Consider the following 142654-nt stretch of genomic DNA (forward strand, 5'->3'; position numbering starts at 1 on the left):
AGAGCTGGTTGGTAAGCCAGCATACGTGGCAAAACAGGGAGATTTTCTGCGGTATTGGCAAATGGCCTGTCGTGGTTTTGGTTTTTGGTCAGTTACTTCCTGTTTCATTTTGTAGTTATATCCTCTTGTGAGCTGTCACTTTCTACGTCCTTATCCCCTGTGTTCCCAGTGTTTCCTCCCCAGCCTGATTTCCCCCCTACTCCTGTCTGACAGCAGCCTCATTAACACTGCCCCGTTCCCAGTGTCTCTCCACCTAGTTTGTATTTAAGCTGATGTCGTCCCCTCTCTCTCTGTTGGTTCATCTGTTTTTGTCCTTGCGTAAGTCCCGTGTCTCCTGCGTCTTCTGTGCTCCTCTTCTCCAGTCCTTGAGTGTTCCCTGTGTTCTTCTGGTTTGTTGCCGCCTATCATTTTATTGTTTACACTTTTGGATTTTGGCTTTTTGGACTCCAACCCGCCTGCCTCTGAGCATCTTGCGTTTGGGTCCCTTTCTGTAAATTGCGACATGGCCTACCCTCAATTCCCCCACCCACATGTAACTCTACATCACAGATTAATAGAAGAAGGGTGCGAGTGAAAATTCCCTCTTGATTAGTTTTAGTTTACGGTAATAATAATAAATAAAACTTGATTATGGATTATGGATTACGCAAGAGTTTTGGTAAGTGTGTGTGTGTTGAGGAGCGATCGTTGCCAGAACGACCTTCAAAAAGGAGAAAAGAACGGATAAAATGATGCAGGATCACAGTCCAATTTGGCGTGGTCCTTTTTACAGGTGGCGTACTAAAAAATTATTGAGCAGTTATTGGATACGAAGTTAGTATACGCTTCCTGAGTGTAGGAGTCATCAACATTTTTATTATTTTCCAGGAAATTACAAATTCTAAAATATTATTGTCAATATTTACAAAATGATTGTTTTGCCATTGTTGGGCCTGATACTGATTCAACTCCATGAGATCTTTTTTTCTTGGCAGTCGATGTATACCCATAAGTATTGTCCTTATACATATAGTATTCTGATATTTATGTTGTGCCAGATCTTCATTTTGATTGCCACAAAGACAAACAGCTGTCATAGTGGCAGTTGTTTTGACTTCAGGACGAGGTCTGTGCCATCCTCACTTAATCAGAATCAGAATCAGAATTCCTTTATTTGTCCCGCAAATGGGAAAATTTCTTTGTTAATCATTTTATACTCAAATTACCATTTCAGTATGGTTCTGTAATAGCTAAATTCCTATAAGAAGAAACAGGACTTTTTCCTAAACTGCCGTCAGAAAGTATTTGTGTAATACGAAAGAAGTCATCCTAAAGATAAGATAGGATAACCAAGATTCCAGGAAAAGTTGCTGTAACGAGGCTACCAGCCAACTCCAAAACAAAAACATTCGGAAGAAGGAAACAGTCTCTGCCAGAGCCCGTTCTTCTGTTGGCTGTCTTTTTCTTTTGATCAACCACAGATTTACTTTTGCCTGTAAATGCACAATAATTCTTAATGTGTGTTTGCTATTATCAGATTATTATCCCGCTGAGTGCCTGTGTGTGATCTTTGGGCTGGACCCCAGGTGCTGGAGCTCTCCCCGAGCCTGCAGACATGATTGTGATCCTGTCTTTGGCCGACAGAGAGCATATGCTTGAGGCACGCTATTAATACAGATGGCTGAATGCTTTTTGTGCTCTATATTCAGCGAGCTTTGAACTGTCTCCCACATCTGTATGAAATGCAAAGATTCAAGACAGCAAAGGCGTGATGAGTGAAAGCTGAAATGGATAGTTTGTTGGTTTAGTAGCGGAGCCTCACAGAACAAATGAGACAACACTGTGGAATTTGTTTGTTTAGACAGGATTCTCCGGTGTCTCCCCATTTCCAATTTCCGCGACTGCAGATTCACTATGTTTACTTGTTTTAGAGAGTTGAAGGGATGACAGAAAAGCCATACACTTTGCTAACTTAATATGCTGTACTTTAAAAAGTGAAATGACATTGAAAGCATCCTCACAGTAGCTCCTGATCTCAGCACTCTACTCATACAATATCCCTCTCTTCTTTGGTATCCACACATGATTAGTCATGCATGCCTCATCATCCGATCTCCTGGAGGTCAGCTTAACTATCAGGCCCTGCATCGTGCGTTGAAAATCTAAACTGCATTTCTTTCTTGTATCCAGGATCCGATTCTTGGACTCTTCTTTTCTATATTTTCGAAAAGGCAGAGGAGCTCCTCCCAGATGTTGTTCTCTCTGGGAGTCGCTCAGCATTGCTGCCATGTGATCCAAAAGCTTAAAAGAGAAAGAGACAAAGGGAAAGACAGAGAGGGAGATAAATGAGGTTGCGTCAGCTCAGTGTTTGTAAATGTTTGAGAGAGCGAGAGCTTTGTAAATGGAATTTCCACAGGGAGAATAAATGGTATGGTTTTGTATCGGATTACATTGGAAAGTGTGGTTTCTTGAGTCAGCGTGTATCCATATTCATAGATCGAGCATGGAACTGTCAGTCAAAATGTAGCAGATAAGACGTACAGGAACACAACTGAAATAACCTCCAAGGAAAACGTTTATTATTAGATTTTCTATTACATCAGAGACAATAACTAATTCCTTGAGGACTTTTGCTTGACAACATTGTGTTCTCGAGAAAAGGCCTCACCATCGCTGTGCGGAAAATGCACTCAGACATGGATCAGTTACTGTAGCTGCAGCCATCGACTGGCAGCCAGTTCCTTGGAAGAACTGTGTACCATTATCTATGACAGCATGATTTCTATAACATTAATTGTATTCCACATGTACACAAAGGTTTTATTAAAATCTGATCAAGACTCAACTATATGCTTTGATGATAAGAAGCCAGTCTTTGTCCTTATCTGAACTATGGACTAATTACTGAAGAAATACAACAGTTCAGACATTATTTACCAGATCAGAGTAATGCAATAATCCTCTGACACTTTATACAGTTAGGCCTCCATGTGACCCTGCTGGAGGGATTATAAAAAGCAGTAAGTTATTTGTAGCCAGCCACTTCCAGAAAGGATTTTCAAAGATCTTAACTATTTCTCACTTGTTCTAAGTGCTGTATCGCAGGCAACTTGACTTGCTTCAGTTTCTTGAAGACATTTCACCTCTCATCCAAGAGGCCTCTTCAGTTGTAACTAACTGGAGAGGAGTTGGCTGGCTTTTTAAACTCTGTGTGGGTCCTTACAGAGTTGTTAAGGACACGTGTAAACTCTGAGTTTCAGAGTCGCTAGGGCCACTTGTGGGTCGTAGGTCAAACTGGCCTACATGTGGGTTTCTGAGGCTAGGTGAGCCCAGGTGTGAAATGTAGCTAAGCTGTCTGGGGGAGAGGACTCAGTACAGCATTGTAGGTGGGTGATAAGTAATTCCAGGAATGCCAGGAATGCTCAGATTTGTACATTGGGGAGACAAAACAACCTCTCCATAAAGGAATGGCACAACACAGGATGGCCAACTCCTCATGTCAAGACTCTGCTGTCCACTTACATCTGAAGGAGAAAAATCATTCCTTTGAAGACAACAATGTAAACATCTTGGCCAGATGGTTTGAAAGAGGAGTAAAGAAATTCATCTATATCAAACTGGAACGACCATCTTTGACCATCCTTACGACATTGCATGAAGGCCTAGTTGAGCAACAATACACAAGTGGCCCTAATGACTCTGAAACTCAGAGCTCACACGTGTCCTTAACGACTCTGTAAGGACACTCCCACGCAGAGTTTAAATGTATATATATGCAACATATACGATGTTGTTGCGTTTTTCTTGTCTCCTCCTGTCTGTCTGCTCTAGACCTCTTAGCAATTATGACAAAGGTTGTTGACTTGATACGCGGTACCAGTCGCTCTAAGGAAGAGGAGTAGCAACCAGCGTCCATGGAAAATGTTGGTTCTGGTTGAGTGACAGGACACGCCGGAAGTCGCACTGTGCAAGGTATCATGGGGGCTCGTAATAAGGTCAATAGAAAACCTAACAAACTGACCGCCATGCTATCTGTTCAGCCTTAAGCCAGATCTGTGTGGGCTCTCTCTCAGCTATTAAAAGGCGATTCAGTGTTTCAGCTGGATCACATTTCTAAAGTTCTCTGAATGATCATTTGTATTAGTTATGGTAACATTTCAGCAGTGGCTCTCTGTCTCTATTGGCTGGTTCCAAATTAAACTGCAGGTTAAATTGTTGACTGGATACAATATTCTGCAGAGATTAAGGGCTTGTAGTTAATCTTGTTGACACCACACAATGCAATGGGCAGCCACATGAACGATCAAAAAAGTGACACCAAATTCAAGGCTTTATACACAAGGAAATTGTTATTTAACAACTTACTGATTCAAGCGTTTGCAGACACTTTCACTTTCAATTGTTAGTCTGTCTGTTAGAAAAAACTGACATTACAGTAAGCCTTCATTCCAGAGAAGTAATTGATCCTTTTCATTTGAAAGTGTTTTGTGGTGCACCAGTTTCACTGTAAGTACTGTACACTAAGTCTATTATCTGGATATAGCATGTGACACGAAAAAACACACATTTCCCATCATCCTGTTTTTTTCTTGGGTACCATTCTCCCCTTTAGTCACATGGCCAGTGTGTGCTGTACTCCCGTTACATCAGCTCATCCAGATGACAGAGCAGGATAACCTGACCTCACACATGAAACGCGATATTGTCTGTGGCTCAGGGCATACCCGTAAACATTACATATGCACACAAATACAGAAAAAAAACACAAATCATACAAGATCATACATGCATACATGAGTTTGCACTTAATGCAAAATTTTTCTTTAGCTCTAACAGTCCTCTGTTTGTTGGACCCTTGAGACCTCTGCTCTGAGATCTGACTGTTGCCTAGATTGACAAATCAAAACTGACTCCTTTAAATATCTTAAGAGAAAAAGAAATAAAGAAGTAGCCAAGTGAAGTGAGCAAACATTTGAAGCGGGACCGTGAAACAACACTTGGGAGAGGGGAAAATATTAGTAGAGACTGTGCAAAATGAGAAGCATTGACAGAAAACAAGATAAGGGATGGGAGCAATAAGGACATATGGTTAAAGGGCGTTATTGTGTCTAATTTGTGCGTGCTCACAGAAGCCAGGAAAAACTTTCTAGAGAGTCAACAGCGGGGCGTACTTGATTTCTCTATAGTTTAGCCCACCCTTGTTAGAAAAACAACCATATTGGCTGACCATGCAAGCAACTGATTGCAACCCATATCTCTGTTTATTGTTAGGCGACGATGACTACTAGTGGCTGCAGTAATACTTACAGAGGCAACAGAGTACCCTTAGGTGCAGAGTGGAAAGTGCGACATAGGAAGGAGGATGGGGTGGATGGACAGATCAAACAAACCCTTTCACCCAGGAGGCTACTGTTTGTGTTGGGCAGTAACATTACTCCGTAATATATTACTCTAATATTATTACTTTTCCTGGTAACAACTAGTGTAAGGGATTACAATTTCAAATTCAGTAATGTTAATATTATATTTACCATGATAAGTAACTCATTATTACTGCATTGCCAGAACGATGTGTTGGGTCCTAGGAAAGCAGTCTCAGATCAGGCCAGGTCACGTTGGCTACTTGCCAAAAAGCTGAAGGATAGAGTTTGAGGCAGAGAGGTACGTCTCTGTGAGTTCGTCTCAGTCCAACATGCAAAGAACCCTGTGGTCTGTTGCAAATTTTGTGTGAGCAACAAAATGCTTTGTAAAATACTGAAGCACAGGAATGTGTAACTTGTCAAACAAACACCTGTACTGACACTGAGGAACTGGATTTCAGAGCAGGACATGGTTGTGGAGAGACGTTAAGTGGACACAATCTGAAGAGATGTTACTTATGTAAAAGTCATAAATGTCAGGTATGATGCTGGTGACCTGGAACGGGCATGTTGCTTTTGAAACGGTGATAAATGTTGTTTTGGGAGTCATTGGCAACCAACTTAAACAGTCCCTTAGGTATGTGCTGGCGCCTTCACCTGTAGTCCGTAGAAGATGGCTTCTTTCATCATTTGATCAAACTGTGCTGCTCAGATTAAACCTAAGCTGTCAGATTTAAACGTTTCTGTGGTTTCATGTAAGAAAAATGGGCCGGTCATTATTCAAGAATGAGAGATATGTTCTACACCTGTGTACTGTAAAAGCATGAACTTACTTTCGAGGCATTTCCTTGAATATGTGATCTGTGACATTTTATGAGTTTTGGCGCGAGAAGATACATGCAGTTGTTAAGAGGGTTGAAGTCGTAAAGAATCCAGACAGCTTCAAACTGTTGTGTGAAATATCTGTATGTTGGTGCAGCTAAACCCCCACAGGAAACTAATAGGAAAAAATTATTAAAACAAATTAAGAATTACAAACACATGCCAATAGAAACTTTTGATTCGCTCCGAAGGTTTATTGCATATTTGTTTATTGCATCTCCTGTCAGTGTGCTGACAGCTTCTCTTAAAGCTCAGGGCTCGTTGCCATCATAGACGCTCCCCAGCGATTCCCTTTAGATAACAGACTGCTGCACATTTTCAAGTTGTAGATTTAGTTTTCATAGGTTTAATGAGGTCAGGTAAGGTTTGTTTTTGATGCGTCCTACTGTGTCTATCATTGGCGTCACACTAATTTAACGTAAGGTCTGGAAGAACTTTCTTTTTGTACTCAGTGTTCTTTTAAAGAAAACACTGAACTCTGGAAAAAATGAATAAATAAGTAAATCAGTAATAAACTGACCAGTTTTTTTTAACATCGATGATCCTCCAGGCTGCTTCCAAACCACAGCCCAGCACTGAAACAACACTAATCAAATTTACAAATGAAATTTAATGGCTGGGAGTCTGTGTAAGCTTATTTAATGACTTTTGAGAAGTGTTTGTTGAGCTTTTCATGACGTTCATCGTGGCCTCCTCCAGGACCATTTGGAAGGAAGTAATTGATTGTTGGAGAGCTGATCTGAATTGATTCTTCTTTCGCATTACTAAAAACCTTCTGGCCCCACAGAGCTCTTAAGCATTTTGGCAGCCCACTGGGCTCAGTTCTAGGTCCTCTTTTATTCTCATGTTTCATTCGTGCTTCAATATGTGACTCTTGCATAAATGATGAGGTACCTTGACTAATACCCTTTATTTTATACAGTTTAAAGTAATTGAATATTGTGTCTTGCTCAGGGCTGATGACTCTGGTAACTCTTTCCCCTGAAAAGTATCTGGTAGGGTTATCAGTTTAATCAAACTCAGTTTTGTATGTGTTTCCAACATGTTGAATCCATTTTCTATGTCACACAACTTTCACTAAGCGTTTAACAGGAGTTATATGCATCCTGTTAAACGCTTAGTGAAAGTATTTTTAACCTGGATAATTTTTTTCTTATGCGATTTTAACCCAGTAGCTGGTTTGTAGCGGCAACACACTCCAAGAATAAAGTGAATTAAGTTGTTTAACGTCATGTCCGCTCGAGCACATAAATTTGATCTACGAGTTTAAGCCAAGTCTGAATACAACGGATGTTTCACCGCTTTGCTTTTGGCATGCATGTGCATCCTCAGACATGTGCTGGTGAAAACCTCACAAACAACTGTGGGACTAGCCTCAGGCTCCATATGGGAACTTTAATAAAGACAAAAGTGGTTGGTTGGTCAGGGATGTCTTGTAATTTGACTTTCAAGTCATAAAGAAGATAGAAGCCAGAAAACACATTTTCATTTTGAAGGACTAAACAAAGTATAAACAAGATATTTTTGTGGTAACCAAAAAAAAGGTGTGTTAAATTTAGATTTTTGTGTTCTATGGCAGTTTCCACTCTTTGTTTTTTTCACATTGCTTTCAGAAATATCACTATTGTTATTTTTACACTTTTACACTCTCGAGTGTATTTTTACACTCTCGATCAGGGAACCATTAACTAGTTGCTTATTAGCATGCATTTTAGTTGCAGAAGTAATTACTTTGAGTTGGTTTAATGAGAGTTAAAGTTAAAGTTACTAGTGGATTAGTTATGAGCAAGACCTCACTTCAGAATGAGTTTTCTGATTTAGAAAAACTTAATTTAGAGTTATTTGGACACCATTAACATTTGTAGTTTTGTGGTTTGGTACAGAAGAATAGACCATATTTATGCCATATTATTTAGGGATAATGGCTATTTTTGTGATACTACCACCTTATAAGCATATTAAGACCATAATTCATGTACAACAACTTTCTTACTTAATATCAATAGGCAGTAATTAGGAGGTTATTGGGGGAAAACTCTTCATCACCCTATTTGTAAAATACGTTGCATCCGGGTGCCCCATTGAGCCCTTTTGGATGTCCATATGGCAGATAAAAACATCCTAACTCCACCACTGAAATTGTGTATATTACTCATATTTACTGGCAACATCCCCCAGATATGATCTCAAGGCATCAACAAAACGAAGTTTCAGAAGCAGACTGTCTGTTCTTCAGCAGCCACATTACTAATATCATTACCGATTGTTTTGATCACTTTCTACATGTGTTCGAAGCATAAATACACATTTGCAATTTTCAATTTTAGATCAAGTGAAGATATAGCAAAAATAGCCAATCCGCCAGCACAGTTGAATTAAATATTATGAGCTGCGATCAAATGTCTCACTTTTTCAGTTGTTTTACAGAAAACAGATGTTAAATCAAATATGACTCAGAGTCACAAAGAAGCTGATTGCACATGGGACTAATATTACCACATGACCTCTGTGTTTGGCAAAATATGGTAATGGTATGATGATTTGCTGGTTTTACTTTACAAGTTACAGACACTGCAGATCTGCACGGAATTAACATCACAGACGACCTCTGCAATTATTGCAGAAAACTAGAGGACCTCAGGTGATACTAGCCATCTGTGAATACAGCCTGAGGCATTAATAAGTTCTTTAAAATGACTAATAAAGAGTTACTATGTTACTAATATGCATGCTAACAAGCAACTAGTTAATGGTAAACATATTTTCCCCTAATCTAAAGTGTTACCATGTACTGTATGGTTGCACTTTTACTCTTAACTGGACCTGTTGTCCAGGGAAGGGGAAGAGGGAGAATGGTGGATTATCATCAGACATTAATCTACGCCGCCCCTTCTTACCTCTCCTACTTCATTACTTTTCAAAGAGAGTCATGTAAAGGGTGCATGGGATGTAAAGAGTGGGAGTTTCCTCCACTCTCTATCAAGAAGATTCATGAGATACATGTCACCTCATAAATTTCTTCCTTCTCGCAGCCCCATCTCCTCCTCGGTATCAAAGGACGTCACTGTGGTGTAGGTGTTCCACTTTGCACATGAAAGGCTGAATTGAGACAAAACAATCGTACAAGGGAGTTGACCAAAGACGTGCAATCACATGCAGGAATTTTAGGGAGTAACTGGGAATATTTGTCTTTATTTACTTTAGTTGCAGAGGAGGTAATGTGATATCTGAAACAAAGGCAAATTCATTTCAGTGCGCAACAGTTTTTCCTCCTCTGAAAAAGAGTTTAATATTCGAACCCAAAGGCACAATAAATGCCGCTATAATGATTTGAAAAGTTTCGAGCCAGAGGTCGGGTCTGTTCTCAATGTCTATATATAACCCCTTTTGTCCTGCTTTACTGAAATTAGATCGGTGATATATTCTCTAAATGGTTTTTGCTGTCAGCGCTGAAACTTATTGAGAATCAAAGATGACAGTTGTTGGACTCTGTGTGAAGATTTGCCATCTCTTGCACAAAACGGAGTAATTTGAGATGGCTTTATTATGAATGTAACAGAAAATCATTCAAACCTGTCATCCAGAACCGGGTCACAACACTTTTCTACTTGCCAGTACACACAAATGATTCCTGTCTTGGATGTATTGGCTGTTTGGGAAACTAACAGGTTATTTCGCAAGACTGTCCTTAAAGATACTCCACAAAAAACCCCCCCAAAAAAACATGTCCAGTTGAAGCAGATTTGAAAGAATACCACCATAACTGACCAATGGTGATGCATAATCACTGAGTCACCACTCCACAGACTCTAATGAGATCTTCTTTGCGATGAGAAACAGTAAGTGGGATGGATTTGGTTTGATTTTTTTCATCTTATTCATGCTCAAACCATTCAGTGACTACTTGGTCCTATTAGACAGAGCACTGTCATCACCAGCACCCAGTGAGATAGAGATATTTCACATATTTCACATGAATGGATTTGTCGAAGGTGATTATTCTCTGTAAATGATCTTAAACTATTCAAGCCTTAGCTAAAAAACAATTTTCTCCTTGAAACTACATTTAAATGCTTTTTATTTTTTTTACAGCAATTATTTTTAAAGAGAGAACATAATCTGCAAAATGTTTACTGACAATATAGTTTTCATTTATTTTCACTGCAATATCCGCACTGCATAATTTGAAAATGATAAACACTCACTTTCAATAATCATTTTGAAGCACGCACCGCACCCGCTGAACTTAAAGTTTATGGTCTTGGTTAAAAGCTCGTCAAAAGTGACTTAAATCATGAGATACAACATTTTTTACTATATTGACAGTTAAGCAAAACCATCACTTTTCCCCCCAAACCTTTTAAAAAAATCCCTTTTATTGCACAAAATGATCCTCAGAATCAGAATCAGCTGTACAGCCTTTGTGAACACATACAAAGAATTTGACTTGTTTTTCATTGCTCACAGAAATAGAAAACAAAGGCAAAGAACAAGGATAATGAAGCTCAATAACTTTCAAACAATAGAGAGCACTGTTAAAGGTGCACTTTGTACTTCTGAGCAAGACATTTTAATTCGAAGAGAAAGATCTTCCTTGACTGATTTCTTTTCAACTCTTGGTTGCCATGACTGAATAAATTGAAGAAAGAAACTGACCTTAAAGTTTTACTTTGTTTATATGTGGCGGACCCTTTCTTAGCTTCAAACAGTGTTCTAGGGAGCTTATTTTCCTCTGAGAACAGCTTGTTTATTCAGTTATGGAAAAATTAAATATTTCTGAGTTTGTATCATTACTTCTTTAGTTAGTCGTAGCTTTGCCCGGACTTGTTACTTTGATTTTTGAAGTTTTAAGTATTTAATGAGTGAATAAATTTTTCAGCAGAATTCAAAGAACGATATTGATTTTATTAAAGTAGTGTCATTAGATTTTGTTTGAGATTGAAAAGCTTGAACCAAAACATACATACATACATACATGCGGAAGCCCTAAAGGGCCATGCATTCATACATTTTATTTCCTCCGTTTTCCCGTGATAACGAGTTCATTTCATTTGTTTTCTCGAGATCTCGAGTTATTAACTCGAAATAACAACTGCCGTTTTCCCGAGATAACGGGATAATTTTCTCGAGATCTCGAGATAATGAAACTTTGTTTTCCCGAGATAACGATATAATTAATTCGAGATCTCGAGAAAACAAAACGATAGTGTAGTATATTAAATCATTGCAGGAAACATCATTCAGTGTAGCAATGTCAGAGGAGCAGGAGCATATCGATCACCGCGTCACATATCTTTTCAATCAAGGCCTGACACAGGCTGAAATAGCATTATGCCTTGCTATTAAAGATAATATACACATTACTAATCTAAAAAGACGGTTAGCAAGGCTTCAGCTATATTGGCGGCGCAATCTAAGTGAGCCTGATGTCGTCGTTAACTACATAGCTGACCAGCTACGAGGTCCCGGGCGTCTCCATAATCTCAGGCCTATCACATCACAGTCATTATCTCGAGATCTCAAATTAATTATATCGTTATCTCAGGAAAACAAAGTCTCATTATCTCAAGATAATGACTCGAGAACTCGAGAAAACAAATGAAACTAACTCGTTATCACGGGAAAACGGAAGAAATAAAATGTATGAATGCATGGCCCTTTAGGGCTTCCGTAATACACATCGTATAACATATATAACATATAAAAAACTCCATAACCAAGACAGTACTATTTGACTATATACACATGATTTTCAGGGGACATGGTTGTTTTTGTACAGAGAATTTATTTTCACATGGAAAAAGTTTTTTTTTAGTTCTGCTTAGGAGGTTTTGTTTTCACCCATGTCTGTCTGTTTGTTTGTTGCTGGTTGGTTGGTTGGTTGGTTGGTTGGTTGGTTGGTTTGTTGGTTTGTCAGCTGGATTATGCAACAAATGCTGAACCGATTTCCACCAAACTTGGATGGACGTTGGGTCTCAGCCCAGAATAGACCCCATTAACTTTTGATGTAGATCCAGATACAGGGACAGATCCAGGATTTATTTTTTTTTTTTTCTCATTTTCTTTGACTAAATTTGTTATTTTCTTAGAGAATAAATGCATGGATCTTGATGGGAAAAATCACGTGTATTTAGGTGGCTGGTGTCTATGAGTGAGTTCAAAAGGGAATTGCTGGGCCTTGGCAGAGGTATGCACTCTACTGAGTGCCATTCTAGTTTCACCTGTTAAAATTAAATTCATATTTAATTAAACTTTAGTTGATACTGTAGCTATGCAACTGTGATCAAACAATGACATGCTTTACAAATGTATTAAGCTATTGTAAAGGTTTATAGACATCAGTTGCATCTTTACAATAAACAATTGATTAATAAATAGTTTACCACAAATGTACCATTTTCTAATGATAGTATTAGCATTAGCATTAGTATAAGCAAGTGCAATAAGTAAGTGTTACAAAGTGACTGACTTGGAGGTGGACCACTCAAAATATCTGAAAAATCACATGTAATATTAACACATTTCATATCTTAAATGTGTAACGTTACTTCATTTTTTATGACTTTTACTTTTTTATGTCACATGATCAAACCCCAATATATATATAAAGATATACAATACAATCCAAACACTTTATTAATTCCCCAGAGGAGTAATAATATAGAGATATTCACATCTCAGGGCAGTACAAAAACTTTGTGGCTCCACAAAGTATGATGTATGTATGGTGTGATGATGGGCAGGGGGAGGATAAGTGAAGCACCGTTGTCAGGCTGTGGCTTAAAGATGGTTAAGTGTCTTGATCCATTGGGCTAAATGGTTGACCTCCTCTGACTCTGGCCAACCACTCTGTCTCAGCTAACAGCCTCTTCAGCAACACCAACATGAGTAAACTGCAGCCAGACATTAAGCAACAGAAACCATGATGGCATTGGGAAGTAGAGAAATCAGAAACAACCTCTTTAACTGGCTTCTCTGCCATCAAAATCAAAAATGCTTTCCACTGCTTTGATGCTGACAGATTGCATTTTGACACTGTTCAGTGAAAATGAGAGTATTACTGACACAGACACACACATTGAGACAAAACAACTTCAGCACTTCTGCCTAAAGGCTTGTCAACATATATAAGGCATCATGGCCCCAATGTGGGTCACTGACGGCTATGGCCACGTGGCAACGTATATCCATTTGTTGAGACAGTTTTCCACTGCTGTAAAATGTAATGCTTATACTTTATGGTCTACATGTATTCTATGAGCAGCTTTAATGAAACTGTCTGTTCATGCTTTGGATTGACATTTACAGCTAATGGAGTCAGACTGTTTGTCTGTCCTTACGTTGTAAATCAATGCACAGGCATCAGAGTGAACGAGTGCACATGCATTAACATTTTATTTCTCTGTGCAGCAGGCCTGAGCTCCTCTCAGTTTTAAAGCATTGGAAAAAAGAGCATTCTCTGTTAAATAAGCTCCTGCTCTCCTTCAGAATCACTGCCATCTATTATTCTTAGCTGATAAGTCAAAACAACCAACGCGCAATTTCCCCCTAAGCTCAAATATTAAGGGATTTTAAGAGCTGTAATATTTATTTGCTTTGGCAATTGCAGTGTCTGCAGTAGTTACCAAATGTTGGTTTGCCTCATTGGTTTTATTGCTGTTTTCATCCCACCGCTCAACCCATATCTCAAAATATCTTCAACGGACCTTTGAATAATGCTTGGTACTGTGTGTATAATTGTATATTTCAGCTGTCATTGTGTATTTACAGTACATGGGGGGCCTTTGGAGGGCCATCACTTGCGTTTAGGTGAAAAAGATTTCCTTTCCTTTCCTTGTAAGTATCTTGAGAGTCTGGGTTTTTCTCTGTTTGTCCTCGTCCTCATCATCTGTCATGACTCATGTCATGTCACTAGTTGACATCAGAAGAAGTTATAATAAACGCTGCAATGTGCCATGGAATCCCCACCAGTGCAAGCCTGATGAAATGCCTCATTATTTATGAATGGACAAGTCGAAAACTGGGAACGTAAACATAAAAATTTCACTTCAGGAAGTCAGGTAAATGGCAGCTGTTATGAGAAGATGAATAATGCAATGCAACAAGAAAAAAATAAAAAATGCATTGCCCGACCAACACTGGTGTTATCAATGCACCATGTATATGTCTATTGTATTGAATGTTGTCTTTACTTATTATATTAGGCTGTATGCTGTGATAAAAACAAAACAAAACACATGTATGACAAAATATAACACAAGTAAGCATTTAAAGTTATGAAGCAGCATTACTATCCTGTAATGAATATATATATATATATATATATATTCTTTTTTTTCTTCCTTAAACTGGTGCAAGTTGGAGTTCTCACTTGTTGCCTGGGTGACCAGACAGTGAAATATGTTTTGAATTGGTGAGCTTTACAGGTGTTTATTTTGTTTCCTTCGGACAGAACTAGGCTAGCTGTTTTCCCCTCATGTCTTCATGCTAAGCTAAGCTATCTGGCTGGCTAAAGCCTTACATTACAGATGTGAGATCGGTATTGATCTTCTCAACCATCTAAGCAAGAAACCAAATATTTACTAAACTTAAATAATGCTAGCTATTCTTGCTATGTAACTCACTGAACAGCAGCCAGTGTGACTACATAAAACAATTATAAGATAAAGTTTAATGCAAAAGATTATTGTAACAATTGCACAGGTAGAGAGAAGTAATACAGATAGAGACCTGGCTCAGTAATGTCATTTACACCGCAATATTACCGCTACTGATCATACCAGACCAAGTAAGACTTTAATGATAAAACCTCTGAGTGTATTGAATAGAGCAACAGTGCACTTTGGTGCTCATGAATGCATATTTAAATTGAATGATTATGTTCTTTCGCCTCTCTACTTTCCTTTTGTTTATTACATTTTCTTCATATATTTTCCTCCCTTCTCCCCTTGACTTCTTTCTCTACTCTGTCCATTCTTCAAGTGTGCTTCCTCCTCCTCTCCTGTAGATAAGCGGAGTCACTTTAACGCCCATATATCAGAGGCCCAGGCGAGAGCAGACTATGGGCAGGGCGAACTCAGACAGTGTCCTGTCACATAGATGAACTGTCCGTCTGACAGCTCGTTGCGCGATAGTCTCGTCCTACAAAGGCAGCAGTCACATGTTTCAGAGTCATAACAATAAACATTTGCCTCGCTTGAGAGATGTATGCTCGCATTTTCCAGACTTGAAGAGACTAAAGGGAGTTGTATGAAGTGGGAGGAGAGATAGTAGAGGACGGGAGCTGAACCACCACTGATGGATGTTTGCGTGTCATTTAGACATAAACATGCACATGTTATACATTTTGGACCTGCAGAAAAAGGCTAATATAAGGTGACCTTTGTCACCCTGACCTACTCTCAATGTGGACTTTCAGTAGAGACAGAGAAATCAGTAGAGACTGGTGTGAAATGACAAGCGAAAAGCAAAAAATGTTGTTGGGAAAACACGCACAATGAGTTAGGACATTGGTTTCAGAGACTGTTTTCATACAACAGAGAAAGAAACATTTTCCATTATCACCTCCTGTTACTTACTTTCTTAATTCTCTTACGTTCTTACTTTCCTGGTGAAGTTGGGGTACTTTCATCTCTTCGGGCCTCTAAATATCCTTCAGATGAAACAACCTGAGAGGGAAAAGCCAGCACAATCCTTTAAAGGAGCACTCTGTAGTTTTGGGGGAGAAATTTGAATCAGATGAGAAAGACCTTCACTTCTTCCTGAAACGACACAGGGAGCACGATATCACCTGATGACGGAGACATTTTTTCACTTTCATGGGTCACACTACTCAATGAACCGACCGATACATTTCAAGTTCAATTGGCGTATTTTTTTAAAAACAAACTGATCCTCATTAGAAGGAAACAAACTCCTCTTTGTCTGAAAGAGTCTTAGTCAGCTTTATATATTGTTTAACAGATGGTGTGGTCATGGGTACTCTGTGGGTTGGACCCAGCACAGCACAGAAAGTAGTTCTGTTTAACATCAATAATTCATACAGGTTAAAGTACGGGTTAACAAAATGCACACATATTGTAATGCATGGTGTAAAGGCTGTAGAGGGTCATTAAATTGAATTAAATTAGCAGCAAGCTCTTAAGCCCGTTTTATTCATCAATAATGCATTTCTAATGTGCGGCAGAGTGACATACCCAGAACCAGAACTGCTCAAACAACATTTTATATATTTAAGATATGAAGATAATGTATTTTTGGTTGTTTTGTTGGTCTGAGTCATCATGTGCTGTCAAAGGTTTTCATAGTATTAGGACAACCGCTTTGGCTTATCACATTAACAATGACATCATCCCTTCTGCGTCCATTCATTTGAATTTGGAAAGAAAGTTACGGTCTCCGTCCTCCACAAATGTTATTATGTTGGAAATTCTATTATAGCGTCCGAGCGGGTAAAGCACAAGACCAATCTTTTACTTTGACTCGATGACGAAGAACATCAGGTGCAATGTACGAGCCTCAGGCAGGGGCTGATAAATGAGTATGTTTCGAGGACGGAGACGGTATCTCATCCTCGGTTGTCATTGAATATTTCCTCGGGGGAGAAAAGGTGCTGGTATTTTCTGCGTGCCCTTTGAGGTCCCGATATCCCTCTCTCATCTCTCCTTTCATCTCCGTCTCCAGCGGGTGAACACCCTTTTTACTTTCAGGAGGTGTTGTGGGTGTTTGCATGACCTCCAGCACTTTGTCATGTAGTGGGAAATTACCCTCAGTGACAGAGATGTCTTTGCAGGGGAGACGTCAGGAAGAGAAAGTCTCCTCATCGCAGACGGAAACCTCAGCAAACACAGCCGGTGACGCAAAATGGCGTCAGCGGAGGGAAAGACAGGACTTCATGGTTATTTTCAGACCAGAGTTTGACAGAGTCGTTTGTCAGATGTTTTGATAGCTTCATTATTTGGTATCTAAAAAGTTAAGCAGAGGATATTGGAACAATTATGAATTTATGACGAAGATGGAAGCAGGATGGGAGGAAACATGGTGCCTCGCTGGTTGGTTTCACCTCTCAGAGGGCCTGAATGTACCCAGACACTCCCCAGACGTGTGGGTGCGACTGTCTACATAAATGAGTAATGTCTGTCTGACGTCCATCTGATGGACTGGCAGACTGGCCAAAGTGTAAGTCTGGTGTATCCTTGAAAATGGCTGGCTCCAGCGTGGCTTAACCTGGGGGGGAAAGATAATAAACAGAATGACTGATTGGGAGAGATTGATCAAGATGCGTTGTGGGATAAAGTTAAAAGATGACCACTTGTGGTTCAAACAAACATGAGGAGTGGAGCTTTTGTGTTGGAGGCTTTTTTAAAGGAACTAAAACCACCTCAAGGAAAAGTTTGAAAAGATCGGTGCCTCTTTAAAGGTGTAATTAGTAAAATATGGCTCCAATTCAAAGGTAGTTCCAAGAATATGGGGGGCAGCAAATCACTGGAGTAACCAACAACGCCTGTTCCTTGTTAGCTTTCCTTGGCTGTAGCTGAATAACATTAGCTAATTAGCTCTGGTTCAGCTATGGTTGTGTTTTTTCTGTTTGGTAAGGGAAATAGATGCAAGAGTATTTCATTATTTAACATTTTATGAGTGTTATATTGTTCATTTAATACACTTGAAGCTCAGAGAACTTACATACATTTCTATATACATATCTGGTCTAGCTGGTAAGCATGCTAACTTCAGTAGACACCTCAGCACCATGGTACATAGTCGACTCTGGCATAACACCAAAACTGTTGTTTCTTCACATTATGTTAGATCATTTTTAAAAAAAAATGTTTTAAACTATAATTCTGACCATATCTTAAAAATTGCCTCTGCAATGTCCATACAGTAGGTAAGTAAGTAGGCCAGCTGGAAAAAAACAGTCTGCTTATCATTAATACAGGAACTGAGGAAACACTAAGTCTTAGCTGTCCAAGGGTAACAACCAGCACATGTAATGCTTATTAACGAGTATGGCAATTCCCCTTTGTTTAATCCATTAAAAATGTAGCATGAAACAGAAGCCAGTTAGCCTATAGTAACAATCATTGGAAACTGAGGGAAACCAGATAAGTTTTCCTACTGTACCAGGGGAAATGAAATGAAAACACATGGTAGGAAGGAACAAGGAAGGTAGAAAGTGAGAATGCAAAAAGGTATACATTTCTCTCTTTGTTATTATATTTTTCTCAGGCTGAGTAGAAGGGTTTCTTTAACTGATGCAAAGTTGCTGCTCTGATTGGGTCATCCCGATCTGTGTGTGAGGATCAAACATCGTGACAAGTTCCTGTAGGCTATCCTTGGTGATCAGCAGGGAGCGCTCAGCTTTAATCCAGCAGATTCAGGGCAACACTGACAGAGACCTGGATGAGAAGGCCGTCGGCATTACTCTTTTATGGGCAGAGAAGAAGAGCAGGCATCCAGCGGTCCCTGCCTGCGGTGCGGAAGAGAAGGCGTGTTGAGACCGAGCATCCTGTCTTGATCTTGTTTTCCCCAAACCGCACATGATCGTGAGACAACACGTTGTTAAATGTGGCAGTAAAAAGCATAGTGACAACATGATGGAAGACAGGGATCTGGATTAAGTTGTAAGCAATTGTTAGACATCTATGTGTGCGTCAAACACTTTCCACCCTTATTACATCAAGGCGCTGTAAGATCAGGGCAGTGCAATGACGTTTTTGGCTTTTTTTAAAACCCTTTGCGCTTTTGGAGACATCTTGTCTGTTGAAAATCCACTTTTATTGCTTATTTGAGCCATGCGCACAAGGGAAACAACATAATATGATACTAACATTGATTACATTTTAGTTATCCTTTACTGACCCTGACCTATCCTAAGTAGCAGTGAGCAGCCGCTGTGCACAACTAATGTTGCGTTCACATGCTCCCTGGATGGCCCCACATCCTGCGTTGGGAAGTCGTTCTTCCAACTTTGGTGTGTTCATGTGCATCAAGTCGGAATATGGGAACAACATGGACACCAAAAATAAGTTGTTTTGCAACCTTGGATACCACGTTACAAATTATGTGAGCCAAAACTTGATATGCAACACATGACTATGAGAAAAGTTTCTTACCATCAGCCCCAGTTTTTACTTTCGTCTGCCATGTTTTGGCCTTGGTTACCATCAGTTTTACGTTAATTTAATTTAACTGTCCGAGTTGTTGTCACGATTCGAGGGGCTGTTCAAATGAACAATCCCAGTCATGAAAAACAAATAATAACGGTTTTAGAACAAGACAAGTTAGCAATTACTTTACACTTACATGTGCACGGAGTGAGTGCTTAACACATTTTATCACAAGAAGGCACGATATAACCATATGATTTAAAAGTGAGAGGGCCAGTGTGTCTGTAGTGTCACAAAGCCTGACCTCCGCTTTGCCAGCAGTTTAGAAATAAAAGGCTGAACGCATTGTCATTTTGGTAGAGGGGGGAAAAAAGGGCTCTGGATTTTTTGTATTTCATTCAACCAATCACAATTGTCTTGGGTGGCCCAAAGCTCAGAATGCAATGACGGTGCCAAGAGGAACTTTTTCTAGTGAAACATTTGCACGTGGAAAGGCGAGCCCTGGCATTAAAATGGCTAAATCGCTGCAAAAGAAAAGGTGAAAGCTGCTAGCTTGTTTACATTTGCGCCCAGGTTAGGGTTAGGGTTAGGGTAACTTGCAAATTTCACCAGGTAGGTTGCGAGTTTAGAAGAGGTCGTTTAGAAGACGCAGACAGCAAAAGGGAGGATGACAATGACTGAAATAGGCTGACAATGGCTGGCTGATACCATCTGTCGACATCCAGTGAGTCAGACTAGTGTGTCTGTTTTGCTTTTGGAGAGGTCCAGTCATGATTGAAATGCATTTTTATTTTATGAGCCATGTGCGCACAGAGACCGATATGATAGAGAGTGCGGGTAATCAAATACAAGTCTTCGAGGGAAATTTCCAGCATGTCAGGGCTCCAAGAAGAAAGGCGGAAAACTTAACGTTTTCTTAAAACTTTGATTAAAATCTAACAATAACTTGATTTAACAACTAACTGTTGTTGGAGCTCCCGCCTCCTACAACAAGCTTGCTAAAAGTGGCTACTATTGCGGCACATACTGTAGACAACAAGTTAGTTGACATGATAGCAATGCGTTGCTTGCAGGGGTTCTGGTTACTGATTTTAGCTCAGTACCAATGTGCCTCTCAAACTATTCAATAAACTTCAGGTGGGAGGAATCAACCAGCTCCTGTACAACTGGATTTCAGATGTTCTGTTAGAGATGATGCAGATGGTTCAGATAGGTGACACATTCTCCAATGACCGTCGACACTGGGGTCCTTACAACTCTGCTGTTCTCACTATATACCAATGACTGTACATCTTGCTTTGGATCTGTGCATATTTTAAGAAGAAACAGTGATGAAACCGCCTGCAGGGCTGAGGTAGCTGCAGTAGTGGAGTGGTGCAGGGCAAACAACCCAGTTAAACATTGATAAACCTCCCAAAAATGATAATCGACTTCTGGGGCTTTCACAAAGCTAATGTGAGTACTCTAAGCCTTTTTTCTTTTTTTTTTTGCCTGTGGTTTGGCAACTCAAACACCCTTGAAAGGGCTAGAAAGAGTCATACGCACATCATCAGCCCAATCCCGCTTAAGCCCTGTGCCTTTAGGGACTAAGCTGTTGTCACCTGGCAAGTGTTTGAGTGGGAGAGGCTGCAAGGGGCCAAAATAGAATAATAGGAATGGGTCAGCACTTTGTAACATTTGATTTTAATTTAACTTTTTTGTAACGTTGCCTGTAAAATAATGAAGACATCAGGATAATTGTTATTTTAAAAAAACAAACATTTTCAGGTGTACCCTGTCTTTAATGTGACAATTCTATGAACTATGGGTAAGTCCCTTAGGCAACGTCTGCAGCGATGCAGACTTACAGAGCGGCCATAAAGGGCTCACAATGTCTGCAAGGGGGCCCTTAATCACTTCCCAATTGAGCAGTGGGACAGCCTTAAACCCTCACGGATTTACCGGGAACGCACTACAAAGTCTGTGAGTGTGTGAGCGTGGACTTTGAGAGTGGGCCATAGGCTCTGATCTCTCCTCTGTGTCCTCTATTTCTGTCAAACGTATCCCAGACAAGATGCAGGGAGTGATCCCCTGCCCCCCTCACCCTGCTAGCTCCCTCCTCCAGCGCCTCCCCTCAGGAAGGACATTCTAGGGTTGTAAGCGTCGGACATCTTGCCTCAGGAACAGCGCACATCCCGAGGCTGTCCGTTACTTGAACTCAGACTTTTTGTCACAGAGCAGGCATTAGTTAAGAAATACTTTAAGTTAGTAGGTAACGGGACAAAGCGAGTATAGCAGCATTTTATGACATAGCACATATGTATGAATGTATAGCTGTTCTGTTGCTTTTACTGAAGATATCTACGTATGTGTATGTTCTGTTGTTTTAAAGAGATGCACATTTCACAATTTCGCAAGTGGCAATCCACTATCGTGACAATGCAATCCTGAATTCATTGACTTAAAATTACAGTGAAAGTTCAATCAATTGCATTGCGAGTAAAATATTCCTAATCGTTACTGGCATCAATGTTTTTGTTTTATGTAGTTTTCTTTTTTTGTTTATTGCTTCAAATATTAAGTAATTAATCTTGTTGTCCATGTTAATAATTTAAGTGCATTTTTACAGACTCGAGCTATTGTAATATCTCTGACACATCTGTGATTAATGAACCACAGCAGCCTACTTGCCAAATTTAATGATGGCTGTGACCACAAACTCTTCATCTGCACCGCCCCTGCATCTGCTTCAAATTCACAAATGGTTTTTTTGCACAATGTAAGAGAACAGACAGTATTTGAAAGGCTACCCAGAGAAAGAAATGGATTTTTCACGACCAAGTTTTTAGGTTAACATCTATACCTGACAGGACACGATTGGCTAGAGAGTTCAGACTCATTCACAGGGGCTGAAGTAATGTGAGAACTTGCAGGTCAGAGCCTCCTGATGTGACACACGTGGATCCTGGATGTGCACCAGCGATAAAGATGATGACTCATAGATCTAGACAGACAGAGAGCGATTTCTCAGTGACCAAGGCAGAGAGCAAAGGCTTGCGATCATAAAAATTCTACACTTTAATAAAAAACCAGACACATTCTGACCATTGCCATTATCCTGCGCAACACCCTCATTTTCTTCATCCTCCGTCTTCCTCATCCAGATGTTTTCCTTTTCAACACAATCAGCCACCCAAAGTTCTTCTTTTCATCTGTCAGTGTTCAATATGTTAGTGAGATCTTGTGTGTTCTTTGGCTCGTATTACGGATGATTGTAATTTAATGGTACTGCATTCGGAGAAACAAAGACATACACATGACAAATCTTCCCTATCAAGCACTGGCTCCCCTCACGTCGAGAAAGTGCAATATTGGAGATGTGGTTTTGCGATGAAAGGAAGATGAAGTCACTGAAAAATCTGAGGATTACTGACGACCTTGCGACCCAGCAGATCTCAGAATCTTAAATCAACAATTTCCTCTTGTGAAAATAATTGATCTGAAAACTTTGTGAACACAGAACTCAGTTTTTCTTGCTCCTTGTGGAATAGGCGTTCACGTGTATCGGCGTGCCAGCAGTGCAAATATTGTACTTGGGCCTCGTCTTGTTTCTCGTGAGAGTGATGAGTCTCAGGAAAGCGTTGCACACCGTGTTACACATTATCAGGAGGACTATTAATAAGCATTTTAATGTGGGTAGTCTTAACTAACTAACTGTTTGTTTTGGAGTTAGCCGTCCCCTCCCTCCTCTCTACGTCACCGTACAAATGCAATCAGCAGACACAGCAGCGCTGGAGGATTTGCTCTCGGCACGTTCACGAGCTGACAGGACCGCCTCTTTGTGGAGTCATAGTAATAATACATGACTCTCCTCCTCCGTGAACAGTGATTACTTTTGGAGTAAAGAGCTATTTAACACTTATTTTGATAAACATTATCACTTACAGCAGCTTTCAACCCACTTAACAACCTACTTATGAACTCAGACAAAACTAAAACAGGAGTTTGTCTCTTAGAAGAAAGGCAGTTAGGAAGCAACTTGAAGATATTTTGGGAGACACGTTTATTTTAGATGAAACGACTGTTAACACTTTCATTTTTGTCCGTTCAATTTGATTCTACATTCAGCAGCTTATCTTAACATAAAGACTGCAAGTTATGGATGTTATCATTTTTACACTTTTTGTATAACAAGCTTTAGAAGTGCTGGTGGGCGCCTGTCTAGCTTTTCCCCTCATTTCCACTCTTTGTGCTAAACTAAGCTAAGCTAAGCTAACAGGTGGCTGACTCCAGCTTCATTTTCAATGTAACGACATGAAATCAAGAATTATCTTCTCAGATAACTCTTGATAAAGAGCTGAATTCCTTAAAATGTTGGACAATTTATTCATTTATTTATTGCCTTTATTGAACCAGGTAAGTGCCATTGACATCACAGATCTCTTTTACAAGGGAGACCTGGCCAAGAATGGCAACAACACAGAATTACAACAGCAAATTAACAGAAAAAAACACACATTTGCTCACGGACAACCTGGACTGATTTCACCGTAGTTTTAAAGCTGTTCAGTGGTACAAATTTCTAGTTTAAGTTCAGTCTGTAGATTGTTCCACGCAGTGGGTGCTGAAGACCTAAAAGCTTTCTTTCGCAATTCAGTTTGGCAACAAATGTAAGGGAACGGAGGCTGTGATTTCCACATTTCAAGTTTAAAAGAGAGCATAAGTAAACAGGGAGTTTGCCAAGGATGGCTTTGTAAATAAAAACATGCCAATGACTGAAGTGGCGTGCACCTAAAGCAGACCCTTTCACTTTTGAGTGTAACACACGATGATGAGTAAGAGAACCACAGTTAGTAATGAATCTCAGAACCCCTTGATACACGCTATCCAGCATGTGAAGACAATGAGCAGAGGCATTCACATACAACACATCTCTATAATGAAAAACAGGCAAAAAGGGAGACTCCACCAATTTCCCTTTCACACAAAATGAAAAGCAAGACTTGTCTCATAGTAAAATCCTGACAGTATTTTCAGATTGTTGTTGTAATATGCTCAATATGTGACTTGAAAGTCAAGTGGTCATCGATTAAAAACATCAGTTATTTAAAAGTCGATACTCGCTCAGTTTGTCAGACGGTGCAGATCCTGTTGTTTCTGAAGCGGTAAAGAACATACATTTTGTTTTTCCTGCATTTAAGACGAGTTGCAATTGACAAAGTTGTTCTTGTACTCTATCAAATGCATGCTGAAGGTACACAAAAGCCTCAGCGGGAGAAGGTGCAAAGCAGTGAAGGTAATTCATGAACTACAATAAAACTACTTTATATAAATGGTTTGAATGAAGAATCTTTATTCAATCCAAATGACTGCATTGTCCTGGTTTCAGAAACCTGGATATGCTACCTGAAGTACTCGACAGAAATCAGGATACTGTAGCATGTATACACCTTATTCTGTTCTGTAGTAGGAAAAACATTTTTTTCCCCCTTAAGCTTAACCAGTCTCATCCCTCATGCCCTAGCCTGACCAACCCAACTAACAAAAGCAACGTGTACCCCAATCAGAGACAGAGTAGAGTGGGTCTGGACTTTACACATGTAAACAGCATGTCCTTAATATGATCAAAAACAGGATAAACAATATTTGCCTTCAATACATTGCTACTGTATGCCAGAGTGAACTACACATGGTCTGTGAGTTGCTGTTTAATGTTCAGATATTCAAATTTTAAGAGCAGAGGAAACGATGCAGCATTCAAGTTATCGGTAATAAAATAATAAAGCTGTCTGTTAGCATCTGTCAGCATTGCTACAAACATGTATGCAAAGATGGGATGGGGCCACTGTATGCAGTCAACACATAACCTCAGGGTATCATTCATGACTCGCCACCCACTGTGCTACTGGACCTTCGCATTGGGCCTCATGGTGGTTTTCTGCATTACAGTGCAACTATGTTGCAATATTGTGGGACGTCACCACCAATCTCCAGCACCACCCCCCCTTCCCTCCAATAGGGGTTATGAGTCATAGCGTAAACAGTAAGTAGGATGGACGTTAAATCAAATGTATATACAGTACAGCAAAATTTGTGCAATGTGAGAGGTGGAGGCTTTGTAAAGCGTTGGATTGGATTTTCCACAGCCGTGCAGGGGAAATGAGACGTCTCTCTCTGAGTGACAAAGTTCTCAAATTCATCACAATAATGGGCTATGATTCATGCATTTCAGATAGGAGCACCAAATTGGCATAAGTGACAATGGAGACACCGTCCCTAGAGTGTACACGTTGTCCAGACAGACGGATATGTGTGAGAATGGACATTAATAAGCTTATTTCATTCAGCGGACCCTCCATCCATGGCTCCATTTTTATGCATTCAGCTTCTTCTTTAGGACTTGGCAGGATCGCATATGAAGACTTCAATTCTTCTTTGATAAATACCAAACAGTTACAGACCCCAGATATTTTTGTGTGTTTATGTAAGGGTGCTTGTATGTGTCCGCCCATGGATTTACGACAGTGGGAGTCACTTGGCAGAATCTCTGCGGAAAGATATTCAACTAAACAGCAATCTGCTTGTTTGATAAACTAGTGTTGAATGCGGTGTCTCGATCCTTGAACTCAGTACCTGAACTTTGATATCTTAAATTCTTCGTATCATGCATCAAAAGACAAATATTACATTTATGTGCTTTATGTATTTCAACATATTGCTCTTCTGAAAAACACCCCCTGTCTTCCAGCTCTTGCTGTCAGTCCATCTCCACCACCTCTTCACTTCTGGTTCGTTTTGGCGGGGTCGTATTTCTCCCCTCAGCGCTTCTTTGTTGCGGTCTGTTCTTTGGTGAGGGTTTACAGTTCTGGGTCCATCAGTGGGACCAAACCCTGCTTACACAAAGATCATTAAATCAAGGCTTCAAGTCAAAGACGCGGCAGTTCTGGCTGGTGAATTTTGATATACAGCACAACATGAAAACAACTACAATCAAGGCACGACATAATGATGCATCGGAGTACGAAAAGACAATTTAATTTATATAGCTCAGAATCACTAACTGCTTCAAAGCCGTTTAATGTGGGTGAAAAAGCAAAACGCAGGAAGTGCAACAGAGGAGGGCTCCAGAAGGACGTAGAGCAGCTGTGGATGTCGCCACATAGGTGGGCTACGAGACCTCTCAGCCCTGGAGACCTGGAAGGAGGACAGACCACACAGACACAGAGGAGGCGGACAGCATTCAGATAGAAGTGACAGAGAAATAAACAGAGGGAGAGAGACGCATGATAGCGTGCAAACTAGGGAGAGAGGAGGGAAGGTGAGAGGCTGAATCTCTCTGAGATCTCTCACAATCTATCCAAACGTCTGGAGGAGGCACCGACAGCAGGGAGAAAGAGGGAAGTTCCTGGACAGCTGGTGACCCCGCAGAGAGGAAAAGGAGGAGAAAAACTGGAGATAGAGTGTGCGAAAAAAATAGAAAATAAACAAAGCTTGGCAGCGTGTGGGAAACAAACACGCTGCGTGTTAAGTAAAACACAAAACAAAGATGACGCTGTGTTAAATTAAATTTTATGGGTCTGCACTTGAGGAAAACTTCCTAATTTCCAGGAATTTATGAGAATGTTGAGTGGACTTTGGTACCATATTACAGGGAAATTAGAGACTGTAATTGTTCCAAGTTTAATTTAGAGGGTCATAAAGACAGGTCAGTTGTACATGCAAGATGGCAAAACTGCCTTCATGCGAGCGTTCAGCTCAGCACAAATGGTTCCAATAATGAATGTATGATAAACTGCTGTTTACTTGAGTTTCACTGGCTCTTTTCGTACAAGCAAATTCCTACTTTCCCTTTAATCTGCACCAAAATACACGGCCTTTCCAAGAAGCCTCTTTGACAATTATTAGAAAATCTCAGGCCTTAAAAGTAAGGGGTTAACCTGAAGGCTGTTGAATTGACTTTCATGGGACTTTCAAAAGATTCTGTGCACATTGCATAACTCTCAAGGCACATCTGGCCAAAACCAACTCAAAGCAGAATTTACAAATGCTATTCATCCGGCTCTGTTCCTGTTTTGCAGGATAATGAGATTGTTCGCTATGATGACACTTTCACTGTCTCGGGGTAAACAATAGGTCCCTGCATCAAGGTCAAGCTGCATTTCTCGGTGATGTAAGAATTGTGTCCATAGCGGTAGACTTGGCGTAGAGTTCCCGACATGATCTGCAGTTTCCCACAATGCCACTGGATATCTGTAACAGAGAGGACCCAGTCACAGAGGGAATGCAGGCATGTGCATAAACAGGGAATGGTGAGTAAGCTGAGGAGGAACCCTGAGGAGTATGACGTTGGCAATGATCTCACCTGAAATATAAATCTCACAATATCAGTTGATTGAAGTTGAGTTTTACTTTTCACCATCTGGGCTCCAGGACAAGGCAGAACTGCAGTGAGTCCAACAGACATTCACACATCTGGTTTGAGGAATATTTGTTGCATTAAGTGATAACACAGAAACTAGAAACCCCATAAAGAGTCAGAACCCTCCTTAAAACCAGACAATAATTATTTTATTTGAGTTTCTAACATGACTTTTTCAATAAAGAACTGTGTGTTTAAAATTCCTAGTCTGTGAACATTTTCAAGTTCATGCTTTGATCTTGGGTGTCTACTAGGAAATGTTTACAAGCTTTTACAACCCATTGTTTTGTCATAGTGTCCACTGCTGCAGCACCTCTATTCACTATCTGTCTGAACGCCAGTCTCCAGTCAGTGCCTGTCTCTTTAAGGACCCTCTTCCATAAAGCCTTCTTTGATTGGTCAGAGAGTAGGCACCGCCCACTGTGTTTCTGCATCAGCTCTGCCGGGGTATTTGCAACCATGGCTGTGCTGGGGGCAGCTTCTGTATGGATAAAATAATATTGTATTTATGTAGCACTTAGACTGGTTTTATAATCCAAAAAGACAGGAAATATCACTTTCTACAATATTGGACCTTCAAAATAAAATGCCACTTTTAAGTGAGACTTACCAAAATCTGCATATATTTCGAAACCTTTTTAAAATGCGCTTTAGAATATGTGTTGTCTTGTTTCCTCGTGTACTTATTTGCTTTTATTTACAACTATCACAACTTAATCTGCATTGTTAATTTACAGGATTTACAGGGCCCTGCCCATAGGTACATAGGTTTTCTTAAAAGCTTTTTCTATGACTTTTTGCCTTATATGCACATGTAAACGGAGTTTCAGGTCGACTCCAAACAGAGTTTTTGGAAAACTCCGGCCAGGGTGAATGTATTCAGAAACACCATTTTTCAATGTCCACGTCTGGATGGGCAGAAACTGAGCACTCTAAGTATCACTTAGGGTGCTCAGGGTGCTACTTGAATGTGAACTTGGATTATGTGTTATGATGTTGGAGTATTTGAGTTTGCAATGATGGAAAAGAGAGATAAAGACAGGTGCTTACAGTATTTTGCTTTCTAAGAAGATTCTGTAAAGAGCAGTCATGTTTCCAAGCCTCATTCATAATATTTTCTGTTATTGAGCAACCGACTGAAGTAAACAATGTGCTTCCTTTCTGAAACAGTGCTTGCAGTGCTTTTTTTCTGTTACTAAAACCCTGTTTACAAAAACACCCATGCATGTGTGGACTAGGCCTTACATTCTGACTTGTTAAGCACTCTGTAACTTAGTTTAGAGAGTTCTTGCATAACAAACTAATTAAATAAGATTATTAATATTCAATAAAATATTTCTCAGAATTGTTAAGATTGAAGCAAACGTGTAATTTGCTTATACTACAGAAGGTTTTTTATTATGGTATCCATTTGAGATCAGTGGATAGGCGGACCAAAATTACCAAGATATCATTAACAGAAGATTTTAAGAGATAAAACTTCTTAAATGTATAATCCTTACTGACATTATGTCTGATGTCTTCAGTACCTACTCTAAAGGCAGATGATGATAAAAGAAGGCAATCATCATCTATCATCTATGTCCTGGAGTAATTGATATAGGTTGATCGATGACTCACTGAGTGTCAGACTGAGAGTGAGTCACTGAGTTCAAGCTCTCTGCGGCTTTTAATCTGTAGCCTGGAGACATATTGTGTTTGACCAAGCATAAAATACATTAATAAAAGTTGAATTGATTTAAATCACAATTTATTTTTCCTATTTGTCATATTGGTTTTTTTTTTTTTAAGATCTACAGTATGTCAATAAATAAAATAATACACTAATGCCTGGTGATTTTCCTTTCATCCTAACAGTACCAGGCTTTATACATCACCAGAATATGCAGAATATGTCCAATAAAATACATCTACGTAATCATGTATATGACCATGACTCATTCATGGGCACACACACAGAGTGAGTCATCTATCACTCTGTATCAGTTACTCCGGTTTTCCCTCACCCTCCTTCTCTCCCTTTTCTCTTTAATGCATTACAGAGCATGTCCAGTCACAGTGTGACTCAAGCAGCACAGACATGCTGCTGCAGGACACCACCACCAGGTGAAAGTTTGCTGCTTTCAGTGCCACACGTTTCTCCTGCATTATTCATAATTTATTTTATAAACAACGATATTGATGTTATACAGCAGAATCAAACTACTAAACTAAAATTAGAAGTGCACTGCTGCAATACTTTTTAGGCCACTTGGGGGCAGTGAAAATAACTTTTGAATACAACATAGACATATAATGACCTTTTAAATGTGCAGTGTGTAGGATCTTTTGGCAGAAACTGATAATAACAATCATTATTATATTCTTAATTGGTGTATAATCACCTGAAAATAAGAATGCTTGTGTTTTCGTTTACTTAGAATGAGTCTTCTCTTGTCTTAAAAGTGAGCAGGCTCTCTTCTACGAGGTCCACCATGTTGCACCGCCATGTTTCTACAGTAGCCCAGAACGGACAAACCGAACGCTGGCCCATGAGAAGGCCTTTCAAGTTTTTAGTGGCGAGGTGAAGGGTGTTCACATTGCAAACTGCAATCTGCCATCACACAGCTAGATGCAAAACATTACGTTTTTAAGTCGATGTGGCGAACTTTTACCAGTTGCTTATTCACACATCCAGCAGTAACAAACCACTTTTTGAAACGACCAATCTTGTCCCCAACACTTTATTAAAGCGTAATCAGCCTAGTTAAAAATGTGCTTAAAAAAATGGCTTGCATGAAAAAGTGTTGGTGTTGTTTACATTGCAAGAAATGTGGAGCACCAGGAGGAGGTTTTCAGGTCTTGGGCAGAGAGAACTCACTCAACTCGCCGTTACTTTACTTCCCGAAAACTCTTCGACACAGTGATGCACTTGAGTGCCGTGCTGGGTTAGACGACATCTGTGGGAAATATTGGCCCTTGCTTTTGAAATGATTTGTGCTTGAACTGAATTGTTTTAAAAGAGTTCAAACCCTGCTTATATTAAAACATAACTTGTGAGATGTTTTCAACAGGTTGTCAGTAAAATTATCTTAGCCCTTAATTATAAACACCACTTTTGAACATAAAATGATGCCCTTGCCAACATTCGCATTCACAACACCAGTGACATTCTCTTTGCTGTGATGTTGGTTTCTTCGTTTTCTTTGGGGGTTTTTTTTTCAGCTACTAAATGTTCCACTATGTTCACCAGCTTGGTTTTGAGCAGGTAATTTACAACTGGCTTAACAGAGATTTTTAGCTAGGAACAGCTGCCTGCTTTGGCAGAAACAGCGCTATGACAGCAGTGAGAATGAACCAAAACAGGACATTTGTGGCCAGACATCTAAACAATGAGCTCGGTTAAACTCTGTAAAGCTGAGAGGAGCTGCAGAGTCAGTTGATAAATCTTTGTGGGGTCATGACAACGAACGACCTCCTTCTCATTTTCACACTGAGAAAAATGTTTCGAATTAATTTTTATTAACGCTCTGCTGCGACACAACCGATGCAGCATTTGGGGAAACGAGGTCAAAACTGCTCTTAATTAGCACAACACTGAAATAAACACAGTCCTGGCCAAACATCTTCACCAGTAGATTATACAACCGCAGATGTTAAGAACAACAGCAGCAGCCAACATAAACTGTATAGAAACAGCGAAAGAGAACATTTTGACAGGCAGAGAAAACATCGTCATTGTTGAGGCTCATTTCCTTTCTGTGCCCTTACATGTAAACTCAAAGCATCCAGGAAATCATCCGTACGACATCTGCTTATTCAGATTCTTTCATAGGCAGTAAAGAATGCATTTCAAGGATTAGCTGGCAGGTGGCTCGACATGCAACACAATCAAAAACATCCACGAGAAGTCAGAACTCACATGAGTGAGTTGTGAGGGTGGGCTGCAGGTGTTCGTCTGCGGTCAGAAAAAAAAAACTTTTGAGAGTTGAAGTATTTTCATGAATCACTTCGCATAAATCATCTAAATAAAATAGTTTACACACTATGTAATGAGCGATGCCTACTGATTAAAACATAATTGTTCATACATTAGAGGTCGGCAGTAATTCAACAACATCATTTATCATCTCTTACAATAATCATTTCATGACAATCATCCGGCTTGCATGTGAAAGAGGACTGCATTAGCATTGAACTCCTGTGACACTGTCAACCTCAGGGTGGACAGTTTATAAATAATGACCGCAACAGATGCGCCAGAACCTGAGATATCGTCTATTTTAATTCCAAGTATTCTTCTCCCTTGTTAAAACCGGCCTCCTAACTGTCATCACTTGAGCCAATTTATCAGATTTCACAAAGCTCCCTCTGGAGCCACAAAAAAGTTTTAACCAAGTCGTTTCCTCCGGCAGTAGTTCTCCCTGAAAACAGACCCGTAAACAGACTTTGATCTGTGACATCGGTGGAGTTTCGCTTAACGACCATAACAAGCAGGACTGCACACTCATGCTGCACAGCCAAATACCGAATAAACCAACAGCATGTTTGTTTTAACATTTTCTAGATGAGATCCCAAACTAACCAAGGATACTGCACCAAAATGAACATGCATAATATGATGCACACATTTATTTGATGGAGTGTCACATGCATAAAAAAGAGTAAACATAATGTGTCTTCAGTTAAGAGCTGCAACAAGATTTTGCACAATATAAACTGTGTAATACTGAGATGATATTGGGCAGGTTTCAACCATCTGGGTACCCGGTGTGTCACCCTCTGCTGTAGTGGCCGCTAATGTCACGACAAAAGAGCCAGATTTTGGTTTGTCCAGTCTAGACTACTGCAGTGGTGCAACATGGCAGACTCTGTGGAAGAGGACCTGCCCTTGTGCTGCATTCACATGCTCCTCAGATGGTCTCATTTCCCCAGCTGAGAAGTCGTTCTTCGGACATTGGTGTGTTCATGTGCGTCATGTCGGAATGCAGGAGCAACATGGACGTCATAAAAATGTTTTACAGTTCATCGCCCCAAGCATTTAAACAAGACACGGACAGCTGTTTTTAAGTATTTTAATGTCACGGAAGGACAAAGGGAACCATTCAATGACTATGTAAAACATGACTTTGACAAAAGTTTCTTACAATCTAGCCAATATTTACTTTTGTCTGTAATATTTTCAGCATCATTTGATGTCAACTCGTGTACCAAAATGCGAGATTCCAAATGGATTTGAAATTACGTTATTTACACCCTCAACATGCGGTGCTTTTAGCTTAGCAGCTACAGTGAAGATTTAGGATTTGAACAGGGTGTAAATAATGTGTCTCAATAATAAGGTGTCTTTTCAAATCTATTTGGGATCTTGGAGCATTTAGAAACTTGGATTGCCTTGGACTAGTGTTGTAGTCAAGACTGCACCAACCGAGACCAAGACATTGCAGAGACCAGAGAGTACCGAGACCGAGACAAGGCCAAGACATTTGGAGGTTGAGACCGAGACAAGACCAAGACCATATATATCAAAGGAAAATCATAACAAAACATCAAAATGTGAGATTTCTTTTTTTTTTAGCTGGGGGAAATCTTTACACTACCAAAGATTTGAAGTTATTAGCTGTTTTTGAGAGGATCCTTTTTCACTCTTATCAGTAAGGCATGGACAAAAGGCCTATCAGCAGTGGTCGTTACCAGTTTTGTTCAAAAAACCCGAGTCCGCCCAGTCCGAGACCGAGACAAGACCGAGTAAAAATGCCCTCGATTCCAAGACAAGACCAAGAACCTCAAAAAATGGTCTTGAGACCAGTCTCGAGACCAAGACCGAGCTCGAGTACTACAACACTACCTTGGAAGTTCTATCGAGCAATTTTTTTTTTTTTTGTTGTTGTTGTTGTTGTTTTTCTGTTCTTTGTCACATTTTAAAAACAAGTCCCCATCTACGTCAGTTGTTGTTGTTTTGCTGTGAAGCCCCAGAAATGTGTTGTAGGCTACAAAACTTCACCCAACTTTCTATTGGCTTGAGGGTGAGAGTGCAATGACTGAATTTGCATTTTTAGGTGAACCTGTCCTTTAAAGCCAATTTGACATAGTGGCCAAACTGTGTATTTATGTCACATGAAGCACCCTGGCCAGAAAATACTTTTTCTCCATATGCTTACAACATAAATGAAGCATGTGTAATCCAATCCTCTCTTCATACATTTACACAAACACCGTATTTTTTTTTATTTTTTTTTTACATTTTTCACTCTATAACGAAAACACAGTGATCCTTAGCTCCAGTTGATTGGATAAAGGATCCCTCTAATCCTACACACTGGTCCTTTACGGGGAAATCAAAAGGGTAACATGTTGATGACTTCATAGTGCATATTTCATATAAATCACATATTTCACGTATTTCATGTAACTCTTCATGTAACATGCTTCAGTCCCACATCTGTAAAGTTTTGACTGCACAAAACCTGCGTGAACTTCACGCCATAATTTACTGACATGATCCTTCCTTGATAAAAATGTCAGTTTCTGGGCAGGATTCTCCAAATCTTTCTTAAAGCACTGTTATGACAAATTGATTTCATATTGGCGGCTTAATCAAATTGGATTAAGTGATACGCCAGGCTGCCCTTAAATTGATTAAACTTCCACATGGATCTAGATGGATGGTCATTTATAAGCATTTCACAACGGAAATCATTGTGTGTTTTTGCACTCATCTGGCTCGAGGATGCACTTCCATATGTTGTCTTGTGATTTTTGACACGTAAACTGTTCCCCGCCTTTCAGCCTGAACAGAACATTCGTCTCCTCAACCCATCTTTCCAACAGGTGTTTTTTCCTTCATCCAAAGTGTTTTAGCCCAGCGGACTGCAGCTGACTGGATGTTGTGCAATGTACTGAGATATATGAACTGGTGAATTTGGCTTCGTCTCTTCGCAGGACACTTCACCACCAACATTTTTCTTTTCCTCCCAGTCTTCTTGGATAGCTTCAGATGATGACTGCGATCCAATCACTCATGTCAAGGATCCTGACATATGAACGAGGGCAAAGCATACCAACATATCAGATGCATCTGGGAGAACTTATAAGGAGTGATATAAATAAGATAAAATCACTGGTAACATAGAGGTAAGACATCCCGATAAATAGAGAAAAATGGAGTGTGAGTTGAGGAAAGTCTTCCAGAGATTAGATTTTATGGACGCCAGCACCTGTCTCATGTCATTTAATCCATACTGCCCTCTAGTGGGGCATCCCAAGCCTCTTTTACAGTCATACAGAGATAATTGTCAGTACTGACCTCTACATTTTTACAAGTTTATACAGTAATATATATAAATATATACAGTAATATATATATATATATATATATATATATATATATATATATACACACACATATATATATATACATATATATTAAGTAATGTAATCAAAGTATTGCAATATGAAAGTAATGTCACTTGATTGCTTTCCATTACTTTTGAATTACTTCAGTACCAAATATATGCAAATAAAGACAAGAGAAAATAAATATCAATAAGTGACTATTATTTAATCTTAATGAAGTGTGTGTGTTCTTACAGAATACACACTCGTCTATTTGGCCTCACTCAAGACCAGAATGATGTCTAACCCTTGGACCCTCAATTCGAGTGAGGAAAAGCTTGCCATATGGAAAAAAAAAAAACTTAACAGGAGGGAAAAAAGATGGAAGAAACCTCAGGAAGAGCCACAGAGGAGGGATCCCTCTCCCAGGACGGACAGACATGCAGTAGATGTCGCATGTACAGAACAGAACAAAATTGTGACCTGTCAGTAACCTCTTTTTTACTTTAAGTATCTGTAATCTAATTACATCTTTTTTTCTCCCTGTAATTTTACCAGAATACAATAACCATTTTTTGGTATTACGTAACACCGTTACATGCGTTTCATTTCTCCCCAAGCCTGGTAACAGTGTATATTGGGATAGGTTGAATCTGTGATATTTCCTGAGATGGTTATCGTACTGTGAAATAAACAAGATTGTTTGCTGATGCTATCATGCAGGCCTTTATTTCACTAAAGCTCAAAATTCCCCTATGATTTAACGGTTGTCAAAAAATGTGGGTTTGGGGGTGTGAATTTTTTTGTCTTCTGTGCATGCCAGAAAAAGTTGAAGAAAAAATGGTTCTCGTCTAATTTGATGAGATAGGTCTTATTAGTGGTCCTGGTATTGTGCATGATGTCATGTCTCGCTGGAAATACACGACAGCAATTATTAATGTTATTAGTTACACCTGTGCTTTTCCGACAACAAGTCAAACTGCCTGCTGTGAAAGAGGCTGACTTGGAGACGTGAGGGGTTAAAACTTGTCCTGCATAAAGAGCTTAGCCCAGTATCATGAAACAGACCCCACAACCCCGCCCCAATGAACCTACTGACAGGTCATAAGACCTCACTTTACACTCAACCCCCACCCACTGTGTGAGAGTTGTCAGACAAGTCTGACAGATTCTGGGATACAAACCAGTATGGCAAGCATAGAACTGCTTTATTTTGTCCAACTCAACAACTGTTGAGTGTTTGGTGAATCGAGTAAATGCCTCATGGTTTTCCTGTGTGATGAAATCTTTTGAAACGACTCACGATCAACATAAATTTAGTCATTGTACTCTCCTCTAGTCTTGGTCAATCATGTCATGGATTTACACTGAATTCATCGTAAACCTCGTTACGCAAGTAACAATGAAAGTAAAGTTCTTTCAAATAAAGCTCTTTCTTGCTTTATATTCATTGCTTTTGCAGTCTTAAATCTAACCAAAGCATTGCAACATTCCCAGGCCATAAAATCAAGAGGCAAATAAAAGTCATTCAGAAACACTTTATCTTTTCTTTGTGCAGTTTAACACACTTTTAGACAACTTTAAATATAAAACAGTAAATGTCCTTTGGTCCTTGTAAATCTCATAGTGTGCAGTGCATTCAGCAGCCTCCACCCGTTACCTGAAACACCCAGTCCCGACCCACATCAACGAACAATCCTTTTACAGTAACAAGAAGAAATCTGTCTTCCTTCTCCAAAATTTAGGATTAGCGTAGCAGAGACCTCGATTCTTAATTCCTCCAAGTGAAGCCCATTTTTGGACATGAGTAGAGGAATCAGTCATTCTTCTCTCTCTTCTCTCTGCGCGCCTTTCGCTTGAGCTGAAGTGTCTTCAGCTCAGTCATGGTTGAAAAGGTCCTATACACCCACACCATCTGTTGATGTACAACAAACATTCATATAAGCAGGTGTTGAGTGCTTTTGACATGTTATTTGATGTGACAAGGATGAGGATAACGATAAAAGCTTACCACAATGATGACGGTATTCAGCAGAAGAGGAATCGAGTAGACCAAAGATATGAACATGCCCTTGGAATCAAAGTACTGGAAATTAGAAAAGGACCTGCAAAAAACAATGATGAGATTTTCTTTATTACGGTACTCGTGAGCCTCCACACACACATTATTTCACTCATTAAAGCAACAAAATAAGATACTGCTGAACAGTGGTCTTACTTCCAGTTCATGGCTGCCAGCTCATTTAGATATTCAGCAGTGTACACCAGGATAACTGTGGAGAGAAATCACGTCAGTCATGTCAGAAAATGAGCTTTTGTTCAACAAATCCAAACAAGGTATACAGAACTTTCAGATATGGTTAACTAGTTTTGAGGTATATCTGCCTTTACTGGTAACACACACACACACACACACACACACACACACACACACACACACACACACACACCAATAAGTAGTCATCATTACTTTAGTACTTTTATTACTTTAGATGAATTAGAATAAATCTTATTTGATTCCCAAGAGGACATTTTGGATTACAGCAAAGCCGGCAGACCAGTGAAGTAGGTAGGAACAGGAATCAAATTAAATCGAATCAGTGAATTCAAAGGCAGTATCTGCGAAGAAATCTTTATTTTTGATGAAACCACCAGCTTGAAGTCACTGTCACTGTTGTTGTAAAAAACCCTAACTTACTGTGGACGAATTAGAAAATATAAATGACAGCTGGCATAAAACCAAGGCTGAAAAATGTTTTAATCAAAAAAAGCATTAAATCATGACCTTAAAATCGAAGGTCAAATCAAATTGTGTATTTGGAAATTCATGACACCCCTACTGTGGATAAAGGTAGAGCTGCAATGATTAAACGATTAATCTATTAGTTGTCAACTATTAAATCAATCATCCACCGTTTTGCGAATCGACTAATCTGTTTGGGTAATTAAAAAAACATCTAAATTCTCTGATTCCACTTTCTTAAAAGTTAATATGTTTCTACTCCTCTATGACAATAAACTGAATATCATTGGTTGGAAACCAAACTGGACATTTGATGATGTCATCTTGGACCCTAGGAAACACTTTATTTAACATTTTATAGACCAAATATCATCAATTAATTGACAATGATTATAATTGTTAATTGCAGACCTAAATAAAAGCAGTGTATGTGCAAAACCCACAGAGACGTTTTCTGATATTCCAGATCAGAGAAACAGCAAAAGCTTTTTAGAGTACTGCCTTTTCAATAATACAACTGTGATGCTGTACAACCTGGTATCATCAATTTCACTCACTGCTCAGATGCATGCAACCAGGATGCTAAAATACAGGTACATCACAGAAAACTGTATCAAGACTGTTGACTCAACATTTGTCACAACACATTTGCCAGTTTTGCACCATACTCAAACTTTACGTGAACATTTAGGAAGTATTTAATTATACCCAGTGTCAAACAACAGTTTTCGTTAAGGCTAATTCTTATAGTTTTCTTTCTTACTTACTTACCCATGAGCAGGAAGTGAAGTATCTGAGCTCTGTAATATCTGCAGGTCACCACAGTCAAACACAAACACACAGCATGAAACACCAACAGTCCGACGAGCCAAGGCTCCGACCACTGCACCTAAACAATAAAATAAAAGCACACATTGGGAAGCTGTTTCTGTGAAATAATAACTGAACCGAAATACACCTGCTCCAAGCGGCGTGGTTAAATAAATACAATCGATCCGTGACAGCTAGCTCAGAGCTAGCTTAGCCCCTCGAGCGATGAAATGAGCTGTGACGTTCACTTACAGACATGAGAAACGTCCATATCGATGTAATTCTTAAATTGCTGAACGCATCGATGGGGATAGAGCTAACATTCTCGGCTTTCTGGTCCGTCATCTTCACAAAACCGCCTTCGATGGCGTTTAATGTAAACAAATCGAGACCACGGAAGGGAACGTACTGTCGCAGTAGAATGACGTCACGGCGGCGACTCGCAAAGACGTTGGGAAAACTCTCTTCCGGTCACAACGTCTTAGTTTTTATTTATTTATTTATTTATTTATTTATTTATTTATTGAACAATTTTATTTTTTATATTTTTAAGAAGTAAATTCTATTTTTTAAGTCTATTTCTAAGTCTTTTTTTTTTTTTTTTTTTTGCAAATTTTAAATGGAAGTCAAATATGATTTCAAATCTGTAACTTTAAAAGCGTGACAGGAGGACAATCTTTCAAGCCATTTCATTTTATAGATGTCCTATTTTGATAAAATAATAATTAAATTGATTATATACATTTCATGTGGGGAGAAGTTGGACTTGTTAAAGATGAGTAAAATATCAATCTTTTTTAGAGTGACATCTTTTTCAAGCATTGCTGAAAGGTATTTCTGTTAATCAAGCCAAAAGGCAGTAGTATGGAAACAATCTGTGAAAATACGTTCAATAGTTTCTCCCTCACAATCACAGAAAGAGCATCTGTTGCTTACATCAGGGAAAAAAACGACAAATATTGTTTTTTACAGGATAGTACCCATGTATAATTTTGAAAGGAAACTCTTTGATTGCATTGGTTTGCTTGCTTGCTTTGCTTGAGTCCAGAAGTGGTCAGTTCATAGTGAGCCTTTTTGTTCAAAATGAATTTTTTTTGTATTATAATGTATATGTTGTGTGCATATTTTCTCCTTTACTGTGTTACCTTTTTTATGTTTCATGTTATATAATTTGTTCGTATCTACCATTCATGCTGTGGTTATGGTAAACTAGAAATCCGTTTTAATAAAGTTTTTCTTGGAAATGTGTGTGTCTGTGACTGTCTATGTACTTGACCTTGTGCCACCATGTTAAAGGTCCAGTGTGTAGGACTTAGTGGCATCTAGTGGTGAGGTTGCAGATTGCAACCAGTGACATACCCCTCGCCTCATCCTCCCCTATAGAGTGCTGTAGTATTGAGTCTATGAGTATTTTGGTTTTTCGGTTAATCGATATTCACGTTTCGTTCTACGACATAAAATACATCAATAAATGTCCCACAATTTAATTATAATACGTTAACGTGTCTAACCCTAACCCTTTAAAAAAACAAGAATAACAAGTGACTACGTTTTGGTGCACAATTTATTAACATTTTATCACAAACAAACATACAAACATGATTTGCAAAACCCCTAAAACTGAACAAACTTACACAACCAGTGGCAGTGAAATGCTGGGGACTAAAGTTCAAAAGTCACACCCTTACATTTCAATCTGAGAATCCTCTTAAACTTGTACAACTCTCTTGAAATCAGCAGTCCAGCTGCTCCACTCGGAGTAGAGGTGGTGTACTGGTTTCTTCCTCACTGTGTGTGTGTCCACAACCTTTCAGCACTGAATTACTCGTCTTTTGAAGGTAATTCTTTACGATCATTTCCCTATTCCTTCTTTCCTGACTGTAACAGGTATCTGCCCCGAATCACTTTATTACACATTACCCTTCTGCACACATGCAAAATCCAGAAAACATTCTCCTAATGAAAAAAGGCACACACGTTTTTAATGTTTAAACTAGAGGTTAATAGGTGCGTGAGCAATATGTGACTGAGGGTGAAGGGGTACATATATAAAGAGAGCAATTTCACTAATTTTATGATCGTAAGCAAATATATATATATGGACAGTTGAGTGAAACTATCAAATAATTACTTTCATTATTGATTAATCTGCTGATCATTTTCACAGATAATCATTTTGTCTTTCTGTCATAAAGGTGTAAAAAAAGTGAAAAATGCTCATCAACATCCAAAACTCAAATGGACGTCTTCAAAATGTTTTCCTTGTCCAACCAATAGTCAAAAACCCAAAGACTCTTCATTTACTATCATAAAAGGACAAAGAAAAGCAGCAAATTATTACATTTAAGAAGCTGGAACCAGCAAATGTTTCACATCTGTGCTTGAAAAACGACTAAAATGATTAATCAGTTATCAAAATAGTCGGCAATTCATTTTCATTAATGGTAGAAATAACACTTGTGCTTTTCAAAATGTCTGCCGTGTAAAAGGCTGATTCGCCTACAGCAAAAAAAAAAAAAAAAGGCATATTTCCATTACGATTTATGGAAACAAATACAAAATTGTGATTTAAAATACACAAACTTTATAAACATATTAATAATCTTTGGTCAGTGTCCATGGGTTTACTCGTATGCACAGGACAGTTTGCAAAGAAACTGCAGGAGGCACGTGTGGCTCAGCTCAGGACGTGTTTCTCCCCGGATGAAAGTCGGGGACGAAGGTCGCGGCCACTGTGATCGGAGTCGAGTAGCCGAGGGCAAAATTGTACAGACCGAGCATTAGACACTTCCAGCTGGCGCGAAGTGCTTTACCAACATTCTGAAAGACAAACACACAGACAGATTAATCATTAATTCTGTAGAGTTCAACACTAATGCAATAAAGGTAAATCAATATTAGAGCCTGGCCTATTTATCAGTCAACCAAAATTGGCCCATCAGGGGTTTGTCAGTATCAGCCTCAAAAATCCAGTATCGGTCGGGCTCTAACTAATATGGATCATGGTTGATTAACACATTTGTGCACCAAATATGATTGCTTCCCTCCCACACAATCACGTCCTAATTATTTTTATTCCCACATTATTTAGATTCAGAATCAGGTTAAAAAAATATGAGATTTAAGAACTGACACAGGACATGAGATCACAAAGAAGCCGTTTGAAAGAAAACCCTTCACATGTGATGTTTGAGAACAATAGCACCACAGGAGGAGAGCTGCAGTCTCCATTTATCCCTGAAAATGGTCCCTGAACGCCCCATGAACTCTATTGTCTCCTGTTTTTGAACAGGAAAGGGCTGACCGGCTGAAGCGGATACAGGACGTCAGATGTTTGAAAAAAATAGAGCAAAAACAATCCCTCGTCCTCACTGTAGTGTGTAAAAATGACTCACTAGTTTGATTTATTAATGATAACGTGTCTAAAGTTAAAACTGATTAATGAGTAAACTGTTAAACTAATGAAATAAAAAGTAAGGTACAGACTATAATTAAAGTAATTATTATTCAGCAACTTAAAAAAAAAAAAGTGGACTTAGTGGACATTGATTAATGATCGATCTCTCTCACTGTGAACTTTCTCACTTCAGTTATTAATAGTAGCCTGTCAGTGTGTTTCACAGATTTATGTAGGCCATGAGTAACTGATAAGTCGGTTACTGCTCAGTATAAATAAGAGTCCCAGGTCACTGATAAACTTTGTTCAAACAGTAAAAATACCTCGGATTTTTCTCATACTGCGCTGCAGTTATTCTTAATGAACAAAAATAAAATTAATGTTGTGCACAAGGTATCATTATGAGATTGATTTGTATGTAGGATCAATTTCATTGTTTTTATTCTACTGATTGGTGATCAGCTGAACTCATTTCATTTCCCCTTCCACAGTGATCAACAATATGTTAGAATAATTTGAATGATGCTGATGGATTGGTGTCATATTGAGTTCACATTTCAACTCACCCCAATCCAAACTACAAGAAAAGACAAAGAAAAAAAAGACACTATGTTTTTGCAGGGAGGAAACATTTCAAGCAAAATGTTAAACAGCACAACAACAAAAAAACAACTATCACTTCCTTCTCGATCGCTGCAGTGCTATCAGAAACCAACTGATAAGAGTCTGTTATTATTCATTCTTAACAAGCGTGTCAGGCCACTGATGAGTATTGAACTGTATTGAGTTCAATATGAGTATTGTTGTTGTTTGAGGTCATTTACTTATCAGTCACACGTGAGTCGGGGCAATAAAAGCAATCAGGCTGGTCAATAGGCCACTGATGTTGTCAAAGGAACTCATCTGATCTCATCATCTCTACAGACTGTGTTGTATGAACAGAAATGAAACATTCAACCAGTTATAAAATTATAAGTGCAAACCAGCTGAGATTGAAGTTAGTCGACAACATGTTTCAAAGGATGTTCTTCTGTGTCCTCCAGAGAGGCCAGAGAGGAGACAACTGATTTGTGTAGATTACTACGTCATACTATATATTTCAAACAACTGGATTGTGGCTGATAAATGCCATGTTGAAACAATTGTGGTTCACAGTCCAACTACCAGAGCTGGGCAATATATCAAGATTATCATTAACATGATACAAGACCGTATATTGAGTTGGAATTGTGTTAATATTGAGGTATTTGATGTTTTTGCCATGTGAGATTTAAAAATAAGTTCTAATACATTTCAAAGTAAAGCCTAAAGTATAACAACATATCTCAAGAAATTGTGAGAAGAAAAAAAAAAAAAAGACACCAACCTTCTTTACTTTCTTGTACTGCTCTTTCTTCCTCTTCTTCTTCTCTGCTTTTGCCTCATCATCCATCAGCGGCTCGTACCTCTCTGGCAGAAACGCAAAATGGATTTCTCTGTGGCAAGTCTCAGTTTGTCTGCTGTCCTCGGATCCCGAGTGATGCAGACTCTCCTGCTGATCCACACTGTCCACATGCCGCTGGTATTTAGACGCTCGTATGTTTAGAGTCTCGGCTGCTGCTGCTGAATTTCTGTCAAACAGCATTGATGAAAGAGATTTAGGCTTCATGTTGCCCGCTTGCTGCAGCTCTCAAGGATGTAGCAAAAAGTACCACTTTCCCTCAGAGGGTCAGGTATGTTGTCAACAGTCGTTATTGTGCATGAGTGGAAGTGCATTCCAGTGGACCGCCTTGTGTGCAGGATTTGGCACAGAGCCCTTAAAGGTGCAAATTCTCTCCTCACAAGACTGACCTTAACAAGTCTCAGAGTTCAATGCAGGTACAGACCAAAATGACTTTTATCCAGTGATGAATGAGTACAGCTGAGGAAAACATCAAGATTATAGGTTTACTGTGTCCTGTCACACAGTGGTAAAAAAACAAGAAGAACTTGATTCATGGCTTCAAGTAGAGTTGCAACGATTGTTAGATTGAAAGAATGGTTCCAGCTTCTTAAATGTGAGGATTTTCTGCTTTTCTTTTCTTTTGTGATGGTAAATGAAGAGTTTGTTTTAAAGCCATCACTTTGGGCTGTGGGAAATTTTGATGAGCATTTTTAAAAATGTTTTGACACCATATAGTCTCAAGACTAAACAATTAAGCCTTAGAACAATCGACAGATTAATTGACAATGGAATAATATTCAGATGCAGCCCTAACTTCCAGTTAAAGACAGACTTGAGGTGGAAAAACTCTCCACTACAAACCTGAAAAAATGCTTCAATGCATCAAAAAACACCAACACGTTTGTCTCTTAAATTATTTGGTTTAATGAACATTAAATATTTCTTACAATAACATCATTAACTCCTTCAATTTGCCAGTTTTACAGCCAATGCTTATTTTGACAATTGATATAAACAATTCCCCTCCCTGTACAGGACCCGTCAATGTAAAAACTCTTACACCATTTTATTGGTGCATGAATTCACTATTAAAGTACAAAACGTCAAACACACATTCAACGAACAGTTGTTATCTCTTTTGAACACAAACAAGTAATCCTTCTCAAAACTGAAGTCCACTTAAAGGCTAAAGAACAACATGTGGGTTCACTTCTTTAAAATGTTCCCAGAAAACAGGAATGAACATACGACCCAACGTCCTGAAGGGTCTTAGCACCTTCTAGTGGTCTCATTACCTCAACTGATGCTACATTACCAGCTTGCAAAACACTACTGATCCTCTTCTTGAGTTCTCTGTGCATTGTTTTGACTGCGGTCTGGATCGTTGAGTCGCAGGATGCGGATGAGTTTGCTCACTGGAAGAGAGCTGAAAGGAAAAAAAAGAAGAAAAATAAAGTTGACAATGGGACCTTTGAGGTTGAGAGGCCTCTGCTCGTTCTCAGGGAAACTAAGCAGCATATCAAAATCACATGGCCTTTAGTCTTGAACAGATTACTTCATCACAGCTCATTTGCTAAGTCAATAAATCACATCTGGGTGGTCTAATTGCTTTAAAACAAATACATAAACAAAAAGATGTTCCATCAGTTATTACCTCATGCTCTGTGGGGTGAGGAAAATGAACTGTCTGTAGCGCTGACCAGCAGCCACCTTCAGCATCATGTCCATGGATATCCGCCTGTTCACCATGTCCTATATGGAGAAAACAAAACCTTTTGTATTATTAAATATTAACTCTTAACTTTCTGCTCTTATGCTTATTTAATTCTGTTGAACTAGAGATCATGTTGACACTTAAGGCAGTAAGCACTCATGTCCAGATCAACTTGCAACACGGCTCTTATTACCATGTAAACATCGAACTCGTCAAGGCAGCGGAAAGGCGCCTCCGTGATGGCCCAAAGAGAGAGAACAAAGCAAACAGTGGAGAAGGAGCGCTCGCCTCCGGACAGGGAGCGCATGTCACTCAAGTCGGCCTTGTTTCCCTGGCCCGGCTGCACCTACAGAGGAGTGAATGATAGATCAGGGTTGTACATGAATTCTTGAGATGCTGCAGAGCCAACTGCTCCCTCTCTCAGTTCACGTTACAAGTTGAGTTGAACTGAACTCTGAGTGTGTGTAATGAAAAAATAATTCATGTGACCCACAGTTCACAGGCGTTACAGTAAAAAGCAGTGTGAAGTGAAGTGTTGAATTGTGTTGTCTGATATATGAATCCAACAGTCTTCTTACTGAGATGGAGAGGGTCTCATTCTTGTGGTCGAAGGTCATACTTCCAGTGTAGCCTCTCTGAGCCAGCATGCTATCGAAGTAGTATTTACAGCGGGCCGAGAGGAACCTAAGACACAAAGAGATGCAGAGAGAGTGATCAAAGAAAAGATGGAATCATAATAAATGGAATAACAGGACTCAAAATCATTTCGAGTCAAATGAAAGAATTTCTAATTTCACATTTTTGTATGAAGGCCATCTGCTGGTTTAACAACTTACCTCCTGAGCTCAGCGTAAACCTGAAGTCTGTGGTTCATGACGTTGTCCAGACTTCTAATGAAGCTGTTGAGGTTCTTCATTTTCTGTGCCATGTTCTTGTAGTTCTCCAGAGCCTCCTGATACTGCCTGGATGTGAAAATATAAAGACAAGTGGGAGGAAGGTTTTTATGTCAAAATTCATTAATTGACGTGTATCAGTTTGTCTAGTTACATGACAAGAGGTACATGTGGCATTGCATTGTGATCTGTTACAAAAGGGTCTTAGTAGCGTACCTCACAACCTCCTCGCGGTCCCCCTGTTGTTCCCTCTGGGTCGTGATCTTCACCTTGAGACGGTTGATCTCACTGTCCAGACTCCTGGCTGTCCGTCGAACCTCCAGACGGTTTGGAGAGATTTCCGTTGCCTTGGCTACAGATGTCTGAACCGCAGGGTGAAACAAACAGACAAAAATAGTAAAACTACAATTTACACAAACTATAACAAAAAACTAAATAAAATCAAACCCAAAGGCTACAAAAGAAAGTGTTTAACTGAATTTGAATGCTGTACAAACACATTTGCTAAGCTAAGTTTGCTCAGTGCATTGAATGACAATACTGTATTTGTTCAGCATACCTGAAGTTCCTGCTCCTTGCTTTCCAGCTTAGCTTCGAGGGTCTGTATGTTGTGGAGATGGGCGCTGCGTTTCTCTTCATAGTGTTTCTTGTGATGCTTGCACCTCATCACCTCCTGATCGGTCTTGCTCAGATCTTCCTGTAGCAGAAGAACAGAGAGTTTGGAGTTACAGCATGAACTTCACCCAGTAGTCGGGGGATGGTGGCCTCTGTGGGCGGCCTCTGGAGCACTAACATTATTACTGACTGAATGTGCAAGTGTTACTTTTTTTCAGGTGACATTGTTTTCTGACAGCCTTGCAGCTATGTGATGTGTGTATAATTACTCCTCTCCAGCTTTTGGGATACAGCAACTTTTTTGGCACAATTAATATTTTTGCTCAGCTGGATGAGGTTTGGTCATATGCTCAATGACCCTTAACTTTTACTTTACTAAGTTGAGCCTTTTACATAATTAAGTAATAATGCAGGGTCAGTCTTACACAAATTCAAACTAAAAAAGGTACTTGCAGCTTTTTGGCAGGAAAAGCCTCAAAGCAAATCAGGGAATATATTCACTTCTCACCCAAAGTACCTGAGAAACCACAGGTAATGTAGTTAAACCTGATTACACAGAGGTGCTAATTAAAGACTTTTAGCAGCTGTGGGATAGTTGCTTGTCTCCTTTAAACATCCTCAAACAAAAGCATTCACTTGACATGTAAATGCTATATTTAGTACATAATTAAGCATATTCAATTGGAATCAGGAGGATTAACATACCATCTGACGCACCATGTAGGTTTATGTTGATATACATTTTTTTTTCAGAGGCAGGAAAGTTGTATTTACATTTGATGTATTGTAATTTGGGAAAGAATTACAAATTTTAGTTACTATGAAATCTTACGCTACTATTCCCACGTTTGTTTAATCTCAATCCCAAAGAATCTCTACCTTCTTAGAGTCTGCGTCCTCGGCAATGGTGTTGATCAGCTCTTTGTGCTGTTTGTATTCCTTCTCTGCAGCATCGTAGGCAGCCTTGTGCTCCGCCATCTGAGCTCGCGCCTCTTCGTGCTCGACATGCTTGGATGAGATCTTCGAAACAATCTCCTGAAGATCTTCCTCCTGTGGTAGAGTGGTGACAGCGGCATGTCACGTGGAGTGTCTATTCTTACTGTTAGACATGTTGCTGGGCCTTTTATCTAGTCAAAATTCCATCTTTATATCTACGCAGAGCTACTGAGACTAGTATAATTTGAGTACATCACATCACTGATGAGTTCTGTACAAACCAGGGGTCTGAGGTCCTCTGACTGCGGCTCCTCCACATTATTTAGGTCTGTCAGCTCCAGCTGTAGCTTTGTGGCCTTATCCTAGAACAAATACACAAACTTGGTAAGAAATTTCATAACCATATTACATCATCATCATCAATATGACAATATTCAGACAGCTAATAAAAAAAACGATTTGGGTTTATTATTATCAAATATTATGGCAAAATATATTCAGGACTTTTCTTTAGACATTACAAAACAATTTTCAAATAAGGGTTACGGTACTCATCATTTCACAATATCGCGGGCACAGAAAGAGATTAACACTGATCTGTGAGAGGTAAAGGGTTACTTTGGTTGTCTTTTGCTCCATGTGGGTTCGTCTCAGCAGCACTTCGTTCTGTTTGATGTCTTCATCCAACTTTCTCATCTGTTGCTGGAAGCGATTCGCCTGAGCTTCTTGGTTCTCCATCTCTCTGTGCAGGTGCCTGAGAGAAAAGACAGTTACCAAGTCATTAACAAAGACTGAGAGACACCAAAAAATCGGCTCGAGATGCCCCTGGTAACCAAAAGTATCCAGAGGAGAAGTTCTTACCGACCATGCTTAGGGATGCATGATGAGAAAATCTTCCCACCAGTTAATAAACTAAACAAAATTGGTGCTAGCGATTACACCGCACATTTTAGATTCTGTCTTCTGTATCTGTAGAGTGCTGCATTAAGTTCCTACTAATGCAAACCAAACAGCTTCATGTTAAAAGCATTTAATTGGTGAAACACGGGTTAACTTTTATTGTGAAGCAGTCACAGGAAATGCAACGCGTGTCAGTGTACTGTTGTGGTGTCTGTTGTTGGACTAAGTGTCGATAAAAACAAACAAACAAAAAAAACTAAAACAAGTTTAGTAATAGTGCAGGCCCAAACGCCATGTAACACCAGTAACAACAACTACCGTGGCAAGCCTAGTCTCACTGGACATCCACACATATACACACCTGATCTCCTCCTCAACATCTCCCGAGAGGCAGTTGGCTCTGGTCTGCTCAGCAGTGTAACTGCGGTTAGTGAAGATCTGATCTCCTTCCTTGGAGAAGGCCTGGGAACAGTTCTGAGGAGGGTTTCTGCCCTGCATCACTCTCCGAGCATCTGTACGATTCTACACAACCACAGAAAATAAAAAATAAATCTCATGTCAATGCACCACCAAAATGATGTTCCATCAGAAAAGATAAATAATGGGGGCTGGATTATTGTTGTATTGTTATATGACAGAACTGTGAATCTCCTAAATTGATACAGTCCTAATATGTATACAATATAAACATCATACATAAAAAAGGTATATGTAATCTGTTTGTGCAAAAAGTTTACATCAGCTTCAAATACATGGCTATATATCATATTCCTTGAGCTTTTTTCTTGTGAAGCAACTTACCTTGATGAGTAGAATGCTCTCTATGCCCTTTTGATCAATGAGGCAGTTGGCCACGACTGGGTCCTCAATTTCTAGAGCTTGAAGCATGGAGGGGTATTCAGGGTGATTCACCGCCCTGACAAAGACAAACCAACCCAGACCACTAATGAGTTTTCAGGTATTTACTATTTACTTTAAGTGTTTTAATGCTATAGGGTGATGAAGCGTTCAAAACCAAAAAGAATGAGCCCACCCACGTATCTCCCCAATGCCTTGAACAGGCTGTGTGCTGCATAATGTACTGCAATTTGGGCCTGAATTTCCTGCGCAGTCTTGCGGACGTTACGTCAGATGACGCTGAATGCGCGTCCTTGGATACGGGAAGAAGACAAGCGCGGTGGACCCAAACTAGTGTTTGGATAGTAATGGATTCTGCTACGGCCAGCAAACGACCCACCACCACACAAAGTCCACTAAAAAGTCATACTAAGAAGTTCGACTCATGGAAGCAGCTTCAACTTGAATTGGGACTGAAAACAGGTGCTGACATGGCTCATTTCCTAGTAACCAGGTAAGAAAACAGCACAGGTCATGTTTAGAGCTTGATTTGAAAATAATATGAGATCACCGAGGACTTGGAGTGACCTAACGTGCAAAGTAGCGTTAGCTGCAAACATGTAACTTAGTCCACCACTGTGTAACACTGAATAGTTACAGACTGCGCATTTTCAACGGTCCTTTAGTCTGAAACCGAATAGTTAGAAATATGTCCCTTTATATATGGGACCGAAAGCCCAACCTGTTATCCAGGAGGTGATGTTAGCAGCTGGATGTAGCCACAGGCCAACGGTTTGTTTGTGTCTGTGTAGTAACACAACCGCTTACACGCAGAAAAAAAGCATCAAAAACATCCACAGAAATGTGTCAAGCTGGCTAATGCTATTGTTTTCTGCAGAGGAGGAAACTTTCAATGCAATGTACGACTAAGACAAGATTCTAAAACATTTTGTGAATACTGTACATGTCCTCACCTCTTTCTTGTGTCATGGACACTAGGGAGAAAATTGCTGGTGATGATGGCAGGTCTACGGCCGCGTGGCAACACTCGGGCCATGAGCCCCTGCAGCACCCTCTCATCCTCATGGTTATCACAAGTAAAGGCCTGCAGCTGGCCTTTAAGACAGACCTCTACAGCCAGGGCCAGCTCTGGGTCTTTCAGGCTTATAAGGTAACCTACAAGAAGGGAAATGAAAAGAGAGGGAATGTAAGTAGTGCATTTTTTGTCAACACCTTGTAGAACAGCTGGTGGTAGGAGTGAAATGAAAAAGCAAGCAACCTTTTTCCTGGTTTTAGACCTGGGTATAACATTGCTCAGCTTTGAATGGAGGGAACAACACGTCTTATTACATACTTCCCTTATGATACTGCCAGGGCACAGTGTATGGTAACTTTAGGTGCATCATTGCGCACATTATGTATAATTTTATAATTCAAAAGGCTGGCCTGGATGCCATAAACATTTTCACCTATGCACAACTGGAAGTCTTACCCAGGGGCCCTCGAGGTTTGTGCTTGAACTGGCGCTTTTTGTAGGCGTCCTCGATGGCGCTGACGAGTGCGGGCACGTGCTCTCCAAAACGCCGCAGGCGATTGGACCGACTGCTCTCCATAGTCTGCAAGTTCCTTCTGTTGATCTCAATGGTCCTCTGGAGCATTTTCTGCTCTCTCCTGAAGACAGGAGAAGTGTGTTTCATTTTAATAGACGCTGTGTGTGCATGTTTGAGACAAGATAGAAGTTTGGTGAAGTTTGGTGAAGTTTCACCTTATGTGTGTGATGTAAAATGTGTTAGTCTAAGCACAACCATATATGATTGATTAATTTATCTTCAATGCCAGTTCCTATCACCCTACATCATCTTCCCTTGTTCCTCCTTGGCACGGCTGCAGGCGTGCTGATACTGGTCAATCTGCTGGCCCAGAGTGGAGATGTGGTGTTTTAGGGTTTCCAGCTCAGCCTGTATCTGCTCCATACGCTCCGTCCTGGCCTGGCTCTCCACTCCGGTCGTCTGACTGATGCTAGAAAGATAAATGAAGGAAGAAAAGCACAGGAGGGGTCAAAGGTAAGAGGTCAATGGTTCATTTAATAGTCATTTTACAACACCAGGGTTGTAGAACGAAATGTGATATTTATGCTGCATAAGAATTTTTTTGAGGTCATACCTCAGCTTGAGATCATTAATCCTCGAGGACAGCTGGACTTTGTCCTTTTCCAGGTCCCTCAGGTTAGCCTTGCATCTGTGGACAGTGACCTAGCTCGCACAGAAGAATGAAAAAACTCTGGTTAGTTACACAATAAACTTCACAATGATAACAGTAAAGCTATAAACAGCTCTGCCTGACAAACCGAATTGAAACAAAATGTATACACTGCTTTTTACTCTGGTAGACATCTTCAATTAAACATTTCTTGAGTCGAGTTCATCTGGACCACATTCAGGGTTCATACAGCTTTTCAAGAGTACAATTCAACCACTCTTCGAGCCTATTCAAGGAACCTAAACCAAAAACCTCGAAACACTTGAAGACTTTATCATCACATCTAAATTATTACTGTATAAAGTTTTAAGAATTCCTTTTTACCCACAGAAATCAATTTATATTGTCACTTTGATTATGTTACAAGCTGTTCATATTAACTTTGATTGTAATTTTCGATCATGATTAGTTAATACCTGATCATTTCAACACCAAGAGACAAACTTATATGATGAAGGAATCGTTTCATTTAAGTATTAAAGAATCTTTGGGTTACACAAGTTAATGTGTAGATTAAACACCAGATTATGTTGAAAATCAGGCATTTCTTTCAAGGAGTAAATTCAAATTCACACATATTTTTAACCTTGCAAACATAACTATTGAACTTCAGCATTTTCCAAACCCTGCACACTACAAAATAAAACATGTTAGTAACTGGAATATCAATTTTGAACTGCTGCTTGAAAAGCCTTAGTATGCCCTCGATCTAATCCTTGGCTGACAGTTGCATCCAAAATCACTTCCATTGCTCATATGAAAGTGACTGAACAATACTGTACAGAACTGTTGGCCTTACAGCATTTTCTGAACACTGACCTCGCTGGACTTTAAAATGGCATTTCGCTTCTGGACCTCGGCCTTGAGCACAGCACATCTGGACTGGAGCTCCGAGATTTGCTGCGTGATCCCATCCACCTGTTCCTGGCTCTGCTTTTGCTTCCTCTCAGCCTCCTCCACCTTATTCTGCATCATTACATAAAAACCGATTAGGGACTTAAAGGTTAGAGGACGAATGAGGTCTATGCATGGACAACAGCAGAAATGTGGTTTGAGAAATACAATGTGTTTTAAACTCTTGACTCACCTTCCATTCATCCACCTTCTCATCAAATTTCTCTGTAGAACGTCTGTCTGACTGCAGCTTCTCCTTCATTGGCTCCGTCTCCTTCTCTGCCTCAGCCACCTGCAATGTTTAAGTGACAGTCAATAATATACAGAAAGAAGGAAGATCTTTTTATTATCTAATTTTAATGCACTAATCCCATTTCATAGTGACACGGAAGAGTGGGTGATGGGGTCAGGATTTCCAAATTGAAAGCTCACCAAAGCCCAAGCCATTTGTTTCTGCAGCTCTTCCAGTTTTGTGTGCATTTCATCAAGTGAAGCCAGGTTCTTGTAACGGTCTTCTTTCTCCAGGTACTTCCTCTTCAGGTCTTTCAAGCACTATATCAGTCATATAATAATCATTAACGGTCATGTTAAACACAACTAAAAAATAGTTCTATGTTAATCAATTAAAGATGCTACTAACAATGAAGCCTTAACATTTTTGAATCAGTATATCATAGTCCTAAAGCTGCATAATCTTACTATCCAAGTTACTTACAAGTTCTGAGCACAGCACTGACATGATCTGGTGAACTTGTTAGCACATCGAGCAGTTAAAGAGAAACATGTGTTTGGAGTCATGTTTCTGTCCACCTGGTGAATGCAAGTCCTATATTCATTCTTTTAGCTCTGTTTTTGACCTCCACTGTGGTCTTTCTCAACTCCTGAGGGAAATTTGTGGTTCTTTAGCTGCTTAATGCTCCACAGTGTTGACCAGCTAGTCACTGAGGGTTCATCACAACAAGCAACCCATTTCATATTGTTTTCAAGTTGCTATTAGACATTTTAATAGTAAAATATCAGTTATAACCACCTTAAATATGAAATATCATTCTTACTTCACTATGTTGTTCAACTTTATCCTCTGTGAGATGTTTGGTGGTTTTGATGTAGACAAAGTCCTCTCTCATCTGGTCCAGTTGAGTAGCTTTCATAAAAAACTGAAAGAGGAATAAAAAACAAAATATACATGTGAACAAGAAAATCTGCCTCAGTCATAGTTCACAAAAAAAACATAAAACGATTTTCATTTTAAAAAGTCTATTCATATTTAACAACCTTGTACTTGTCCCCTTCTCCTTTGGAGTGTAGGAAGTATTTGCTCATCTCTTGAGTCAGGACTGACACAGGATTGTTGACCTTTGGAACAAAACAAGTTACTGGCATCCTCTCACCAAAACAGTGACACAGCTTCATCCTGCAGGATTGTATGATTTTGTTGTAAGAAAGTTTCAACAGCATTGTACTGCATAAGAATTGCATAGTACATACCTGTATATTGAAATTGTCCAAGATGCACAGGAGTTCTTCTTTTTTGTTCGAGACAAGTTGACCTGTAAGAGAAGAGCTCAAGATTAATGGAAACAAATTGTTTTTAGTTTGACTACTGAAATAAGATATACTGGTGTAGTAACTCTAATGAAAACCATTGCGAGAAGAATAAGCCTTAACTCTTCAATGTCTTTACCTGATTTGCCTTTCAGTTTATAGGTTCTCAGCCCCTCGCGTGTTATTCTCAGGTCTACTATGATGGCTGTACCATACACGTCCGGTTTGTAAGCGTCCCTTCCTTTGTTACGCAGGGTGATCGACACATCAGCTGAGCTGTTAAAATAGAGTAAGAAACATTAAATCTACTGTAAGCTAAGTGATGCAACTTTTAATAGAAGTTACCTTTGCACGTCACACATAATTTTATATATTTTAAAGGTGTTGGGTGGGGGTGAAAGGAACCAGGTGAGACCAAGTAATTCTGCTTAAAGGCAATGACAAATTGTCTCAGAAAGAGTGTGACAAAAAGGATTTACATCGCATGATATGGTGCAAGGTTTACCTTTCTCCTTCCTTCACAAAACCCTTGAGAGATGAGCCTCTGTTTGTGGCCTGTGCATTCCCACCTAAGGCAACTATGAGAGCTGTAAGAACGGCACTCTTTCCACCTGTGGCACAAGCAGAGAGTACACAGGAAAAATAAGGGTACGAAAATTAATGATACGATAAGAGACACCTGCGATTTCTTTTGATGAAAAGAGCAGCACACAGCAGAAAAAAAGCTAAATCTACCACCACAAATTACAACTCAAACTAAAATCTAATTGTGGATCTGAAGGAGTTGATGAAATCAGAATAAAACTGTAGGTAATGACTGATTACTTCATGTGTCAGTGTCATCTTAATCTAACAAACAAAATATATTTGACCTGATGGAAGTACCAAAATCATGCTTTAATTTTAACATTAAAACGTGTTTAAGCACTACAATGAAAAAATATTTGCAGATAAGTTGAACTTCATGATAACTACAAAAGTACTTTTCTATACAAGTGAGTCTGACACATCAGTTTCCATATAGCAACAGCAGTTTGCTTTTAAAGTCTTATTTAAGGAACATTTTTAAAATTCTATTTTTGTCTTTTCTCATGATTAAATCAAGTAGAATTTTACCAAAATTGACAGCTATACATTGAAATGCAGCAGATCTTTATACGTAAATAGGTGATATAGCATACAGTAAGAAAATGCTATTTTTTTTAGTGTGGTCAAAAGATGGTACCAGTACTTTGATCCCCATGATAGAGATTATCCTCTGAAACCAAGGGGCTGTAACGTCCCATATTACATGGAAGAGGCAACTTTGGGGCATCAGTTGCCATAATAACAGGCAGAGACTTTCAGTAAACCTTGTTTATGGAAAGGGAAACAAGGATGTGTCTTAATTTCATTTCACAAGACCTGAATACTTAATCCTCTTTTCTGGAATCCCTCACTGGTGAAATATTTACACTCACTTCCATTGTTGCCAACAACAAAGTTGACATTGGACCCAAAAGTGAACGGGCCAAGGAGAGAGTGGCACATGAAGTTCTTCAGTGTGATGCTCTCCACAATCCCAGCATCACTCACCACCTCACCACCAGCACTGGGCACCTAAACACAAGATATTTATCACTCCCAAATACATGCCACATATATGGTGCAAATGTAATTTATATCTACCATGATCACTTTTTTCTGACAATCTCAGAGAATCAACTAGGAGCAAGAGATATAACTTCTACATAGAAACATAAACCACAACATGTTTTACAGTACGGCAGTGACTGTACACACCTGTTCACTCAGTGGATGATGTTCCTGATCACTATCATGATCATTTTCCTCTTCCTCCTCCACAGGTTTGGCCCGTTTGTGGGGCTTGTCCCCGGCAGAGCTGCTTTTCCTTTTAGACATGTTGGTCGCCTAACTTAACTCCGCTGCTGGGGATAAATGAAACTGAAAGTGAACACACGCCACAGTTCCTAGCATAGAGCCAAGCTGTTAAAACGCGACTCTAGTTCTCCAGTTGAAACAGCTAGCTATCGCCACATTTGTACGCTTTTTTGTAGCTCGCGAAATGTCTTCTAACTTTCAGAATAACGGACACAGGCTAAACGTGAACGGGGACAGCGGTTAGAAAGTCACATCGGGTTAGCCACCATACAAAACTAGCTTAGCTGCCTAACTAACGCTACATGCTAAATAGAACCGCGTTCACAACCAACAACCTACACATGAGCGGAGTATGTTCTGCTTAGTTTAGCGTCGTTATGAGAAAATGTAAGGACTGATATGGCAGGTTATGAAGTAACTGCAGTGCTTACCTAGTTGGCGACAGCCGCACAGAATAACAGCCGGACCACCGGACCTCTCACCGAATTCGCGCCCGATATTCTCGCGGAAATCTCGCGTGGATACACGGGATGTGGCCTACAGTAAACCCAGACAGCTGATATAAACTCTTGTATTATTATTATTAAGTGTCATACACCTTTAAAAAAGCCCTCACTGGAATGAAACATTGTTTGTCGAACATATAACAATGAATTCAACTTAAATAACAATTTATTTGCTACGAATCATCATAAAGAGAATAAGAATAATGATAGTTTTAATTTTCTAAATGCAGGTGAACTGTAAACGATGAATAGTTGCTCATTGAGAAATAGAAAGAAGGATTTATTGTTGATAATGCATTTTTATGTATATCAGTCCTCTCAGTTGAGTAGGGCCCCTCGACAGAAACCTACAATGTCTCCCTACTGCAGACTGGATAGAAAGGCTCATAACTTTGCAATATAGGAGGCCCCCACTGAAGGTGGTATGTAGTAGTGGCTTACATATTGCACTTAAATCATTGTAGGCAATCTTTGCTCACCAGGATACTTTGGACAACAATTTTTCCATGATCTATTGTGAAAAACTGCAGCAGAGTAACTCACTGCTAACAGAGGACAATATCCACACCATCATATTCTGAATTACTTCTGCATTTACAGTTTATTTCATTATATTGACAGATAAAAGAGTGTATGGTGAGTTGTATAGAAAACCAATAGCCATTACCCTTACTTTTTTATGTAAAAGATGATGCAAGATAAGGAAAGTTCTGCAGAGCTACAGAGAAGCAAGGTTAAAGTAATGACCCAAGCAAAATCGTACAGCCTTGACAGAGACAGATACTTTATTACATGCAGCTCTTGATAAAATAAACTCTTTACAGCAACATTCTTTCATATAACTTAGATGTCACACAGTTCTCCACACAATATAAAGTAGCAGTAGTCAAGGTTTCAAAACAGGCACAGCTAAAGCACAATGCTGGCGCCTGGCATGTCTCCCAAGGCCAGGAACAGATTCAGTTTGAACTCAAAGTCAATGGGACGTTCACTGGGAGGTCTGTAGTTAGCTCTCATTGTTGAGCTCAGGTACGGAATGAGCGCACAGTTCTCTTCAAACAAGGCCAGCTTCTTTCTGTACTTTTGTCTGGTGTAGTCCGTGCTCTTGTGATTGAAAGCTGTAAAATATGAAATTAAATTCCTTAATTGAATAAGATATTACTAAAGCACCAGTTAGTAGATGGATAAAACAACAATCAACGTCCATACCATCATCCTTAGGTTTAAGCAATTCATGGTATTCTTTTTTGACGTACCTTTCAGGTAGAAGGCCACATAGAGGAGCGCTGATCTTTGTATACTGACGAAGGGATACTTTGGTTTGAGACACCCAACAGCTGTCATGGCCTTGACGACTGCTACTGCCACACCCTAAAAAATACAGATGTAACACAAAGCAGGGCAGACGTGATAGGGTTGCTTTAGACGGCATTACAGAATACTGTGATGATTTTCTGATGTCTTTGAGTGTGTGTGTGTGTGTGACCTGTTCCAGGTAGCCCAACGTTGGAAGGGAGGTGAGGGGTACAGGCTCACAAAGAGGAGGAACTTTACTGGGCAGCTTCTGGTCCCAGTACGTTTTAGGAATCCTTGACAGAATAAAACAACAACTTTCAATCGATAGACTGATACTTGTCATGGCCACATAACACTACAGTGTCTTTAGTAAAAGTGGTAGAAAGACTTGCAAATGACTGAAATGATGAAACATGACTAAGTAAAAAAAAATCATTATAAAATACACAAAAAGATATCTGCTCACCTCAAAAACTTGTCCTGTTTCTGCTTTGTCTCAAAAATGTAGATCCGCTCTTTGTATTCCACAGCATATTCCATCTTTCCTCGAACCAAAGCTTCATACCTACGGTTTGTTTTGGGTCTTAGAACATTTATTCTCAGGATATGACAAAAAGAGCCTAATCATGTATGTGTCAGAATTAGCTTTCTCTAATGAGTTGGACCTTGAGGAAAACATATGCTTGCAAGAAAGTGAGTAAGAGTTAGATGTGAAAGGAATGTGTACCTTTGCTTTCCATCCAGATAAGTGACCGGGCAGAAGCCCTTCATCTCAACTTGCTGAGGGAACCTGTTCTTCACCTGACTCTCAGTTAGTTTTCTTGGCAGCAGGTGGGGTTGTAGGAGAGTGTGTCGGCAGCCAGGAGTCACAAACTCATCTGGAGTGGTCAGGAACCGCTGCGGTTTAGAAAGGAACAGAAACATCAGTCACAGTTAACATAATTAATTTAGCTATTATTAACGTCACTTTTATCATCTTTGTTTTTTCTTTATCCAGCACAATTTGAAATATCTGAAAAGAAAAAAATTAGCTCAATTTGGCTTGAGTGTGCAAGTATATTTTAATAATGCAGCTGCAATTTACTGACCTCTAAATGGTCTTTGCAACACATCCTGTAATAGTGTCCCCTGTACTCAGCAGCGTGAGTTAAGGCTGCAGTTTCGGAGCAGTCCACCAGGTGATGATGTAGAGCCATGCAGACTGGGCAATACTGGTCACACTCTCCAAGTCGACACTGCAGCTCCCTGCGCGTGATGCACAGTCTGTTGATGCAGGCCGCTTTCCCTGCAGAATTAAAATGCATGGGGAGGAAGTAATACTTGTCATCTTAAGAGTGGCCTTGTTATTTCCTCATATTTTATTTGTCTTTTAAAAAATAATTTCTCTTTTTGAAAAACTTTTCCTTTTTCTGTTTAGTTTCATTTATGCAGCTGTATTTGTAAATTAAGTTTTGCAAACTGCAAGAAGAAATTAAAGAGATAACATAAAAGCGATTAAATGCATCATTGTGAATTTCATTCATGATATTTACTTTAGGTATAAAAAGCATTGCTGAGATGATGCTTCAATAAGCATCCAGTACTTACTGTTGCTGGTCCTCTCTAGGTAGCTGTGGATATACTTCATGCTGATGCTGACCTCCTGTAGAATTCTGTTCCAGATCCACCATTTGCTCTTCAAGCCATCGAGCATAATCCAGTTCTGATATTGTTTCTGGAAGTGTTGCCTCACATGTTCCACCTCCTGCTTGTAACGGGAGTTGCGAATGTGGAGGATCTCGGAGCTGTCGTGCATCAGGTGAGGCCTACAGTCGAAGGACATCGTTTTACATTACTTTGAAGGTTTGGGATTTTAAACTGCCTTCAGAAAAAAGATGTGCTATTCATGTATATTATCTGACTTGTCGGGCTTCATCTTGTCCACAAGGCCTCTCTTCAGCACCTCCGCTGTGTCTAGCTCCAGCTCAACAACTATCATGGGGATGATGCTCCGAGAACCCATCAGCTCTGCCTGCTTAAGTGTATTCGGGAAACCATCCAACACATATCTGGAATGCCAAACAAGTAAATATTGTCTCAGCAAAAACACCTTCAGACGGGAATAACTTGGTCATGACCAAGAATGTCGTCATTTTGCTTTAATAACAATAAATAGATAAATTGAACACGCCCCCATCTTACCCTCGAGTGCTGCAGACCAAGCTCATGAGTGCCACCTCCAGACACTGTATGACCAGTTCATTAGGCACAACAAGACCCGTGGAGAGATGCTTTTTCATCTGGACAGCCAGATCAGTGTGCTCCTGGGTGTTAAGCACCATGCGCATAACACTGCCGATGGACAGCCGGGCCAAGCCATATTTCTGAGCAAACATCTGTGCAACTGGAGACAAACAGCAAAAGTGGAAAAATCAAGAACCTGAATGAAAGAAAGAAAGATTGGGGGAAAGAGAGCTCTCATGAGTCTTACCAGTAGTTTTTCCAGATTTGGGCGGTCCAACAACAGCCATTCTTAAAGGCAGGGATGGGGTGGGCTTTGGTTGTCTAAGGTACTTCAAGGGGTTGAGCATAAATGTGTTACGGTTTTCCTTAGATGCAAAGAAGTAGATATACTGATGGAAGATCAGGGGATATGTGGTATTGAGAGGCCACTGCAGAGGCTGGATCAAACCTCTCTCTTTGTATTGCTGTAGAAGGGGGATGTGTGTGGATAAAACAATATGTTACGATACAGTTTTTACAGGAAAAGAGATTAACATGTCAGCACAAAAGAGACAAGCTGTACTGGTATTTGTGCTTGTGATACCTCTACAACCTTAATTATGCCAACCTTTACGGGGTCCCAGCAGCCAAAGGCGCTGTGGAGTTTGTAAGAGGAGTGCAGCAGCATATCTGCCAGACTGTATGAGATTGGGTGGCATTTTTGGAAGAGTGACTCCCTGTTTGTCAGCAGAGGCTGGATTTTCTGAAGCATCTGATGCTGCACGATCCGGGGCTTCCGAGATGCACTGATTGACAAATTGGGTATGTTTTGTTCACTCAACAGCTCCTGATGATAAAACAAAGCAGAATATATTTGTCGAAAAGTACAATATGTGAACATATATTCAGCAGACCACATGAAGTCACATTAGGTTTACCCTGAATGTTGTGTCTCTGTAAAAGTCAAATGATGTGTTCGTGGAATCAGATTATAAAATGTTTATGTCTGTAAGTATCTGTGCCTTCCCAGTTAATGTCCTTCGTTAGGTTTTGTGTCTTTGTACCATCACAGGAGCAAGGTTGTTTTCATCCATCATGAAACGCTCTTCTATCTCCGCCTCAAGCCTCTCAGATGCTGCCTCCTCAGTCTCTTCATTCTCCATGTCTTCGTTATCCTCTTCTAAAGGAAACTCATCCTCCAGCATGGCCTCTATCTCATCCTCAATGTTGTCTGCAGCTTCATCCTCTTCATCATCTTCCTCATCCTGTTGATACATGAACCAATCAGTTAGGGGACTGGAGATAGGAAGGGTGTGGTCAGCAGGGATGAAGAGGGGATGGTAGTGTCTACGATGTGTTTGCTTACCCTGGTTTTGGCTGCCTTCATGCCTTGCTCTGCCATCAGTTCAGCTCTTCTCCTGGCAATGTTCTCCTCCTACACCAAAAAGATAGCTATAATTTTGCCCGATGCTCACGCCAGCTTGATAATAAAAGTTAGTAGGGGAATCATTCTACCATGTTGTCACTTGCTTACCCGGTTCTTCTGACGTAGATCATGAAGGAGGTGCAGCTGTGTTTCGCGCTGGTTGCGCCGCTCACGCCATTTCTCCAGGTATGTCGGCAACAAACGCTTCTGAACATCCGAGGCTTCCACCGCCATGATTACCACAAGATCGGGGAAAAGGTGCTGCTGCAACATGTACTGCACCCCCTGGGGACTGTGAGGGAAGCCCTCCAGAATAAAACCTGTAGACCTGCAAGGTGGAGTATGTTCAGGTCAACTCAAATACTTTTGTTTGTCAGGTGTACAAAAATACATTACATAAAGAAAACCATCTATTTGCTTTCTTGCTGAGATTGATAACTCTCATGTTTGTATGGTAAAGATGAAGCCACCACCAGCAGTCAGCTAACTTAGCTTGGCACAAAGCCTTTTTACACTTCAGTTTTTGTGCAGATTAGACTTAAACAGTTTTAGTGGTTACAAATCTTTATGCTAAGCTAAGTTAGCTTACCATAAAGCATGCAGCTTCATATTAATTTACAGATATGTGAGTGGTATCCGCCTTCTAATCAAACTGCCAGCAAGACAGCAAATAATAACCCAAAATGGCAAACTTTACTCCTTTAAGGAGGGCAGAAGGAGGGGCAGGAAGTGTGTGTTTCTGTGTGTGTGTGTGTGTGTGTGTGTGTGTGTGTGTGTGTGTACAACTACATGTATGGTTCCTCTTTCCAGAATGGTCTGATAACCATATTCAGTACATGATGACTCAGTGGCTCTCCATCAGACAGGTAAGCTTTGATTTCCTTTTCCACATCAGTCAGTACCACTTCTTGCTGTAAACACACAAATAATCATTCACTGTCAAAATGTCATAATTCACCATAATACTGGAAATCCTGCAACAGAGAAAATGTACTGAATTAACCTCCATGTCATTCATGCTGGCAGAGGTATCCTCCATCCCCTCGTCCTCTCCCCTAGCTTCCTTTATCAGGGCCTCCAAGTCGTCAGGAGACTCCTCTGCAGAATCTGCCTCATCAGCATAAGGTATCCTCGTCTTCGTCTTGGCCATGATGAGCATTTGGAGCTGCTCCCTGAACTGAATATGGAAGATTCCAAGCTGCTTGGCGAGCCACTCACCATTCGTGGTCTTGCCTGACCCTCGGGGGCCAAGCAAAAACATCCACAGGGCAGGAGGCTTGTAGAGGAGAGGATAAGAAACTTGTTAGGGATTTATTTCTTCTTCCTATGACTTTTTTCTTTTTCTTCTCATGTCAGCTTGTACCTTGAGAGGCCCAGTCTGTGCGACAAACTGTGCAGGGTTTTGAAGGAAGGAGTCCCTGGCTTCTAGGCTTGAAAAGTAGAACATCTTCTCACGGTACTTGGCTGCAATTTCATCCTTACAAGGCCACAGGACGTTGTGGTTTTTTAAGGCCACAGGGCAGAAATGACGGGTATCACCTAATAATCTCTTGGCTGCTGTGTCCCCCTGCTTTTATTGAGATGAAGAAGATGCTGTTAAAGGTTTCTTATGTCATTTATTGTCAAAAAAGCAGTAAAATACGTCTGTATCTTTGATTTCTTCGGATACAATAGGATCATAAATCTGTAGTCTATAAAGACAAAAAGTCACTAAATGCAGCATCAACGTTAAAAGACTTCTTTGTTTACTGACTTCGTCCTCCTCCTCCTCTGCTGTGTCATTGTCGCTGCTGCCTTCTTCAGCTCTGTCCAGCTCAGCTAAGGCCTCCATATCCTCTGCCTCATCATCCAGGTCGACCGCTGACATCTCCCAGGAGACATACTGAAAGGGCTCTACAAATCATGCAAGTGAGTCAGATGAAATTAGGAGTTTTTCTTTCTTTCTCTTTTCTTACATTATTACAAAAATCATTCAAATCATCACTCTAAAAATCTTCGTTTTAAGAAAATCATAGTTTTGGGTTATTAACATAAAATAAATTGAATGAAATTATTTAAAATAAAAAATGCCTTAAACAAGAGTTGAACTGATGTTTTTCCTTGCAGAGTTCCTCTACTTTGATGGCATTTCTTGTGATTATTAATTTGATAATTAAATAGTAATTATTTTATTCAAGAAAAGCCACAGAAAACTAATGAATGCAATTGTTAGTGTGCCAGATGTTACAGAAATATTTGTGTCAGTACATCTTGCTTAAGATGAAACAATAAAAACACCATACATGCTTTAAAATATGCTTAAGTAATATGTATGTTATAAACTTACATGAAACCTGACTGACGATTCTGACTAATGAAAAGACATTGGGTGTAACGACACTTGGGGTGTAACAAAAAACTATGTTTATACTATAAATCATAGTTTTATAGGGTTACACTATACATTTTATAGGGTTACACTCACTCTGCATATGAAGGATCATCTCTTGAAGCAGGTCCTCGGGGCTTTTACTGCCAATCTCCAGTACTGAGTGGGCGACAGGTAGAGCGGGCTGCATTTTCTCCCATTCGAACACAAACTGTTGCAGTTGCTGTTTATAGTCTTTCATCTCCGGGCCGTCTGGATAACCCAACTCCCAATGATCAGGTATTACCACAACTTGAGAAACACAGAGGGTAGAAGAAGATAGAGAGTGTTAGGACAGAGAGAATGTGTTTTGTAAATCCAATGCTGCTTTGAAAGCTCTTACATACTGCACTTATATACTGAATTTGCTTCTTGATGACAAAGGGGATATTTCCCATCTTGTTCATGTAATGAAAATAACTCACCTTCCTTTTTGATTACGTCAGGATATGCAGAACTGGTGGTGTTAGATTGTTCAGCATTTTCTACAAAAGACAACGATGAATGCTTTTTAAAAAATGCAGGTCAAGTTCTTCTGGATCCGGGTAGCTTTAGTGAATTAAGGCTGATTTAGGTGGACATGCAGACTGTACCTTCAGTTTCTTCGACAACTGTCTCTAGATTTGTTTGCATATCTGCAGGCGGGGCCTCCACCTCTGATTCTTGCTCCCTCTGGTTTCTAAAATTGAGAACACAACAACAAAAGCTAAAGAAATAATCCATTCCAGATATAACTCAAAAAATCATAACTGCACCTGCACTCACAAGGCCTGTTTCTCCTTCTCAGATAGATCCTCTTGCAACCTCATGACTACTGCTTCGTCCACGCTCTCCTTGTTCATCTCATACAATCTCTTCAAAACTGTTCAACACATTGAAATAATACATGAAAACAGAAGTATACACTGAAGTCTATATTCTTAATTAAAACAACTTGTTGTGATGCATTGTTTCTGTGTCTCGTACCCTGATTTCCATCACTGTCTCTGAGACAGAATAGGATGTCTGGCATGTTTTGAGCTTGCTGTAAGGCATCCATTTGGGAGAAGTTCTTGGGAAAGTTATCAAGCACCCAGCCAGTCCTGACATCTGCATCAGTGTCAGCCTCTTCCATCTGTAACATCAGAATTATTAGCAACACCACGGCAAAATGTTTATAGATGTCCTATAAACCTTTAAATTATAAACCTCCATCTTCAGCTAAATGCTTAAATAAACTTAAGGTAATGCATTAATTGAGTTAAACTTGACATCTTGTTTACTGGATATGAGAAATGTCAAATGGCAACATTTTTGTTAGATACAGTCAACGGTTTCTTATAAATACATTCAATAGATTAAAATAATTTTCTTAGAACAGTAAAAAAAAAATAGAGGATAGTTAGGTATGCCGAATATTAGTGCTGTATTTGTGTATGTGCAAATATGTTGATCATTTAGGACAAAACAGCCGGTGTAAATGCAGCTGCCATGTTTCAGATCTTTTGACATACCTCTTTTATGCGCGTCTCCAGTACCTCAGCATAGAGGCTGAAGGGAGATGTGCTTATATGTTTGGCTTTTTCCAACGCAGTGAGCACCATTGCTTGTACCTCTGGATGATCCTCCGTCACTGAGAACAGCAGAAAACATTTGCACACACATAGAGTGCCTTATAATCTCTGACACTGCCTTATAATCTCTGACACTGAGGTTCAAAACTCTGGGACACAACATAGCATGACCAGACTAACATTTGTGATATGTACAGTATACTGTTTGTGAAAGGGATTAATATATCTGTGTTTGTGCCTGAGAGACCAAAAATGTCAAGAAGATATTTTAACATCTTACCTTCTACAGAACTTGTTTCATCTGATGAAATAAAATATCAGAACCTTTATTCTGTGTATGACAGGAAGTCACACGATCCGAAAATGCAAAACATGCTTTAAGCTACATGGCATTTTGAAGGCCTTATGTGCAATGGCACACTGCGATAGTAAAAATATTAAAAAACTTGCCTGAGTTCTCTCCTCCATCCTGCTCCATCTTCATCTTGATTTTCTCTATAGCGACCTGTGTTGTCTCCTCTTTGACTTTGTCAAGCCTCTCCTGTTCAACCTTGACTAGAACTGGCTGAGCCAAAACCTCCAAATCAAGAACCAATGCGTTATAGTGTTGGGCTAGAAGCTGACATAAAGTGCTTGTCCCTGCCTGTGGAGGTCCAATGATGGCAACTCTGCAAGGAGGCCTGGGCATTGGAGGAAGTAAGTACTGTCGTGGGTTTGTGATGAACTTCTGGTAGGCCTCCTCAGATGAGAGGATGTACAGTTTGTCCTGGAAGCTGCACAGGGAATAAAATGAGAGTTGGTATTTTCATCCAGTTTCCCTTGAAGCTACTAAAGAGATTTTTCATGTAGCCATAGTCTACAGAAGATCACTCACCCCACACATAATTCAGGCTTCCCAGGAATGACCTTGCCTTCCTTCAGAGCAACAGGACAAGTTTGGCCCCAGCGGCTCCTTCTCCATCTAAAACCAGGGGCCACCGTCCTGGAGGAGGACATAACTCTCAGCAGGTCCTCCTGGAAAAAAGATGGACCCAGGATTAAACTGCTTATGGTTAAATCAGGAATGGGTTCAGTGGCATCCCTTGTTTAAGGCTCATATGAAGGTTGTTTGAAATACTGGTGTTTTCTATGCATTCACATTACCGATTGTGTTTTAAAATAAAATTTTTTTAAAAATATGAATATGATAATTAATGGCAGACCCTGTCAATTTCCGCTGGAGATTCTTCATCATCAGGCTGGTGAAGGAGAACCGGAATGGAGACACGCTTAATTGCCATGGATCCAAGACGGGACATGACAGTCTCAAGACAAAACAGTCAACAAACTAAAGTCAATCCACAGATTAGGTAATTGAATACACACATTTTAGCTAAAAAATGCTGCTGTCTCTAGGTGAAAATTTACAATAGTGACAAAATTCAACCACCTAATGATATAACATGACGATGCATTTTTTTGTTAATCATATTGTTTTTAAAAACTGTAGCATGTATCTTATTTATTCCTCGTGTCTTTACCGAGTGCAGCTCTTCAGGTGTGTTGTTTCCATCCAGCTCCAGCAGGTAGAGGAGGTTATGGTCTGTCATGTAGTCCTGATAAAATATCAATTAACTTACGAATGAATGGCTTTAAAAAAAATAATCAGAGCAATCAAAGCTATTTTAAATTTATTATGTGGCTGCAAATTATTCAAAGACAAAGATTGTAATTTATATTGTGTAAGAAATAGATACACTTCATTATAGATGATTAACCTAATTTATAAGCTCTATCAAGTGTGTTCCTAATTCATGTGCAAGTCATTCAGAATTTTAAGCTCTGGGTAACTCACCTCTAGTGGTCTGAGCATGGTATCTTTGTACATGGTGACTCTAAGAAAAGCATTTCTGGCTAAATTCTCTGGAGTCCACACCATCTGGAATGTAACATCCTGTTGCAGCTCCTCTTCCGCAGCCTGCAAGCAGAACAACTGATTAGTGTAACAGAAAATCTTGGCTTGACAACTTTCTTGTTTAAGGTTTAAAATTTAAGGCTGTGATAAAAAAAAAAAATGAACATAATGAGACGGAGGAATGCAGTAAATAATGATAACCCTCTACTAATCCTTCAAATACAATCAAAATCAAATTACTCGTACACCAATGACAGCAAGAGGTGTTTTCCCTGAGCCATACCTGATCCTCTTCATCATCTACTTCCTCATCCTTGTTCTCCTTCTTCTTGTAAAACGCCTCCTCACGCTGCCACTCATCCCTGCTGTACAGCTGCCCTGTCTCTGGGTGCTGCTTCAGACCTGACAGCCTATGCACCAGATCACTGTCTGCACACTGTGGAAGATCGGAGTGTTAAGTTCGTCATCAAACCAATCTGTTGATGCTCAAATCTTTATCAATATATGACCTTTCAAAATTCAAATGTTTAAATGGTCCATTTAAAAACAACTTAAAATTCAATTGCTGCTTAATGCAATACACAAGTGTAAATAGAGGATGTGTTGGTAAACCTTGATGTTGATGATGAAATCGGGTGTTAGTTTGAGGTTTTTGATCAGCTCAATCTGCTCATGAATCTTCAGACACTCTTCTGATAGGAACGGCAGGCAGCTCAGTACATATCCTGTATTATAACACATGTTTTATCAAGTACAAGCAGTAGCAAAGCTTCCACAGTGGTGTTGTTAATGACAGCACATGATCACTTAGCTGAACCTGATCAAATTTGAGCTACACAATTTACCATAATGCTCCACATCTGGTGAGTTAAGTCTGTCAAGAATCAGCTGGAGCACCTTGTCTTCTGGTATACTTCTCCCCTCGGATAAGATATTCAAGAGCTGAAATGGTCAGAGAACAGTATACAGTATATATGGAAAACACATGACATGTAAAGGGGACAGTTAACCTTTCTGTCCTATGACACAGATTTGATACTCACCTCTTCGCCTTGCTTTGTTTTATTGTTAATATGTGTGTTGAGAAGATCTGTATCTGAAATATTACAAAAGCTGCATGAGAAACATCTGAATGAGTTTGGACAAGGACCAGAAATACAGCACTCGTACTTGTACTTACCATCAACTAGGATACACTTCCACGATTGTGCAATTTTTTTGGCCAAGGTGGATTTGCCAATACCCTGCCACAAAGAATAACACAAAACTGACATGGAGTCACTGGGTCATATGACATGAAATGCATTTGGGGGGCGAAAATGCCAGCGTCAAGAAATTACCGGTCTTCCAACTATGATGAAGCAGGTGGGTTTGGCAAGAAGAGTCTCTCTCTCAGCTTCATCCTCTATAAGGTTGTCCACTAAACGGTCTGTTTGAGGGAGAATGAACAGAAGAACTTCGCTATCAAAGTTCAAGTTTCCTGTAGCATATATGACAACCGAGCGTACCTTAAGTTAACGTTAATTTACCAGTATTTCCAATATCAAAGTTTATTAGTCATAGGTAAATGCTGTTATATTTTTACCAAAGGTTTACTTACCGTTGCTTTGGGGCATTGTTTCATCCATTTTTACCCGTTTAAACTTTTTATCATCGTCTGTTTACTAGCATTAGCTACGTTACGTAGCTAACCTAACCATACGCTCCCCACTAACCACAGTTACCATAGCAACTAACAAACTAAGGGGAGACGGTTTGGATTTCCACACTGTAGCTAGTGACGCCACACTAATTAGCTACTTTATGGCTTGAAAGTAGATGAAAATGTGTGTTTAGTCTAATTTAAAAACAGTTATAAACACTTATAGCCGCTATTGTGCGAGTAAAAAGACAGAAATACAAAGACGAGCACTCAATGCGTCTATTATGAATCGCATTGTCAGTCCTTCGAGCTTTTTGACCCTGCGAGGCACCGTATCAGTTGACAGGCGTTCGCCCAGTCGGTCATGACAGTCACCTGACTAAAACAACTTCATGTAGCATTCTGTTTGTTATGTGCTAGCCGTAAGTACTTGGGCAGGGTACAAACGGACATGGTTAATATATCAACAACGTCTAAAGAATAAGTTGTTTTGACCGCCAAGGGAGATGTTTAAAATCATCCCTGGCTGGAGATGAGTTGTGGCTAACGCAGCTAGCTAGCTAAATCAATGGTGAGTAACGTTACTTAACTATGGCAAGTGAATGCTGAGAGACACAACAGACACAGCACACACAGTGACTACAAGTATCAAGGTTAACTACATATCTATTTTGATCTGTATGGTGTGAAGTGATGTATTACATATTGTCTGTCGTACCCTTTGCAGCTGTTGTCTCATCTGGATTCTGACTGTTTGGAGAACACAGGGCTAAAAATGCCTCAGTCTGCGGGTATCATCAGTGGGATCCAGAGGATGGTTCTGTATGAAACCAGAGCCGTAAGTCTGTCATCATCTTTATGCTGTTATTATCACTGTCTCACCAAAACCTCTGATCAGTCTGTTAATAGGTTACACCTGCAAGTAGCCATCAAAATGTCTTTAAAACATCACACCTACATGTAAAAGCTGCTTTTATGCTCTCCTGGTGCCTTCTGGTAAACATTAGTACCTAATATACAGGCATAGTTGTAATGGTAAGAACAGCATGGGAACAGAACATCTTATTCTTTATACGTTTATCAGCAAAGGGAAGTTAACTGAGCACGCCTGTTCTTTATCTTCAACAAGCTGCTTTATATTCATACGCCCACACACTTGGAGCCATGTATCCCCAGTCTGTGCCTCTAAAGTAATGATGACACATGAATGGCACATTTTCTCAGGTAGTCTGGGTGTTTAAATCGCTGACATTCACAGGTCAAGACCCTCTAACGGCCCAAATCCATCGCTTGTTTTGAGTTGCTATCACTCCTGGTGAAATGCGGACTCTAGCGATGGATTTCCTACTTGATTTCCTACTTTCTACTAAGAAAGCCATACTTAACATTCACAAAGTTCACAGACACAAACATGAAGGTGGAGAAGGATGTAGAACTCCTGTAGGAGTGTGTTTTCTGGTCAGCAAACACTAGATGGCAGCAAAAGAGAGTTGGTGATGAAGGTATACTCCAGTCTGCTGACTACCCACTCATAGGCATTTGCATCACAATTGTCTAAACAGTCAAAATAATTATATTTAGCTATAAAAATTACTGTAATTACAATTTTAGTTCTAATTCTAATAAGTATAAATGTGCACGTGGTAAGGCCGGAGTGTTTTTTGTCATAATCTCTTCCTGAACCTCTGCCCAATTTACAGTGGACAAAAAGGACTCTGTTGGATACTTGGACATATGGAACAGGACAAAATGGCCCTAATGGTTGCAAACTGTACTGATACATGATGTTCCAATTTAACAGTGTTTAGTGGGCAGAAAATCTTAAGCCATCTCACATCCCAGTGTGAGAGAAATAATGACTTGAAAAGAAAAAGTAATAGAGGGAACATATGAGAATGATAAAAAAAAAATGACATGCCTGTTTAGTACATAACCTAACAAGTCATCATGATTTTAATAGTGTTTTCAATGAAAATGAAAATTGGGACAAAAAAATCATCAGCCCCACTAATTGTGAATCATATGACAATAGTAATATCCGTCAAAATAATTACAATATTATTTTTCTACCAAATCGTGCAGGCTACATCAAATACATAACAAGTGTATATTAATAAAAAGTTTAGTGATTAGAACATTAAATATCTTGTCTTTGTGCTGTAATCAATTGAATATAGGTCGAAAAGGATACACAAATCATTGCATTCTTTTTTTCTTTACATTTTACACAGTGTCCCAACTCTTTTGGAGTCAGAGATGGAGCCTTGTGATAAAACATGTGCTTTGCCCACTTGTACTCTGGATTGAAGCTACTCTAAATCCAGTGTATATTCTCATATACGATTATACCAAACACATCAGCCTTTTGTCTGTAATTTTACAATCTTCTGATGCATCCAGATTTACCTGGGTGGCTTATTGTGGAGAAAAAATGTCGCAGGAAAAAAATCCTAAAGAGACTTGAACAATGGGACTGTGCTTTAGAAAGCTGGCTTGTAATAACATGGACTGTCTGTGTCTTTTGAAATTTGAAAACATGTCTTCTCGAAGACAAATTATCCCACTGTGTACTCTCTGAATCTGACTGAATCATGTCTTCGACGAGAAAAATTCTTGCGCTGAGAACAAGTATCCAGAGACTGTTATGTAATCACACACGAAACAGTGTATTCATCCTTTTGCATGCATGTTTCTTCCCAGAGGTACTTTTTGGTGGGGACCAATCAGGCGCAGACCAAACACCGAGTGCTGAAGATTGACCGCACAGAACCCAAAGACCTGGTCATAATTGACGATAAGGTAAGTGGCAGAGCTCCCACCAGAGTTAGTACAGTGCTAATGTATATGCTTATGTAATACTGTACAGCACGCTTGGGGTAAAATTGTACAATCACTCAGCCTGTCCCAAGTGTATTGTGGATGACAGCCTAGCTGATGAGTGCTGAGCACACCTCCTTTTCTTCTCCACTGTTCATTACCAGGATCTATGAGCTGGGAATTGATTTGTTTGTTCATGTTGTGGGTGATTATGACTGTGATGTGTTTGTTATTATAAGGCATGACTAAATATCCATCACCCCACGCTCTCATTCCTGCAGATATTATACCGACCTCAGGAAACCCTGTTTGTTTTTCCATTTGACTGGCATAGTAGCGTATGTTGTGAACACAGTGTGGATGCTTGAGAGTGTGATGAAGAAACGGAGGTGAGCAGCTTCAAAGCTGATGATGCAGAATCATCTTTCACTTTCTCTTAGTTCATATGTAAAGAAAGCTGGCAAAGCACATAGTGAAATATAAGGCTGCAGAGAACCTCTTCATATTTCTGAGATGGATAAAGATCATAGCGTGAGCTGAAGGGCATAGAAATGTTTTATCAGGGTTAGTCTCCTGTAAATCTCTTTGACTTACTGCATTTTGCAGAAGAATGAATTTAATTAATAGAAGAAATTCATACACAAATACTGCGGCATAATGTATATAGCACATGACTGAAGTGAAATCTACGATATGCACTGAGAAGGTTCCTTTGCAAGTAAAATGCATGCAAAGGTTGTTCTGATTAAAACGAAACATTCACTGTTTATTCATTACAATATTGCAGAAAGAATTTGGATAGCAGCTAATCTATTTGTGTATTAATTGCCCCAGTGAGGGTCAATCTAAGCACTTTTGTCGAAAATTTTAAGCCATTGATTAAACAAAGCCTGCTAGTCATTAACTCATTATTGTGCAGAAAATAATTATATTGTGCAAGTCTCACCGGCTCTGAATTAAGTTATTCGTCGAAATCTTACCCATAAGGAGCAGCTTTTCTTCTGAAAAAGAAATACATCATGCCCTGTTTTCTCCTGTTGTTGTACAGCATGGAAACTGCACATAAACGAGGAAGCAGAAAGTGCTTACAGCTTTATTCATGTGTTTGTGTATGCGTGTTTGTGTGTGTGTGTGTGAATTTGTAGCATGTGTACAACCAGCAAGAGGTTCGGGAGTTGCTGGGCCGCCTGGACCTGGGCAACCGCACCAAGATTGGCCAAAAGGGCTCCTCAGGTCTGTCCAGGGCTGTGTCCGCCTTTGGCATCGTTGGTGAGTACAGCCCCTTCACTTTCTTCCTTACTGGCATAGCAGCAACCATTTGGGCACAATGATGACAACATGTGCTTCATCTCCAAAGCATCAATTCTATGTCTTGGCAGGCTGACCTGGTTTTACATAAGTGCTGCAGATGGAAAAACATTCAATAAAAGGAACACCTGTCAGTATAATGTAATTCAGTACAATAAAGCCCTACTACCACTACTACCACCTTTGTGAAGCTTATAACATTCAATGTTCAGGTTTCAAATAATGATGAGCGGTGTATTCAGAAGCAGCAAGAAGCTTTTTCACATTGTTATTACTTTCTCTTTCCTTTTGTAGAAAATCAGGTTAAAAGAAGCTTTAACAATCTTGCTTTTTTTTCAACATGTCTATTAATGTCAAAAAACAAGGCACGAAATGTAATTAAAAACTGTTTATATGTTAGAACATTAGTTTCTGTGAAATGTAACGCATCATTCTTGAGTCATTTTGGATGGGAAGAACAGCTCATCCCCCCCTCGTCTGTGCTTTGGATTTTGCCCGACAGACCTGATCACAACTCAGCGCTAAGCTTTTAATAGTTTCCTGTTATTGGTCTTTGTTAACCCAAGACATGACACACTCTTGCTCTGATTTTCTCATGTCCACTCTTTCTGTCTGTCTGCTCCGTATAAAAGCCGAGATTTGTTACGTGAGAAGTTTGTGTAGCTGATAACAGTATGTCCTTGGTTTGTACCCCAGTAGCTCTGTGTAAAGTAATTGGTCTTACAGAGCTGTGGATTCATGAAAGCACTGCATAGCCAGTCCTCAAGTCCTGACCCACATTTCATGTTATACCAATTGCAATACACACAGCATGATGACCTATTCTGGTGATCTGATCTGGACCTGACCTTACTGATCCATGGTCAATTCCCCTGAATGTCTCTTTCTGTACTCAGGATGATCGTACGTAATATGTCTTTGTCAGAAATGTACATTTTTGAGAAAATAAGTGCAAACACTTTGGATTTTGAGGGACAAAGTTAAAATCTGCATACATGTGACAGTGATCAATAGGCACTATCTAATCAAGCATATTTTATCAATGAATTGGCAAAACTTTCCTAAATTAATTAACATATTTCTACATAGTTCCCTTCAAGATTTAGCAATTGCATTTTCCTTATTTCTTGGTGAAAATCAGGTGAAATCAGATTAATGCTTTCATAATTATTTTTTCAATTTCTGCCAAGAGAATCCAATTAAGATGAGCCACAATCAAATGAAACCAAACTCTGACCTCGACAAGAACAAACTGTCTTTCAAACTAGTTACTGTAGGTGAATCTTTAACGCTAATATATGCTATAAATGTTTATTTCCAACCGTCATGTCCCACTGACACATAAATAACATGATTTAGAACAACAGCCATGCTAGCAGCTCTGTGATGCTGCACTTTGGCACAGTGATGTTTTGAGCTTAATGCTTAATTTTTAATGAAACCATGGAAATCCATCCAGTCGTCGTTGAGATATTTCAGTTTTGACTAAAGAGGTGGACCAGCTGACTGACATTGCCATCTACTGAGCCACCCGCCATTTGCTTTGAGCTGTAAACGTTTCCATTTCTGGCAAAGTAGTTGTTAACTAAAACTAGTAAGGCCATTTTAGGATGTAATAATAACACATCTGAGGTAATTCAGCATCTTTGTTGCAGCTGGCTCGGTCACCCTGACACGGACAGAGTGTGACTTGGACTTTTTTTTGCACTGTGCCCTATTGCCACCTTTTGCAGACAAGCCGCTGTTTGTCAAAGTCACTGTGTTACATGGAATAAAAGAGTGATCCAGCCATGTCCTGAGAGTCCATTCGCTTGGCACATTTCTTGTTACTGTATACTGTGAGTGCCATTATTATGAGTATATTTTTATTCACTTTCTTCTCCCAGTTTTGTCAGTCTGACCCATCGCTGGCAGGAAGAAACACAGTGAACTGCATAGGAGTTGTCAGTCAGCAATGCCAAAAGTGAAAGAATATTGAGAGGGGTGTGGAAGTATAACTTTCTCTTACAACAATGTTGTAACTCAGAAGCTTAGTTGATAGTCATTGTGCAGTGAAAAATACCTCATCCTGCAAATTTGGATATCTGTATCCAGTATCAGAGTGGCAGTTATGATAGTTATAGTGTGGTATTTTGTGAATCAAAATAACTTTGTGTTTCTTTTTCTTAATTTAAACAAACGTGAAAAGAGAAGTGTTAAAAAGTATATATTATATAATCTCTGTATACAATATAGACAAAGCTATGCAATAAAGTACAAAACCAGGATCAAAACCCAAAGTATGACCACGTAGAACAGCCTGCTGACCTTATCAGACACTGGTAAGCATTCAGATAGGAATGGAAAAATATTAAACAACAGTCTCAAACTTAAAACAGTACGTCAGCAATTTAGTATTTAGACAGACGAGGTTAAAAAAGGGGTTAAAACAGATGTAGCTGAGGCTGAGATATCCTGTCTCTACCACAAATTAAATATAATGTGAATGTGGCGTCAGATCCTCCCTCGCTGGTAAACACCCACGCCTTTCAAACTCAATGCTCCCAGTTTGTAATGTAGCCTGTCTGATAAACATGCAACCCATTCTCATCAAGTACAGACCTAATGGTACAGACGCCTGTCACGCTCCACGGTTTCTGATACAGTTTGGCTCTGTTTAGGAAAAGATCACCCCAACCCACTCTATGTGAACTTTGTTGCTCTGTATACTATGTTTATGGGTTAATAATGGAGTAAGCAATTGTTCTGAGTGTCTAATATTGCCGTGGAGTTATCAGAAAGCCCGGTGCATCTCATAGAGACACCTTAGGTTACCTTATGCGTCGCACTTACACCCAAAAATCTGTGAAGTGGGACTAAACATTTTCATTGGTCACCCTGGGGGACCTGATATTCAGCAGGTAAGATTCAACTTATTTGTGCTGTAATTTAAATGAAGAAAGGAAGTGTGGCGCACCAGTGCAACCAGTGTAAAAACGTTACTCCGGTGCCTTAACTTATACCAGGATTTTCACAGGCTGATTAGTACTCGCTGTCGCTGGAAATTTAATTTAATTTCCACCTTTACTAACCACCACATGTTGCAGTGGAGAATATTCAGTCTCTTAGACATATAAACTACAAATTATATTGTTCCAACAATTAAAGAAAGTAGGTTGATCAAATTGTCCAAACATGGAGACTGAAATATTTAATTAATTGCATCGACACTGAGCTAATCAAGCATATTTATTTGTATATGTAAGTGGTTGTTTATGTAATCATGGATTTGCATCTAACTGTATGCACCTGCATTTGTGGCATTCTCTTCATATGAGACATGAAACTAATCAGCCTCACTAGTCAGCTTACATCACAACTGTGATCCTAAATAGTCCAAATGTCCGTGTACTTCTTATTCGGTTCCAAATTGCGTCCGCGAAACACAATGTATCTGTCAACAGATTAGTTTTAGGTGTGACACACTGAAGGCAACTATGACTAATAATATTTAGGCTGTTCTATTCTGTGTTGAATGTCACAATGAAAAAATAGCTCCCCCAAAGCTGAAAGCGAATCACCGACTATGCTTTCTGGGTCAGATTTTAATTATGTAAGACTAAATGGATTGGATTGTGTATAGATGATATTGCAAAGTATGACACACAAACACTCACAAATGATCCACCTCTGCAAATGGAGTTGTTCGCTCGTTCCTATTGTCAAAACCGTGGCTGATTTGCAGGCAGCAGAAAGGTTTACATACAAATCTGCTTGCTGAGGCTTTTTTCTGACCTTCACTGGCGTCTCATGAATAACTCGGGTTATGTCAGAGGTAAGAAGGAACGTGAAATCCATGAAAGTTTGTGTGTTTGAGGGAAAAAGATGGCCTTTTAAGTCCTTGAGAAAGACATAAGAAGCCACAGATCATTAAAATTACTTGGATTATGTTCTGCTGTCTGCATGTGTCTCCCACAGTTTTCTGCCATTGCAGTAAGACAGCACAATTGAGAAGTCTTCAAACATTCACACATATGCTGGTGTGGAAACCTTGGTTATGGTAGACAAAATAAGTTCCTCAAAAGAAAATTGCATTTGATTGGTTTGTTCCTTTGTTGTTGACAGGGTTTGTACGCTTCCTCGAGGGGTACTACATTGTGTTGATCACCAAGCGTAGAAAGATGGCTGACATCGGTGGCCACTCCATCTACAAAATTGAAGACACCAGCATGATCTACATCCCCAATGACTCGGTCAGGGTCACACACCCTGATGAAGCAAGGTACTTTTGCCTTCTCTTTTAGCGTTGCAGCACACCATCATACTTCATGTGTTTGCAATTGAGTGTGTCTGTGTGTGTGTGTCTGTTTAAACACACACCATAGTCTTCATGGACAGGGTCATTGATATTGAAGACAAGCTGTCGCCCATTTCTGACATGCACCCTTTTACATTAATGCGATGGGTATTTAACAGTTTGGTTTCATGTCTGACTAAGCACCACTTTTACATAAAGGTCACAACAGCAGTCTCACATGATCTGACCCAGTAACATTTCTGCGACACTTTCAAGACAGCACAAGGCTGAATTGAATGCCATCAGATCAAAGGCAGCAGCAGCAAAAGGTACAAAATGCAGAAATTATATCTGGTATTTGGTATTTCGTACCAATTATCATGTCTTATGCACATAGCGAATAAAATGAGTTTACTAAACTATGAAACAGTGAAACTATTCAACTATTCTCAGTCTCTCTTCTGTTATAAACTTTCATTCATGCCAACTGCATCACTCACACTAACGATGATGGTCGTTAATTAAGGCTTCAACGGCAAAATCTCTCATCTCATACGAGGCGCCAAATAACTCACAAGCATTGGAAGTCCCTGTAATTGTTCAGTGATGTCTGAATAGACCCTGTTCATAGCAGACATTAGTAGAAGTAGAAAAAGCTCAGGTGGAATTTATAACATTAATGGTGGTTGCATTCCACTTAGATGAGCTGGTTCAAGGACTCTGGTATTGTGCATGCACACTCACTGGGGCACTTAAAAGAATGGAGCCCTCATCAACGTTATTGTGCTTTTTTTCTGCTTTGGCAAGTCAAAATCTTTGCCGGGAATAGGGTCTATAAAGCCATAAGGAACAAGAACATAAAACGCATGCATGTCTGAATGATAAAAAATAAATAAGATGTGTGTTCCTCTGACTGCGTTTTTCCTCTCTTAGATATGTGCGCATCTTTCAGAACGTGGACCTTTCTAGCAACTTCTACTTCAGGTAAGACAAATTATCAGTACAAATTGTCTCACAAAAAAAGGAAAAAAACACATATATGCAGTTTGAATAAAAGCCTTGAGGAAACTTGTTACATCAGTCCTCCAGGATTTTTCCTTTTCCCTTCACCAATGAGGTTAGAGTAGTCTACACAGCCTGAAAAGTTTATTACATGATTTGAATGTCTAGTTGAAGGTCTTCACTTCTTCCATATCAATGTGGCTATTTCATTGGCATAAAGGTGCAAACATGTCAGTTTTCATGTATCTAAATCATATTGCAACTGTTTGTGATTTTTTTTTCTGAAGTTTGGCTACATCTTTATTCATTAGGGGTCAGTGGCTGTTTCAAATAATGTTGCTGTTGTACCTTGCAGTTACAGCTACGACCTGAGCCATTCGCTGCAGTACAACCTGACTCTGCTGCAGAGGCCTTACGAGCTGTGGTCAACGCCAGAGATCTCAGCTGAGGAAGAGGTGCAAACGCAGAGCAAGCAGGACAGCTTTGACATCTTTGAAGATGAGGGTTTGCCTACGCAAGGTGAGCGGGATTAATCTATAACCCTCTCTTCCTTTTCTTTGTTGCTTCGGCTGAGCTAGAAACTCAGTAATTGGATGGATGAGAAGGTGGCGTAAAGAGGAGAAGCTGAACCAACAGACTGAATGTACAGTAGACTTTGCACAGACTCATTGTGATACACTTAGAACAGATGGGATTTTTGCATGAACTACGAAAGCATCCTGGCGGTGTAAACAACACCAATACCTCCCTGGTGTTGGGAGCTGTGACTACGGACTGCTAGCTGCATGGCTAATTGAGCTATCTAGCTAACGACAGCTGGCCAATTCTTACATAGTGCACCTTTAGGCTACTGCATTTAGTCATTTTAGGTAATGAACCTGTTCACATAACAAATTAAAGATAATGTAAGCAAAATAGTTTTTTCCTGTTGCAATTACAGTAATGCCTATAAAAAGGGGAAAGTCACTGATGTGTCAGTTTGTCCTGCAGTTTGCATGTTACATTGAAAATCCGTTGAAAATTAACTTGACTTTCCTCGGCTGATGTGACATACTATGTATTTTAGTCACATAAGCTTTATCCCATTTACAGCAACATAATACAAATGTTTCTCATTATGCTCTTGTTCCACAGCCTGTGTCACCTCAGCCTTTTTCCATTTGTTGCTTCTTAACTGATAATTTAGTCTGATTCAGAGGTTTAATGTGTCCCTACTCTTTTGCACAGTGGTTTATGGCATCCAGAACGAGCCGTACTACAAGTACGTGTGGAACGGGAAGCTGCTGGAACGAGTCAAGGACATTGTGCATCATGACTGGCTCATGTATATAATCCATGGCTTTTGTGGCCAGTCCAGTATCCTTTGAGCATTGTCAAGTCAGTTTATTCACGTGTGCTGTTTTGCTTATTGGCATGATCCACTTATTGCTGTGTTTATTTAAAACTTACGAAAATGTGCCTTACAAATTGTGCAGCGCAGGAATTTAAATCGGACCCAATTGTATCTCTCAAAGTGTCGTCCTTTGTGTGTACTCCTCCTCTTCTCTAAGCTTCAGCATCACTTTTTGAACTGTACGTGTCCTCCACGAGAGGACGTAGATTACACTGTGAGCAAGAGTGTGATCGACCACAAAACTGCAGAAGCAGTTGGTGTTTGTTTTTAGGGCTTCAGCAAAACAAGTATCATCACAATTAAGCAAAGATTATCAGGTATGTAAACACTGGCACTTGCGTAATCTCTCCATCTGTGATCTCCCGGGAAAAAGCAGCAACATTTTGCATATTTAATCAGAGAAGATGCAGGTTTTTTTCTTTTTGGATTGGAGACAAATCATGAGTTTGTATGTGCATACATGTTTTTTTGTTTTGTTTTAATTAGTTCTTCGTTTCAGTGCTACTGTAGCTGTTGCTTTGAAGATTGGACCAGACACAAGCTGCATACTAGGGATTTGTATTAAGCTCTTCATGAATCATTTCCTCTGGATTTTTTGAGAAGCTTTTGTAGTATTGATGCATGAGTTGCTGCTGCAGAGGGGCTTTGAGCTTGACTGGAGCTGAGTAAACAGTCTGATTTATTGTGGTAAAAGTCTGCCTTAGGTTCAGGTTTCAGATTTCAATCATTTACCATCACGTCTCCGATGCATAAATCACACTGAGCCTTGTTAAATATGTTGCCTTTATACTTTTCAGTCAAAAAAGTTACTTCTATATTTAATTGATACTTTGAAGCCATCTTTTGTGTTTTTGTGTTGCTGTAGGCCAGAAACCTAAGATGCACTTTACAGTCTGTACGGCTATCAACACCGTCTCCAATCAGGCAGCCTGCTGCCACGGTGACACTGTGTGGGCGCTTTGAGTTTAGACGATTCCTGGAAACTGTTTGGCTGCCAGTACTCATTTTCTGAGAGAATGAGAGGGCGGATAGGTGCAATAAGAGGAGACTCTGTGGATAGAGTAAATGCAGAAATTCGGGGCAGATGAGGAGACACTGATGCAGACAGGAAACAAAAGCTGATTTTGGCAGAAACAGATAGACATTAGTGATATTTCCCAAGATTTTCATGCTATAGAGAATAACAAAATTCATATGTGATTTGGACCTGTTTTTAATGTTCTGTGCTAATATTTTTAATTTAATGTGGTTTTTTTTTATTGATCTAATTGCTCTTATTTGGGCTTGATGATAATTCCTCTGTTGTTATTACCATGGTTACAACCATATATCAAGGTTTTGTGTCAGTTGGCTAATGTAGCATCTTTTTCAGTGTAACATCTCCATGAGTTTGCTTTTAGTTTTGCCCTTAGTTTAAAAAATGTGAAATAATTAATCATTTGTGAATAAGGCCTGATACATGAGTGTGGTAAGTGAGGGTAAGTACCAGTGGACTACAAACAAGACACATTTTATATTTTAAATGAAGAACTATGATGTATGTATGTGAACTTGAGTGTGTATGTGTGTGTGTGTGTGTGTGTTTAATGTTACCAGTAGTGCATTATTACTGTTATTTCTCCTTGACCCACCAACTACAGAACTTCTGATCTACGGCCGACCAGTTCACATTACCCTCATTGCCAGGCGCTCAAGCAAATTTGCCGGGACCCGCTTCCTCAAAAGAGGAGCCAACTGCGAGGTACAGCAGTTGCCGAGGCAACAGGGAAGAATAGATAGTGGAGGCAGGGCTGAGGGCCACCGCAATGATTGAGATGACTCAGATTGATCACAGGGGGTTAATTTGACCCGCTGCCTCTTCCTTGAGTATGCATGATTGTCTGTGTGGGTTTGTGGTGGGAGGAGAGAGGAGGAACAAACATAGATTTTCTCCTTCTATTGGGACCACTATCCTGAAATTAGGTTGGTCACAGCCTACATTCTGACATTATGTCTGATTGGCTTTTATTACATCAAGGAGTTGTCATAAGAGTCGTAGTAGGAAAAGCACAGGTGTAATTAATATTGTTAAATGGCTCTTCTTCCTTTAGACGTATTAATTAGCTGTGTGAGGGAGCTCGACTAGTTTCAGGGTCATGCACACCGGCAGGGCCCTGACACTACTCGAGCTAGAGCATGTGCAGCACTTATTAAAATATTATTATTAATTATGCCTGAGGTCATCCTGCCCTCTGATGTCTGCAGTGAACAAAGGCCTGAAGGCTAAAAATGTGTGGATTTACTTGATAAGAGTCTCTCAACATAAGGTTCATTAAGTCGTAAAGCTTTGGAGCTTTTGCTCATATCACATGATCTTCAACAGCTAGTGGAGTGTCCTTCCCCTGCCCTGGATTAGTGCAGGTTGACATTTTATTAAAGGATAATTTCACCCAAAAATGTAGACCCAGTCATTATCTATTCCAAGTCTCCAGAAGCCCCAAGATTCCCAAATTGATTTCAAAAAGGAAACCTTCCCGCTTTTAAAAGAAGAAATCGTCACTGTGGCTACTTAAAGCGTAAGCGAGCGCCCTGTCTGAAGTGGGCGCGGACGTTATTTACACCTTCGATGTGCGATCGGGGTGTGAATAATGTCTTTTCAAATCAATTTTGGATTTTGGGGCTTCCAGAGTTGGATTGCGCCGGACGAGCTGCACAGAGCCAATTTATCTTTTTTTACATTTCAAAAGTCCCCATCTACCAGTTGTTGTGGAGAATGCTGCAATGAAATGTTTTGTGGACTCTGAAACTTCACCCAACTTTCATGGGGGTGATTAGATAATGACATAATGACATTAGATAACGGTTTTCAATTCTTGGGTGGACATTTAAGAATATCATGTGATATGATCAAAAGCTTTGAACAGTTACTTAACTACTGTTTCCATTTCTGAATTAGTCTATCAAGAAACATGGATGACAGGTAACTATACATATATCAATCTACAAACATTCAAAATTCAAAAAATAAGATAAAATAAGATAAAAACACAATAAAAAAATAATATCTCCAACTTCATCCCACCATACAGTCAACATAGAGTGACGCATATTATGTTTCCATCAGGCTCCGAGCAGAGGAGCATATCAGTCATCTTCAAATTAACTCTGCTGAGCTGTTTCCATTTCTGTTATTTTCTCTTTTTTTATTTTTTCAGAGCACCTAATGGCCTTCTCTTCCATGTTGGCTTAAAAGCTGAAGTTCAAAGTTCATTATTGCCCTAGGGAGCAGTAGATAAAGAGCTGCTTGAGAGTTTATAATTATATGACATGATCTTCATCATCAGATTGACGTGATCAGGATCTAGATTGCCAATTCAACATGAATAAGAAATGCTTAAAAAAATGGAAATCTGCAATTCCATGACAACTTGGAAAAGCACCATCTACTGATTGAGATCACGTGATATGAAGGAAAGCTCCAGAACGACCCCTAAATGGACCTCATGGGGAGATTTTTTTTCTCAAACCTGTTTGCGGTTTCTTTGTGTTTTTCTGTTGTTTTTTCAGGGGGACGTGGCTAATGAGGTTGAGACCGAGCAGATCGTCCATGACGCCTCAGTTATGTCTTTCACAGCAGGAAGTTACTCCTCATACGTCCAGGTGCGAGGTTCTGTCCCGCTCTACTGGTCCCAGGACATCTCTACCATGATGCCGAAACCTCCAATACGATGTAAGACTCAATGTCTTTGTGTCCAGTATCAGAATAGTGTTCGAGATATCAAACATCTTTTGTTGTATTGTATATTATCTTAGGAAAATAGTATCATGGCCTCGAAATATGGATAAGCTTTTTGCTGCTTAGGGTACCGAACATCTGCTTTATAATGGAAAAGGTAGATAGTGGGTTGCAGAGGCTTAGATTGAACATTTTTCTCATCCACTTTCCCTTATACATATAGACAGATAGCAAATGGAACATACTGATATATCCTCTTCGAGTGGTTAGGTATTGAGCACCACAGTAGGTGTTTAGCTATTTATGTTTATAATGCTAAATGTATTCATTCTCTCAGCTCTCCAGGACCAGAAATAACCTTGTAGGGACGGAGGAAGCATGTAATTGGAAAAAATGCGTCAAAAAAAGAGGGCGGCTTCATGCCTGGGCCATTCTTCTCAACCACTGGGACACAGATTAAAAAGAATAAAAATGAATAGGTGAAGGCAGGACACCCCCCTCTTGGTTCTCATCTTTGTGTCCATTCTCTTGTCTCATTATGAGCAGGATAAAAACACAAAACCAAGGCCGGAGGGAGGTGATGAGGTCCCTGAGACTGATGACATCAGAGAGACTGCTGTGTGTGTCTCTGGTGCGTGTGTGTGTGTGTGTGTGTGTGTGTGTGTGTGTGTGTGTGTGTTTCTGGAAGACACCGGTGCCTGCTTGTGTACAATGCCTGTATCAAATCATAATCTCTTTCCCCCCAGTTTGCCCTTTAATTCATCCCCAGATGACATTTACCTGTGTGAGATAGACACTGAGCGTGTCCCTAAGATCCCTCTGTGTATCAACTTACCTCATCATCCTGCTCCCACTTTGATCCTTAAAGACAGTCCTTATCTGACATTTCCAAAATACTGCCCAATTCTTGCACCATCAGTTTATATTTCTGTGTGAACATATACTGTAGCTTGACACAGGTTGCCCTTGGGATTGTTGTCCTGTTCACGTTCTCTTTCAAATGATATCTTTACCGTCATTGATACATATTTGAGCAGAATCAAGAAATCATTCATGTTTGCTTTGCTTTGTGGAATAGTGTCCAAGATTATCTGGCATGTAACCCGCAATGTAAAACTGCAACATGTCATCTTTACGCTTTGGTTTTTGCACTGAAAGGATTAAGAGGATAAAACATCTTAATTTGAACTTTTATTAGGCTGACTGTAGCTCAGGAGGTAGAGCGGGTCGTCTAGTGATCGGAAGGTCGCTGGTTCGAAAAGATACCGAACCCCAAATTGCTCCTGATGAGCAGTTGGCACCTTGCATGGCATGTATTCATGTACAGTATGAATGTGTGTGTGAATGGGTGAATGTGACAAGTGTTGTAAAGCGCTTTGAGTGGTCAGTAGACTGGAAAAGCGCTATAGAAATGCAAGTCCATTGGCCATTTACCATACTCACAATGACACACTGACCCAGAGGTGATAAAAATCAAGACATTTCTGATTTTTGCAAGACTTTTTAAAATTCCTTTTTAAATTTGAATTTGGCATTCTTTTTGACAGCAAAAACGACTACTAATGTTGGGTTTTGTTAGTCTGTTGCTACCTTGAGTATTGCAAAACTTACATAAATGCCCTCGTTCAATACAGCACTATTTAATTGTGATGTGTGCTACATAGAATGACACCTAAACGAATCTAGGTCAGAGACATGGTAAAGAGACCGTTTGAGCTCAGTGTCTGTGACTGCAGAGTACAAGCGACCGAATCAGTCAATGCATTGCCCATCGGCTCATCTATGCTATGAATGTCAAGACTTCTAGTTACATAAGTGTATATATACAGTATATAGTGTGTTTACGACCGGGTTAAAGCGGGCGAATGTTTCAGTTGTGAAGGAGATGACCTGAATAGGTGACTATTCTTCATCATCATCCTCATTATAAACATTCCCTTCCCAAGGTACGATAAGAATGTGATAGGCTGCCATCTCTTTACGTTGACATGAACTCTCATGTACCTCGAGGCCTGAGTAAGGGTTCAGTGGATGATGAGATGGTAGTGGAGTGAACTTGTCGGTTTTGAGAGCAACTTTGCGAGATACACTGTCGGACGAGCTGACCTATTTCTTCTAATCTTTATTCTGGCTGCTTCACTGGTTCAATTTGACGGCAGGCCGCAGGTGTTGGGCTCCGGAAATGGCAAATGGAGGCATTAAATATAATTTCAAAATAAAGAACGAAAGAATGGAAATGTAGGTGAATGGATGTAACTGAACAATGGGCGGGACAAGAGGCAGGGGTCAGAAGTAACTGTGCTCAGTGTGCCTGTATGAAGCAGACTGGCCCTGTTCAAACAAGTTACTTCATCTACCTACTTTTAATCTTTCTTAATTTAGTGAAGAAGCTTTGTTGATTTTTTTGGGGGAAGATGGATGCAGTTTTTGTTAAAAACATTACACTTTCAGCAGAGTCACCGGAGTTCCAACAATTCGACTCCTGTTTGTTCGAAATAAACCCTTATTTCAATGTTAAATGTGAAAATATCGGGAGTGCGGACATGAGAGAAGCTGCCGGGGGAAAGTAGCGTTTAGAGCCAGACTACTTTCACATCTAGCACGGTGAATTAATAAATTGTTTATTCAATAACATGTGATGTCCTGAAGGCCCTAAACATTACACAACTGATTTGACTTCTCTCTCAGTGGACCAAGCTGACCCGTACGCCCATGTAGCTGGCCTCCACTTTGACCAGATGCTGCAGCGGTTTGGCTCTCCTATCATCATCCTCAACCTGGTCAAGGTAGCACGCACGCACACACACACACACACACACACACACACACACACACACACACACACACACACACACACACACACACTTTTTTCTGTCCTCGTTTCAACTGTGGCAAACGATGTGTACATTATGACTTTTTCCTTAACAGTTGTAACAAAGAAAATGCATTTATTTATTGCAAACAGGAAATTACTGTCACTACAATTATAACAGCTGACAGATATACAGAAAGAGTTAATTGGCATTAAAAAAGATATTTTATAACCTTATCAAGAGAAGAAGTCTTTTTAGTCTTGTTGCTCACGTGGACTTCCTGCAGTTACACAAATCAGCATCTTTATTCAAATCTGTACACCAATGACACACATACATACTTGTACAATGCCTTTGGGAATAGTGTCAGGGTTACGTAAGATAGAGATGTGGATCTTTATAGATTATTCAAGTGTCTTGGGAGGAGAAATGCCCAGTTTGTGGAATCACTCAACAGGTTATTATCTAATAGCACAGGTTGTGATTGTGTAATTGTCCAAGAGCTGGACTGATATTGGGGGCTTAGTTGTTGCTGTGGAGACCTTTACCATCCTGGGAGATTTTCCTGGCGGTTGGTGATTACTAGCAGTTGAAATGTTAACTTGAATATTAATCTCTCTGGATCGTTCCAAAAACCCCCACATGACAACGATGAAAGGAAGGACAGCAATGCACACGTACACCTGCTAAGGCATACGTGACTGTTGCCACATTTTGAACCTTCACTTTATCTTGCTGTAAAATACTTCATTATCAAACTGCTCCTGAATTATGAAATATAATCTGAATATAATATAAAAATAAATAAATCCAAGGACATAGTAATGATGAGGGTTTGAAAATGCTGCCAGCCACTCAATCTTACACAAATACATGATGCCGATTCTTCTTTTCCTTATTCATCCCTGTGTTAGACAATTTCTCATTCGAGCCAGTGCTCTGGTAGTAATGTTTATATTGCCTTTTTGGCATACACACACACGGACACACTTGGGCACACAGCCATACACTCTGCGGCTTGGGTTTCAAGCTTCTCACGTTGTCACTCCCAAGGGGAGCAGTGAGGCGAGGGACCAATCACAGACCTCCTAGGTCCGCACAAGCTGCAGCCATGTGATATGTGGAGACTGTGGGGAGTAAGGGAGGGGACGCCCCTCTTATACAGTGTACACCCCCCCCCCCTCCCTTATCCCAGAAAAGACTGAAAGAAGAAGGAATTGGCAATTAACCATGAAATCATGACAGTTCATCTCTCCACGGTGGTGACTGGGGGTCGGCACAGCGGTGTCAACTCCGGTACGGGTGCGTGGTTCTGTCATGGGTGGGTGTTTGAGCGCGTATGAGGAAGAGGAAGAGTGCACATGGCCGAGCATGTGAATCCCTTTTCCAGCCAGCCAACTTAATTAGAGTCCATTTGTTTTGACTGCAGCAGATAACTTTCACTCTCCTCACGTTGATTTTTTTTCCTCAATGTTTATTTTATTCATTTTAATTTACGCTGGAGGATCTGTTGTGATTAAAGTCTCCGTCCAAAATGGCAGCAACTAACACCCAATATAGAACCAAAACACACACAGAAGGAAGAGGAATACAGAAGATCTGACATGTGCCTCGGCAAAACTATACATTAAAATAATTGCAGTGTTCAGCCCACCCCTCCTGTTTGTACATGTGCATGTGTGACTGTTTTGACTCATGTTATCATTCATGATCCGAGACTGCACCCTTGAACACCTCTGACAATTATTGTTATTATTATTATTATTACTGCGGCATTTATATGCTGATTTAACCTTCTGAAGGCACGTGTGATGTGTGAAGTGTATTTCTAGTCTCTCATCAGTGCCTAGAAAGTGTTTGTGTGTGTGTTTGTGTGTGCATCTGCCAGACTGCATGACACACTCTGCTTGAATGGGAGAGGAAATGGATCAGTAATTTGACTGGCCACTGTGTGCTGCTTCGCCACAGCTGGATGTGTGGATTGAGATGCGAGCTGCTAAATGATCCAAGCCCATTATCACCCAGGGTGATCAGTCAAAAGGCACAGATACGTGAGAAATAACTTAATGGACTGACTACAGGTCAAAGAGGAAGACTGAGAGTGAGCATGACATTTTCTCAACAAAAAAGAAGGAAAGAAAGGAAAACAAAGAAAGAAATGATTAAATATCTGGACATCAGAAGTGATAAAAACAACTACAACAGCAATCAAGCTTTGGAAATGGATGTCATGATGCAAACTACTTATACTTATATACTTGGTGGAAATCCTAGATTGATTGACTTACTGATGTCTGGGATCATTAAGTAATTGCATAAAAAATCAGCTTGCTAACAGTGTTCTAGTATAAGTTGTATGTGCCCTTATTTATCCTGGTCTTGCTCCATTCAAACTCTGGCTGCAACTAACAATTAAAGGGTAACTCCACTAATTTTTCACTCCAATCTGTGGCTCCAGATGAAGCTGCATGTGATCAATGCTAACCTGCATTGTGTTTTTTTTTTTTTTACTAAAAAATCAACAAAATACACACATGCATCTTGTTGTCATTCCTCGTTCGCTTGCTTAATTTACCCCCTTCAGAATAATTTCTTTAAATTAATAGCAGTTTAAAATAACAGCGTCAATGAATGAATAAAACAAAGAGCCATTGTCACCATAGTCATACAGCACTGTGTTCTCAAGCCTGCACTGATTTACTCTTTTAACCGTATTTCGAGCCCTTAATTCCACGCTTTGCATCATAAGATTCAATTGCACAAATCTCCCACAGACCTACACCTATTATCATATATTCCCCATTTATCAGCAGCATCTATTCTCATTTCCGCAATCTCCACTACATATGTGCACCTCTGCTTGAATCCTTCAAATTGATTCTTGCAGCTCTATTTTCTCTGAGGTCACTCAGAAGAGAAGGACCAGACCTGAATGGATCTCTTTGAATGCATCAACAAAGAACTTTCACATGTTTGACTATGCAGTATGTGCTGGTGTCCTCCTGGGACCTTTCAAGCCGCTGCGATTCTATTAAAAACATTCTGTGCATTAACACTTTTAAAACTAAGGTCTTTGGTAAGAGTCAGCACAGCACGTGATGTGTGAATGTCCCTCTGTTGTGCTACAGAAACGGGAAAAAAGGAAACACGAGAAGATTCTGAGCGAAGAGCTCTACCCAGCTGTGACCAACCTGAATCAGTTCCTCCCTCCAGAAAACAGCATCGACTACATCGCCTGGGACATGGCTCGCTACACCAAGAGGTTGTGACAATAACTTTGCCAATGAAATGAGCTTCGATATGCTTAAAATTCAGCTTAGTCAGTTCATACTTTTCTCATCATATAATCAAACTCGCTTGGAACGAAGAAAACGCCATTATTTAGTAACACTTAGCCAGCAGGTGTGAAATCTTAGAAATGTAACATTGTACAACACATGTAACTTTTATAGTACAACGGCAGATGATATCTTTTAGTTTTCTTAGATATTATATGTTTAGAGATCCATCCAGTAAAAAAAGAAATTTACTTTGGTGATTTTGGACTCGCTAGTGTGAAGAATACAGAGCAGCACAGTGACAAACTAGCATGCTAGGGGGCTACATCTAAATATAAATGATTACAATATTAAGTGTCCAATTTGGCATTCTTATCCTTTCTGATATGAGTTATGTAATTTTAGGCATCAGAACTGCATAATAATGTTTTTTCGAACAATTTCTTTTTGTCAGTGTGTATGGGGTCAGCACTGACAAACTGTTTGCAGCCCCCCAAAAGGGCTCAGCTCCTCTATCCATTGTAAATAATGGCCTAGTTCTTTAAAATGTCTCTCTTGTGCTTTTTGTGTGAAAGCCCTGTCACGACAACTACCCTCAGAATTTGTTAATGGCTTGACAAACATTTACAGTAAATAAGAATATTACAGAAATCAATGGTATTGTAACTCAGTACTATAACTCAGCTACAGACACGCACACAATTTTGGCTGCTCAGTTGAGCAAAATATTAATATGATCTTTTTATTTCTCTTTTCTCTCAGTAAGTTGTGCAACGTCCTGGACCGTTTGAGTATGATAGCAGAGAATGTGGTGAAGCGAACAGGCTTCTTCATCAATCGCTCCGACTTCTTCTGTCATACACTCAGACCAGATGACAGGTGAGCCTTTTCTTGTCCTACACAGTGCCTGTTTCTCTGTTTCTCTCAATGGTCCCCTCCACATACGTATTAATATGTACTATTTCTTCTTCCTAGTAATAAAATCCAGAATATAGGAATATCTATATGTTTATTAATTTCACAAGTTTAACTGTTGGATACCAGATGTCTCCTAATTTACTGTTAAGTCCATTCTCAGTGTGTGTGCACTTGAGGCTTCAACTGAATCTGAATATTGGATTAGGACTGGCTTCCAAACTATTTGTGATGTCACAAATCATTCTCGTAGGCCCCGCCTCTTAAAATCACATTTTCAATCAGCTCAGAGAAAATGAGCACTTTGAGCAATGAACATGAAAATAGCCTTGTAGTGTCAAACTCTGTACATCGTCTACACGGTGAAGCTCAAACACTCAACTGTAGGAACAAGAAGAAAAACATAATTTGGACTGGAGGGGGACTTTAAAACAGATGACGCTGATATGCTCTTGTGGACAAGATTTCAAGTTTTGCTCGCTTTGGTGTCGTGTGGAAATAAACACTCAAATCCTTGCATTTCACTTCCATATGAAGCCAACCTTGAACTTAAATGAAGCTTATTCAGAAGCCGCTCTTGGCAACCTTGGATACTTGAGAGACGGTAGCAGATTATGCCTCAGTGATATGAGAAAAACTGTGTGACAAAGGAACCATGTGCGAGACCACACCACTAACTGTCCTGCATCTGTGTGTGTTGCATATCATTACCTAAGGGAGCCTGTATTATCCATTTTTCTATTCATACATATTCAGAATCATATATTTATCGACACTGCTTGATTTTGAAACCCTCCAGATATGAATTCTTAATGGAAATTATGCCCGATGGCAGTTGTGTCGCGGAGAGTTTTTCTGCTAACGAGCTGAGTAGATTGCCGTCCATGTACTTAACGCATGCCTCTTCCATTGTCCACACGTCTTAATCTCTTTCATCCAACATTACCATTCTCTTACATAACCTAACAACCACACCGTGGCCAGTATTTATTACCCTCACTTTACATTAACGCTATCCAACATTTTTTGTAATACACTCTCACTGTACGCTCATACACATGTGCTCTCATACACACACAACCAATTCCCTCATAAGCTTTTATGTAGATGCACTTATGCAATTACAGCACCTGTATTCTCCACTGCATACCTAAATTTGATTGTGAATAATGAAGCTGATCAGGGAGATTTCTTTAAAAAAATACTTTCTGTTCCCGTTTGTCCACCTCGACACGTTCAGAAACACGTTTTCTCAAACACACACACACAATACTATAACTACAATTGCTGATTGGTCTCAGTCAGGTCTCTGAGTTCACACTGCAATGAGATACACTGTATTAAAACCCACCCCTGAACAACTATCGTATTTGTCTTCAGGGCTCTTCCTCTGAACAATTTAGAGGCGTTTTTTCCTCAGAGTTATTCTCACTTTGCCTGTTGCTGTTTTTTTGTAGGGCACTTTAAAAAGAAAGTGATGAATGAGAGTGGAAGTGTTGAATTGAATGGCCAAAGAAGTAATAAAGACAGAACACCAGTGCCAGAAGCAGGCCGTGCTTACTATCTGACTAAAATCTGCTTTAAATTTGCTAAAATCTGAAACCTGAAATTCCTCATGCTTTTATTTTAAAGAATGCAGTTCAAGAATTAGTGGGGAACAGATCAGGAACAGAAGGAGGACACGAGGAACGTGGAACAGACAGGAACGCAGGAGACGCAGGATGAAACAGACCAACTAACAAAGAATAAGGGAAAACACAGGCTTAGATACAAAGGGACTAATTAACAAATGGGACACAGGTGAACAGGAAAAAAAGGTCGGAAAAGGACAAAGACAGGAAGTGAATCACAAAGACACATGAGGAGGGAACTTACAAAATAAAACAGGAAGTAATTAAATAGCACAGCCAGTTGTTAATTATCTTAGCTTAGCATAAAGACAAAGGGGGAAAACAGCTAGCATGAAAAAGTTACAAAATCTGACTACCAGAACCGATCAGAACCACTGATCAACATGTTATATCTTGTTAGTTTAATCCAGTTTAATTGTGCTAAGTTAAGCGACCCAGCCACTAGTTCTAGCTTTGCATTTACAGTACAGAAATGACTGTGGCATCAACTTCATCTAGCTCTTGACCAGAGAGCCAATCAGTATAGTTCCCAAAATGTCAAAATTGTCTTTATCTATCTTTACATATGCTGATTTCTTGTATGTATCTACATTGCCTTCGTGTATTTTTTTTTACTTACGTGAACACCTGACAACACAAGGACACTCTACCTTAAAGGTCTAAGAAACCAAACTAAAACAAACTAAAATGTGTAAGGTATGTTTTTAAGCTGGGGTTAATGTACTTATATTTCTTGTGGGGTTCAGTGGGTTGAGATGTCTGCACTGTATGTTTGTATCAAGGCTGTTATGCTCAATTTTGAAATGGTGAATATTAAAGTAATCATGCCTCTTCTAGCAGGAAAATGTGACTGACTACACCTGCAGAAGAGCAGAATAGACTAATGCACTATTCTTTTCTTGCAGTTGAATTAAATATTTATTTATTTTTTTCCCCAGGTGGGGAGATATAGGTGGACACATCACAGCCAGTGGACGGGTGCAGGTATTTGGAATAACTTTTGTGTCACAATTCAGTATTTTCTGAAGGTATTAGATATTTTTGCCAAATAAGTGACTCATTTGCAGCTTGTGTACATTGAAAACAGAAAAAAAAAAAACTCAATAGTGTAAACATGCTAAGATTTTTTATCAATAGAGTCATAGAGGATATAATGCTACTAGGTTCTAGCCAAGGACACAGCTTCTGTATATGATGTTTATTAAAAAGACGCTCATCATTTATCATTAGAGCTGTAAAACTAGTTCAGCGCATTCAGTGGCATAATCATTAACAGATTTAATGATTTGTTATGGAAACCTTGATCCCCTGTAAACATTCTTGTTGGAATGATATGAGCTCTTTACGAGACATAAGGTAAACACATAGAGATACATTTGCTGTTCATGCTGTGATTCCATTAATTGCCTTTAATGTAGTTTCATTAAGTTTCATGAGTCTTTTTGGTATCGTAGACTGGTGTGTTGCGGACCAACTGTGTGGACTGTCTAGATCGGACCAACACTGCTCAGTTCATGGTGGGGAAGTGTGCGCTGGCCTATCAGCTTTATGCGCTGGGAATGATTGACAAGCCCAAACTCCAGTTTGATACTGACTGTGTGAGGTAAAGCTCCTTATTTTATCATACATTTTGCCACCAGAAAAAAAAGGAGAGCATCAAGGAGAACAAGCATGTTTGGACTGTTCTATACTCATGGGACACTTTAACTGGAATTTTATTTAATGTATAAGTTTACATTAATACCACTAAATAAGATATTTTCAGCGCTGAATGTCCAGCCATTTGGAAAAGACTTTTTTTTTTGGTCCTGGGAAACTGCTAGTTTTATTTACTCACACACTGTAACCTATACTGTACATTTACTGGCAGATTGACATGTAGACATATATACAATGACATGCAAGAACAAAAACATTTGCTTTTATTCACCATCACTTTTCTGCCAGGCACTCGCTCAGCCACACATTTTGTCTTCTTGCCTCTTGGTTTGCGGTTGTTTATTACAACAAGGAGACAAGCTTTTCTTTAAGATAAGGCTGCAGGCAGCAATAAAGAAAGCTGCGGATAAAAACAGGAGAGTTTCGGAAATCCATCAGAGCCTAGACAACAGCACAACTGTGGTTGCTACGATGAGCCAATCAGTGGTCTGCAGATTTTAGCGTAGCATGCTAGGTACCACAACAGTAATGGCAAACCAAAAATTAGTACGAAATTGAGTGGTTCTTCATCCACAACTTTGACAATGGTAACAAAGAAAATGACCGTTCTAGTGTGTAATGAACTGAACTGAACTGAACCTGACTCTGGAAACACAGCTGTACGTGTGATAAACACCTCTCTGTTGTCCTACAAAAGATGAAGAAATACATACTGCAGTCACACACCGCCAAAGTGCGTGTGTGCGCGCGTGTGTGTTTGTTTGTTCCATGTCTGATTATGTCCTTATCACCAAATTGCTATTTCAGTCCCCAAAACCCCAGCTCACCAAAATGAAAAACCAACAGCCAAGATTAGCATCGAAACCATATTTCACTTGTGTGTTAATGTGTGTTATCTGTGTGTGTGTGTGTGGCCCAGGTTGTTTGAGGAGCTGTATGAGGACCACGGAGACACTTTGTCGCTGCAGTACGGAGGCTCCCAGCTGGTCCACAGGGTCAAGACCTACCGCAAGATCGCTCCCTGGACACAACACTCCAAAGACATCATGCAGACACTGTCGCGCTACTACAGCAATGCTTTCTCAGGTGCGTTACAATGACGAATGCAGGTTTTTGATAACCCCCTCATTTTTCCATTCATGTGATCCAGATATCCATCCATAAATCATCTGATGCAGCCTTTGCATACACTTAATGTAGATAACAAACATGTAGTACATTCAGGCAATATACAGATAAGGGGTACCCAAACATTGTATTGTTAGGATGCAAAATGGTACTAGGATTCGAATTTTCCTCAAAGTTCTATTAATTGACTGACTTTCTATTCAGAGTTTCCCCGCATGTCACCCACCATGCTTAGATTATAGAAAAAAAGTGATTATTAGGGATCCTACATGTTTAAAAGCCATTTCTACCTCACACAAAATAGCATAACAGCATGAATATTATTTATTTTCTTTTATAAATATTGTGTTTTTTGCTAGAAACATCTGGTGATCCAATATGAACCTTATGACCACAAACTTTGGTCCACAGGCCCCGCTCACTTTTGGCAGCCCTGATATAGATAATTAAAGAGTATAGAGTATTTTCTCAGCATAAGGAATCTGCTTGAATGAAACAAACGTAAAGAAAACATTTTGTCAACTGAATAGTGTGACCCTACTCTGCAGTCAGCACATGCCCATGGAGCTGATGCACCATTACACCATTTCAATTTCACTTGACTTGTTGTGAAAGCAAGTAAATATCTGTCCTAAAGCTGAGAAATAGTCACAGCGCAGACATTTTATTTATCCCTATTTATCTAGTGCGATATAACATGTACAGCAAATCACACATCCAGCATAGCTCCCAGAGGACTGAAGATGCCAGTGAACATCGTGTTCGAGGCAATTTCTCTGACATTTGCAACGTTTTTATAGAAACACTCGAATTTATTGACAACAGCTGCGAAAAGGGATATTTTGAAGCCTTGTTCTCAGACATTGCTATCTGGAGGAATGTTTAAATCAGCCGAAGTGATGTTTTCCTCTCTCCTCCAATTTGCAACCAGTTTCTAATTGCCAGTCAGTGCACGATGAAGTTGCTTTGTTATGCCTGCAATTCGGATATCTAATAATTATAAATGACACCCTAGTTTATAGTTAGAAACAGTGTACGAATGAAAATGTGCATGGGTGTACACAAGTGTTTTCACAGCACACTAGTGACTGTTCCACATCAAAGGGTTTCATTTGTAGACCCAGAAATGAAAAGGAAGACTGTGTTCTGATTATTAAGTCCGGAGTAATAGAGCTGCACTACTTGACCTACAAAGTCAACCTCATCCGTCCGTTCACTTTTGACTCTTGTCATTCACTTAATTCTGAAAAATGGGATCGTTGGTCGGTTGCAGAGCAGAGACGGGAAGAAGCTGATTGTTTATTCATACTGAAATGTCAAGTGAGAGAGGCTCATATAATGCAGCGCGCACACAGAGACTGTCATACACACAAGCACTCAATATTCCTTGAACTGCACACTCAATAATGCCATGACCTATATCAGGTATTATGATTTTAAGCTGTTTACCAAGATGACTGCTGCCCAGTGTTGCTTCTCAACTCTCTGCAAGGCAACAAAGTAGAATATAAATCTGCAAAGACCAAAAAAAGCTGGTGTCTGCTGTCAACTATGCTTTTACCAGCATACAACAATTTTTTGTACATTTACCCATTATTACTTTTCTATGTCCTACTAGACAAGGTAGCCATCCACACCTCTTCTGCCACTTTCCCTCGGCAAAATTGCTGTTACTTAATTGAAACGTTCTAAATCAGGGCTTGTATTGGCTTGTTAATATCCACTTAAGAGTATATCACCTAAAAATTCAACTCTGAGCAACTTTAGTTTTGTTCTTAATTTGCATTATGGACTGAGCAATATATCAACATTTTATCATTATTGTGATATGAGATTAAGTATTATCTTCGGGATTTTGTTACAGTGTATGGTGAATTGGCATTTGTGTTGTTTTTTCCTGGTGTTCAAGGTTGCATTACAGCAAAGTGATGTAATTTTTCAAAAAATCTTATTTTGTTGATATTATTTGGCCAACTGTCATCCCTACAATAGTGTCGCAATATTGATGTCAAGGTATTTGGTACAAAAAGAGGCTTCTTCCGTTCTAACTAACTGGAGGGGAGTTTGAAGGCTTTTACGCTCTGTGTGTAAGTGTCCTTACAGAGTCGTTAAGGACACGTGAGCTCTGAGTTTCAGAGTCGTTAGGGCCACTTGTGGGTCGTTGACTTAACCGGCCTTCATGTGGGTTGCTAGGGCTAGGTGGGCCTGGGATGCTAACTGACACAAGTCCAGTTGCCTACGATACAGCACTTAGAATTATTTACAACAGTGTACTCTATTACATCACCAGACATGCGCGTACACCCATTATAAGGCCAGCCTCCGCGCTGTTCACTGGCCAAGACTGTCAGTCATAGCTCGTTCATTGGCTATCCTGACACGGTAAACATTAAAGGTATATTATGCAGGATATGTTGGTTGCTGTTCATAAGAACACCATTCAAAGTTGGTCTCTCCTCCCCTTCTCAACAACAACACAGAGAGAAAGAGAGAGCAGCGGTTGTTAAGTTAACTAGGGAGAGAGTGCCGTTAGCAAGAACAAAACCGTAAATCAGAGAAATGAAACGATATTTTCTGGTTGTTTCATGACGGTTGCGTTCAAAAGCCCAAATTGACACGGTAACACCTCTGCACAACCCTCCTGATTTTGTGTGAATGTAGCCAAGGCGCACCCGTTCATGCTGTTTGCCTCTTTGCTCTGCCTGTGTGTGTGTATCTCAGCCCGCCCTCAGTCAAACAGACACACAGACCTGAAGCTGCTTGTGACAGACTGAGTGCCGAGGAGAGAGCAATGTCTTTATATATAGACTTCCAACCTCTGATCCTGCATTCTGTCATTGGCTGGGGTCTACACGACACAAATAATAAGAAATGGTGATAGAGGGATTACTTTTGTACACATCTGTACATTGTTTTTTGGGTTTTCTTCTTGCGAAATTCCTGCACCTTTATGGCTTTTTCACAAATCAAAGAAAGTTGTTGTGAGGTTGTATTTTTTTTATTTTTTTTGCTTGCTTGTTTGTCTCACTAATTAATCATATCTATGAGCCATTTGGAAATGCAGTTTTCTGACGTTTATCAGAACATATACATCACCAACCATTCTTCAGTTCACGGTGATTGCTTTTCTAATCTCTGCCAAACACTCTGACATCTTCTCTCTGGCTCACAAGTATGTTTTAGACACACATGCATACATACACACTGCCATATTCTTTGCACTCTTTTGTGTTTGTTTTGATGAGACCACTGAAAGGGAGGGAAGTCCGCTTAAGATGAACAGACCCTGTTGACAGATTTTAACTGTCTGCATTTCAGTCACGCAGTAGTACAGACAAGGCGTTTTGTCAATTACTTCTGTTGCACGTGTATATAATGTTAACAGATCAGCCATAATGCTTATCTCATGATCCATGTAATGAATCCCACTCTGAAAATTACCTAGAGAAAAGGCTTGCTAGCAGGCTTTCATAGAAGCTGATTTAGTTACTAATTATCTAACGTGGGTGTTGGAGCAGCATGCACGGGGCTTCACACTTGGGGGATGGATTAAATGGCAACATGCGAAACACGTGCCACATGCTGAACACACAAACACTCACACACAGAGATTATCTTAACTCGCTCCCCAGCCAATGATGTGGTGTGGTGGTTACAGAGGGCTTTTACTGGCTAGTTTCCTGTTCATGTGAAGAGGACACATGGTAACCTATTATTAATTAATTGGCACTTTTGCAGCCTCTACTCTTTTCTTCTTAAAATGTCTGGTGAAGTGTGTCTTGAAGGACACTACACTTTTGAGTTCATATGACGAAGAAGTGTGGTTTGATAGGCAATTAAGTACATTTGTTATCAGTGGCAGAATTGCAGGCTGATAAACCTGTAGCTGAAAAACATTTGGTTACTGAAGACAGCAGAATATTGCCTGAGCCCTGTGAGCGTCTGTGGCTCAGGAGGGGTTTGATCCTCGACTCCGGCTGCATGTAGAAGTGCTCTTGGGCAAGATGCTTAACCACAGATTGCTCCCTATAGCTGTTTGATGGGTGTGCGAGTGGATGTGTAAATGGCATAGAAATATTGTGGGTTTACTTAATGAGTGTTGTATCGCTCCTGATGAGCAAGTCGGCACCCTGCATGTCAGTCATTAGAATGAGTGAATGTAGCTCGTGTTGTAGCATTTCCAAGTGGTATTATTGTCGATGCCGATGTTGCAAAAACAACAGGATCTTTTCCATTTTCCTCAGAGTAGTAACTGCCAACAATACAGGACAAACCTGACTTTATTTATTTATTAATTCTAAGATGGAGACATGAAAGCTAGCAGCTGCCATCCTGACTGGATCGCCAGTCCATCGCGCAATCAACATTTACTTCATAATTATTTTTATCACTAAATGTTTCTTCTATTGGAACACAAAAATCTAAAGCTACAATATACAAAAGCATACGATTTTATAATAAAAAACATCCAGTTTATACAAGATGTTACTTACTTTAGCCTTTCTCTCTTGTATATTTTCCCTGTACCATGTTTTTTTTCTTCTAATTACCGTGTCCTTCTTGCTTCTCCAGATGCTGACAGACAGGATGCCATAAATCTATTTCTCCAAGTCTACCAGCCATCGGAGGCTAAGCCGCACCTGTGGGAGCTGCCCACTGACTTCTACCTGCATCAGAGAAACACCATGGCACTCCTCCAGGACAGACGCAGGTAAACACACACGTATTTGTTCACTTAACACAAAAAACGATTGGTGTATTTTTATACTGTAAGTAGAAATCTAAATAAGAACATACTTACATAAACGCACTGTGTACACACGTGTCAGACATGAAAACAAACACACAATTCCTTTTCAGTGGGAAGTCACTCACCTGCACCGCTGTTTCTTTTTTAAAAGCTTGGGTTTAATAAGTTTGCTATGAGTGGTGAGGTTGTTCACATAAGCGCGTGGGTCAAGTTATATGTGATTACGTATTTGGTCATTCCAATTAACTGCGATCAAGCCTCCTCTTTATCTGGACGTAGATCAAAGAGCTTTGGTTGATGTGCGGGGCAGTCCTGAGGTTTCCATCTCTCATCACCACAGCCTGATATATTGTCCAAATTACTGCAGCCACTGTATCCAAATAGGGTTCATACAATGGCCCGACAAAAACATTTTCTCTCTCTTTTCTCCAAATATTTATCTATCTGCTGTAAAAGCAGTATTCATCTATGGTGCTAATAAACAGCATGTTTGTGTTATATATGTATGTCATTCAGTATGTGTTTTTAGTTTCTGTAGCTGTTTCCTGTCCAATATGTTTGATTTGTTCTGTCCTTACTCTTGATTCATGCACTGAATTGTGTATTTCATTGTAAGTTCTGATCCACAGCAGTTCTGTCTTTGTTACTTGTGTGCATTTGTGTGGTAGCGCACTAGTATGCAAGTTGTTTGCTCTACATTGTCTTCAGCCTTACGTAAAAGTAGACACACTTATCTGCTACATGCCACAAGTTTATGCCGCCACAATGGGCCAAGGTAGGTCAGCCATTATTCCAAGAAATTAGAAAGGCTGGAACTGAATTCAATTTGGCAGCCACACATTGCGCTTTTGCTCTCAAACGCACCTAAGTAGCACATCACACACTAAAACATAATCAGTGCATTCACTCAGATTGGTCATATTAAATAAAAGGCTTCAGGGTGTATTCAGGAGTTGTACAGTAGGTGGTCTAGCGCAGTCAATTTTCATATCTAGGTTATGTTAAGTCCGAGGAGAGACAGTGCAGACTGCAAAAAACACAACTCCTTCTTTTTGGAGGGTTTTAACGCATTTATGTATATTGTCTGTCTCCAGCTACACTCTGTGGTGGTCAGATGGAGTCTTGTCCTACCTCCCTGTTGCCTATGATGAAGGTATGTCTTCAAAATATGATATCTGTAATAATATCTGCCATATCCATAATACTGTGTGTAGCGTTTGCTACAGATGAAGGCCTTGATCTATATTTTTATGAAAATGTTCAATCAAGGTTAAGCATAAGTACATTTAGTAGCCATAGGAATTATCTTGTTTGTGTAGATTTTCCATTGCCAGAATTTAAAGGGAAACACTGGCAATATTTTTATTGTCAACAAATCCCACGAAAAACACAAACCAACACAGTTTGTCCATCTGTCAATGCTTTCCAACTTTCCTGTTGTTCCGATACCAATACCCGAGTTGGAAATGTCTCCAATATTTCCCAGCAGCAACACATATATCTGTACCCTAGCATTGGATGGGTATTTGTTATGGTGCGATAGTCCATGTTCAGGTATTGGAATTGGTAGCAGGAAGGAAAAAATGGTATTGGCACATCTCTCTCCTGCAGAAGACATAAATCTGACATGACTAAAGCTTGACTTATGCATCTGCTTAGCCTCTGCATAGGTGCATGCCCTACACCGTAGCCTCTACGCCATGGTCTGACGTGCACCTCCTGAAATTGGTCCGGTGATTAGCGGCAGTGCTAATACAGGGAACTGGGACCCAGTAAACATACCACCCTCTCGAACAATGCTAATCTACTGATTTTTAGCAAGTATATTTACGATGTTGCCATCTTAATTTGGTGTGTTAGCATGCAAATATTCGCTAATTTGCACAAAACTCAGGACAGCTGAAGCTAATTGTATTGTCATTGGTTCTGTGGGTATTTGACCCTGTGGCTTCAGTCATAAGAAATCAATGTCAGGGCACGATTGATATCTGTTGAGATATTTCAATCTAGACAGAAGCTTTAGATAACCATCTTCAGAACCTAGCAAGTTTTAAACAATTGACAGCAGTATAGACTTTTTTTTTTAGAAAGGCGAAACAAATTCCTAAACAACACTGCCATTATTCAAACAGGGGCCGAATATACAAAATTTAAAAAGTCCCAATTTTTGACAATAATTCGGCTGATTAGGGTTGTTAGGAAGTCCTTTTGGCAGCAGAATATGTAAGTGATATTAACTAAATTAATTGTGCCAATGTTCATCATATTAAAAACATATGCCACCCAGTGCAATGTTGTGACTCACTGGTGTGTTTTTATTTGCTTTGTCTAACCATTGAGGCCTCCAGCACAGCAGAATAAGCCATATCAGGCTTCAGCTCCACAGGGAATACATAGTCACATTCTTGGTTGGTTTGGGTTTTCTCATGGGACATGTTGACATAAGTATGGGATTTGACAAAATATCACCTTACTTATGTAGATTAATGTCTTGTTTTTTCTCTGTGTTTGCTTGTGGCTTCATTTTGTGCGCTCCTGTGTGGATGCAGTCCCCTGTGAGGAAACCATGAAGAAGGTCAAAGTGAAGAGAGTAAACCGCTTTGATGAGAGTATTGACATCTACACAGAATTCTTCAAACCTTATGAAATTACCTCCTTTGATGACACATTCTGCATTGCCATGACCAACTCTGCAAGGTGAATACACATTCATTCAAACATGTAATATACGTACAAAAACCTTTACACAAAAGCTTACTAAAAAGAGTAATCGGACTGTGCAGGCACATGTTTTGCTGTGTTGAAGTGTCAACGTTGCTGCTTAAACATTGGTGAAATGTTTGTTTTGAGATTGCCCAGTTGTCAGAGATTTTTTTGATGAGAAATTATGATGTTAGATAATGTGCTAAATACTCATTAGCAATTATTGTGATGGTGCTGCGGGCTGTCGGCTAATGGGATTCATTCTGATTTGTGTTCATAAAGGGAATTTATGCCCAAGACAGTCGGAGTGGATCCAAGCCCGTTCACGGTTCGCAAGCCAGAGGAAACGGGAAAATCAGTGTTAGCGTGAGTGCATTTTAAGCTATGTACATGTCCACATCTGTGATGTTTTGGTTGATGATTTTTTTTGTTTTGCTTTGTTTTTGGTTTCTTGTATGTAATAAACCCCATGTCACTGTGCCCTCATAAACACAGCTCCATCTGACACTGTGTTCTCAGGTAACCAAAAACAAGGCTCTGTCTTTGTTCAGCACACAACTGTCCATGTGTGTTCATGGATAAATGTATTTTTTAGATTTATTACCCCTGCACACACATACTAGAAGCCCACATGAGGTTAGAAGCCTCATGTGCCAGTGGCTCATAATGGTCTCCACATGAATGCAGCACAGTATGCACACTTCTACAGTCTAATGTACTGTACTCCTGTTTTTCTTTTAATCAGTTTCCTTTAATTGGTATAAAACCTGGCATTTTTTCATTTAGGCTTTCATTTTTCATTTAGGCTTACCGTTTGTCTGAAATGGTGTTTGGCAGGGGGTGGCTGGGACGGAGTAAGATCAATCTTTGATGTAGCATGGCACCAAGGTTGCATTTGTCATTGTATTTCTCTGTTTGTCCGTTGAAACGTACAGTGCATGGCAGTTACGTCTGCTCTGACTCACTGGCTCTGAACCTTAACACATCACGTGTGCACACATACAGGCGCACACGAGATCACCACTTTCAATTCCGTACATCTATTCATCCATCTTCTTGGACACCTGTCTTGGTCAGGTGGCCATTGTGAGCAGAGAAATCCAAAGCTCCTTGTCCGCCACCTTATGCTCCTTTTGTGGTATCAACAGACTCTCCCTGGCCTTTAGAAAATTGTAGTTCTTTCAGGTTCCCTCTCTGTTAGTTACGCCTGGTATAACTTAAAAGGTAGACACCCAGGAGTCATCATTAGCAGGAGTTTAAGCAATCCATCGTGACTCTTCTCATTGTCTCGATTGAGGCTATTGAGGCTGTAAAGAAACCCAGTCTTTTCTGCTTAGACCATGCCATTATGTCACAAACCAAAACATATGACTACTGAGCTCTCTTCACGATCACCAGATAACCCAATTTTGAAAAGATGTTCTCAATTACATAAATGGGATATGGGCTATTTTGTGAGACAAGACCTAGATTTTTGACGCCAATAGCAACATTGATATCAAGAGTTAAAAACATCTGACAACAATGTAATGGCCAGTAATCTTCCAGTTTTGTGCATATAGACACATAAAAACCCATAAACACATTAAAATCTAGTCTGTTTCGCGACAACTTTTGTACTTGCAGAATTGAACACGTGGGAGAGGAAGGAGTTTGGACTGGTAATGAATAATTTTGAATGATCTCAAAACAATTTTGTAACAACATTCATGACTCACCCAGGCTTTTTGTTGGCAGTAGTGTATAGTATTCTCGTTGCAAAATGAAGGGAAAGGCACTTTGGGCATCTTCTGTAGAAGGATGATGGGTTTGAGCTCTTTCTGATTTATGGGGAAAAGAAAGTTTGTTTCAGATATTTGTCCGTTTTCTTTAAGGAGGAGCTGTGGAAGTACCTTATGTTATTGCTCATGTGATGGGCAGTTTAGTTTCTTGAAACGCTCACCAGCTGCTTCACTAAATTTGAAATGATCCGAAGTCTCAGTAACATAGAGACACAGATATTCTTAAAACTTACAGCACATTGCTTGCCAGCTTACATGTCATTGTGCATAGTTCTGTTTGTGCACATGCTAATCTTTGTGGCTGTTTGTGGGTATTGGCAGCAACAAGAGCAGTAAGGAGGAGACACTGCTCCAGAGGAAGACTGCAGCCAGCGCACCTCCCCCGCCAAGTGAGGAAGCCATCAGCAGCACGTCAGAGGACGACTCAGAGGAGGACCGGGACGACGATGGCTCCGTGTCCCAACGCTCTACGCCGATCAAACTGCTGACAGAGTCTGGCGAGAGCACTCGCACACAGGAGGTATGAAAACAAAGAATCTACTGATGAATGTCTGGAGAAAGATTGACATTTTCAAAGACAGATTTGAGGAAATGCTTTTAAGCTGCAAACATAAGATGTATACAATAAGAAACACTTCAAGGAGGGATTGAAAGACAAAAAACAAACACGACAATATATTTTTTGTCACTGGAGGAAATAAAGCAGCCTATCAGATGAGATTCTCTAATGAGTCAAGGATGTGTAATCTCCCCTCAGGAGCTCAGGGAAATGTCAACGCAGTTCAAGATGCGTTGATGCCACCTGATTGTGCCTTAAAAGCATTCTCCATTCCAATTTGAATATGTCATCCTGATTGTGTTTTCTTCTCCACCTCCCTGGAGAACTCCAGAAGAAATTAGTTCTGTTGTCTATTTGCGTCAGACGGCGGAGTGTACGCCAACTTACTCACCCTCTTTCTCTACCCATTTTCTCTGGCCGTGAAGCACCAATTTAAATTTAATATTTCTACTGTCATCTGTACAGGAAACATTCTTGTTATAGCCAGCCTCCCTTACTGCAGCTTCTTTTGCAGCACACTCATTATTTTGTCCAACATGACCAGGATTTTGCTTAGATTTGATAGAAATATTACTCTTTGTGTTGCTTTCATGGGAAATGTAGCACGGTGATCCTGTTCTTATATGGCTTCCTCCTCTAAGGCCCAGGTATAATAAAGGAGTGTATGTAGGACATGTGCAGTGGGATTTGGTCTGCTTTTAGGAAATCGGGTGATACGTGGTCACCGACAGGTGTCTTGCCTTCAGTTTTAAGGTCTCATTTAGTTTCCTCTTTGTGTTTTGCAAAGGTTAATGTGAAGGTCTGAGTCTGCTTTGACAATATCAGCGTTTATTACTTGTTGATGAAGTTTTCTTAGTCATCCAGGCCATGGTATTTCTAAGTGCTGAATGGTAGGCAACTGGACTTGTTTCAGTTTCTTGAAGACGTTTCACCTCTCAGCCAAGAGGCTTCTTCGGTTCTAACTAACTGGAGGGGAGTTGCAGGCTTTTAAACTCTGTGTGTGAGTGTCCTTACAGAGTCGTTAAGGACACGTGTCATCTTGGCCACTTGTTGGACCTTGACCCAACCGGCCTTCATGTGGGTTGCTTGGGCTAGGTGAGCCTCATTCAGTATCAGTGTATTCTTCATTCAATGAAATAGGGAAAAACGTCTCAAACTCATTACCCACCCACAGATAAAGTAAATATCAGCTCTTACTGCTGCCTTCATAACCGTGCCCTCTCACCATAAAGTTCACCACATGCTATTATGTGCACACGGTATATATACACAATAGATATAGAGTGCAGAATGGCCGTGACTAATTCCCAGAATGCGTCATCACTATATCGGTATCTATTTCATGCCCCAAGTGGACTGTTTGCACGTTCCCCCCCCCCAACACACACATCCATTGACCCAGATTCTGTACAAAAGCACGTATAACAAGCACATAAATTCGTGCTGGTAGTGGGTCAGCGTGTCAACAGGATGAGTCAAAGGCACCAGGAAACGGCGTCCTCCTAAATATCTCAGTTTATTAGAGGTATCTTTCATGACACCCTGAGGATGTACAAAATTGTTGATTGCAGTGCCATAATATCACTATGGTTACAGGCATTTTAAAAGCCATCATGACATCAGCAGGAGTGATCAGCAAAATCACTGTGGCCATAGTCCAAAGTGCTTCGTCGGCTGGTGACTCTACAATCACGAAGCCATGTGAGAAGAGTTGTACTTCTTCCTCACTTGTTATTTAGTGCCACCATGAAGTTGACACGTGGTGACAAAATACCTGCTTCCAGTCTTTATGCTATGCTAAGCTAACTATCTCCCTAGCTACAGCTTTATATTTAATAGATAGACATGAGAGTGGAGAGAGAGTAGTAGTCCTCCCTTTAAAGGACAAGTGTGTAGGATTTAGGGGGATCTATGGGTTTAATTGGAAAATGATATTCATGCATGAATATTGTGTTTTCATTAATGCATAATCACACAAAACTTTGAATTGTTGTGCTTTAGTTCCCTTAGAATGAGCCTTTTATATCTACAGAGGAGCGGGTCCTCCATGTTGCAGTGCCACGTTTCTACAGGAGCCCAGACGGACAAATGAAAAACACTGGCTCTAGAGCGAGACGAGGGGTGTTCAGTTGGTTGCAATCTGTAGCCTCATCACTTGATGCCACTGCATCCTTCACACTGGACTTTTAACTGAAAAAAACTAAGAAATTATTTTGTAGAAAATATACATACGATATATAAAGTATATTATGTTATAGCAGTTATAAATCAAACAAGTGTTGTTTTGGTATGGCAAAGAAACAGTAGGTTTAAAAAGGCAGCTTTTTCTCTATTCCCATCTTTGTGAACAACTGCATGTTGTATCAGCCAATATGTGGTTGGTGTCAGCTGCCAGTCACCACATATGTAGATGGATAGTAGAGATGTTGCAAAATTGTCTTTACCTTTATTTTGTCTGCATCAAAAGATTCAACTGAGCATCTCTAAAGGAGAAATTCCAATCAGACCATTTTTGATCCTCAAAGTTGGAGGCGGAGGTTTCCCTCCTTCTCCATCCTTCTCCATCCCCCGCTGATTTATGATGTATTTTTCCGTACGTTTTCTCTGTCTTCTCGGGGCCTTGAGCAATGAGCTGGTCATGAATATTTCGGGCTGGACAGCTCGCTCACGTGTCGGGAGCACACACTCTCTCTCATGCGTCTCGTGTCGCTGCCTCCGAGCCTGTCCCTGAGAATGGATTGCCGGGGTGCCAGCGCGACACAAAACTGTTGAAATATTTAAACATCAGATCATTATGGCGTTTGCCATGTAATTACACATGCTCATTTCATATTCCCCCCAATATGGGCGTACGTGTGCCCTCATGGACATGGATAGATTTGCATTGTGTGTGGGTGTGTGTGTTATAAGCAAGCATGGTACACACCATATGAATGTGCTGCAGGAGCTGTGTTTGTGCGAGGCTCTGTGTGTTTTTGTGATTGTATCTGTAATGCCTGTGTGTGTGTGTGTGTGTGTGTGTGTGTGTGTGTGTGTGTGTGTGTGTGTGTGTGTGTGTGTGTGTGTGTGTGTGTGTGTGTGTGTGTGTGTGTTCACAGCTGCTGTTTCTTGGACACGGTCCTGGAACACCCTCATCCGTTCTCCCCTCCCTGCAGCTCAGATCAATACAAATACAGTGAAAGTTTAATGCATTACGTTTAGAATATTGCTGCATTGTCAGAAAACACTCGAAGAGACCAATTCAACGCCGACTGCTTCGCGGCCACTCCTGTTACATAACAAGTTACCCTCAATAGATTTATAGAAAGATTCGTAATCTGTTCAAGAAATAATTTTTATGATGAGTTTTTGCAGAACAAGTTAAATCCTAATTGAAATTCTCGTTAGGGTCTACAGGTATGAGCTGTTTGCTGAAGGGTCTGAATTTGTTGTTATTATTATTATATGTTCTGCAAGACAAAAGAGAGTCCAGATTTAAGGATGGAGATAAAGTGCTTTGTTTCAGAGATTTGATTAATTCCATTATCAAAATTAAAAGATACCGCACAGTATGAATGTTTTTTCAAATACATTTTGGCACTGTGTATCTGTATTTCATTAAAAAAAATGACATAAACCATAGAAGATCAGTCTTTCATACTTTTTTTTACCAGTGTATGTGTGTTACAGATATTCAGGCCATGCGCACTTTCTGTTGTGAAATGGTCCGATGTCTGCCAAGAGAACACTCACAATTTTAACACCATCCCCGCGATATTGCACCACGACACAAGGCAAATGGATTCATGTTGTTTACATGAAATTCCCACCCTCATCAGCAGCGTGTGAACACAGAGATCAATGAGTCCTGACAACGTTTTCACACCTTTCACTCGTCTGGTTTTGGTGCGCACGTGTCGACTCTAGCCTCATCGTCTTCTCTAACAGGGAAGTAATTTGCCTCTGACTAGTGAGTAGTGTCTCTGTTATTTGATCATCAGGCTTGTGCTCAGTGGGAAGGCTTATTAGCTGACAGAAGTACTTCATATCATTGCTGGTTTGGTGATCGTCTTGGCAAACCTTTATTAAAAAGAAATGTTATTTCGTTGTGTATTGCTCTTCATACATTTGGCTTAATGAGGCTTAATTGCTAAGAAACTTAAAAACTTAAACAGAAATCAGAGATTGTCCAAATGAGGAAATAACCTTGGTAATAGTTTATCCCTTTTTATCCTGCTGTTGTCATAGCGTTGAGTAATGATTGTTCCGTTTAATTTTGTTATTTTTAGGTTATTAAGTCATATTAATCTCATTAGACAATTGTTTCATATATTGTGCTATAACTTGTTTCTTTTCACGTGTTGTTCTTACCAGAGCTCACCCTCTGAATCAATGGCCTAGGTTATAAATTCTTCATCCTCCAACTTGTTTTTGCTGCCATTTATTTCATTTTCGACTGAAAAAAGTTGTGATTACGTGGTCTTTTTATATCGAGCCTTCTGGGGACAGCTTGAACCGGTCTGACCTTCTTAAACTGGCGATCTCTTGTTAAGTATGATTATTATGCCTCTACAAACTTTGGACACTGTGTGCAAGAACCCCAGGAGGGCACTGTCCCTGAACATGAAACCACCTCATCAGACACCAACAATCAAATTACATTCATAGTTGCTTGGATTACACTCCTCTGGCCATCCTAATTAAGGAATCAGTTGTGGTGAAGCAGCTGAACCGGATGACCTCGTCTGTTTGATTTTAATATTTTGAGTTGCAGCTTCTCTGTCTTCTGTTTGGAGGAGCTGGCTGTTCGCAAGCAGCTTTACCTTCTATCTCTTTCCTTTTATCTCGGCAATCATTTTGAAATACTAGTGTTATAATGTTTATGTGTTTTTTTCTGTCTCAGTCACATGCCCCTGTTGCATCACACCTTTTCTCTTCTTACCTCTTCAGGAGATCCAGCAACAGCAGTCAGTTAAGGAGCCATACGGACTCAACCTGGCTGAGTTTCCGTCTGAGGACGACCTGCTCATTTATGAAAGGTGATGAACACAAGGCTCTCTCACACGTGATATTACAGTTAATGCACACATTTTAAAACGGTTGGCCACAGTGTATAGGGCTTTTACAATCGTTTAAGTTAAGACAGTAATGTCTGAGCTGTTGTACAGCTGTTGTACTGCTCGGCTATGAAGTTTGAAGTCTGGTCATAGACAGCCAGTACAATCAGATATTGAGCTTGTACAGTTAATGACTATGGTCAATAATGTAGTCTGTGATAACATTCACACATCCTCGAGCTTGAGAAGACAATAACAAGTTAATCCACTGGGTCTTGACATTCGTACATGGGATTGGATGATGACTTCTAACAATATTCACATGCTCAAGTACTAAAAAAGTGAGTTTTTCATAATGTGTCCCCTTTTAATTCTCAAAAAAAATGTTATTTTTCTGTTATTGTCCATTGCTGCAGCACCTCTATTCACCCTCTGTCTAAACTCTTTGTTTAAGTGCCTGTCTCTTTAAGCCCAGTTTGCTCTGATTGGTCAATTCTGACAGGCCTGAGCAGGCACCGCCCATTGTGTGTCACTATCAGCTCTGCTAGTGTTTTTGTAACCACAGCCATTGCTGAGGGCGGCGACTGTATAGTTGTGACATCACAACCTTACAGAAGTCCTGACGGCTCATTTGAAGGCATGTTCTGAATACGGACTGTGTACATTTCTCCATGGATTGAGCATTTTAATACTTCCACTGCATTTATGTAATGTTTAAAATAGAAAAAGACATAAAAAGACAGCTCACTCTTTACTAATATGGGACATTTAATTTAGCATGTTAGCATTTGCTAATACTAAGAACAGAATGTCTGCAATGTCAGAATTATACATTTTGACCTGAAATTAAGACCTAATGATGGAGCTGGTGGTGAGTCAGAGGATCACCAAAGAGATTACTGTTGATCCTGATGGGGACATGGATAGTGGAGATCCATATCACATTTCCACGCTTTAAAATGTACTGTATAGGCTACATAATATGTAAGGGATAATGTATAGTTCGGAGGTTGTTATGGAGAAATAAACCCCGACAGGTTGTATGGAACAGTTGGTTTCATACAGCCTGAAGGGGTTTATTTCTCCATAACAACCGACTAACTATACATTATCCCGCTTATTACACGGCCTTACGACTGAAATAAATAATAAATAATCACCCACAATGATTCAGCAGCGACAAGGATCGCTCGGTAAAGTTTTAACTTTCACTTTCACTTTCGGGGCCTGAGAGAGGAGCTGGACAGCGTGCTGTGGTTGGTGTAACGCGTTGAAAGTCCAGCTGTCTTGCTTACGTTGCTATATGTTGCCAGGGCGGATCAGAGCGCCGTCCCTAGCTGCTCTCATGTGTCCAGTCACAGACATGATCTGACGACTTTCAAGGCCGGCCTGAGAGAGCAGCTGGACAGCGGTGCTGTCTTGCTTATGTTGCTACATGTTGCAGGGGCAGATCACAGCGCCGTCCCTAGCAACGGTCTGTTATACTTGACGACGGTCATTATACAGAAATAACAGACCGTAGAACGCAGCGATGGACCAATCAGAGAGCAGCATTCAATAGAGCCGTGTAATAAATACAAAATAAATCATGGATGGATGCTGTAAGCCAGAGAAAGTAACAAACAGACACACACACGATTCTACCAACTCGAGCTGGCCTCTGTTCATTTGTTTGGCCTTCAGCTCGCAGTATACTGTATGTCTAGCGTGTCTTTCGGTGCCACGTTGATACAAACGGCTGCAAATTGTAGAGTTGTGTCCTTATTTTCTTACTGCCCCTGCCTATTTCACTAGTCCTGTTGAAAATCTTTTTATTGTTCTGGGCGATGCACCCAGCTCAGTGTCAGCAGCCCCCTGAGGGTGGTATGGGTCATTTTGCAGAAGGGCCATCGCCCACTCTGCCCTGCTGTGTGCATCACACTCCTGACCTCACTGCTCTTTGACCACCTCTCCCTTCCTTCACCCTTGAGTTTCATTTTGTGTCAGTCCTTTTTATTTCATTTTGTCAGTTCTCCCTGTTTGCTCCCAATCATTGTTATGAGCTCCAGTGAATAGCTCTGAAACCGAACACAACTGTCTGTTCTTTGAATGTGAACTGCACGTTTCATACAGTGTGACGCTTTTGATGGAAGCTTTAATAGCTTTTTTTCCCTCAGCTGTCCTGAACCCCCTGAGGATAAATGTTCCCGTGTATTATTTGAGCAGTCAGTGTATGCACATGTCTTTGAAGCAACAGTTTGAAGATTAACAAGTGCACTTTATTTTTTTGCAAATTCACATATGAGTTCATTAATTTCATAAAGGGTGGCACATCACAAACGTGATGGACTTTACCATTCATTTGAAATTGCACTACAGTTAACATATGTTTTCAAAAATACATCACGATAACACACATTAGCCCTTTTTCTAATTTTTTCTGCTCAAGTAGCACCAATTCCAAAAATATTTACATCTTTCACCTGCGTAGACAGCCAATTTTTATGTAAACGGCCATCTTTTCTTCTTCTTAGATTTGTAACGCTGATTTCGATGGCATGTACAGTTTTAAGGCCTGATTGAAGCAAGGGAATTAACATTTAAAAAAAACTAATTGTGGTGAAGAATGTTGCTCATATCCTCCGACTGTACTGCCACATAATGAGAGTGAAACTGCATTCATTATTGAGGCTGGAAGTCGAACGGCTCCAGAGATGTTAGATGCTGCCAGAGCACCGCTAATCAATGCATTAATATTAAAAATCATAAGCAAGAGCCAGAGGGGAACTCTCAACTATTACATGTTATTGTGTGTTTGCAAGAGAAAAATAACCTGCGGGGGAAATTTGAGATTCGGTGGTGATGTGCTCTGAGCATTACAGATCTCAATAGGCATGTTAAGCTCATCTCTGAGTATTTGAATTGAAAAATTGACACTGTGAACGTAACATTTTTAGAGTCCTGTAGCGGTGACTCACACAATAACCTTTTCTTAATTGCTCTTCACTGAAAGGAGCGCGCAGCAGAGACAAATATGTGATTATTTTCGCATATGTTGCAGCTGTTTTTCATTTTGTGTGTTTTGTTCTTTTCCTGCAGGTTTGCACATCTGGGCGAGAGCCAGCACAGAGTGGAAAGAACCGAATGCATAAACCTGGCAAACATCATCTGCTTGTGAGTAAAACATGCAACACCATCAGATGTATTGCACATGTCCACTTTGCTAATATTGCAACACCACCGGGACTCAAATCAAAACGGGCCGCAGTGTTTTTATTTAATCATATCAGGTAGAATAGATGGCGAGACGCGATGGAAGCCCATGTTTATTTTATATTAACATCTTTTAATTCTTCTCAGGCTCCTTGCCTCTTCTTTATTAAATACTTACATGAATATGCGTATACTGTTGGCACACATACAGCAGGCTACACTTAAATGACAGTAAATGTGGCTCTTTGTTTTCGTGTCGAGAATTAGATGAGGAAATCAATACCACTCTTATGTCACTCAGCGCAGTGGTCAAGATAAATAACCCATTGAAGTCAACTCAAGATGAGAGAGGCTTAAACAAAAAGGTGTTTGAAGGAGGCACAAGAGGAAACAGAAACGGCTCTTTTATTCTTTCCCTCTAAAAATACATCCAGGTAGTCAGACGGACTGTGAGGTGTAACTATGTGCATCATAGCTGGATGGAACATAAATAGAGATTGGTTAATGGAGACGTGTATAGAACAGAAAAATAGCAAAGAGAGGACAGAAATATCTACACGTGGCTACTCGTGTTTTTCTTCATCAGAGAGAGCGCACACCTGAAGAATAGATTTTATTTTTGCTCGAGACTTCACTGTTAACGAGCGCTGTAAGAGGACCGTGAGTTTGAAGTTTTTTCATGGCCGAACATTTCTGTGAAAGCCATCTGAAGCCTCGGATCACAGTTAAATTTCATGAAAAGACCACAAGAAACGGATAAAGACAGACACGGGACAATTAAAGAGGCAGAAACAAGCTTGAGAATGGAATTACAAAAGCAGATGCAGAGTCATTGATTGTAACCACTCAGGAAACAAAATGATGTAATGACACCAAACGCTAGAATACATGAATAACTGTAATCTTCGTGGGCGGACGTTTAACTTGTACCCTTCTGTCCAGGAATACAACAAGTGGTCAAAATGTGATGCCTATCATTGCCCTACATGGCAGAAGCTATCCATATGATAGTAAGGTCAGCTTTAAGAGGCTCTGTGAAGCCCTACTTACAGTAAAGGTGCAAACATTTTCAAAAATGCACTTTAATTATCAACAGAATGTGTTAAAGACGTTGATTTATTATGTTGCAGAGATCTCTACTGATGAAAGCATGCTAACCAGCTAGCCCCAGCACGTCATGTCTCGCTACACAACTTTGTACCTCAAGGGGCCATAGTGAGTCGCTGTAGCATCCAGTTTGCCCCCAATCCAAAAACAAGAAGGTAGCCGTCAGCCGTTACTCTGGTGTACAGAAGCGCTGTAGCAAAAGTCAGAGGATAACAAGCGTCGTAAGGATTCATCCTCTGGTAATCATGAATATCTGCACAAACAGGTTGTGAATGTCCATGCTGCTAGTATGGACAAAACTTAACTTTTGAATACTTGATGACAAACTGCTGTCCCTTTGAAAGAGACAGATTACTGTATACATTCTCAGGACTGTACTGCTGTACATGTATCCGTAATACAGTGATGCAGCCCTGGTCTGACAGGAACATTGATCACTCGCTCGCTGGACATCTTCTTATAATAAGATGTAAAATGGTGGCTTGGAGGAAGGTTGAAGGAGAGGCTGTTGGAGGAACTGTCACAGATGTATTTTCTAGTAATGACTGCCTTGAGAGAGCTGTCTAAAATCTGTACAAAGTCAACACATGGCTCTTAAAACATGTCTCTCTTTGTACGTACTGACTGAAAAAGAAACACAATTTCTCTTATAGAAAAGACCAAAGTCATTTCACTTCACACAAAGGTGGCAGAGAAACAGATATATGCCTTTGTGTGCAAAGCTAACCTCAGACAGCAGGGAGTGGAAGCGTCTTTTCATTTCCTTGTTCAGTTTAAATCTCCTTTTTTTCCTCCTATAATCTATTTGCACCTCACTCTGGCCATTCCTCAGTCCGCCCATCCATCGCTGATTTCCTCACGTCAGGTCCACAGGGTCCGGCAGGGTTGTATGCTGTTGTGCAACAGTGTTATTCTAAGACGCTGTTACAACATCCAAAACGTGTTTCCACTGTTAGGGGCAGGTTTAGAGAGAGTCACCTCCCTCTTCTTAGTTCCTCTCTGGACCCATCAGGCATTAGCAGACCTTGGTGGGGATTAAAGTGGACATATAAATAGTATGGTGGGTTCTAGCATCAGTCAGGTGTGATGATTTGTTTCCTCCTTAAATTATAATCAGCTCGGATCAGATAAACGGGCAGTTATGACTGACTTTAAGAAAGACATGTTCCCTTTCTTTTGAATTTATTTTGATGTAATGATTTAAATCACACTGTTTAAATGACAATATGGCATGACGCATTGCCATTTTACTGAAACCTAGTGTGCTACTTCACAGCTGAGAACACATAAATGAGCATTTGACATTTTATGTTTATTTAAAAAAGGTGAATTTGCCTGAAGATGAATTTAGTCCTCTACAATTTTGTGTACTTCTTCTAGTGAATTGGTCCCTTCCACCTTTAATACATCTCTCGTACACTCTAGCTCTTATGTTCTTCACCAGGGCCCATTACACCTTTTTCTGCCTGATTTGAAGCACTATTTTTGCTCACTCATTTACATAAATAAAGTATCACCCCATCGGAAATGAGGCACAGATTGACCAGAAGTGCAGGGGAGTCTTTTCTCAAAGGCTGGAGCTGTGTGCACTGCAGGAGGATGTCTCGCGGTGTGTTCCCATCCACCTGTTTTTATGCACTTTCCTGCTTGGCAAGCAAAAATAAGGAAAGATTGGGGAGATTAGAAATATAGTAGCAGACGGAAACATCACAGCAATGAAAACATTTTTTTTTTCTTCAAATTTAGATTTATTTTGCACAATTAAAAAAGAAAACATATACAGATAGCAGGGATAGAAAAGTATTTACAGTGCAGGAAGAGGCACCTAAATGATGTTTATATATCACAAATTTAACGAGACTCTAACCTGCCATAAAAATAACATGAATCAACCATAAATGGTTTTTTTAGGTTTGACTGGTGCTCTTTTAATTACATAGTCTTGTCGGGCCCTCTTCCTCTGCTATGGTCTTAATGGTACCCGACTGGAAAATTAGCACCACCATCTGTTTTTTCTCAATGAACAAATTTCTTGAGTGAAAATCCGTGCTACATTTGGATTGAACCTGGTTTCAGCAAAACCTGGCATTGAACTACTCTGTTCATTTTCAATTTCCAAGGGGCCTCTGGATGATCTTTAATAAACCTACAACCAGTCAGTGCAACGAAACGTGTAACGTAGAGCTGAGCAACCTATGAGAGATGCAGCAAATCTGTCTGAATGGGAGGGATGTATCTTGCAGAGCAAATCAGACATGAGCTTGCAGATCGGTCTGCATCCAGGCTTAAATTCAGCATGTCCAAAAACACAAACGTGATAACATTTATGCCCTAATTAGTGATCGGTCTCAGCCTCTTTTATCGCCCCGAGTCTGTGCATCTTTTGGTTTCAAGTTGGCTGCTTGGTCACTGGCATGCCTGCTTATTTTAAATTAAATCCCTAGTTAAGGAGTTCATCGTGACACTTGCGGAGTTTCTTTTGTGTCTGTGAAAAAGCCACCAATCAAGGAAGTGCATTTGAGATGCTCCCATGGCCATGTGTCTTGCGCAGCCTCTCACCAGGGCCGCAGCTGCTGTCGAACTAGCTGACTGAGTGGACGACCTGACGAGCACGCGGTTGATAATCTACTCTCAGGATGATGAGACATGATTTAGATTCCGGCTTCTTTGAAAATATGAGTAATTCTGCCTTAGAAGCGCCCATCTCGGCCATCCTCGTGTTGTTTCCATTAACAGTCCTCTTAATGACCCCCTCTCTCTGCAGCTTGTCGGTTGAGTTCAGACATGTTCTAGTCCTTGGGGACTATAGATAGTAACAGTTTTTTTTCCCGATGTGAAAATTAAACATGGCCTGTTTTTTTTCTCTCTCTACCATCACATGGCTTGTCTAACAGCAGTTCTTCAATTCATCCATTATTTCAACATGCTTGTGAACATTTGTCTTCTTTGTCCCTCCCTCTCAGAGAGCCCGTGTCCTGCTTCCCGGAGGACAGCATCTACAAAGTTTCCCTTCCGCAGGTCGACAGAGACAGCCGAGACGAGTTCGAGAGCCATGTGATGACGGGTCAGGGCCAAGTCAGGGTGCTGTGCCGGGACGACATGTTAATGTACAGGGAGTACGTCAAGAACAGATACATGTGAGACACGGACGGACCTGGATCTCTGTGATTAATATGCAAATCCAGATCCTGAGACTTTTGTTTGTCGCAAGAGACGCTTCTTTGTATTTGTAAAATCCATTTTGCTCCAACTGCTGCTGGGAGTAGACCAACTGGATTTGGACTAACCTATGTGGGTTGATTTTTCTTTCTTTTTAATCAGTGTTATTTGTATGTTTTAATAGCTTCAATTGTTGTCCAGTTATGTTAGTTTTTTATTCATAGAGAGGCGAAGTCATCCCCCGTCCTGTGGACAACCTTGGAACTTTATTTCAGGAAAAAATATGTATGGCAGTGAACGGCAAGGGACGAATAATGGATCCTGTCGAATTGTGTTTGTTGATTTAAAAGATAGTTACACACCCAACAGTCGCCTTATGACGTCGTCTCATTTAACGCTCACAAAAATCTAGCGACTGAAACCTTGTAGATCCGGTCCCATACACTAGCTAGCTCACAAAACTGACTCTCCTTTGACATAACTTGAGCTGACAATATGGCCAGATTTATTGAGATTTTCACCCTTTTTTAATTCTTAATCTGTGCTGCGGTGACAGCCATGTTGGTGTCGGTGACGTTTATTGATCGAGACGATGTAGTTCACTGAGCAAAACACAAAACTAAATTGTATCTTACGACAAACTGCGACTTTTTGGAAAAATTATAATTCAAATTGACGAACGGGATCAAAACATTATTTGTCTCATTGGTGAAATAAGGTCCAAACCAGCATTGGAAGGGCGGGACTCGGCATCACTTCTCCGACATGCCTTAAGAAGCTACCTTTATTGTGTTTTTTATTTGTTACATGTGTTATTTCCCATTAATTAAAATTTTAATTGCAACTCTTTTAAGAAAGCGTATTTCACTATATGTACATTTCAAACATGTGAATTAATGTAAATTGTTTTGACTCATAAAGGTGCACTATGTACGTTTTAGTTAGCATGTTCGAACTCCAAGTCCGGGATGCTAGCTGCACGGCTAACTAAGCTAACTAGCTAATGGCAGCTACAGTTAGCAGCAGTTAGCGGTTACTCTGGTGATATGATGTCACCACATTAGTTTTGAGGATGAATCCGATTGGTGGCCATTTCTTACATACCTACATACTGCACCTTTTAAATCATTTGAATCTTACATGTTGGAACCATTAATATGATGGCAGGCCCAAAGATTATGATTATGATGACTTTGATTTTTTATTTTATTTTTACTCTTTTATTAATTCTGTTAAACTGGTTTCAGGTCATTTGAGTCTATAACAATTGATATAGAGATACATATGTTGTTGTTGTTTTTATGTAAATGCTCAAGAACGACTCCTAACAACAGTCTCACATAATGACTAATATGTACTGTAAATGTTTATACAGGTACTCTTGAGTATTTTTTTTTTCTTTTTTTTTAAAAAAAACAGTCATATATTGCACATTGCATTGTGCCCTTAGATTAAACCAGAATTTAGTTTGTCAGCAGACATCACTAACACACTGATGCTGTGGGTTGATCAATCCCCTTTCTCAGTTTACAAATCTACACACTGATTTTGTTTTGTTTACATTTCCAATGTCGGCTTTTACTGTGTACAGTGGTTCTAAATTAAACATTTATTTATTAACATGACGTGACAGATTTGATTGCTGTTGTCCTCACTGCACTCTACTTAAATACGTGCGCTCTGTTGTTCTCCGCAGTGTTTTGCATTCAAAAGTGGAATATTTCATGCGGCTTCTGTAATTGTCTTCATCCCTCCCACGCTCCTCTACTGTCTTTCTTTCATTCCCTTTCCCACCCCTCGTGCTTCAGATTCACCTTTTTGTTCTCTCTATCACACTTTCTCTTTTCTGCCTTCGTCGCACTCTTTTAGCACTCAGCCTTCACCTCGCAGCTGTCAGAAAATGTGAAATGTGATGAAGTCCGCCTTTACTGTAATGCACACACGCGCGCTTTCAGTTGGCATGCTGATTGACCACTGGTCTCTGCATCAGTGCCTCGTGAGCCTGAGGACGATGGGAAAGGGAGGGGGGGTGCTTCAGCATGTGATGTGTTAGAGAACAACAGGGGAATTAAAGAAAAGAAAAATAACCGCTCCACCGTATTTAAGACCAAATTAATGAAAGATGGAGAAGACGGCATGTGTTCCACACAGCTCACATCTCACCTAAAGTGAAGAGAGCCCCCTCGCCTCTCACTCTGTTTGCCCCAGTCCCCCTTTTCTCCCTCTTTGAAGCCTCTTAGCCGACTCAGAAGGCTTCATCTACATTTTACGTCGATGCTTAGCTTGATAAGATCCCTGCTGTTGCTCTTACTCCAGATGCTGCCATTGGTTTCTTTCTGATGGTCCCCTGAAGTGTCATATTTTTGGTGTGATTTTACCTGCTTTCGTCAACTAATACATTAAGCTCAACAGCAGCGATCTGTAAGTATCAGACAAGGACAGGTTTCTTTGAAGGGGTTTTCTCAGAAGTAAGTGACACATCGCGACAGCTTTAAACTAGTGTTATGAAGAGCCCCGGGGTGGATGGGTTTCAAGAAGACGGTGGAGTTGAAGCACTGCTGGGTCTTCATGGTGATCACATACAGGTGCTCTATGGAAACTTCAGGTGTACTCTGCTTATTCAATTTTGTGAAGGGCTCATTGCATGGCTGAAGTATACAGTAGTCTTAAATCAACACTGTATTTCACCCATGCAATGAGCCCTTCCCTAGATGGAATAAGCGTTGATCAGTTTACATTTTTTTGCTGAACGTTAACACAAATTATACATATTATGTGGGGTTTTTTGTGTCAATGTACAGGTTTACAGCCCTTTACCAAGGCATATCTATGATAATAATTAAACTCTGCTCATAAATGGCTCCAAAGAAGAAGAAAAAACTGGCAGCATTTGGGCCATTTTTAAGTATTAAACAGCAAGTAAGGAACACAAGCTGTTGCTGTTCAGAGTCCAAATTCAACCAGCAAAACCTCAACCACCCGGACATCAAACACTTTTCTTTCACCACTTTGTTGTCATTAATTTAATTTTCTTATTCTTTTGTTTATAACAAAAAGGTTTTCCCTGACCAAAATAAAATTTTCTGAATGTTGTTTAATCTTTGGATCCTGACCCAAATGGGTTCTGATGTAATATCCTGACACGTAGAGTTATATAGGTGAGTAACGTTTGTTCAAAAATGTTGTTGTGAATGATAACGTACTCATGAGCTGCAGTGAGTAAAGTTTTTAAGTTGTAACTGCTGCATTAAAGGTCCAATGTGTAAGAAAGTTGATTTGTGGGTCTCATTCCCAACTCGTGGATACTGAAGCTTTGGGAATGGCGGCCGATCCAACCTACAAAATCACCTTTCTTACATATTGTGCCTGTGAATATTACTATTTTTTCTGTACTGTTTATCTTGTTATAAGAAGGCTGAAAGTTTCCACTCTGCCTGGAACATTAAAAAATACCAAATATCTTAATTTGAGGCACCAAAACAGTCTCATTTAAGCGTAATCTTTAAAATCTCAGTCTGTGTCACATGAAATCCATTTGTTTAACATAATCTCCTTACTTTGGTGTCATCAGTAGCAGCTGCTAATAGATGCTAACCTAAACCTCACTTAAAAATCACTTGTAGGCACGATGAGCTCTTAACCCGTGTAATTAAAAAAAAAAGGCCTTTGTGGAGGACGTGAACTGCTGCCAACATGTGTTCAGATCCGTCGCCTGGGTTTACAGACAGTGCTTAATTTCCTAACTCAATGTTCAAAACTAATTGAATTTGGGCTATTAGCGATCAACAGGTTTTCAGCGGCTCATTAATCGGGTAGTTATCATAAAATCAAGGTCACGATGACATCTCTGGTGAGGCAGGTACACTAAGGGTGGGTCATGTGATCATTAATGCTTGTGACTGATCCTCTCAGGTTGCTTTCCAGGAGCGATAATGTGTGTATAAATGTTGAAGTGTCCTTGAGTGAATACAGTTTTCTTCTCTTGTATTCAACGAAGAAGGAGACATTTGTGGGCCTAAATGTTCGGCTGCCTCACACCTCCAGGACTTTACTATCTTACATAGTTTGAATTTTCTTCTGCTGCTTCCTCGCCCACCTTTCCCGTGTCTAATTACCTGCTCCGTTTTTTTTCCTGAGTAAAAATATCTCCATAAGGGTATCAAGGTAAAGGCTGTGTTTGTGTACGAGCACGTGAGAGCATGTGTGCACTCTCGAAAGTGAGAGCGCTGCCGTCTGTTTTTTCGGGCAGGGCGACTGTAGGCGGTTAGAGTTTGTCTCTTGTTTTGAAGGGAAAAGAGGTCTTTTATGTAAGGCCCTGTTTTCCCTCATGTTTTTATGCTCCTAATGGCAGGTGTCTCATTACACTGAAACCTCTCAGCACACATGGGTATGGATGAATAACTGCATGCAGTCACTGATATTTCTGGGCAGCTTGCTCTTCGTCGTCCTCACACAAATAGAATAAAGATTGAATGTTTGTGTGCGGCGCCAGTGGTGCAGTGTTTCTGTTGGGGTGGAAATTCAATTTGTTGAACGTAGCCCCTCGTAGAAAACAATCATAAATGATCCTGGGATGTGTTTTTGGTCTTGTGTGAGGTTGGGTATCTGCCGAGGTCTGTGACATGAGTCACTAGGCACTTCATGTGACCGCTTAGCTTATGAATGAAGACAACCCCCTCTCCAGCCTCAGTCCACTGACAAAAGGTGGACAAACAGCTGTTGCCTGGAAACCAAAACTGGTTACCATATTGCTGCTTTGAATCTCCCCCTGCTTCCCACTGCTGCCTCTCCACATTTCAACCCATTGTTATCTGACATTTCAGTGGCATGACAGGTTTTTTTGCAGCCACATGTATTAAATTCTTTCTGAAATCAGTTCCTCAACCAGTTCTTTACGTCTCATTTCGTTTAAAAGCAGAGCTATGAGGGGGAAACAGATGCCGGAATAGATGATGTCATGGAAAAGAAAAGGGATGATCTTTAGCAGTTGAAGATACACCTGGGCAATATGGCTATAGAGAGGTGAAGACCCTCCCCTAATGCTGGACCACCAAGGGACCCTGTTTCAGAAAAAAAATATGTACTGTAGATGCAGGGGCAAAATTATCAACAGAATGTGAGGAAACAGCATTTTTGACGCTATGGTCATATATACTGAAGTTAGCATGCTAACCAGCTAGCCCCGGCCCATCCCAGTCCAAAGCTCCTATGCTAGAAGTGTGAACACCAACACTCCCCTGGTCCCCGAGCTCCCTTTCCAAACCACTAGTTCCAAGGCTAAATGAGCTAACCAGCTAACAGCAGCTGCAGTTAGCAGCAGTTAGCGGTTACTTCGATGATATGCTGCCCCCCATTTGTCTTTTTTCCACACAAGTAAAGGGTCATGTTTATATGAGTCTATACTGTACTTTTTGGGGGGGGTTTTTATGTTCGCCTACTATGCTTTAAAATCATTCTCTCTCAATTGTTCAGTGGGGCACACCGGAAGGAGCTTGACTTCGCCGCTCTATAACGCAATTCACGATTATACATATTAACATTGTGAAATCTGCTCAAAAGCTTTTTATACTCGGACTGGGTGACAATATTGAACATCACAATATTTTTGACTGAATACTTTGATATCAATATTGTGACAAAATTGCTGGGGTGACTGATGGTACTCACAAAATGGTAATGGCAAATGCTGATAATAATCATCAGTAATGTGGATATAATTTCACTGTGTTGCAGTGAAGTGAACACCTGCGCAGTATCTCCATAAAATGACATCCCAAATCTAAGAGGAGATATCATGATAACGATAGCCCTTTATCTTTACCTTAACTTTTTTTAGTGAGCAATAGAGAGCAAAAATAAGAGCAGAAATAAAGGTGAAGGTGAGTGAGAACATTGAAGTTATGAAGTGATGTTGAATCACGTGTGTCAGCCGAGTGTGCACTGACTCATAGTTTGTCTGAGGTACTTTAACTTGTTGCAGGAATGCAGAACACAAAGTGCTCTGAAGCCGAGCAGGATCCGTCTCTTGCTCTGGAAATACCTACATGTACGAACAGTACTGTGCCCGACCAACCCCGGAGACAGTTCACGTGTTTTTGCACACTGTATAATATATACACAGTAAATCTTTATGCTAACTTTGTGCATTAGTGCATTAGCTTGTTAGTCAGTCTTTTGTTCCAGGCCATCTGTTACGCCTACACCATCTCCCCCATGTGTGTTTACAATGCCTCTAATCGTTTATCTCTGCGTGTCCTCTCTTGTTGTTTCTCACTCTTACTCTGTTTCATTGCCACCAGACATCTTGTCTCATTAAAGTTCACTCAAAAGGTGAAAATTCAGTCATTATCTACTCACCTTCATGCAGACGGAAAGTCAGGTGAAGTCCACGAAACATCTCTGGAGCGTCACAGCAAAACAGCGTTGTAGCATTAAACAGCTGACGTGCACAGGGACTGGTTTTAAAACGTCATTAAACAACCAAAAAAACATAATAAGGCTCCACACAACTCATCCAGAGTCATCCAAGTGAAGCCCCGACATCCCAAATTGATTTGAAAAGACATTTTTTACACCATCAAGGTGCGCTGGAGCTCGTGCAACCACTTCAGACAGGGTGTGTGCTAACACTTTTAGCTTAGCAGCTAAGATCTCAACTTTAAAAATAGGGTATAAATAACATCCTCAGGGCTTCTGGAGACTTGGATTATGCTGGGCGAGCTGTATGGAGCCATTTTATGTTGTCTTTCAGTTGTTTTTTTCTACAAATGCTGCAACGCTGTTTGTGTTTTGTGGAATACGAAACATCACCCATCTTTCTATCAGCATGAGGGCGAGTAGATAGTGACTGAGCTTTCATTATTGGGTGAACTTGTCCTTTAAAGGCAGGATGTGTAGAGTTTGTCGGTCGTGGTTTGTAGACACAAAATTCAAAGTTGGTCCCTCCTCTCCTGATTTTTTTGGGGAAAATCCTTCTCATCTATTTAACCTTAATGATATTATTTTCAGTCTGTACTGTTACAGTCACTGCAACATTTGATGTGTTGATACAAGAGCTCGACTGATTACTTTCTGCTGTGTGTGGAGGTTCACAACTCTGCAGCGAGCGAAGCCAACACTTGCAATGAGATTTGAGGGATTTTGAGAGTGTCAGCCCTGGTCGTAAGGGGAAATAACAGCATGTGGACCATTATGAGGCACTAAAATGCCCCCCTGTGAAACCACACTCCCGAAACTGGGTGAGATTAGGAGGCGTTCAAGCCAAGTTGACACTCCTGACCTGCTCAGCGTGAAACTCTGGCATTCACTACACCTTTAAATTGTCAGTTTACAGGAGACTCAGGCTTGTTATGCTAATGCCGACAGTATTTGAAGGCAGACATCAGCACTGATCTCTCTTTATTGAATTGTGTATCACAGGTGATTGTCCACTGAAACTTGATTAGCAGGCCTTAAAAACCAGCCGGCTCCACCTGTTCAGTGTGAAACTGTCTGATGACCTCACTGTTTGAAAAAGCACCCAGAAGTCATTCTTGAGTGAAAGTAAAGATTCACGTAAAGTAACATACTGTGTGAAAAGTACTTAAATTAAGTATATACTTAAGTATCAAAGGTACTTTGAAAAGTAAATTATACAAGTTTTAGGGTTAGATCTGAAGTTAAAGGGCTTGTTGTTACATTTTAGCCCCACATGTCTGTGGGTCTCACACCTGGGAGCTTGTGTTTTGGAAACTTTCTTCACTTTTTTCAGGAGACAGTTGTTCTGGGGTTGGCAGAGGTAAGAGAGCAAGAGGCTGGAGTTTCATTTTCTTCACAGCCAGACATCATCTCTCTCTCTCTCTCCCTCTCTCTCTCTCTCTCTGTCTGTCTCTCTCCCTCTCTCTCCCTCTCTCTCTCTGCCGTGACGTCAGTCGGGTTTAAAGCTCCCCTCGCGTGTCTCCGCTCGGATCCCCTCTCGTCCTCCTCCTCCTCTCGTCGTCCTCCTCCTCCTCGCCCTCCTCCTCTTCCTCTCTCTGCTCACAGTCGCCTTCCTCACCGAGCTGAACACCGGCCAATGCTTCACACCACCCGTGCCCTGAGTGTCTGTCCCATGCCTGGGAAGCACAACAAAACCAAGGGCTTCACTTGAGGAGCGAGGATTCAGGGGGGAAACCATCGCGTCCAGTTAAATTTGGATTTCTAAAAAAAAAAAAAAAAAGATATCTCTCATCGGACGAAAGGGCTCTGATATCTGATCTGATATCTCTTATAGGTAGGTATCCTAAACTTTACAGACAATTGTTTCTGTTGGATGCAAATGTTTTACAGTACTGATGGGTATAAGAACGAACTCCTTTGAATATTTGACTAATTTAGAGGAATACTTTTTTTGTTGTTCCTTAATGGATAAAAAACTAATAATTGTGTAGTTATTAAGCGTCACATTGTCTTTAAATCTTTATAAAAGTGTTACAGATCATTCAGAGTTGGATACTGGTGATCTGAATTATGTCCGTACTTAGCTTTCTGTGGATGGAGTTGATGTGATTTCAGCACCGGGGACAGCTCTTCAGTCTGTTACGGCTGCAGAAACTTTTGCAGGGAAAGTCCACCCTAAAACTGAATTTACATTGTGCCCGGCTTCTACACTGAAGCCAGCGTCTGATGCACGGCTGTATGCAAGCTCAAAAATCAGACTCACCTTGTTTGACTGCTGGGACGGAGGGTTTTTCTCGAGATATTCCATCAACACTGTAAAATCTGAAAATGTGACTTTACTTTAAAAAGATCAAGGAAGCTGATTACCTCAAAATTACCAATAAGGTAGTTGAAGTCATTCATACTTCAATACTTAGCGTGTACAACTTGAATTTAATAGTCCACTTTACTTGGTAATTCTGATGTAATCAGTCTGTGAATCACAAGACGAAAATTCACTTGTCTGAGTGTTGTAAGGCGTGGAGCAGCCCCGAGATTAATTCAGCACCCATCACCACCGACTGTTTCCTTTCTGTGCGACACATCAAAAGTGCTGGAGAAGTGATAAAAAATCTGTTTCAGGGTGGAATTTCCTTGTGACTTTGCGTGACTAAGTAATACTGTAAGTGTAAAGTCTACTTTACATGAACCATCATTAACAAATGTTTAATTTATAGTTAATCAAACCTTCTTATTTAAAGTTACTTCACTGGCAACAAACACTGAAATGCTCTGACACATTTATTAAGCACCTTTTTTTATTGTGAAGTTGCAGCTGATGTTTATAAACCTTTATAACTGCTTAATAAATTGATTTTAAAGCATTTCATTGTTTGTTAAATAACAGTTAACTCCTATTTAATTAGCTAAAAGTTTAACATTTATTGATGATGGTTACTATAAAGTGTTGCTTTGTTCGTGTGAATTTTTGCAGTGGGCACTCTTGTATGTCACTGAGTAGGCAGGTCGGCTTAAACAAACATCCTGCTCATATGTCCCCTGGTGCTGTCGTGCAACAACCCTGACTTCTGACTAGATAACTGAAGCGAGAACTTGCCCTCATTAACAAACCAATCTTCTCGTTCCTCTGCTGCCCGCAGGACAAAACGACGACGGCGTGGAGCCATGAACGAGTCGCTGGTGGTGAACGACTCCTCTGCGAGCCCTGTGGCCGGAGAGGCTCTCTCCTGGATGGAGGCTGACTCTCCAGAGCGCAACGGCAGCCTGGAGTTCTCCACCGCCCCGTTAGACTTCGCCATCAACCCATGGGACATAATGCTCTGCATGTCAGGCACCGTCATCGCCTGTGAGAACGCCATCGTGGTAGCAATCATCTTCTACACCCCGACACTTAGGACTCCCATGTTTGTGCTGATCGGGAGCCTGGCCACGGCGGACCTGCTGGCCGGCATGGGATTAATCCTGAACTTTGTATTCCAGTACGTGATCTCCTCCGAGACCATCAGCCTTATCACTGTCGGCTTCCTGGTGGCCTCCTTCACTGCGTCCATCAGCAGCCTTTTAGCCATCACAGTGGACCGTTACTTCTCCCTGTACAACGCTCTGACGTATTTCTCAGAGAAGACGCTGCAGTACGTGCACCTGATGTTAGTGGGGACCTGGGGGGTGTCTCTGTTCCTGGGCTTGCTGCCGGTGCTCGGCTGGAACTGCCTGGACGATCCGGCCTCCTGCAGCATCGTCCGACCTCTGACCCGGAGCAATGTCACGCTCCTGGCCATCTCCTTCTTCGCCATCTTCATGCTCATGCTGACCCTCTACTTCAAGATCTGCAAGATCGTGTGCCACCACGCCCACCAGATCGCCCTGCAGCAGCACTTTTTTGCCACGTCGCATTACGTGGCCACCAAGAAGGGGGTCTCCACTCTGGCCATCATCTTGGGGACATTTGGTGCCAGCTGGCTGCCCTTCGCCATCTACTGCCTGGTAGGGGAGAAGGAGTACCCATCAGTCTACACCTACGCCACGCTGCTGCCAGCCACCTACAACTCCATGATCAACCCCATCATCTACGCCTACAGGAACGCAGAGATCCAGCGCTCCATCTACATGCTTCTCTGCGGCTGCTTTCAGGCCAACAAATCCTACCGTTCCAGGTCACCGAGTGAAGTCTAAAAGACACTAGGGCTCCTTTTGTGCCAGTGTGTGTGAGTGTGTGTGTGTGTGTGAGAAAAGAAAGAGCAAAAAGACAAACCATCCTGTGACCATCGACAATCTGCTTACAACTGACAGTGAATGCTTTTACAAACTCAAGCGGGGGAGGGGTGTGATGCTGGAAATGTGTCTCCCATGCATACTGTATCTGCACTTTATTATGTCTCAACACGAGTGGGGGTGAGATTTTTTTTTCTTTTGTTTTTGTTTTTTTGGAAATGCTGTGAACAAGAAACTCCTGTGAAAAAAAAGAAGGAAAAAATAAAAAGACAAACCTGAATGTGAATGTACTTAAATGAGAAAAAAGGAATGGACAATCTTGCACTTTAGTCTGTGTGTTTTTTTAAATGCCAAAGCAGTATTGTATAGCCCCTTATTGTGTTTGAAACTTGTGAGTACCGTGTGCCATTTTTCTATTTTGTATGGTATCGTCTTTGATGTACATTTTTTTACAAAAAGGAAATAAAAGGAAGAAAAAATCCAGCTGTGTGTGGCTCCGTCACGTGTCTTTACTCTTTGAAAAGGAGTCCTTGTGTTACACCTGACCTATCTTCATTTTCCTTTATATATACGTCCTCTTCACCTCGTTCCAGCCTCTTCCTCCGGAGCACAGGTGGGTCTGTTTGAAGAGACTAATGGCACATTTAGATGCAAGTACCTTGAACCTGAAAATAGCTTCAACATACACGTAGACACAGTTGACTCCTGTTTGCTCAGTCTGTGAGTGTGAGTGAGTGAGTGAGTGAGTGAGTGAGTGAAAGAGAGAGAGAAAGAGACAAACAGATATATAAAGATACCACGAATGTGTGAAAACGTGCCATGTGGTCATGTGCTCAGCAGTTTTGATTACCTCCCGCTCCTTGATGAGCAGGCGTAATGAAACCTAATGTACTGCCAACAAGTCAAACGAGCATTTGCAATTTCTTCCTCGCACTTTACCATCCATACTGACCTCGGTATATGGTCGCAACGATAAGATACGATGCACTCTGCAGCAGGGGACTTGAAAAACGTTTGTTTGGACTGCTGCCTTATCTCTCGATGTGTCTCATCACCATCTACAGCAATGAATCAGGAGTAAAGCGGCCACCGGCACGTGTTTGTGTGTGTGACACAGCGAGAAGGGCGATGATTACAAGTCTGTCCGCTCTCCTAGACAGCAGCTGCAAAGACTCTGAATGAACCTGGCAGCCTCCGCGGCCACAAACACAGCAGTTTATCTGCCAGGCTGTTTAGACAGGTAGCGGCTGAGGGCATCAGAGTGCCACACAGAAACGAAGAGGCTGCTGTAGACCTGCTGCAGGTGTGTTTGGATACATGGATGGATATCTTCTCCTTGTAAAAGTTTATACATGCCAAGCTTTCTTAAACTGACATCAGCACACTTTCAGTAAATGTTTTACTTACAGACTATGAGATCATATAAACCAACATGATCATGATAATACTTGGTGATAACATTTAAAATTAAATGCCGGGGAAGAATGTGACCTACATCCTCCTCGAACAGCTGAATCCCATTTAGCTGCTTCAGCTTCAGGGTCCTGATGTTGTTAATGTTGGGTCACTGTCACACCGTCCATCATTAGTTTAGTTGAAAAGAGACTCATGTCATGTTTTCCTTTACACTTCCTGTCTTTGTCTGTTTTCTATGTTCACTTCATTAGGTAATTAGTCCCTGTGTGTTCAGTCCGTGTGTTTTCCTCTTTCAGTTGGCTAAACGTCTGCTCCCCAGTCCTGCGCTTGCTCCTCGTGTCTCATCAGCGTTCCTGCTTTTGTTCCTCGCTTTTTTGCCAATTGTGTTTTCGTACTTCTCTCTAGTTTTTTGTTTATTTGCCTCGCCCGCTTCATCTGTTTTTGTTGCCTGCCAGCTTAATTTTATGAAAGCTCACTTTTGCTTTTTTCTCACCAACCTTCCTTGGAGTCTGTATTTGGATCGACTTGCTGAAATCCTGGCAGTGTCAGCTGGGACACTTGAATGAACAAACATCATTAATGTTGTTTTTCATACCTGGGCTTTTCCTAACAAGTCGAAATGTATGCATTAAAAAAGGCCTTTCATTTAAACACAACTTTAAAGGCATTTTAAGCCTGGGCCCTACTTTCACGCACAGTATTTTGGGGTCTTAATGACTAACAGTTACAAAATGTTTGGGATTTGCTCGAGTACATCACCTCAGCCAGCAGCAGCCTTTTAAAGTACATCCACATCAACAGAGCACGGTCTGAAGTGCATGGCACATGTGCATTTATGGGGTGTCCAGCTCTACTTTTACCAGTTAAACAGCATAATTGCAGAAGAGAATCGGATCTGCTCATATGTTGGATATTTTCAGGGAGACCTCAGGACAATTTCCACAAGTTTGTAGCAATAAAAACAAGTATTTTAAGACAAAACATGATGTTTTCTTACCCTAAGCAAGTGTTTTTTCTGCCTAAACCTAATCAGAGCATTAGCACAGTGTTGCACAAGATACAAAGGAAAATTGAAAAATTAAAAGAAACGTAAAGTTGCAACACATCTACTCTATTCAATTTTCTCCGTCCATTGGTGTCTGCCTAGTGAGAAAATATCAGATGCGAAGAGATGCAAAAACCTGCCACATGGGACCCCCGCAAAGGGGTGTATCTGGTGGTGTGACTTCCCTTTCCCAGAATATGTAAAGAGAGGGCCCAGATTAAAAAACAAAAGCATCTGTACAGAAGATAATGATGCAGGACCTTCCTTGTCACGTTTTGTTAGCCGTGACAGGTGTGTGTGCTTCAGGGGGGCTCCTTTTATAATCACTCCCGACCAGCAAACACCCACTCATTCAACAGCAAAAAAAAAAAGTCTTGCTGCACTGGGTCCTCATGTGGACTATAATAATCCTCAGTTTGAAAAGCTGTGAAGTCAGTTTGAGGCTGATCACAAAGTAGGGGAAAGGTGAAGGAAGCTGGAGGCCACTAATGGACTGAACACTGAGGCCTAAGCGCTGTGAGATGTTTGTTCAACTTGTTATTTTCTCCACCTCAACAGATGCTGCTTTTGGTCACCCGGTGAATCCGGCAACAGCCTGCTTGTACACAGGGCTCATAGAGTTAACTTGTGGCAACCGGCTGCTGTGTACAGAGTCTCATTTTATTACCAAACTGACTCTTTTGTGTGAACATAACTACACTTAAAGGGTATACGCTCTATGTCTATGTTTCAGAGTTTGGTGTATTAAAGGTGTTCATTTTTTCCTTTGGAGATTTTCCAGCTGACGATGACTTCTTCATCACAGCACATGTTGGTGAAGCCACGTCATAGACTCTCTTTGACAGCAATGTCCTGCTTCACCGTCACACAATTATTACACTCAGTGATCAGGAGCAACCTTTGACCTTTGGAAAAATGTTGTAAACCACTATGACTATAGACTTTGTGGCAGTACTGGCTGTAAATCCTTACAGGCCAGCCCAGCCTACATAAAAATATATACAAAAAACATGCACAACTAGGGGAATGCCCAATGTCCGCAATGCCTCTTCCCACTATAATAAATAAATGTTTCAGAATGGGCCAGGGGCAGATTCAGTATGAGGGTGAGAGCCCCCGGGTGCCATTTCCCACCTCTTTTAAGCCTTTCAATGAGGGTGTCTTCACACCCTGATTGGCTGGGAGGGAAATGCCCCAAGCTGCTTCCACTCCTCAAATCAGGAGTCTCCCCACCTGTGCACAGGTGATCTGAATCACCTGCAATCAGTCATGAGGAAAATCAGCCCAAACAAAGAAAAATAGCAAGTCAAACAATTGGACAGCTACAACTTAATATACACAACTGTAGGTTTGGTTGTAGTTATACTGTACAGTATGCACTCTTGAATGGGAATGTGCGATTTGAACAAGTATATTTTTGATCTTCAATGATTATTTTGAATCTGGAAAGCAGAAGTTAAGTAGCGACACAGCTTTCCTTGCTAAGACTCACCCTACTGTGCCTTTAATTGGCTAGTACTCTGTGCCTTCGCCCTTCTGCACCTCTGATTGGCTTATCCTGATGTTCCTAACATAACCCTCACCAGTCTCACTCCTCATGCCTAAACCTTACCAACAGAAACAACAAAGGCAACCAAAAATATGATAATGAAGAACTGCAGATTTATTTATCTTTTTTAAAGGTAAAAATTGATGCATCATAGATCCTGATTTTTCGCCCATAGGTCAGGCCACAGACACTGGTAGCAGCTAGCTGATGATCGTAGTGGGGCATTAAGCAGCTAAAGAGTAAGATATGTTCATGGTGGAGTTGGTGGAGACTGAAAACAGAGCTAAAAAGAAGTCAAGTGGCCAGAAACACAACTAAAAATAAACTATTGTTGCTCCATCTCTTAAGGACACGTAGATAAATAAGCTACTTTTTGCTAACAAGTTCCCCATATCATCTTCAAAGGTCAATAGGTCAGCTTGTCTCTGCTGTTAAGTGGCCAAAAAAATAAATAATTGCTTATATACTCAATACCTATTGGTATCAACGTGACTACAGAAGTAAGAGTCACATTTCAACAGTGTCAGGAACACGCTTTTCATGTGTGACTTCCAGCGAAAAGTCGAAACGATAAAAAAGGAAAAAGTCATTAAATGTATTTATAAGTCTGCGACATCTCCCCTCAACCGCAAAGAGGACTGTTTATTGTTGCAGAGGTTGATATTAACAACAGTGAAATTCGACTGTAGCCCCCTCACTTTGATATTACATCCATTAGACTAAATAGGGGCTGGTAGCAGTGTTTGAATTATGTAATGCTTGATCGCGGCAGACCTGAGCAGCTTTCCAGGCAATTACCAAAGTACACAGTCGAATGATTCCCTCATTAATAACATTAATTACAGTGGTGTAGCAAATGCTCTCCATAGAAACATTACTATTACTCAGTTAGCCATTAGCTCGATGGAAAAGGCTTTGGAGTTATTGATTATGTAATCGCACAAATTGCTGGGTTTTGCTCCCTTTCTGGGTTTTCATTTCCATATTCATGTGAAGGTGTCGCGGGAAAATTTGAGGTACAGACAGTAGAAGAAGACAGAATCAATGGTGGTATTAATTTCTGATCTTACTCCCCATTGAGAGTGCAGGGTTATCCAGGGATATATATATATATATATATACACACACACACACACACACACACACACACACAAGCACAGACACAGACACGCTTTATCTCTTGGAAAAGCAGAGACAAGCACACATCGGCCACATAAAATCTGCTTTGCAATAAAAGTTATCGTAATTTGCCTTTGTCCCTCTGCCTGTGGCCTGTTCAAACAAGAGTGTGTGTGTGTGTCTGTGTCTGTGTGAGCGTGTGTGTGCACGTGTTGGCACAGCACTGTACTGTATGAGTGTGCTTGTCAGTAGCCTGGCACCTACCAGGATGTGTCATAGGTATTTTGCCAGACTGATGGTGGGTGTTCAGTGCATGTGCTGTCTCTATTGTGCACTGTATATGCTGCCTGCATGCTGTAAAGGTGTAAACGTTTACCCGGTAACTCTGAACCTTTAGAGGAACTCGGTGCATTTCCAACAAAGAGATTAGAGTCTAAATTAAGTTCCTGGAACATTATTTTACTCCATAGAAAGCCTTTGGGGTTTTCTTTCTGCAAAACCAAAGATAAATAGATAGATAGAAGCTTAATGTTTCTTTATGTTGCCACTTTGTTTAGGTTCAGTTTTCTATTTCTCTCTTCTGATAACGCTGTGCTTAGGTTTTGGGGCAAAAACCCATTGGTTAAGGTTAGGAAAACATCATGGTTTGGCTTAAAATACCTGATTTAGTTGCCAAAAAACAGCTTGAGATGGTCAAACTTCTTATGAAAAATAGCCGGTTTTGGTCTACACAACAACAGCTGGAGGTGGTCTGACTTCCTGGTTTTGTTCGTCACGTGCCTCACCAGGTACAAATCTACTGTGGAAGTATCTGTGGTTTGCAGAAATGTTAACTGCTAACATTATATCTTGATGACTGGGCTGTTGGGCCTTGCAGTGCTGAACACATTTGACTCCTCGAGTATTTTGCAGCATTTTTATTAAATCTGCAGCTGCAAGCCAATTGTTTTTTTGTTCATTGTGTTTCGACACATCAAATGGAGTCACAGAAGAAAGCATATGACGGATGAATTAACGTTGTTGATGTACAGTAGTGCAAAAAAAACGACTTGTGAAAACAGCCGTTGCTTTTTCATACATCGGCTGACTATTTTGCTTAATCCTCGCTGGTCAATCGACTGCGGTGGAAAGACAGACAACGGCGGGCAGAGGGAACCTTCAAGTACCCATAAAGGTCATTCCTGGGACTAAGAGTCCTGTGTACTTAGGGTGGAAATGCAGAATGTACCAGTATGTTTAAGAGAGAGGGAGAGGGACAGGGCACATTAACTCATCTTCCCCCGGCTTCTCAGAAAAACACTGTGGGACGTGGCGAGCGTGAGAGAGGGGTATTTTTCAAGGTACAATGAGCGTACAATGAGTGCGGTGGACAGGACAGCACTGCATAAAGGTTTTCGCTTTGTACTCACACTAATTATGTTTACTGTACAGGGTAAACTACACATAAACAGGCCAGAATGACCTCACATTTACGTCATCCATCTCAAAGTGAATAAAATCTCTGGACAGATTCAAATTGATTTGAGCTTTTGATCAAAGTGGACTGTCACTGTGCATAGTCCTCTGAAACTCATGAATAGCACCATACACATCACCAGGTGTATAAGTGTATGGATTATAAATGAATATGCATACATCGAGGCAACAAGGCACTGCATTATCAAATCAGCTTAAAACGATTAAATCCCAGTTTATGTTGCTCATGTTCACTTCTCCACTGACTTGTAGACAAGACGTAACCTCTTAAATGCCGATTCATGTTCGTATAGTTCACGTTGAACAAACTTGGAAAGACTCAACCGCCCAAAATCCCGCAACAGAGTCCTTCAATACCCTGCAATATGCAGGTGGGAATTTTCTTTACTCAAAGCAGAAGCGAGGCCACCATTTTGAAGTTGTCGGCCCTGCAGCTGGATATCATTTCAAAGTAGGTTTGTAAAAACAAAATGTGAGCAATTTTCTCCAAAATGGAGCATTGTGCAGCTATGTGTGATTTTTTTTTCTGCCCTCACTCAAATCATAGTGTAATGGCGCAGCTTGTAAGTTAGCCTACTGTTTCAAAAGCAAGCTAGCTGCTAGCCGCTAGTGTTGTAGCTTGCATTGAAATGTTGCAGTGGCTGTTGCTAGCGGTTTTTATCACAGAAAGGTAGAAGAACAAGATAATTCAGAAAAACATAACCTTTTCAGTATTAATGAGCTAGTGCTATCAACATTATGTGTGCCCATACATGTTAACCATAAGCTCTAGCTAAGCTAGCTGGCTAGTCAAGCTAATCAGGTGAGCTAGAAAGCTTGTCAGTGTACATTGCATTCAGCAAAAAAGGAGTCAACTGTCTCCTCTGGTCTCAGGGCAGAAGTTGTTTTGTAGGATTTTCCTCATGGCTGTTTAGTCTCATCTGGTCCAAGGGCAGAGACCATTGTTTCCCACAATGTTGTCTGAGGGCGGGTGAATCAGTCCTGGTCTCAGGGCAGAAGTCCTATTTTTCTGTTCTCAGGGCAACATAGTTGGAAAAAAAGGAGTCAACTGTCTCCTCTGGTCTCAGGGCAGAAGTTAACTGAGGGCAGGTGAATCTCTCCTGGTCTCAGGGCAGAAGTCCTATTTTTCTGTTCTCAGGGCAACATAGTTGGAAAAAAAGGAGTCAATTGTCTCGTCTGGTCTCAGGGCAGAAGTTGTTTTGTAGGATTTTCCTCATGGCTGTTTATTCTCATCTGGTCCCAGGGCAGAGAACGTTGTTTCCCACAATGTTGTCTGAGGGCAGGTGAATCAGTCCTGGTCTCAGGGCAGAAGTTGTCTGAGGGCAGGTGATTCCCTCCTGGTATCAGGGCAACATAGTTGGACAAAAGGGAGTCAACTGTCTCCTCTGGTCTCAGGGCAGAAGTTGTTTTGTAGGATTTTCCTCATGGCTGTTTATTCTCATCTGGTCCCAGGGCAGAGAACATTGTTTCCCACAATGTTGTCTGAGGGCAGGTGAATCCCTCCTGGTCTCAGGGCAGAAGTTGTCTGAGGGCAGGTGAATCCCTCCTGGTCTCAGGGCAGAAGTTGTCTGAGGGCAGGTGAATCTCTCCTGGTCTCAGGGCAACATAGTTGGACAAAAGGGAGTCAACTGTCTCCTCTGGTCTCAGGGCAGACGTTGTTTTGTAGGATTTTCCTCATGGTTGTTTAGTCTCATCTGGTCCAAGGGCAGAGACCATTGTTTCCCACAATGTTGTCTGAGGGCGGGTGAATCAGTCCTGGTCTCAGGGCAGAAGTCCTACTTTTCTGTTCTCAGGGCAACGCAGTTGGACAAACAAAGTCAACTGTCGCCTCTGGTCTCAGGGCAGAAGTTGTCTGAGGGCAGGTGAATCAGTCCTGGTCTCAGGGCAGAAGTCCTATTTTTCTGTTCTCAGGGCAACGCAGTTGGACAAAAGGGAGTCAACTGTCTCCTCTGGTCTCAGGGCAGAAGTTGTTTTGTAGGATTTTCCTCATGGCTGTTTAGTCTCATCTGGTCCCAGGGCAGAGACATTTGTTTCCCACAATTTTGTCTGAGGGCAGGTGAATCTCTCCTGGTCTCAGGGCAGAAGTCCTATTTTTCTGTTCTCAGGGCAACATAGTTGGAAAAAAGGAGTCAACTGTCTCCTCTGGTCTCAGGGCAGAAGTTGTCTGAGGGCAGGTGAATCTCTCCTGGTCTCAGGGCAGAAGTCCTATTTTTCTGTTCTCAGGGCAACATAGTTGGAAAAAAAGGAGTCAATTGTCTCGTCTGGTCTCAGGGCAGAAGTTGTTTTGAGGGATTTTCCTCATGGATGTTTAGTCTCATCTGGTCCCAGGGCAGAGACCATTGTTTCCCACAATGTTGTCTGAGGGCAGGTGAATCAGTCCTGGTCTCAGGGCAGAAGTCGTACTTTTCTGTTCTCAGGGCAACGCAGTTGCACAAAAGGGAGTCAACTGTCGCCTCTGGTCTCAGGGCAGAAGTTGTCTGAGGGCAGGTGAATCAGTCCTGGTCTCAGGGCAAAAGTCCTATTTTTCTGTTCTCAGGGCAACGCAGTTGGAAAAAAAGGAGTCAATTGTCTCGTCTGGTCTCAGGGCAGAAGTTGTTTTGTAGGATTTTCCTCATGGCTGTTTATTCTCATCTGGTCCCAGGGCAGAGAACATTGTTTCCCACAATGTTGTCTGAGGGCAGGTGAATCAGTCCTGGTCTCAGGGCAGAAGTTGTCTGAGGGCAGGTGATTCCCTCCTGGTATCAGGGCAACATAGTTGGACAAAAGGGAGTCAACTGTCTCCTCTGGTCTCAGGGCAGAAGTTGTTTTGTAGGATTTTCCTCATGGCTGTTTATTCTCATCTGGTCCCAGGGCAGAGAACATTGTTTCCCACAATGTTGTCTGAGGGCAGGTGAATCCCTCCTGGTCTCAGGGCAGAAGTTGTCTGAGGGCAGGTGAATCCCTCCTGGTCTCAGGGCAGAAGTTGTCTGAGGGCAGGTGAATCTCTCCTGGTCTCAGGGCAACATAGTTGGACAAAAGAGAGTCAACTGTCTCCTCTGGTCTCAGGGCAGAGACCATTGTTTCCCACAATGTTGTCTGAGGGCGGGTGAATCAGTCCTGGTCTCAGGGCAGAAGTCCTACTTTTCTGTTCTCAGGGCAACGCAGTTGGACAAACAAAGTCAACTGTCGCCTCTGGTCTCAGGGCAGAAGTTGTCTGAGGGCAGGTGAATCAGTCCTGGTCTCAGGGCAGAAGTCCTATTTTTCTGTTCTCAGGGCAACGCAGTTGGACAAAAGGGAGTCAACTGTCTCCTCTGGTCTCAGGGCAGAAGTTGTTTTGTAGGATTTTCCTCATGGCTGTTTAGTCTCATCTGGTCCAAGGGCAGAGACATTTGTTTCCCACAATTTTGTCTGAGGGCAGGTGAATCTCTCCTGGTCTCAGGGCAGAAGTCCTATTTTTCTGTTCTCAGGGCAACATAGTTGGAAAAAAGGAGTCAACTGTCTCCTCTGGTCTCAGGGCAGAAGTTGTCTGAGGGCAGGTGAATCTCTCCTGGTCTCAGGGCAGAAGTTGTCTGAGGGCAGGTGAATCTCTCCTGGTCTCAGGGCAGAAGTCCTATTTTTCTGTTCTCAGGGCAACATAGTTGGAAAAAAAGGAGTCAATTGTCTCGTCTGGTCTCAGGGCAGAAGTTGTTTTGAGGGATTTTCCTCATGGATGTTTAGTCTCATCTGGTCCCAGGGCAGAGACCATTGTTTCCCACAATGTTGTCTGAGGGCAGGTGAATCAGTCCTGGTCTCAGGGCAGAAGTTGTCTGAGGGCAGGTGATTCCCTCCTGGTATCAGGGCAACATAGTTGGACAAAAGGGAGTCAACTGTCTCCTCTGGTCTCAGGGCAGAAGTTGTTTTGTAGGATTTTCCTCATGGCTGTTTATTCTCATCTGGTCCCAGGGCAGAGAACATTGTTTCCCACAATGTTATCTGAGGGCAAGTGAATCCCTCCTGGTCTCAGGGCAGAAGTTGTCTGAGGGCAGGTGAATCCCTCCTGGTCTCAGGGCAGAAGTTGTCTGAGGGCAGGTGAATCTCTCCTGGTCTCAGGGCAACATAGTTGGACAAAAGGGAGTCAACTGTCTCCTCTGGTCTCAGGGCAGAAGTTGTTTTGTAGGATTTTCCTCATGGCTGTTTAGTCTCATCTGGTCCAAGGGCAGAGACCATTGTTTCCCACAATGTTATCTGAGGGCAAGTGAATCCCTCCTGGTCTCAGGGCAGAAGTTGTCTGAGGGCAGGTGAATCCCTCCTGGTCTCAGGGCAGAAGTTGTCTGAGGGCAGGTGAATCTCTCCTGGTCTCAGGGCAACATAGTTGGACAAAAGGGAGTCAACTGTCTCCTCTGGTCTCAGGGCAGAAGTTGTTTTGTAGGATTTTCCTCATGGCTGTTTAGTCTCATCTGGTCCAAGGGCAGAGACCATTGTTTCCCACAATGTTGTCTCAGGGCAGGTGAATCTCTCCTGGTCTCAGGGCAGAAGTCGTACTTTTCTGTTCTCAGGGCAACACAGTTGGACAAAAGGGAGTCAACTGTCGCCTCTGGTCTCAGGGCAGAAGTTGTCTGAGGGCAGGTGAATCTCTCCTGGTCTCAGGGCAGAAGTCCTATTTTTCTGTTCTCAGGGCAACGCAGTTGGACAAAAGGGAGTCAACTGTCGCCTCTGGTCTCAGGGCAGAAGTTGTCTGAGGGCAGGTGAATCTCTCCTGGTCTCAGGGCAGAAGTCCTATTTTTCTGTTCTCAGGGCAACATAGTTGGAAAAAAAGGAGTCAATTGTCTCCTCTGGTCTCAGGGCAGAAGTTGTTTTGTAGGATTTTTCTCATGGCTGTTTAGTCTCATCTTGTCCCAGGGCAGAGACATTTGTTTCCCACAATTTTGTCTGAGGGCAGGTGAATCTCTCCTGGTCTCAGGTAGAGTTGTTCTGATTCCGATGCCAGTATCGGAAATGCCTCCGATACTGCCGAAAATGCCGGCATCGGCGAGTACTGGAGTCCAGGCACCGATCCGATACCACGTAATTTATTAGCGCCTAGCTTCGTTAGCTCCGAGATTCTACCAGATATGTGTCCGCTGCGTTACGGCTCCGGTACGGTTTGGCTCCATCGTCCTCGTCCGGCAACCCCCACCAGCTGTGTTTTGAGTCCGCCACAGCCCAGCTCCGCCGATCAGCTGGAGTTAAGAAACCGAGGAATTCCCGCGATGATTATATAATCACACACGACCGCAGTTATATGTATGTGTTATAAACACAACAACACGAAGTGTTCCCGACTGAAGGATTAGAAGAAGAGCGCGTATTTGTCTCTTATTTGAGGTTTTTGTGCTTGTATCAACACGGAGTGTTTTATTTTGAAAATTAACCGGATGTCATGTTATTATTTCGTGTCTGACTTCCTGTCTGCTCTGTGCTGAATTTGGCTTTATACTGTTCTATTTAAAAATAAATGGCTTTCATTTGCTGTATTCATTCATGTTTTACAAAGGGTTTAACCTGAGCCAGGCCTTACCACATTGACAATCATATCACAGTCATGCAGGCGTAGTATGATATATATAATTTTTTATAACACACTGGTATCGGTATCGGTACTTGTATCGGCCGATACCCACAGCATAAGTATCGGAATCGGTATCGGGAGGGAAAAAATGGTATCGGAACATCTCTAGTCTCAGGGCAGAAGTCCTATTTTTCTGTTCTCAGGGCAACATAGTTGGAAAAAAAGGAGTCAATTGTCTCCTCTGGTCTCAGGGCAGAAGTTGTTTTGAGGGATTTTCCTCATGGATGTTTAGTCTCATCTGGTCCCAGGGCAGAGAACATTGTTTCCCACAATGTTGTCTGAGGGCAGGTGAATCAGTCCTGGTCTCAGGGCAGAAGTTGTCTGAGGGCAGGTGATTCCCTCCTGGTATCAGGGCAGAGGTCGTATTTTTCTGTTTTAAGGCAACATAGTTGGACAAAAGGGAGTCAACTGTCTTCTCTGGTCTCAGGGCAGAAGTTGTCTGAGGGCAGGTGAATCCCTCCTGGTCCCAGGGCAGAAGACGTATTTTTCTGCCCTCAGGACAACTTTGAGTAATGAAAATTCCCGCCTGCCTGAAGCATGCACACAGTTCAAAACAATGACAGCTAAAACGCCTGTCAGCTTTGTGTAGAACACACTGTAGCTGTATCAGGTGCACAGAGTCAACAGGAGGTTACCATCTGTATCTGTGGATTAACTCCTGGTCCCTCTGAATGGTCATTGAAGACAAAAGGTCACACTTAAAGACTAAAAGATGGAGGGAATGAAAGTCTCCTGTCATACAGTACAGGAATTCTTCCCTTTTAATTTGTCATGTTTCATAACTGAAGGAGAGCAGGGCTTTGTGATGCCACGTATTAGGCTCTGTGCTCGTGCTTGTGCTTGTGCTTGTGCTTGTGCTCGTGCGGTGAGTGGCCGATCAAATATTAAACACATTCTGGTTTCGTTTTGACCCTTTTAGGCCCCATTTAGCTTGAATTTCCATGACCAGGTCAAATTGACCGAAGCATTATTTGATTATGTAGAATCGGCCGGCTATGCTTAAAACTGAATATATTCACAAGTTCATTACAGCTGCAGGCAAGGAGAGAAAGCATTGTACTGAATAAAATGTCTTTAACACTATCTGGAGTGAAGCAGATCAGTTTGACCTGGTTAAAAAGGCCGTTTTGTAAAACTGTCTGATGCTTCTACAGGCCTTTCTCCCCATTACTCCTTCATTCACCCTCATCACCTGCCATCAGACTACCTGTCTGTAACCAGTCTGGACAGCGGTGTAGCCCTCGACTCTAAAGAGACACTCCTGTAACAAATCAACTAACCCTCTCCTGCTCCCCTCTACTTGACTCTGCTCTTATCTTCTGTTCAAGAGAAACTTCCATGTGCTTATTAAGAGATGTATCACCACTCCGAATACAGCGATGATGACTAATGTAGAAATTAGTTGCAGAGGGGATGAATTCAGTCATGACCAGCCTCAGGACTCAAGAAAAAATGACTTGAATCATTATATGGGCACGATGACTTAACTACTCACTATTAGCTGCTTTTAATGCTGGCATTTTGAAAGAAATTAGCTTAAGATACTTTTAGACGCCACTCAGGATGACAGCCGGGTTAATGCATGAAGTGCACGACTTCAAGAGTGATTTAAATCCCAAAATAAGATGAACTGAGCCCAAATGATGTGTAATGGTATTAAGTAGAATGAAAGTGAGATTATGAGAAGTATGAGTATTATGGAGCACATTTTGTTATGCTGTGTGTGTGTGAGTGTCGGAGTTATCTACAGTGAAAGAGATGTCTTATCCGATCAGGTGTGTTCACTGAGTAAGTCGAGACAAATCAAGTTTTAGGTGCGGCACTAGATGGGACAAAACTTGGCTTTTGTTAATTGGAGAATGTACACACAACAAAACAATGTTCATACATGTCTGTGACACAAGGTCATGTGACCACGGGTAGAAAAAACACCTCAGATGTCCATCGTTATAAAATATAATTAAGTGCAATCACTCAGATGTTGCACTTAGGTACAATTTTGAGATTTCCTGTAGTTTTAGAATAAACTAAAACATCAATAACATTAGAAAAATAGTGAATTGACATGTCTAATGTAAAAAAATTGTGAATAACCATACAAATTACATTTATTTTACGAAATACTTTCACAAAAGAGTTGATTCCATTCAATTCCTGTATGACTAAATCAGATTACTTCTATCACATATTGCACCGCCGCTGCACACACATATATCCAAACAGGTATGTGTGGAGACATACAGCAGAAAAGACACCCAAATTAAATCCGACTGAAATATGACGAAACATTTGACATAAAAACCTTTATGATGTAATATGGCTGTGTACCGGCCAAGAAGGGCAGCAGGGAGGGTTCAATCCCTGAAGAGATGAACGTACAGCTTACATAAAGACATCGGACCTGAGTGCAGACGCTGAACCTCCACCTGCAGCAGGTGAGCTTAAACATCCTTCTGCCTCCCAACCAGAAGGATGCAAAGTGACAGCTGGCATTTTGGTGCTCAGAGAGACCTATTTTAAAACTATTTTTTCAGAGTCATGTACTTTCTTAACTCGAGGCCACTTAACAGTGAACACAGGGTCGGTCAGGTCAGGAGTCTGACTGTGCAGGAGCACATGAGGATTGTTGATTTTAGGGAAGAGTAAACACTTAAAAAAATATTCAAAGGTCAAATCCAGAATCTAAAAAGAGCACTAAATAGTGTCATTTACCTAAAATAATCAGACTAATTTGTGACTTTGTTACTTATCACCTCCGAGGGGCACATTTCACGTGTTTTTAAACGAGCAATAATATCAAACGACGTGAGAATGAAT

General features: G+C 40.6%; 6 protein-coding genes across 13 annotated transcripts; 2 read left to right on the forward strand and 4 right to left on the reverse strand.

Moving 5' to 3' along the window:
• Positions 1 to 36565: 36565 nt before the first annotated feature.
• Positions 36566 to 39032, reverse strand: tmem18 (transmembrane protein 18). The gene is made up of 5 exons (XM_084377833.1): positions 38848 to 39032; positions 38557 to 38674; positions 37261 to 37315; positions 37054 to 37147; positions 36566 to 36957 (listed from the first exon to the last, which is right to left on the reverse strand). Exons 1-5 carry the CDS (start codon positions 38938 to 38940, stop codon positions 36859 to 36861), a joined length of 459 nt encoding a protein of 152 aa, XP_084233959.1. The 5' UTR covers positions 38941 to 39032; the 3' UTR covers positions 36566 to 36858.
• A 1109-nt stretch (positions 39033 to 40141) lies between these two features.
• Positions 40142 to 43716, reverse strand: LOC311271284 (required for drug-induced death protein 1-like). Its single transcript, XM_084376883.1, has 2 exons — positions 43359 to 43716; positions 40142 to 41415 (listed from the first exon to the last, which is right to left on the reverse strand). Exons 1-2 carry the CDS (start codon positions 43638 to 43640, stop codon positions 41278 to 41280), a joined length of 420 nt encoding a protein of 139 aa, XP_084233009.1. The 5' UTR covers positions 43641 to 43716; the 3' UTR covers positions 40142 to 41277.
• A 600-nt stretch (positions 43717 to 44316) lies between these two features.
• On the reverse strand, positions 44317 to 56411 carry LOC311271290 (structural maintenance of chromosomes protein 6). Of its 2 annotated transcripts, none has more exons than XM_084376893.1 (27): positions 56321 to 56411; positions 55791 to 55936; positions 55469 to 55607; positions 54514 to 54619; positions 54148 to 54284; positions 53952 to 54013; positions 53739 to 53819; positions 53519 to 53620; positions 52896 to 53015; positions 52657 to 52755; positions 52389 to 52535; positions 51474 to 51562; positions 51165 to 51329; positions 50803 to 50981; positions 50285 to 50486; positions 49275 to 49389; positions 48835 to 48995; positions 48192 to 48327; positions 47855 to 47935; positions 47517 to 47687; positions 46582 to 46719; positions 46239 to 46384; positions 45966 to 46091; positions 45708 to 45813; positions 45323 to 45475; positions 45070 to 45167; positions 44317 to 44841 (listed from the first exon to the last, which is right to left on the reverse strand). In XM_084376893.1, exons 2-27 carry the CDS (start codon positions 55908 to 55910, stop codon positions 44745 to 44747), a joined length of 3276 nt encoding a protein of 1091 aa, XP_084233019.1. In that variant the 5' UTR covers positions 55911 to 55936; positions 56321 to 56411; the 3' UTR covers positions 44317 to 44744. The 2 variants fall into 2 exon arrangements, with proteins under 2 accessions (XP_084233019.1, XP_084233020.1); XM_084376894.1 differs by having other exon boundaries at positions 55791 to 55933; positions 56321 to 56409.
• Positions 56412 to 57155: 744 nt separating this feature from the next.
• Positions 57156 to 68887, reverse strand: ak9 (adenylate kinase 9). Of its 5 annotated transcripts, none has more exons than XM_084376888.1 (37): positions 68774 to 68887; positions 68514 to 68602; positions 68354 to 68417; positions 68217 to 68269; positions 68019 to 68115; positions 67786 to 67898; positions 67457 to 67609; positions 67114 to 67236; positions 66800 to 66874; positions 66482 to 66583; positions 66154 to 66293; positions 65730 to 66052; positions 65560 to 65580; positions 65220 to 65338; positions 64693 to 64840; positions 64492 to 64588; positions 64320 to 64405; positions 64152 to 64211; positions 63784 to 63978; positions 63073 to 63212; positions 62683 to 62886; positions 62323 to 62595; positions 62109 to 62230; positions 61428 to 61647; positions 61260 to 61328; positions 60958 to 61158; positions 60507 to 60740; positions 60162 to 60378; positions 59873 to 60074; positions 59593 to 59739; positions 59279 to 59496; positions 58780 to 58976; positions 58419 to 58588; positions 58158 to 58256; positions 57882 to 57984; positions 57652 to 57766; positions 57156 to 57513 (listed from the first exon to the last, which is right to left on the reverse strand). In XM_084376888.1, the coding sequence occupies exons 1-37, from the start codon at positions 68799 to 68801 to the stop codon at positions 57305 to 57307; spliced, it is 5226 nt and encodes a 1741-aa protein (XP_084233014.1). In that variant the 5' UTR covers positions 68802 to 68887; the 3' UTR covers positions 57156 to 57304. The 5 variants fall into 5 exon arrangements, with proteins under 5 accessions (XP_084233014.1, XP_084233015.1, XP_084233013.1 ...); XM_084376889.1 differs by having other exon boundaries at positions 60522 to 60740; positions 62683 to 62889; XM_084376887.1 differs by having other exon boundaries at positions 62683 to 62889.
• Positions 68888 to 68902: 15 nt separating this feature from the next.
• On the forward strand, positions 68903 to 118662 carry fig4a (FIG4 phosphoinositide 5-phosphatase a). 3 transcript variants are annotated; one of them, XM_084376895.1, is made up of 24 exons: positions 68907 to 69386; positions 69543 to 69653; positions 71516 to 71614; positions 72778 to 72901; positions 77045 to 77201; positions 78150 to 78200; positions 78574 to 78737; positions 79446 to 79574; positions 81252 to 81352; positions 83158 to 83320; positions 86015 to 86112; positions 89268 to 89401; positions 90180 to 90296; positions 92902 to 92947; positions 93418 to 93566; positions 94542 to 94708; positions 99323 to 99461; positions 100595 to 100653; positions 102050 to 102197; positions 102486 to 102569; positions 104306 to 104504; positions 109473 to 109561; positions 112658 to 112732; positions 116842 to 118662. In XM_084376895.1, exons 1-24 carry the CDS (start codon positions 69384 to 69386, stop codon positions 117017 to 117019), a joined length of 2784 nt encoding a protein of 927 aa, XP_084233021.1. In that variant the 5' UTR covers positions 68907 to 69383; the 3' UTR covers positions 117020 to 118662. The 3 variants fall into 3 exon arrangements, with proteins under 3 accessions (XP_084233022.1, XP_084233021.1, XP_084233023.1); XM_084376896.1 differs by lacking the exons at positions 109473 to 109561; positions 112658 to 112732; positions 116842 to 118662 and adding an exon at positions 107642 to 108125 and having other exon boundaries at positions 68903 to 69386; XM_084376897.1 differs by lacking the exons at positions 68907 to 69386; positions 69543 to 69653; positions 71516 to 71614 and adding an exon at positions 74827 to 74923 and having other exon boundaries at positions 72834 to 72901.
• A 6362-nt stretch (positions 118663 to 125024) lies between these two features.
• Positions 125025 to 128133, forward strand: gpr6 (G protein-coupled receptor 6). The gene is made up of 2 exons (XM_084376731.1): positions 125025 to 125288; positions 126595 to 128133. Exon 2 carries the CDS (start codon positions 126620 to 126622, stop codon positions 127625 to 127627), a length of 1008 nt encoding a protein of 335 aa, XP_084232857.1. The 5' UTR covers positions 125025 to 125288; positions 126595 to 126619; the 3' UTR covers positions 127628 to 128133.
• Positions 128134 to 142654: the final 14521 nt, after the last annotated feature.

Source organism: Pagrus pagrus (genome assembly GCF_965226575.1).
Source record: "Pagrus pagrus genome assembly, chromosome: 16".
In the NCBI taxonomy this organism is placed as follows: Eukaryota; Metazoa; Chordata; class Actinopteri; order Spariformes; family Sparidae; genus Pagrus; species Pagrus pagrus.

Excerpts from the sequence above, each read along its gene's own strand:
- LOC311271290 (XM_084376893.1), bottom strand. The coding sequence starts at position 55,910 with ATGTCTAAAAGGAAAAGCAGCTCTGCCGGGGACAAGCCCCACAAACGG. Across the intron at positions 55,608-55,790 it reads ATCATCCACTGAGTGAACAG|GTGCCCAGTGCTGGTGGTGA; the intron begins GTGTGTACAGTC and ends TCTTGTGTTTAG. Across the intron at positions 48,996-49,274 it reads AGAGCATTCTACTCATCAAG|AATCGTACAGATGCTCGGAG; the intron begins GTAAGTTGCTTC and ends GTGGTTGTGTAG.
- tmem18 (XM_084377833.1), bottom strand. The coding sequence starts at position 38,940 with ATGACGGACCAGAAAGCCGAGAATGTTAGCTCTATCCCCATCGATGCG. Across the intron at positions 38,675-38,847 it reads TATGGACGTTTCTCATGTCT|GTGCAGTGGTCGGAGCCTTG; the intron begins GTAAGTGAACGT and ends TTTATTGTTTAG. Across the intron at positions 36,958-37,053 it reads TGAATACCGTCATCATTGTG|ATGGTGTGGGTGTATAGGAC; the intron begins GTAAGCTTTTAT and ends GTACATCAACAG.
- gpr6 (XM_084376731.1), top strand. The coding sequence starts at position 126,620 with ATGAACGAGTCGCTGGTGGTGAACGACTCCTCTGCGAGCCCTGTGGCC.
- fig4a (XM_084376895.1), top strand. Across the intron at positions 79,575-81,251 it reads TGGCTTTTGTGGCCAGTCCA|AACTTCTGATCTACGGCCGA; the intron begins GTATCCTTTGAG and ends CACCAACTACAG. Across the intron at positions 102,570-104,305 it reads ACGGGAAAATCAGTGTTAGC|CAACAAGAGCAGTAAGGAGG; the intron begins GTGAGTGCATTT and ends GGGTATTGGCAG.
- ak9 (XM_084376887.1), bottom strand. The coding sequence starts at position 68,801 with ATGGATGAAACAATGCCCCAAAGCAACG. Across the intron at positions 66,584-66,799 it reads CACCTGAAGAGCTGCACTCG|ACTGTCATGTCCCGTCTTGG; the intron begins GTAAAGACACGA and ends TTTTGTCTTGAG. Across the intron at positions 66,053-66,153 it reads AAGCCTGAATTATGTGTGGG|CTTCCAGGACAAACTGTACA; the intron begins GTGAGTGATCTT and ends TTCCCTGTGCAG.
- LOC311271284 (XM_084376883.1), bottom strand. The coding sequence starts at position 43,640 with ATGAAGCCTAAATCTCTTTCATCAATGCTGTTTGACAGAAATTCAGCA. Across the intron at positions 41,416-43,358 it reads AGTACAAGAAAGTAAAGAAG|AATGTTGGTAAAGCACTTCG; the intron begins GTTGGTGTCTTT and ends TTTGTCTTTCAG.